Raw genomic sequence first — 117294 nt, forward strand, 5'->3', positions numbered from 1 at the left:
ATCTTGTTCGGGGTGAATACGGCTTGTTGGGTTGGGGTGGAGGATGATTGTTCTCATTATAGGCCTTGAACCTTTTCAGGACATCAGGCCAGCAGATAACAATGGGAACAAAATCTTACCAAGTACTTTTTGTCTAGTTTCTACAGCAAATGTCTGAGCAACAAAACTATCCATAAATAATTCCTTATTGATTAAAAGGTACTTAGTCCACTGGTGGATTATTTCACTTATAGAGTGAAAAAAAATCTGCTAGTGGAAAAAGTACTTTGAAAAAAATCAATAAAGAAATGATTTATTAAAACAAGCTCCTTTATTGTGCTTCAACATTACTTGTAAATTAATTTATGTCAAATGCATTAAGATATTTACCCTAGAAAGATTGTTTTTGCAGTGATTTAAAATATTTCTTTATCAGAATCTTGTTCTGAGCCCAAACTAACGGTTCCAGACCACAAAACATTGCAGAAGTTGCTGTATTTACAGTTTTTGTTCACACTAAAATTCAAGCACTTTTTCAAGCATTTTCAAGGTCAATTTTTAAACTTTTCCAGGACCACTTTTTGTAGATTAAGACAAAACAAATTAACTAAAATAATTAGTTTTAATTCACTATTACATGTTATCATGTATTACTGTTATTAATAATATATTGTCATAGTATTATACATTCTATTGCAGGAACAAGGTAAATTAAAATAACTTGATGAAAACATGCAACTTTTGGAAAAAAAAAACTTGTTTTGGCTCTCGGATGAGATGGTTTGTTTGAGTATTGACATTTGTTTATTTCGCTGAACTGTAAAGAAAAACACTTTTTTGCATCACGAGTCACATGACCAACAACCGGATGTTACTATTGGTGGAAAAAACAACAAAGACGACAACAGGAAATGGTTGGAGGATGATGGCGCAGCATGTTTTTTTATGACATTGTGTGAACAAACTTATTTACATATGATTTTAATATGGATTGTCTTATTTAATGGTAAAACAATTGTAAAACAGTTGTTTAAGACATTAGTGGAATAGCGATAGTTTTGCCTACATTTGTAATGAAAATGCTGCTACCGAAACAATTCAAACAAATTATGTCAAGTTAAATGACCTTCCTGTTCAAATTAAATGCTTAAACAGTTACAATAAATGTGTTGAAAATGTTCTCACATAAATAATTTTGATAATTCTAACCGACCTGAAACAAGAGAAGTTTAGTCAGATTTCACTTCATACAGTGGAAATAAAAGTGTCTGGTTTCAACTGTAACTAAGTTTTTAATCAAACATTTAGATTTCACTTTATTACAAAACTGTGCAGCTTGAATATCAAGCAATTTCCAAATCTTAAAAACACTGCATTTAAACTGAAGCATTTTGAAGGATTTTAGCCTGGTTTGGTGCAGGAGGTGCAGTGAGGGTCTGGTGTTGGCTGACTCGGCCTGCAGGCCCCTCAGGGCAGCAACTGTGAGTGGTCATTAACTCGGTGAGCAGCAGAGAGGGGACTCCTGCAGTAGTTAACAGCTAAATCCTCCTCATCAGTGCTAAACACCAACAACAGCCGTCCTCAGCACCAAAGAACATCGTGTTAGACCTTATAAAAAACAAGACGTCGTTATGCAAGAGCGAACCAGGAAGCGGTGCATCTCTACTGCTCTGTGCTGAATGTGAGGTTAGAGCCAGAGCGCCTGGCAGCTGTCCATACAGTGAATCATGTGTGTGTGCGTGTGTGTAGATGAATATGCGTGTGCACGGATGAGCTGTGGACAGGTATGACAGGCTGACCTCCACGTGTTACCAGAGAGAGTGTGTGGCCCAGTGTTACCTGTCATAACACGGGCTGCCTGGAGCCCAGAGCAGCAGCCTGACCAGGCCACTGGGCAGCCAGAAATAATAGAGACTGGCAACAGGGCAACGAGGGGTCAGATGGAGGGAGAGACAGGGACGGAGACGAGGAGGAGGAGGAGCGGGAGGAAGAGGGGGTAGGAGAATATGACAGGAGGATTCAGCATGCAGAGGTTTTACTCCTTCATGACAAATCTAAAGGTTCTATAAATGTATAGAAGAGATTCCTGGATGGACAGATGGACGAAAGAATGGATGGATGGATGGATGGATGGATGGATGTTTCTTTAATGGGAAGAGGAATATAATCTGTAAATATCAACGTATTTCCCTCCATCTTGTTCAGGCCTGGAAAACCTTTAATCCGTATTCCAGACTTTTTCCACCAGACTTCATGGAAATGTTCTGTTTGGACACAGAGGCAAAACATTTAGTGCAGTGAGAATAATGAGTAAAACGGGTCAATCAAGGAATGAAGGCATGCAGTTATCCTTCACAGCTAAAAATAAAATCAAGAAAATCTTTAATTTCAGTCTCAAATATCAATAATACACTTAATGTCCCACTAGAACCGAACCCACCTTTCATCACTTCCCGTTTGTTTCACCACTGAAAGGAGGCCGTCGTGCCGTCGCTCGCCTGCAGACGTCCAACCGTCCAAATTCACTCTGAGGAACTTGGCCGGCAATTAAAAGCTCTGGATTAAAAGTGATTGCGTTTTGTGTCCTGAGGAGGCGCTGCCCGCCATCTTGAGGGGCCTCATTAACATGTCCGCCGCGAGCCGCGCCGAGCGGGGCCACGGGCAGTTAAAAAAATAATGGAGACATTATCAGAGTTAATGTCCTGTACCTGGAGTGGAGGAGATTTTATAACCACCATTGTGATGAGCCACAGGCAGACAGTCTTACGAAAAAAGGGGAAGGTTGGATAAAGATAACCCTTCTTCTGACCAGACCCCCAGTGTGTGTGTTTTTGATCAGCTCCTACACGTTGGGAGCCCGAGCAGCTGGATTTCATTAATTGAGTGCTGGCAGCGCTCCGCTCTGGCGGCAGGGGTGAGTCACACTGGTGGGATTGGTCTCTCTCTCCCTGATATCATCTTCCAACCATAACTACAAATAATTATTCACTCAAATCCATTACCGGGGGTCAATCAAGTTCCCCAATCTGTTCTAAAGTCCAATTACTGGCGCCAAGGCTCCATTCGCGCCTTCCTGCAGATGAAGGCCTTGCCCACAGGCGACCCAGTAAATTACACACAGCAAACAGCGGAGTGTACATGTGTGGGAGAGTGGGCCTCCTCAGGTGTGTAATAAAGCAGAGGTACATACTGGACTCCCCTGGGGCATTCTCACTGAACCATCCAGCAGACTTCACCGGGTTAAATAGAATTAGCTCCGCGCAACGAGATGCACTTTGAATACCAACTGCGGCTCCGCACTCTACAGGCTAGAGAGCACGCAGCGCGCACACTGAAGCCTGGTATTAACATCCATCTCTGCGGTTGATATAATAAGACGTGTCGCCATGAGGGTCTTCTTATGAAGAGGCAGCAGCGTGACCCATCACAGCCGCGTAATGAGCGAGGCGCTACATGAGCCGGGGAGCCGAGCTGCAGCTCGCCGACGCCATTAAGGAGAGTCCAACTCCAACGTTTCTTTCTTAAGATAGTAAAGCACTTTGAACTGCCTCGTTGCTGAAATGTGCTATACAAATAAGCCTGATTGATTGATTGATCGATCATCGATGGAGGACATGCTGTTTGCTAGAGGGATGGAGAATTATAAGCCAGTTCTGATTTCCATTTTTTTTTATTTTTGGGTACTTACTAATTTCTGGTCTTGACTCAAAGATCAATTTTGAATCAAACAGTGGGCCTCCAAAAATATCGGATCGAATCATGAGATGGTAAATGATTCCCAACCCAAGTTTGAAGCCAGGCATAAGGAAAAGGATTAGGGTCACTGAAAAAACAAATGAATAAAAAAAATCTGATTTTTTTCTTCAGAATTACAACTTTACCCTGAATTCTGATTTTAAACTCAGAATTATGACTTTTCTCAAAATTCAGTTTTTTTTTCTCAGAATTCCGATGTTAATCTCATCTTTGATCTCAGAATTCCAACTTTTTTTCCTCAAAATTCTTTTTTTTTTTTCTGAAAGTTCTGACCTCTTTTCTCATAATTTTGACCTTTTTTCATCACTGATTCTCAGAGTGCCGACTCAGAATTCTGACTTTTTTTCTCATAATTCCAACTTTTTTCTCAGAAGTCCGACAAACTCAGAAGATTAAAGTCAGAATTAGTCTGATTAGATTCCCACCCCTAGTAAAAAGCCAGGCAGCTTATCCGGCTGTGTGTGTGTGTGTGTGTGTGTGTGTGTGTGTGTGTGTGTAAGGAGGGAACGGACGGTGCCTGGGTGTGATGTGTGCAACGAGCAGAGCAGCAGGGACGGCTGAAGCTGTGCAGCTCAGCAGTCCATGGCCAGTTTGTCACTGCCCCCCCTCCCAAATCAACCAGGTAGCAGTGCTGCTCTGACATTTCCCTCAGTGTCAGGCTTCCCCTTACGCTCTGATCTGAGCAGAAAACAACTAAACTCCAACACTGATACAACCAGCAGGAAGACAAACACAGATGTGTTTCCAGGCTACAACATGCCAGCTCTGACATTTTTAGCAGATCCAGTTTTTCAGGGTTTTCTCTCCAGACTTTGAGGCTTTGTGAGGGGAGCAGAGTTCCTAGAATGAAAACAGCACGAAGGCTTTGTTTAGATTTGTCCTACAGACTGCTGACACCGTCTTTCTAATCCTGTCCATTAAACATGAGAAACCTCATCAAAGAGGCAGTCTCTATCCCTCTGCTTACATTCAAGAGATCCAGCAAAATGCTAAACACATGTGCAGCGACTCTGTGTTTAGGCTAAAATGGCCGAACACGAGCCGACAGCAGTTGATTAAATCTTTCTTAGCGAAACCGCATGGTGTTGTTTACACTGGAGATAACTGTGTGTATACCTGTGTGTGTGTGTGTGTGTGTGTGTGAGAGAGAGAGAGAGAGCTGCAGAACTCACTGTACCCTGTTGCAAAGCCAGAGCAGTCACAGTGTGTATGCGTTTGTGCCAGCATGATGGAGGAGAAGGGAGTTACTCAGACCTAATGAATCCATCTGCATTCAGGGGGCATTCTTCCTCTCGTACGCAGACGGGAGCAAACGAGCAGCGACCTGGGAGTCTGTCCAGCAGCCTGGCAAGGACGGGCACAGATAACCGAACGCACCCAATAATTTCCCCCTAAAATACACAAAGACAGGCTAAAAGCTGCCTTCTTCTACTTTGTACTGTTCAAGGAATCACTCTTCTTTTTTTTCTTGGAGGAGGAGGGGAGCAGGAGCTACAGTACAGCCTGTCCTCCAGGAGAGTGGCAGCTGTTGATGTCTTCACCCCCGAGTGACCTGGCACCCTGCGCAACCTCAGTGAAGAATGGATGGAGGACAGGAGGCATTGGGAGGGGAGGGCGGCTTGGGAGGTGTGTGCCCCGTCATTAGGGTAATGAGCCCAGAGCTGGTGGTGTTTGGGAGACCTCTAGTGGGGGAAGTTTCAAGGATTTTACATACAGAACCAGGTGTTGATAAATGGAGTAATCACGCACAGCTTCGTGAATTATTCAGGAAAAAAAGGCCTAACCTAGATGTTAATATCTGCATCAGTCCTGACATTTTTCTCCAAAAAAGTTGTCTAATGAGATAAAACTTCAATCTACAGTAAGTGCAACTAAATTTACTTATCTTAAGTGAAATAAGATGCAACTGCAAATAAAAGAAAATGTATTAATAAACACAAAATCTAAGAAAATAAAAGGGTCAGAAAAAACTAAGAAAAATAGCAACATTAAAATACTGTTAAAAATGAAATAATTTGTCATTGTATAATCAAATGTTAGTTATTTCTTTTTTTTTTTAATTTAATATTTCCTACATGAGTTACTTTATGAATCCATTAATTTATTTTGATATTTATTGCCAATTTTGGCAGCATCAGTCCGCCGTAGTCTTTTATAGAGAACCTCACCTCGGTGTTTTTGGCCCCAGGCAGAAGAGGAAAAGCCAAAACCCAGGAGTAAAATGCTTGCAGGTAACTTTGATCACTCCTCTTCTTTCAAATGCAAACAACAACGGATGAAAAGCTTTGTCAATTTCTGTTACAAACACTTAAATAATCGATTTAAGATTCACATTTGTCTTTTATTTAACCATTTTAATCAAGTTAAAACATCTGTAAAAGATTTTCACAATAAAACACTGTCCATAGCAGCTCCGACAGGGTCATAATTATTTATATGCGAGGCCTCTTTTTGTTTAGCTTATCGTTTAAAGATTTTCATTGTGCTCAATTTAAAGCTGTTCTGGTAAATAACCCAGTTTGTAAAAGTGATTAGAAAAGGGATGGGAGCAGAAAAGCCTCAAGATCTGGACCTTTTTTCTAAACACTGAGAAACTTTAATGCTGCAGTGAAAACTGGACCAGCACCGACTTTAAAACTATCAGATTCATTATTTAGTCACTTGTTACTGTTATTGCCATGGAGATGAAGCCATACACCTCACTCACCACCTCTTACATTTGATGAAGTATTAGGGCCACACTAAGACAAAATAAAATAAAATTACAAGAATAAAGTCATAAAATCACGAGAACAAAGTCATATTACAAGAAGTCGTAAGGGAATAAAGTCAAAATAACACAAGCTTAAAGTTGTATCAATATGAGAATAAAGTCAGAATATTTCAAGAATGACATAATATTACCTTAAAGTTAGAAAATGACTATTCTTGTAACACTACAACTTTATTCTCGTATTATTTTGAGTTTATTCTGAAAATATTCCAACTTTATTCTAGTTATACGTCTTTATTCTCATATGAATATTCTCAAAGTACTTTGACTTTAATCTTTTAAAGTTATGACTATTTTCGCACAACTTAATTCTCGTAATTTTATGTATTTATTTTCTTAGAGTGGCCTTCATACTCTGTTATACTTAAGAGTAAAAATGAATCAGAATTTGGTTCTCAGAAAGGTTAGAAACAAACACTGTTTGTGCAAATCAAAGAATCACAGCCGTTCACGCCGTCCTGCCTTCCTTGACCAGAGGGGGCGCAGCGGCGATGACCACCAGGGATTTGTTCAACTCAAACGTTCTGTTGGCCGCCATGTTACGATGTCTCTGAGAAAGCTTTGAGAAGCAGGTCAGCAGCCAGTCCTGGAGAGATTTCTCCCCTGGTGACCTTCTGCTCCAGGCGGGGCAGAGTCCCTCTGACGGCCGGGTGGTTCTGGAAATGCCAGAGGACGTTCTCCTGGATCAGACTCCACATCCAGACCTTCTGCTGGGCCCGCCGCCGGCCTTGCAGCTCGCCGCTGCTCAGCATGGCGGCCCTGTACGCCTCCATCTTGGCCCAGACTTCTGGGATGCCCTCAAAGGTGTGGGCGGAGGCACGGACCACCTGAAGAGGGGGTTCGTGAGGGGGGGGGGACCGGGTCACAGACGTGGATTAAAACCCTCATCTGACAGGTTTGACAAAAAAAAACTTTAAAAAATAGTCTGAACCTCCTTCCACACATCGCCATGAAGAACTATCCAGACTTATTCAACTGTTTTACATTATTTCACATGACAGCACACAAGTCTGCATGTTTAGTTGTGATTTTATGTGAAAAATATGCAGAGTAGCACAAAAACTGTGATTTACCCGAGTAACTTTTTGAAATGTTCCTTCAGGGACATTTTAACTGTACCATACTTTTTACTTTTACTTGAGTAATGGAAAGTATCACTACTCTTACCTGACAAAAGTTTCTTGACACTCTACCCAGAGTGAATAAGTTTGCTGAATGAACAGGTTTGTTTTAACCAAAAATGCACCAGAGAGAAAAAACCTAAAGTGAGACCTCTTGTTTTTACACAATCTTTGTTATTCTAATATTCATTTCTATTTTTAATTTTCTATAAATTTAACAAAGAAATTGTCCATCTTCTTTTCTGCAAGTTTTATGCTTTTCTTTATTTTAAAAACTGAAGTAAATGGAGTTCTTTAAAAATAAAGTTTTCTCTTTTTAAAAGGTGTTGTAACATTTGCAGCTCTAAAAGTGTTATTTATCTGGGCTGAAGGCCAATGTGGCTCCTAGGGTTTTAAAAGTTGCAGACCTCTGCACTACACTATTATGCACAATATTATGTTGATCTATCACATAAAATCTTTAGGGTTGTAATCTGACAAATGTGTACAAATTTAAGGATATGAAAACATTTACAAGGTATTTAGCCCAACATGAAACCTTTAAACTCTAGAATAATAAATAAAAACAACAAAATAATGTTTGTTTAGTGAAAAAATGTATTTTGATTTTGTTTGATGGTTTTCTTTCTTGTTTTTTTGCACCTTTGAGATGTTTGTGGTTTCATGCAAAGCAAGACTGAATGTAGGGAAGTGAGTTAAAAATGAGAGAAGACAGCAGACTCCACTGATGGCTAACAGACTCACTGAAGGGAAAAAGTCTGGAAAAACACTAAAATTGATGGTAACGGAAGCGATGAAGCTTTTGTTTGAAAATGAAGGATTTTAGTAAGAAAGGAACAAGGTCAAGGCTGAGACGGAGCATGAAAAATACTATTATTACGTCTTCGTTATTGTCAAACCTTTCCTCCGCCCTCCTGTGTCGGCTAACATGCATGCAGCCATCGTCTCCTCACTCAGACTCACCTTGGGGTTCCAGGATCTGGTTTGTCTCCTCAGCAGTTTCAGGGCGCTGGTGTATTCGGTCTGGATCCGTCTGGCTGGAACCACAAGATCTCCATCTGACTTTGTCACCACCACCAAGTCAGCTCTCTCGATAATGCCCCTCTTGATGCCCTGGACATAATAAAGGAGGTCATTAACAAATAAACTCTGACAGATCTGTGCAGACTGAAAGAAGGATGGTTTTCAGGGTCGTTTAAGTTGATGTAAATAATTGTTATTCTAACAAAAAGGACTTTTGCATATATATATTTCCACTGGTACTGCATTTTTTCTGAACTAGTATTCACTTTTCATTTATTGTCAATAGTCTTGTCTTTTCAATGCACATTAAGTACATAAAAAGAGTTATCCTACTCCGTTTCACTTCCTTTGGATCGGTGTGTCCCATTTCTGATAAACACAGTATTTCTGTATTTTTACTCTATAATCTTGTTTTTTTATATATATTTTCAACACCTTTGGATTTTTGTGGGAGCCTTGATTTATCAATGCTGCTGTTGCACTTCAATTTCTCCAGCATGAGGCAAGGATATTTCTATCTTTTATTTTTTCCCATGAAAATCTACTCAAAACCCAAGTACAAAATTATAAAGATTAGAAAAAATACAAAAATGTTGGGTTAAACCTGCTTTAAGATTCCTATATTAAAGTACTACTATGTTTTAAAGTGTACACAAGACAATATCTGCCATAAAATATGAATGGAAACAGGAAGTTCCTGAAAGGTGCCTGAGGTTCGACGATCACAGGGCTGATAACTGACCAACAGGCGTTAAGCTGCCACTTTAAGGAGAAATGGGTGAAGCTATTGCTGCTGGTGACAGACGATGTATTCCAGCTCCTTTAATAGATAAAAACCTTCAGTGAAAACGAGGATTTTCTGAATTGAGCAGCCTCCCCTGGAGGTCGACCTGCTTCTATTTATACCATCATGCTTTATAATAAAATCCTTCTGGGGTCGCTTAGGCAAATACATGATTGTGGCCTCCTATCAAACACTTTTATAGCTTTTTTGTAAAGCTGCTTTTTTGCCTTTTAATGCAATGGCACAACAAATGACCGTGTTGTGAAACGGTATTCAATGTGATAAAATCATGCAGTGAGATTTACCAGCTTCTGTTAAGATAAGAGGCATAATCAGTTTAAAATCTTGCAGGTTAAATTGTTTGAATTATCATTTTGTATGGGTTGTTTAAACACGAGACAGGAGCGCAGAATTATACAGATTTATTTAAAATGGTGACTAGCTCCAGCTCCTCTCCCTTTAGAAACATAAAGTGACTGTTGCTTAGTGGTACAGATTGCTTAGTGATCGTAATGCAATTTTTTATAGTGTTCAATAATTGACAAATATCTTTTAGTCAATCTTGCATTTTTATCAAAGCAGCTGTCTCAATATTTTTTCGGTGTATGAAACTCTCAGCATCACCTGTGAAGAATAATTATAAAAGGTCCCAGGATGCAGCCCTGTGGAACCCCAACATATGTCTAATTATATATGAGGTGGGACACAGAGACACATTGAGTTTTGTTTGATAAGTAGGACTTAAGCCACAATATAACATTCATAGAAAGATTTTAATAAGTTTAATCAGAAGAACTTAATGTCTTTTTAAGATCTAAAAATAGCAAATATAAGCCAACAAACACTTAATGTTATCTATAAAAAAAACCATACAGTTGTTTTGGTGGAGTGGTTGGCAATTAGACCAAACTGCATTAAAATGATGTAATTAAAAACATGTTTTAACAGTTTAACATTGTTTCAGTGTTAATAAATTCTTCCATCTGATTTTAAGTCTGCATCACGTTTCTAATGAAAAAAACCTCGACTATAATCAAAACGAATGTCATCTCACCTTCCTGTCTAACCTCAATCACAACAATATGAATCATAATGAGCTGGCCTAATGAAGCCACTAATTATCCTAATTAATAAACTGATTAGCATATAGTTTTTGTCAGCAAAACAAACCTAGACTTCCGCAAATAAGACATCATCAACTCGTCTGTTTTGACAAAAATGTTAACTTTCCAGGAGGAAAAATGCACACGCATTCCAATTTTAACAAGTTTGGTATGAATGAAAAAGAAAAAAATTAATAAATCAAATTTTTTCCATTATAAATTCAACAGTAAGAAGATAAATGATCAGAATCTTCTGGAGGCTTTTTGATTAAATGTAAACAACCTTAACTACTTAGTTATTGTACATTTTCAACATTCAACATCTCTGTTGTTTTTATTTCATTTTTTAATTATGTAAAGCACCTAGAAATGCCTTGCTGCTGAAATGTGCTATACAAATAAAATTTGATTGATTGATCTCACATCTTGATTTGGCAAAATGTCTCCAAATCTATCAGATTATGATTATAAGCTGATACATCAGGCTAAACAGGGAAAACTTTACTCTCCTACTGGTGAAGCTATTGCTGTGTTTAGTTGAATGTAGATATGGGCTGACATATTTTTCTCTCATTATTGTGGCATTTAGCAAATATAAATAACCTGGTTAATTACAACTGACCTAAAACAAGAGACATCCTATGTCACTCACAAATTATAGTCAGGGATGACATGTAAAAACAACTTCTGAACCCGTAGCGGTTTCTAATTGTTAGGAAAACACGACAACAACCAAAAACTTTTTTATACCAGATAACATATGAATAATGTTCTGATATTTCAGCGTGTTGCTCCTCACTGACCTGGAGTTCATCGCCACCTGCTGGTGGGATCAGAAGCACAAACATGTCAACCATGTCTGCCACTGCAAACTCAGACTGACCAACACCTGAAACAGCAAAAAATGTTTCAGTCAGTAATGCAAGACCAGAACTTCAGCTTTCACTAAAAAAAAGCCAAAAAGTCACACCAAAAGGTCATAAAAACGTCTCCTACAGAGAAAAAAATATTTATTTTTTTTGCATTGTGAACTCAACTTCGAATGCCTTAATAGCAAATGAAGAAGTGAAAAAGAAAAAAAGTTCTTCTGAGGAATTGTTTGGGTGAATCATAAATGAATATTCATGAAGTCAAACAAACTTGAGATTCCTCACAGTGAATAAATTTTACCCTTGATATGCAAATCAGGGGCCTGGTGACCAAACTGTCTGAGTATCACTAAAGATCGAAAAGTGTGTATTAACAGTTACAAATACTTCCTGTGACTGTCACTCCTAGCTTTGTTCTGCAGCACAAGAAGAACCAAAAACACTTCCACCAAATCGATATCACACAAAACTATTAGTTTTTGTTTGCGTCACCCATCTGTTGGAGTATCCTTTTTTCCAGGTGTTCTTTAATCTGATAAGTAAACTCTTTTCAGGCTAATAATACGAACCTATAGCCAGCTATATATCAGAAAACATGAAAAACATTTCTACAGGTTTCACCAAATCAAATTTAATACTTTTAAATACCTTTTATCATGGAATTTAAGACCTATATCCGCACAGAAATGTAAGAACTTCATTCAGGCAAAAATAAATTTGCACTTACCTATGACAGATGCAAAAAAAATGCATAGCATTCCTTTAGTGAATTTGAACTGGGTGAAGCTAAAACTGTCATTTGAGGTGTTTTGACTAAAACATATTTACAGACTAATGTGTTTTTAATTTAAATGCAAAAAGTTAATATATTCTATACAGTTTTGGCTCAAATTACAATGACAATTACGCTTCAATTTCTTATGCGGCTTTACTATAGATTGCCTTACCAACAGTCTCCACTAGAACGATGTCATATCCTGCTCCCTCACAAAGAACGATGGCCTCGTTGGTTGTCCGGGTGACGCCGCCGAGCGTCCCCGAAGCCGGCGACGGCCTGATGAAAGCGTTCATGTCTCTAGAAAGCTCAGTCATACGAGTTTTATCCCCTAGCAAAGACCCTGCAACCAGAACTCAGTTAGTTAGTTAGAGCTTGAATTTTATTTTGAAGGACCATATTTTAACTCTTATTTGTCACCTCCTGAAGTGCAGGAGGATGGGTCAACAGCCAGCACTGCCACTTTGTGTCCCTGTCCAGTTAACATTTTTCCCACCACCTCAATGAATGACGACTTCCCAGCTCCAGGAGGGCCAGATAAACCTAAACACGAAACAAGTAGAGAATTAATCAACATTATAGTAAAGCTGTGGTATAGATCAGAACGTTTTCCAAGCTACATAAAACATGCCTTATTACTGTAAATTCAATACAAATAATAAAATGCTTTATTTTATTTTAAACATAATGCTTCTGCATTAAAGAAATGTAGATTAAGGGGATAAATGAAAAATCTGCAGAATGTGCCAATTTTATCCAATTGAAATGTACTCCTTTTTTATGTAAGGTGCATTGGCCCTAATACACCATCGGTATTAAACTTCTTGTTATAAACTTCCTTCATTTTTGTGGTGTTAAGGAGATTATTTCTTATGTGTTCCCATGGAAAAGCATCATCACTGCCTCTGTACCACACACCTACTCTAAAGGCCACTGGTTTTCCTCCATTTCTGCGCTCCTGCTCCCTCCTGAAGACCAGCACCTTCTGCAGCAACACCTGAGCCAGCTCCTTCTTCCTGGGATGCTGGGTCTCCACCAGCGTGATGGACTCCGCCAGGGAGGCCCTCTGTCCAGAGATTAGTCCATCATACAGTTTATCCAACAGTCTCTGTTCGGGCCCACTCAGGTCCTGGATGTGCTGGCTGACAGCAGTGCTGCTCACACTCCTGTGGATGTGGCAGCTGGAACCCGGAATAGTGCTGCTGTGACCCGGGAGGGAACCTGTTAAGATTCCCCCCTGATGGAGAAGCCTAACACCAGTGAGCGGAGGACGGTAGAAGTGGCGGAGGAGACGAACACCTAGCCGTCTCATTGTCTGGAAGGAAATGGGACATGAACCACCACCTGAAAGTCTCATCAAAATTGGTAAACATCACATTTTCTGGGCGATATTACCAAACACCGCCTAAGTTTCCAAAAACAGTCGTTTTATGTTCGTTAACGGCTGCTTATGCACGTCACATTTGACTAACGGTTAAAGCTCAATGCTAGCATGTGCGTTAGTAAGTTAACAGAAACTGTGACAGTGTTTTCTTTATCAGATGAAATATCAAGAAAGACCGAACTTACTGTGACCTCGCACCAGCCGCTCAGAGGTGCAGCACTTTACATGTCGGTCCCGTTTAATTCATTCTTTTCCGGTTTCCTGTGACGTCATTTTCATGGTCCGAAAAAAAGCAAACAAATGACTTAAAAAGTATATATTTTTAAAATAATCGAACTTTCTTTTATGATTCATTTGTAAAAATATTAGTTTTTTTTTTATGTCTTAAATAAACAGGCAAAAATATTTAAGTTCAAATATCTAAATGGATGCAATTCGCAATCATTACCTCTAGATGGCAGCGGAGGAAAACGATGTGCAGCAACCAGGAGACTTCGTGACTTTATTCCTAAAGCGCCACATCCAAACAAAATAACTTTTATTTGTTGTAGCAATTTACAGCACTGCTTCCCAATTTTTAGAGTTCGTGACCAAATTAAATGTTTTTTTTATTATTTATTGTATTTTATTCCAATACCTTATAAACTACTTCAAAAGATTTGGTCAGACTCCTATTTGTATTTATTTATTTACTGTTGAAACCAGATGTTCAGGTATACTGTCTGAAGTGAAATCTGACCAAATTTCGCATCTTAGGTCCTTTTATATTTGCTAAATGCCACACTAAAGAATAAAACAAGCATGTCAAGATTTATTTATGACTATTCTAGTTCCTAACAATCTTAACTTTCAGCGCCTTTCTACTCATACTGACTCATCTGGACACAGAAATATTCACACACTTAGAACAGATGCAGTATTGGTAGCCAAAGTGAGCTCCAACCTTCACACAAACATAATGCTTATTTGTAAGGCAGACACACAAAGCTTTCAACTTCTGAAAGTTTGCCCAGAAAAATGTTGACACATCCAAAGAGGAAACTGGTTTTGTGATTAATGAAACAATTTTATTCAATCTTCCAGTAGAGACTTGATATTCATGGAATAAAACTGCTTTTCTGGGAGTTTTACAGAGCAAAACAGAAAAGAAAACAAAAAACAAAGAAAACAACAATGAGGCAAAAATTTGAAAGTGCAGACAAACCGAAACACGTTCAAAAAATACAAAAAAAAAAAAAGAATGTTATGAGTAAATCAGTTCAGTTGCAAAGAGGATTGCTAAAAGCAAGAAAGAAACAAATAGCAAAATCTGCATTTAATAAAAAACACAATAGAACAGTAACTGGCATATTTTTCTCAGTTACTGGTTAAAATCTGAATGCTCAACATTTTCCCTTAAACATTATTTTAATACACTTTGTTCAGTCACTTTAATAAGAGAATGAGCAGTCACTGAATATTTACACTACCTTTCAAAAGTGTTTGAAAACAAAACAAATATTCCTACAGGTTTTATTGAAGTCAAATGATGCAGAAAACTGATGTGAGTTCATGTTTGAAAACCAGCCTTCAGAACAAAACCACATAAAAAGAAACCGTATGATACTGAAGGAGGAGTAAAGGGTGAGTTAAAAATGAAAACAGACGGACTAGCAATTTAATAAAAATGTGTAAATAATGTAACAGGATGAAACAGGTGGGTGGAAACAAAGAGCGCTTTCAAATATAAATTTCAGCTATTACATACAAATAAATCCAGTAGGTATTTTGGTTAAAATCAAGAATTTGCTGCAGTATGTTTGTGACAATCAGTCCCATGCTGACAGTAGAAGCATAAACCAAGCTCAGAATGGGTAAAAACTGAGGCAACCAGAAAATAAACATTTGAAGCATCTAAGGAAGATTTATGCCACTCTGGAAGTAACTAAAGAAACTAGCAGAGATATTTAACACAACAAAGTTACTTTCTTGCAACTTTTAGGATACTTTCCAGAACCAGCAGGTTGCATTGCTAACACTTAAAAGTGTATTCTTTTCCGTTTTTCTTAACGGGATTTCTAGACTTTCAGGTTACTTTTCAACACGTATCAGAAAGTAACTTATAAATTTCAGGAAATCTTACCTGTATATTTCAGAAATACATTTTCAGCTCAAAAAATGACCTACAAGTTCTTCAAAAGTAACTTTTAAGGGCTAAGGAAGTATCATGTAAGCTCCAGAAAGTTACATGTATGTTCCAGTAACATAACCCTTGAGTTTCAAAAGTACTTTTAAAATTTCAGAAAATAGTAATCTGTAAGTCCTAGGAATGTAACCTGTAAATTCAAGGAAAGAAACCCAGTAAGCACCGAAAAGTTACTTCAAAGTAACCTGTAAATTCAAAGACGGAAACCCTGGAGGTACAGAAGAGTTACTGGAAAGTAACTTATAAATTTCAAAAATACTTTTCTGGTTTAATTTTCAAACCAGAATCTTTGATTCTGAGCAATAAATCTGTAAACTTCATTAAAGTAACCTCCAGGTTGCAGGGAGAGTTTAAAAAACATTTGATGAAAAACGAAACATCATTAGTCCTCATCAACAGTGTTTATGTAATTACTCTCAGTACCAGGAGGGTAAAATGCTGCAGGATGGAACTTTATATTTAACAGATAAAATGGATCATGAAGTGTTTCCAAAACCTTTGAATGACGGCGTGAATCCCCAGTGCTCCCACATCAGACACCATTCTGCTGTAGGCTAAAACCGCAAAAGAAAAACTAAACTTCCTCTTGTGTTTTGTCTCAACTTTGTCATGTTCAGCTACCATTCTTATGTAACGCCACACTAACCAAAAGATGCTCTGCAAATCCACATTTTCTAATGGTGAAAACATCTACACAGTAAACAAAAAGTGTAACAAAATGACGATGAAAGTCAGTCTTTATCTTGTGAAATGCTATTTAAGCCCCATGCTCCACCCACAACCAGACACGTTGCACTTTTAAACCCCTCATTTTGTCTTTGTGTGACTAATTATGATTTCTGATGGCATAACATCAATTCATTGACCAAAAATATAAACCACTGTACTCTGCACAGCAAAAACACAGGATTTTGCCAAGTATTTTTGTCTACTTTCTAGAACAAATATCTTAGTACACTTCAAATAGGATAAAACTAACTTATAAGTAACTTTTCAGCAAGATTTAGGGGCTTGGTTTAAGCCAATAGTCCCTTAACATTGGTTAAAAAAATTCCACTGGCAGATTATTTCACTAATAACAAGACATTTATTCCATATTATAAGCTAAATAATCTGCCAGTGGAAATATATTGTTTTAAGGAAATGACAACTTAAAACAAGCTTCTATTTCTTGCTGAAATAGTTTTGCTTCAAGTGTACCAAGATATTTTCACTAGACCAAAACTACTTGATAAGATTCTGTGTTTTTGCAGCGTTGGTACATTTGAGGTCAATTCCACTTATTCATACAGGAAACATCAGAAAACTGCAAATTTGATGACTTGGAATGTCCCACAAACTGTCGCAACACAAATACAGCTGTATTGTTAAGGGAATATTGAAATGCAAACTAGATTTCAGTCAGAATAACAGAACAATGAAGAAAGCATTTGTAGCAGGAAGATACCAGAGGAGTTGTTTGCCTCAATTATTACAGTTGGTCACAAAGATCAAGTATCTTCCAGTTGCGTCACACTCACGTTGCTTCCTCCTCTCCCAACCTGTTCATGTGTTCAACTCAGATGTCCTTCAAGTAGAAGCGCCGTGTAACAATCCACCTAACCTTACTGGTCCCAGACCAGTTTGAGCTCCCATCAGTTACAGACAACTTGACTGGACTACAAACCAGTCTGGGACCAGTTAGCTGCTACTCTCGCTACTTGGACCAAGATGCTGGGGTGCGGACAGCCACGTGGCTGAGGAGCCTGGGGTTACTGGAGCCTATGAGACAGAGGAAATGGGGTTGTGGGGGGAACCCATCTGGGTCAGGACTTTATCCAGCCACTGCAGCGGACCGTGCAGGTGGATCTCAATCCAGCAGGGCGTGCTGGTCACATCTTGACGGTGGTACTCTGCTCCCCAGCCCTGAAATGCAGGATTGTATTAGATCTTCCAAAGTAGAACTGTTCAGACAGCATCAATTAAAAACATTCATCTCCCTTCAACTTTTTCACATTTTGTCACTTTACACCTAGATTCATATTTGCTTATTTTCTCTCCAGAGACAGCTGCAAGTCTTTCGAGGTGCATCTCTAGCAGTTTTGCACGTCTGCTGTGTAAAACATCTCAAGCTCAATCAGTTCATACAGAGGACTTCTATAAACATCAGTGTTTAAGTACTGCCACAAAGGTTTTGACTTTGACTAGGACATTTTAAGAAATGAATATGTCTCATCCACCTTCTTCCAGTGATACTATTATGATCTGTAGAAATGCCGATGATGATTGGTTGTTTTTGTCAAAAACAACCAATCACAGCCAGGAGTAAGTTCTTAGCGATGTCAATCAACCTCATGTATGCAAGTCAAAAAATATCTTAAAGACCTTGTTTTTATTTCAATTATTGCCTCTGTGAGCTGACCTGGATTAAAGGGTAAATAAATGGAAGCTGTGAAACACAGTCAAACAAGATGGCTGCTGCAGGTGAGCAAACCTCAGTTTGAAAAATGGAAACTCAAGAAGTGCACTGGTGAAAAAAAATATCCAGATTTTCTGAAAATTAAATCTTCAAAACAGAAAATTTGATTAATCAGTAAAATCAATGTATTTCTTAGTCCCATATAAAAGATTAGGAAAGTGACTCATTCAAATTTAATACAAGCTTTAGTGATCAACTTGTTTTTTTTCAGAGGGACTTCTAAAGCAGATTACCTTAACGAAGCTCATCCGGATGGTACACATCTTGGTGAGCTCATAGACGGCCTCGAAACCGTGGTTGACGGACTGGGCCAACAGCTCGGCAAACTCCTGGTTGTTGAAGATCTTCAGGCTACATCTGCTGGGAATCTTGCACACAGTTGTGGGGTGGAAGTTATGGTGGTAGTTACAGTTACGACTCTGGACGAAGATACTGCTGTCGCTCAGGCACTCTGCGTACACCTCCCCTCCAACGTAATACAGGTGGACGCCTGACAGAAACGTGATAACAGGCTTTTTAATTCCAAAAGGCACCAGCACTGTGGTACAGCTGAATGATGAACTGATTGTTCAGACGCTTCACCTCTGCCGATGTGCCGCCGGGTGTTCTCGATGGTGGAGTTGCGGTTGACGTTGGAGAGCAGGCCGAGGCAGAAGCGGTTGCGGTTGTTGGAGGGATCTGTGAAGCCGTCGACAAGAACGCTGGTGGAGGAAGCCTGAAAGGCCTCGCCAACGCGATTGTTCAGCTCATAGTAAACAATGGAGCACCAGTGCTTTGGTTCCTCGTAGGCCACTGGCTGCACATCTGCACAGGAAACACAAGGAGAGGGTCAGAGGAGGGAGCCAAGGTCAGAGAACAGCCAGACACAGAGGCAGAAAGACTTCTCTGAGCTGGAAAGATTGTTTTTAATTCCAGCTCATCCACGTAATTATTCCAAACTTTCTCAGGAATGTTTCAGAAGTTGTTTCCACTGACTTTAGAAAGATACTACGAGCGGAAAAGATGAGGAGGACGACAGGAAGTGGGTCGTTTCTTATTTAATGGAAATGCCGCAATTGTGAAATTTAGTGTTTTTAACACAAGTTCTGCTCTGAATTTGTTGTTCTTTCACCAAATGGCATTTTTTAGAGCCTGTACTCTCCAGTTAGTAGTTAAGTGTATTACTAGACTACTTTAAAATTATTTGAATAATCAGTTTATCACAATGAATCTGATTAAAGTTTCAAAAGTTGATGAGTAGCTTTGTCATTCTTGTTGCGCTCTAAAAGGTGCAGCCTGTGTTTTGTGGTGTGATCCTGTAGCGTTCTGGGCCATTCCAGGATGACCTCCCCCATATGGAAAGAAGAATAAATCATGTTTATCTAGGTGCAACCCCCCCTCCCAAACTTCCTCTGCAGTGTGGCACTGGCTGGCAGGTGTGTTTTGTCTTTCTCCTTCCCAGAGCTGATCTACAACAGAAACCTGCTCCCCTGTACAGGATGCAGCTTGTGGAAAAGGAAAAAATGAAAAACATCAACACACCTCCGACCTCCCGTTACCAGCTAACAAAACTTTCAGCGCCTCTTCCTGCTACTGCTGCAACCGGATGAGGACAAATCTGTGAGCTTAAAGTGAATGATGATACAGAAGTGCAAATAATGTACTTTATGGGCCATAAAGAGGAGATAAAAGTTCAGACAAAGGTTTTAATACACTCCCTGCCCAGTCTGTGGTGAGTCAGATTTAATTCAAAACAAACTCCTAAATGTTTTCTAATTTTGTGTGCTAAAACATTAAGACCATGAAGCGTTTGTTAACAAGCTGCATAATGAAAAGCGGTGATTATTTTCATAATCAGTGGCAACTCAGGTGTAAACTAAAACAGTAAAACATGAATCGGGTAAAGACTTATTTTCCACTGGCTTTAAACAATAAAGCTACTTTAGGTGGGAGATATCAAGTTTAGTTTACTTAAGATATTTTGTGGTATTTGTTATGATGATGATAAAAGTGATGATAAAAAAATTGTTGCAGTCTCCTTTGGCAAGTCTGTATGGCTTTATCTGCATATCAATAAGCAATGAATCAATTGATTGCATGATAAATTAAAATGAGCTCAATAATGTCCATTTTGATGATCAATATTTTTTAAAGGAAGTTTCGTTTAGACCTTATTAATCTATTAATATTAATATTATGCAATTATTTATATTATATTAATTGAAAATAGTCTCAAAACAACAATATTACTATAAATCATAATTTCTGTGAAAATTTCCAGGTCATGATGGGCCTGCATAGAAAAACACTTTATTTATTCATCATTTAAAGACATTGATATTTATTAATGCTCTAATGGAGAGGTGTAAGAAATGCTTACAGTAATGAAAATTCATATTTTTAATTTAACCTACGCAAAGTGTAGTTTCATTGCTGATACACATAAATATCTAAAACTCAAACAGTATATGCGGAAAATTAAAACCCCTAAGCTAAGATAAATGATTATTGCACCAAGCTATTAAAGTAGAGGTAATAAGTAAATATTTTCATTAACGATGTACGAGCCCTGCACATCATAAGGATGTGTGAGCACATCATTACCTGCCCGGTTGTTTGTCTCTGTAGGCAAAGGTGGAGCCATGAGGTTGATGTCCATTGGCTGAGGACAGTCCTGCGTCATCTGCTCCTCTGGGGGCATGTAAGCAGGTGGGGGGGTCTCTACATGAGGCAAAAAAAGACCCAGAATGATGTAAAAAGTGACGAACTGTGGCGCATAGGAAACGGAGACTCATCGCTCCTACCAGGCATCTGGAACGGACTTCCCGGATCGGAGCTGGATGGCGAGTGAGGGAAGGTGGTGCTGCTGCCACTTCCGGGTGAGCTTGGGAAGCCGTTTCCCGGAGAATGAGGGAAAGGAACAGTGTTTGCCTGAGTGAAGGATTCTGGGAAGGTGGCATTCTGGGGCATGTGCGGCTCGTTCTGCTGAAGCGGGTTGCGGAAGCGAGGCAGCATTGTGTGCTTGGCGTTGAACTCGCTGTTCCTCGGCACCAAAACAGGAGGCAACACTGAAAGAAGAAAAATAATACTTCAGTTTGTACACCGTTGGTGACATAATGTTGGCCAACGATCTGTCTACAAGTAAAAAGCTCCATAAAACTCCAATTGTTTTGAAAAGATCTACAATAACAAGGCATAACATTTTCCTCTTCAGTGTATCGTTTAATTTTTTTCATAAATGAACAATGATGCCACCATTCTAACATTGGTCAGCACTAACACTGACCAGTGTGTTACTGCTTACCAGATCAGATCAGATAAGCTGGGGGTTCAGTAACCTAGTAATTGAAAAGACTCCACAAATACAAGAAAACACGCATGTTGTCACAATCAGACACAGAATAGCTCAACAGTCTCACAAAAGTATTCATAACGCTTTAATTCTCCCTTACTTTGTCGTGTTGTACCACAAACTTAGCATCAGCGTTGGTGTTTTCACACCGTGAAGTGTGGCAGACTCGGATTTTAGTGGCTGTAGGATTTTACATTTTTCACTGGCAGAAGGCCAAGAGTTGCCTCTCCCGCTAGCGCTAGACACAAAACATTTGTTTTGGCTACTTTTACCCAGAATGCCCTGCGTTGTAGTCCACTTCCTGCTTTTGGATCAATCTCCAATCTGCTTAGCATTCAGATATGCATCAGAACTGCACCGATCCTTAAAAAACCTGACCTGCCAATTTTGATTTTGGCTGATATGAATTTTTTTTGTCTGAAATGTTGCTAAATATAGCAAGAAAATTACTGAGTTGGAAACAGTGGGGTGAATATTGTTAACTGTAAATGTGCAGACCTGACCTGGTGGGCCGGTCTGTCAGTCACACCTCTCACTGTAGCGCAAAAGAGGACAGTGTTGGAAATATTAGTTTAATTATGCTAGTTTTAATGCTAGCTTTAACTTTAGCACATGGTGAAATATTAGACTGATCCTGATTGTTTTGAGTAGGCCTCAATTTTGGTTAGGTTTAGACTCACAGTTTAATCAATATATAGCTTAATCAGTATATAAAAAAACTACTGATTAGACTAATTTTAATCAAATTGTGATCACTATATCTAAGAAAATTGTATGATTTTATGCATTTGATTGTTTGAATAAATTCTGGATGATTGTGAAGTTAAACAGTGACTGTTGTCTTTGTGGTTTCACTTTTACACAGGACGTTAACGGACCTGGGGAGACGAGATAACAAAGAGCAACAGGTAGTAAATATCTTGTTTTTCAACAACAGAGACTGTTTAAACCTTTGCTGAGGAATAGAAGATTAGGGGATGGGCTTTTCGTGTAAGTATCGCCCAATCATGATCCCACAAAATTAAGGAAATCGGCGCCCAGAAATCAACTGGTCAATAAATCAGATGGCCAATAAATGTATCCTATTTTAAACATTTATATTATGTAAACAGCACTGCCAGAGATGCATTCAGTTTATAGCAAGTGTGTGAATGATCTAATGATCGGGCTGCTGATTGCAACCAGTCCACATTGTTAGTAGAACTAGAGGGCCCCAAAACCAAATTTTGCTTAGGGCCCCATGGAGGCTTGGGCCGGTCCTGATCAGTTCACAACAGACATGACTTACAATCACATGCATGCGAGCTCAGATTAAACCCCGATGTCTTTCTGCTGCTCTCCATGATCCAACATTCTGAGCGCAGATGTCGCTGCATTTTTCAAATGTCAGCTTGCAGGCAGTTGGTCTGAGCCAGCAGAATTTGGCTCCGACTCTCAGGTTTCTGCCCTGAAAGTTTGTGCGAGATGAGGCATTCTTGTGGAATTCATCACTTGGGGTAAATATCCCGGCTGATGGCTATTCAGGTACAGCGGAAACCACAGTGATACGCTCCGCTTGCGTCTATAAATACCTGAGTAGATACAGAAAGCTGGAGCTGACATTTTAGATGAGGCTGATACATCAGAGAAGTTATTTTAAAGGTTAAAAATTGATGTTCAAGCAGCAAGAGGAGGGTGACGGGGTGTGTGTTTGCTAGAGTGTGTGTGTGTGTGTGAGATGGGGGACGTGAACAGACAGGTAGTCTGGAGTTGAATCCCCTGATCTACCCGCCGTTAAAACTAAACGTGTGCAAGGCAGGCAGCGAGTCTTTCCTCCCTTTGTGTGTGAGCGACTGTCTTCCTGTTCCCTCATGCAATCAAGAATCAAGTGTGTGTGTGTATGCGTGTATGTGTGAGCGCAAGAGAGATTTGGTGAGTCTTTCTAGACTGTGCGTAAGTGAATGAGCACGTGTGCCTTTGTGTCAATGTGTGCAGAAGAAGGGGTCTACAATTCGAAGCATGCGTATAACAAAGCCCCGTTCTCCCTGACATGGAATTTCCTGCTCCAAAAACACATCAAAGAACACACACACGCACGCACACACATTTTTACCCATATTACAACCTCACATTGACTTCGATTCATTCTAGTAGCTGCATCAACTGCCTAATCCTAACAATTACAACTCAATTCAAAACTACATTATTAATCCCAAAGAGAAATGAAATGTTGCTAAAACTCATGTAATTTTCTTTAAAAAGTTGCTATAGGTGCTGGTGGCTACAGGCAGGGAGGATTTCCTGCAGCAGCTTATATTACAGTGGCTCTGAAGAAGCCCCTGACTGAAGACACTGCTGTTGTATAAAAGTCTGATGATGAAGTAGCTGAGGGTTTTCTGTAGAGATGCAAATCTTTCAGCCAATTTGATTTTGATTTTTAGGCTCACAATTCAATTCAGTAAACAAGTTTTCTATTAAACGATGGCTGAGAAGAGGAAAGGACTGAAAACAAAGCATTTATTTAAAACAACTCTACAAGGTTGCATACTGTGTCAAATTCCATCAGGTTACATTTAAACAAAAATAGGTTTGTACATAAAACACTAACATAAATTACCAGTATTAGGTTAGCTTACCTGTCGGATTTTTTCTTAAATAAAAATTGTATATCAAAGAATTACTCAAAATACATTCGGTGGCTGAGCAGACACGTGATGCAATATAGGAGCGGCAAAGATGCAACACCTACACATTTTAAAATCGATTTTTAAGAATAATTCTCTATAGAATACATTTTTTCTGCATTTCTAATTGTCTGTTATTTTCTTGATTTTTATGAAGAGTCTTTCTTTGCACTCTTCAGAACAGAACCAGCATTCTTCACTTAGAGTGATACTTGACCTTCTGAAGTATCACACTACACTAACGATTATCAATTCATTCCTATTCCAACCTTAATCAAAACCTAATTCACACCACACCTGTAAACCAAACTTACAAAATAACTACAACAGCCCATGTTTATCAAGAATCTAACATAGACTCGAACCATTCTATACCATTGTCCTCAGGTATGTAAAGCAGAAGTAGCCTATGTTTTACCTGATGGGGTATAAAGTTGCTGTTGCTGCTCCTGCTGCTGATAGTGCTGGAGGGCATGGCTGTATTGATCTGAGACTGTAGACATTAAAAAGACCATAGGAGAGATGGTCACTGATTCAAGAAGTGTTATGAAGTACATTATGAAATAATTTCTATTCATCTGTGTCTCACTAAATAAACCCTAATATCTGACTGGTTAAACTGTACAGCAACTTTAAAGTAGACTGCTTTAAAGATCAAAATATCTCAGAGGGGTGAACTCTACTTTTCTAGGACCTCTGGGAAAATTAGTCATAAGTTGGAGAGATAAAATAAATTCACAAGATCTTGTACTTCTCAACATGATCTTGAGAAAACTCATCCATGCGTTTATCTTTAGTCGAATTGAAACGTTGAGAAGCAGCATTCAATTTTTATGCTCCTCTGATCTGGAAGAAACTTCCAGAGAACTACAAAACTGCTGAAACACAGTTCCTTTAAATCAATGCTAAGAACCCATTTGCTTAGAGATGCCTTCAGTTAATAACTGTAACATCATAAACTGTAGTCGATCTTTCAACCTGTCATCATTTCTTTTACTTTGATACTGCAACGTCATGTTTTTTTCTTGTTTGTTGTTTTATTTTTCCTAATCATGAAAAGCTCCTTGAATTGCCTAGTTGCTGAAAATATGCTGTACAAATACACTGCCTTTCCTTCAGCACACAGCCATTAAGTAAAAATATGAATAAAATTTCAAATATAAATAAAAACACACTTTAAGTCATATCTTTATTATCATAATTAAGGTATATTACTTTAATGAACAAATCAGACTTAAGTTTTATTCAGATTTCCACATGTATAAATATCAGTTTTGGGATATTTTGACTTACTGAATTGTGGCATGTTTGGCTCTCCATATCTGCTGCGGTTAAATGTTATTACAGTTAGACATTTTTAGATCAGAGCGCCAAAAGTTTTGGGCTGAACCTTCCTTTAGCAGCTGAGGGTCTACAGGAACATCTTCTTTCTGTTGACGGCTGCTCACCTCCAGCCCAGATCCTGTTACTACACACCTGGTAGTAACACTGGCTAAAACGGTGAGAACGTAGAGCAAAGCGCACACCAGAGGAGGGCACTTTGAGGCGATTTGGTGTGATTTGTAGTTAATTGTACTCAACTTATTGGAGATATCAAAGAAAACTGTCTGCTAGGAGATGTTATGTTCTCATCATACTTCAATGCCTTTGGGGCGCTTCTTACCAACGCCAACGCCTTCTTTCAACACCAGAGACTTGATGTCATTTAACATAAGTGACTCATACAATAACAATATTCTGTCCTCCATTTAGAGTCATTTTTATTTTTAGGCAGTACAATATGCTGTACTGGACTGAAGATAAGGGATAAAAGAGTCAATGTCCTGAGAAAAGGAACTGAAAAGGAACATCATTTTAAAAGCTGACAAATCTGACTCACTCATTTGAAGTATGAAGAAAGTTGTTGGTCTATAATTTTTGTCCTTACATTTCTTAACAAAAATAGTTCAAAACATAAAGGAAAACAGTTAACCATCAAGTGCACCGACTAAAGTAATCTAAATGGAAATTAAAGGAAAAGTTACATTAAAATCACATTAGTAAATTTTTGTTGGTCTTATTTTCCACTAGACTGTAGTAGGAATATGAATTCCAATCTATAGTGCTTCTAAAAACATCTAGTACTTTATAATGAATAATAGGGGTGGGCCGATTTATCAGGGCCAATTTCCTTCATTTTGGGGGATCGGTGATCGGCCGATCTAATCCCCAGATCTTATCTACCTCAGCTAAGGTCTAAAAATCAACAACTGTCCTCTTCTGCTCTGCTCTGAGAAAGTTTGACTGACAGACCGGCGCACCAGGTCGTGTCTGCACCTTTTCAGTTAACAGTTTCCCCACTGTTGCCAACTCAGCAACTTTCTTTCTATATTTAGAAACATTTCAGGCAAAAATATTTGGTATCAGCCAAAATAGGAAGCAGCAGGTTCAGGCTAATAACCGGTAATCTGTGATCGACCAGGAAACTGCAATTGGTTCTCCCCTATTGAATAAAAAAAAAACAAAACAAAAAAACTATCTGTACATTTTTTTTGCTTCTGTGTTGGAACTTGTTGGGGAGTAAAAAGTGACAAACCCAAAATACTGTAATTTAACTGCTCCCTTGAGACTGATATCTGATATTTCTCACCTGGACTGTCCACTCTCTTATAGTGGTAGGGGTTGATGCACACATCCTTCTGTTTGGAGCCGAAGGGATACTCGCAGCATTCCAGCGCCTTCAGCTCATGGTGGGACTGCAGGTCAGGCCAGCGCCACACCCGGCAGTAAATGACATGTGGCAGACCCTTTCTGTGGGACACCTGCAGCCGTCCGTCCAGCGAGCGAGGGATGGTCACACAGTTACTGGGCTGACCCGGGCAGCTGAGCGCCCGCTCCAGCTCCTCCATGGCTCCCTTCTTCTTTTTCAGTTTCTTAACCAGAGCATCCACAGCTTTTTCCGCCCACTTCTCCTCTTCATCGCCCTGCTTCCAGCCCAGCAGCCGTTTGACGGCCGGGCTGGTGAAGGAGAAGAGCGAAGTAACATTCATGGTGACTAATTTTCCCTCCTGAAGTCGCCAAAAGAAGCAGCAGAATCAGCTAGAAAAGAGGGACAGATTGTCTGATTCTTGGATTTCTTTTTTTTTTCCAAGTACTTCCCAAGTTTCCAAGGTCCTGCAAGAAAGAAAAAAAGGTTTTACAATGAAGCTATAATCTGAAAGATAAATAAATAAATTCTGTATTTTCTTTTCTATAGCAGAAAGGTAAAGTTAAAAGTGACTCCTGCAGCCACAGCTGTCAGTCATGAGTTCTGGGAAAGTGGCACCGCTCTGTGAACATCAGCCTGACATTCTTCAGATAGCTTCCTGTCCGTATGACTTGTCACATTACCACCAATTACTAATGTCACTTACAGGAAGAAGTCTGCATACTGCAACCTCCACAACCTGCAGAATGAGGGTGCTGAGGTATTTCATGCTCAGCACCTGTTGATGTTCCACTACACAGTTATATCCACTGTAGGGATGCAACTAACAATGTCTCTAGCTATTGATTAATCTATTGATTATTCTTCTGATGATTAATTGGATAAAAACATTGGCACATTCTGCTGATTTTTCATTTGAATTTGTCTGCTGCCAAAATAAAATACTTCTAATGTCAACATGTGAAAAGATCAGACAGCTCTGCTGGATTTAACATCAATACAGTCTAGGACTGATCTGTTAGTTACTGTTTTCTGATTCATAAATGAATAGCAAAAGGTGATTAACAGGAGATTTTTTAATAGGATCAGATGAAGCAAAAACTGTGACACATGAGGTGTTCTGGGTAGAACACGTTCAGTTTTAACTGTTTTAATTTAAATGCAAAATCTATATTTTGAGATTATAATTTTGTAACTGTTGTCATTACATATTAGAGTTTAGGCTTAATTACTGCTCTAAATATGTCGTTCTAACTTACCTTTTTTGAGTCTGTTTTTCAGTCAACGATTAATCAATTACTAAATTAGATGACAATTATTTCAATAACTGATCCATTGTGATTAATGCGATTAATAATTTCAGCCTTAATCTGTTGTGACTTTAATATTTTGCAGGCTTGTAAACCACCAAGCATTTGACAAGTAATTGTAAGTAATTTCTCGATTCATTTTTTTATTTAGCAAACAGATTTGTTTTAATTTAGTAAATTACACAACCTGTGAACACCAACCATGTGTTTGTGTAGGACAATACAAGGGAAGTGACATGTGGACCCCTGAATAAAAGTGCCCATTCACTGGGTCCCAACGGGGCAATTACATACCCAGAAGGTCCACACCTTCCAGTTTTTAAAAGGAAAAACTAAATGGCATTGAAAACTTTCTGCTCTATTCAACTTCTCTTCTTTTTAATTGTCAGAATAAAATTAGACAGAAAAATTCAGTCATACTTGAGGTTTGGCTCTGGATAAATGTCCTGAATCCAATGAACAGTTGACCAGAAATTTGGCACTAAGTGAGAATGCATCAGCATCTGACAGTAAGTCAACAGCCCATACAGAACAGATACATCATTAAGACCACTCTGAGTGTTTTCTATCTTTGTCATCAGTGTGTGTAAGACTCAAATGCAGTCTGATGTAAACAAATGCTGAATAACCTGCAAGTTGAAATAGAAACATGCTTTGCAAAAGTATAAGTAATATTCACAGAATTCAATATAAAAAGTGCAGGATTGAAAAATGAAATTGCTTTTTATTTTTGACAAATAAAAATCTGATTCTATTCAGAGTCAATACTTTGTAGAACCAACTTTCCCTGGAAAGTTTCAAGTCTTTTAAAGTTTTCTCTCCTAGCTTTGCACACGTCGACACATTTTCTGCTCATTCCTCCCTGTATTTAGCTTCACAAAACTTCCTATTAACTTTGACCAGCCTTCCTTATCCCTGCTAATGAAACTCATCCCCTCAGCATGATGCTGGCACCACTATATTGTGTTTTCAGGGGGATGTGCAACATTTTTTTTCTTCCACACAGTGTTTTGCATGACACGGTTTGTTACTAAAGCTCTCTAACAAACCGCTGAGGCCTTCACAGAACAGCTGTATTTATTCTACAGCTGCACAAAAGATTAAATTCCAACCATTACTTTATCCATATGTGCAATATTTACATTCCAGCAGTTTCTACTTTACTTCTCAAAATAATAAGTTGCACTGGATTTTATTTAAGGCCATCAGTGGGATGGATACAAACAACAATAAATAAAAACAATAAATCTTGAACTTCACAATTATGCATTACTTTGTGTTGTTCTAGCACATAAAATCCCAGGAAAATATATTAAAGTTTGTGGCTTTAGCAAGAAAAATAATGTGGAAATAATGTTGAATATATTTGCAAATTATAAAGTCCCCAAAATAAAACCAACATTTTCAAAACAATTCACTAAAACCATTTTTTGTCATAGAACTACAACATGTGGAATCTGGTTCTAAACCAATAAAATGATTGCATAATTTATCCATTTTTGGTATTTCGCAGTCAAGCATCCTTGAATCTATGACACATTTTTCTGCCTGAAAAAAATAACATGTACCTTTTACCCCAACCGACTGTGAGGTTTGCTTCAATAAACTTCTGACTGAGTCATTTCACTTAAATATTACAAAATCTGACACCATCTCTCCTTCGTCAGACCTCAGTTTCAAATGAAAAAGCAGATTGTGACGTTATCACAGGAAAAACAGACACATCTGGAAGCAGCTAAACATGAAGTGTAAAAGTTTAAGTTTTAAAACGATGTCACAGGTATATTGTATCATAAGAAGACATTTTAAGAAGCATCCAGCTATTGCACATGTTTTGAAGGCTTCTCAGTAACAGCCAACGCTCTCAGAGGAATTCAAGACTAGCCGCATGAAAACAATTCCCCGTCTCATATGGAAGTTTGGACTGTAACATCTGGAAGAGAACTAACACAATCTTTTGCTATGATTCAGCTGCAGCTGGAGGCCATGTTTCCTGGATGTTTCCATTGCTGACAGTCTATCATATCTGACTGCTTGTCTCACCACAAGCGTATTCAGAGAGCCTGATGTGGCACTGTGTTGCACATTAGGACAATGCTCTTCTACTGCTTCATTAGGGATAGTCAAAGTACAACAGTGCCAATGTAGAGTCCTCTACATTTGGTTCATTTAATATTTTTTTTCTTATTTCAGAATTATTGGTTGATAAATTCCAATATAATTTGTGTTGTCTGAAAAGTAATGCCAGATCTCTGATGTAACATTCTTGTGTCTATTTTACAGGAAGCTGCTGGGTTTGTTTGGCTGTGAGCAGAAATCCAATTTGTGATGACACATCGAGGTTTTACCAACTATTAAAGCTGACTGGACCATCTGGTCTGAAAAATGTTACATTTTTAAATAATCTCACTACATCCCAGCACACAGGAATGCACAATATATTGTGAATATATTGCGATATCAGTAAGTATGCACAATATACATGGCACAAAGGATTGTCGGAGTGCAATAACTGTTGGTTAATATATTTTAAAATTTCTGATTAATATTTTAATAAGTGATCAATATGTTCATATGCTATATTTAGTTTTCAGTCAAACAAAATAGTAAATATCATAGTTAAGCCTTTAAATCAACTGCTTATATTGAAGTGATTCTTATGTTGCCATGGAGCTTTAAACTTCCTCCTAGTCAACGAAGAACCAACAGATGCCAGCAGTGACTTTGGAGCTGCTCTCTTCCCTATAAAACCTGAAACACTCACAATCATTTACACAACAGACCCATAAAAAAAACCCTCCTGACATTCCCTACAGTCGAGCCCGAGCGCAGTGCTTCCCTATTAGTTTAGCGGTAGCATGTTATGGTCATCAGTTAGCCCACTGGACAGAGACTGGAGATAATGGGAGCACAGAGTGGGATCATGCGACACAGGCAGGCGAGGGGTTTGACCCACCTGGTGCACGTTGCTAGCCACTACACTAGCCACATGGATCACTTTGCACCGCTCCAATATCTGTTAATCAATTTAAGCCTGTGCTGTGTAGGATGAGGAGGCAGTAATGATGCTCTCTGGACCCTCCCCAGGGACGGGGCATTAAGAAGAAGCTACATTATTTATCAGCAGGGTCCTAGATGGGGCGTCCATTAACCCTCGCACAATGGAGTCAGCGGCTATAAACAGAGAAAAGCAGGAAGCGAGAGAGGGTGATAGATAAAGAGAAAGAGTGAGGAAGAATGGGGGGAAAGATGAAGAGACAGAAAAAGAGTGAGAAAGTACGAGTGGTGCAGCCAAAGATGTGTGACAGACGATCTGCAATCAGGGCTCATTACTGACGAACCAGACACTGTGTTTTATAAAATGGTAACAATTCAGTTAAAAAAAATAGCAGAGAAGGAGATCAAGGCATCACACTGGGGAAACCCATGCATGAGTTTTATTCTTACAAAAAAAAACAGCTTTTAATTTTAGTGTCATGATTTTACCCACTAAAAATCATGTCAGCCGATGAGATTTAATCTCATCGGCTGACATTTACCAGCTTTATGGCATAACTAAGGTTTGACATCATTTTTACACCTTAAACTATTTTTCACAAAATTACAGAGGCTGAGGTGATGTGAGTTTGTCCGGCTGTGTGGAGGAGAGTAGCACCACTTGTTGCTGCGTACTGCTGATCAGCTGCTTCAATGAAAGCTGCTCTGCTTTTCCTTCTCTTACAAGATGTACAAATTCTAGTCTGGAAGAACATACAGAACTGACAAACATGCGAGTGCAGCACAACTAGGAGAAATGGCTTGTGGTCTTTTCCCATTAACTACAGAGTAATCCTATAACTGCTAAATTCTGACACCACTCAGAATTAGTGGTGTAATTTTTTTTTTTACAAAAAAAAACCAAACATTTTTTTTTGTAAAAAATGTAATTTTTACAAAAATTACTTTTGTTTACATTTCGTGAAGAAGGAAATGCCGCTCAGTGTCTTCTTCAGAGGTTTTCATGTCATTTCCTTCAATGGTTTTTGGTGCAGCGCCACCCCAAGGGGGAAAACAAGTTTTTCAAAGGGTTTGGTTCATTTGTCACAATGCAATGTGTGAAAGCAAACTGCACCAACTGAAAATGTAACAAATGTTGCAACTTTGGTCAACAACTGAAGGAGTCTACCAGACTATCAGGTGTACCCTAAAAGAGTTTAAAATGAAGATGTTTGATTGTTTAAAAGAAAAAAAACAACCATCCTAGGTGACGGACTCAACAGTAAATACCTCATTTGGTCTATGGAAGCCATCCCTTGTAGACAAGCAGTCATGCAGTAGCAGATGCAGATTCTTGCCATAGCCACTCATGTCAATACGGCAGTCTAAGAGCAGGACTTAGAAATAACCACAGACAGGCAGGAGGTGTTGCCCTCCCTGACTAGACATGGCATTGACCCAGGAGGCTCATTTTAGCCGCTGGGGTCACTCTTCCTGACAGACATGAACACAAACACAGATCCAGGGTCGGTAAAGATGAAATAAAGCCATCATGTCTCTCAAACAAAGAACAATAGCAAAACCACTATGTTTTTCTGTGTTGTTTGGAGGTAAATCATATTTTGCCTTACTGGAATCAGATTTTTTCATCCCAGACACAGCTGTCCACACATGACCATGGCAGACATAACTCGCAAACACATGGGTTTTCAAGCTGCCATGTCAAACATGCTTGGCACTCAGTGTTATGTTAGAGAGGACACCTCACCCTGTCACATCCAGTCTACCATATCAAACACCATGCAGACATACAAGAAGCGCTGCAACTTGGTATTGGTTTAGCGTTGTTCTCTGCAGATTTTTTTGGTGGATGTTACCATGCACAGATATAAACTGAAAAGATTACAGCAATCACGTCTAATTTGTCAAAGAAACAAGTCTCAAAAAGCACTAAAAATGCTCCCATGATGGAAAAAGCAGAGCAATGATCCAACTGGAACCGTAGCATGAACAAGGACAAATTCCTGTCCTTTGGGTAATCTGATATGTCATCCTCAATAATGTCAGCAGATCTAGGCTTAGCTGCTGTTGGTCCCTCACTTTGTTTTCCTCCATTCTCTTGCAGACATATGAATTCACGGATACAGCAACACAACAAAACATATCCTATGATGTAAAGTTCCTGAAAAGGTCTTAGGAGAGCTGAGTGTACAAGAATACTAATGATAACAGTGCAAAAATTATGAAGAGATGCATAAGAGGAGGAATATTTCTGAAAGATTCATGAATGACAAGACTGACAGAAAAAATATATAATAATTACCCATAATTAACCTTAAATCTGTTGGCAGTGGAAAAATGCTAATTCTGAGAGTTTTGGGTTTTCTTTGTTAAATTTTTAATGAAATGTGTCAGCGTTTCTAAGCTATTATGCCTTGACTGTTATTTTTTCATTTTGTGTAAAATGCACCCTATTTGTTTTGTTTACAAAGAATTACAGGAAATATTAAGTTTGACTCGTGTTTACCTATTTCTTTTCTTGGTGTTAAACACAAATAAATTGTTATTCAGGCCCAACATGAAAATCTAGGGAAAACCATCAACTTTATTAGGTGTTTGAAACTAATGCTGCTAAACAACCAACTGCAGGCTCTACTCATGGTAATTTACCTGCTTAAATTAGATCGTTATACTTGATTGTTACTCCATATGGAGCAGAAACAAAAAAGGTGTAATATTCTGCACACAAAACACTTAACGGGTGAGCATTTTGTATGTTGATACCCACAATTTTGTGTCAAAATGTAATCAATTAATCAATACATGGCATTATTATAACTGTAGTAATCAATATATTTCATTACGTTTGCAGAAGTGGTATTAATTGTTGCTTTTATGTTTTAAAACAAAGCAATTGGACTATATTATGCACTTCTGTTTTAATCTGTGTAAATATGATGATGCCCTAAAATTGGGATATTTTTATTCAAGGTTTGCATAATATCAGAACCTCAGGATTAATCAGTGAGCTTACATTTGTCACAGACATGGCTTAGTTCAGTCATTCATCCCCAGTGTTCATACTATTTAAATAATCATAAATGAAACATTACCACCTCAGTTTGAAGACACATTCTTTATTTTTTAGGGCCTTTTTAGCACATATTTATAAGTTACTCAGACAAATTGTCATTTTGGATGTGAAGAAAATAGATGTGTGACACAGTAACACCACCAGTTTCTTTACATCCTGTAACTCAACATGCATTGATTCCCAATTGTTCTTTTTAAAGCTTCACATTTAGTTTGTACTTGGAAAAGTTCCTTATAAACATTGCTAAAGATAAACTTAAATCAAGTAGCAGTGGAATCAGAACTGAATCGATATATATTTTACTGAAAGACCTCAAAATTCAAGTTTTAGAAGGCAACAGTTGTAGTAAAAACATAGCTAAATATGGCTCTAGTGTGACGATGTGAGCCAAAAAGGAAGTAGAAAAGTTTTAAGCTTTCCAACTGACACACAGCTGAGAGCTGCTGACCGTTGGGATCTACTTTCTCAGAAACGAAGCCGCGCAGAGTTTACGAAGAAGAAAACCTAGATGAAGAAACGTTCCGTTTGTGTTTAAATATAAATGAATAAAAGTTTTACACTACCTTTCCTGTCCCTGCCGCCCCGGCACTGGGTCTGTATGCGAGCCCCTCCTCAGCGCTCCCACCGCCTCAGTTGAGTCTGCAGCTCGACCTGGCGTCAGAGAGTCGGCAGGCCGCCTCACTCTCCGCTGAGCGCCAGTATCACGCCGCGGGATGCAGCATCACCCCAGACAACAAGAGGACCTACATTTTTTTTTCTACATTAACATCTTCATTCACAGCAGGGCAATCATGGATTATGTAACTGTGAAACAATGCAGATTTCTCGCTAATTTACTCGAGGTTCTCATGAAGGAGGAGACTTTTTTCCCTCAGGTAAAGTTGATGCAGTCATAAACAAAAGTTTGACAACTTTTGTTGTCAAACTTTGCAATTTTGTTTGTCATTTTATGGATGTGCTGCTTTCTCCCTCTCCCAATCAAATGAAACACATTCTATAATTTGTATTATAACAGTTTCAAATGGGACAAAACTCTTACTTTAAACTCTCCTGGCTTGGTAATAAATTTATTCTTAAAACTTAAAAATGTCTGCACTTGATAAAGTCAGTTCTGTTTTCTGTAATTTTAGATTCAGCTTATGTGGTTTCTGTTAACTCTTGCACTTAGTCTTCCTCTCATTCACTTTGATTGCAATGTGATAAAAAGTGGTCATATTTAAGAAATATTGTGTCCAAGAACATAGCCACGTCTTACACATGTTACCATCAAAGTTCATGCATGATTATTCCTCTACATGAAACATTTACTTATTTATTTTGGTGCCTATTTTTCATATTGTCCAAATTTTAAAGTTTATGATTCTGCAGAAGTATTTGATTACATCATTTTTAACACGGAATATCTTGAATACTTACATCAGTTTAAGAAATTTGGTTACCAGAGCTATTCATAGACACATTAAAGTGAAGCAAAAGTCACATTTAGAGTGTATAAAACAAAACAGGTGCAATGAAGAAAATGACCTATCAGGAAGAAGATATTTTTATGAAGAAAAAGAAGTTAGAATATATTATATAACTTATTTTCTAATCAAATAACATAAGTTTTTTTTTTTGGACCAATCTCTCAAATTCGCGCCTGCCACAACGAAAGGGACTAGTTTGTCTTGAGGACTCGCGGAGGGTTACGCTCCAAACGGTGGCGACTGCTATCGAACGTGACGTCACAGAGCTGGCGGCAGCATGTCTGAGTGAGGCGGGCGCGAGCTGCACGTGAATAAATCTGGGAAAACAGCGCGTGAAGGTAGAGAGGGTGAAAGACGGAGCGGGTGGGGGTAATCTCACGTTGATGATGATGATGGTGTGATGATGATGATGAGAGGAGACAGTAGAAAGATTCCTAAACTTTTAACTAGAGGATTCCCTCTTACACACACACACACACACACACACACCAACACAAACACACGCGCGCGCCCGCGGCAGCTGTGCATTCATTGGACCGCAGATTTACAGTCCCATTACAGAGAGGAACCCACTGAGTTTATACAGACACTATCAGACATTGTGGCATTTTATCTCACAATAACTTTGCAATAAACCTGTAGCACTCTAATTAGGTTAATTTGACCTTTATGGCGTGCAAACGTCTCGGTTTGAGCTTTATACAAAAGCGAACCCAGTTGAATCAACTGTTTTGAGCCTAAACTGGATCTATGCAGAAGAACCTGTCACAGCCCGTTCTGACACCTGCAGAGGCAACCACTGAAAACCGTGTTAATCTCACGAGACTGACAAAGTTAACCACTCACAAGGAAGTTTGACGTGCTATTCCAACATTTTATAGGTAGCATATGGTAGTTGTAGGGACTATTTTAAGGCTCCATTTTGATGATAATGCCAGGACAATAATATGGAGATGTTTTGCTGCGTTTTGGTATCTCGTTTACACGGTAATAGCATTTGACAACAGGCTCCATAGTGGAAGTTTTGCAAAACGTGACGGTAATCATGTCTGTGTAAAAGAAAACATTTGGAAATGATGACGTCAGTCAAGTCAACCTACCCAGTTACCTCGGAGAAGTTGGAATTTCAATATGGCGACGCCCAAGTAGTCATTATTTGCATTACCTCTTAAGAACATCGTTATAAGCTGTACTTTCCACATGCAAACTCCAATTTTATTTAATTTGTTCAGTTAAGAGTTGCTACATGTAACACTGATTTTAGACGGCTCTTACATGTGTGTCTTGTAAAATAAACACGTTTTCGCCACACTATTGCTGATGCGAGTAGCGGCCATATTGAAACTCACCAGAGTTGCAGTTGATTTGTCAAACTGAAAAGTTGGAATTATGACTTCAAATAATTCTTTAACATTGATGAGAAAATACTATTTCCATAGGCAGATTATTTGACTCATAACATGGGAAAAATGTCTTGTTATAAGTGAAGTAGTCTGCAAATATAACTAATACTTTTTCATCAATATTAAGGAATTATTGACTTATAACAAGCTTCTATTTCTTGCTGAAAAGTTACTTGTAAGTTAGTTTTATCTTATTTGAAGTGTTTTAAGATATTTGCACAAGAAACTTAACGAAAATTATTTGGTAAGATTTTGTGTTTTTGTAGTGTACATGAGCCAAGGGTTACGCTTGTAGAGCGTTCTACATTGTTTCCAATGCTATTTGTTTTCATCTGCTCACGGAGTGTTTTCTCTCCTATATAAACCCATTTTTTTCAGATATACAACAGAACTAATTTTTGGAACCACATGTAGACAGGACATAAAGTCCAAGAATATTTTACACATCTGCTACTTTGGGGAATTTATCCAGCAGTAAAAACAGTCAACATGCTATAAAATATCCTCCAATAGTTTTGTGCAGATGTTGAAATTCAGGGAGACATTGTGCTTTGCTACAATAAAACAATCAAGTTTAATAAAAATAGCATTACGTTCTACTACTACTGCTTTATCTAAATTTTCTTTATGATATCTCACTGACTATGATATATCATAGCCTTTTTTTGTGATATACCAAAAAATCCTCAATAAAGCATCAAGGACAATCCTTGTAAATATTTCTGCCATTCAGTCAGCTGTAGATCATCTGATAATATAGTTTTATCAATGCTTGCTAGTATCAACAATAAAAACAATACAAATTGCAATATCAGCCATTGCCTGCAAAGTTCATATGATAGATGTTGGGCCTTTTGGAGCTTCTAATAATCAGGTTGACTGGTATTTAGAAGACGATCCAGTTCTCATAGCACAGGAAAACAATGCCAGACAAACTGGAATGCTTTTACAAAAACACAGAAAATGTTAATAAATGATATTTACTTATTAGAAAAGCTGTTACTTCCAGTGCTCAATCAGTCATTCTGCAGTGTTTTATCATGGAAAACTGGCAGAAAGAGAATGCTGCTGCTGCTTAAAAGATTTGCTGACAAATTAGATTTTGTGGCAGAAGAGTGTCAGACATCCGTTTTTTCATTGAGCATAATGCTGGCACAAGGCAAACATTTGCATCTTTAAAGCATCTAACATGACATAAATTACATTTCAGGTAATATATGCTGTGCATGAATTGAGATTATGGAAAATGTATTACATTTCATGGTTTACTATGCTGCTCTACTTAGAATATCAGAGGGAAAAAAATCCAAAATGTTCATCCCTTAAACGAGTTGTTCAGGTTTGTTGTTCACATAAATATTTATAAATATTCTGATAGATTTTGCTCAGACAGCAGTCTACTGTCGACTAACAGTCGATCCTTATTGTTGAGCCATCACACAGCAGGACACCAAACGCTGACAGAGGCTGAAAAGGACAGACAAAGGGGCTGGCTTCTTGCTGTCGTTATGCTCTAGATTTTAGTTTTATGAGCTAACCACAGTGACTTGAAACTGCAGATATTAGTACTTTATGAAGCTAAGCTAGACTGGGACAGATAGGGTCTTTTTATTAGTGTAAATATTTTCACATTAAGTTAAAATATTAAAACACACATGCATACTGCATTTTTTTGTCTTCACAAGGACTTTGCATTGATAATAAGACATTTTCCCCATGTTATAGGTGAAATAAGCTGCCAGTGGAATAAGTACATTTTCATTGATATTAAGGAATTATTGACTTAAAACAAACTGCTACATTTTGCTGAAAAGGTACTTAACATTTGTTTTAACTTGATCCAGAATTATACCAGAAGCTTATTCATATATATACATTTTCACCTATAAATATCACTTTAACCCTGCATAGATGAAAAAATAAATAAATAAAAAATGATTGCATGGAGTTCAATCATTCCAGGCTCAAAAACAATGCCTCATGGAAATCTTTAAAATAGAGGTGTGCCGATCGATCGGCCACCGATCATAATCGGTCGATTTCCGTGGAAAAAGTGTATGATCAGTGATCGCCGATCACGGTCTCTTGTTGCCGATCACACAAACCGATCATCACCTGCATCTCATTTCGCAGCTGGCCTCCTCTTTCCTTCTCACTGCGCAAACGCGCAGCAACAAATCCTAAGCGATGTGGAGCTATAACGCACTGAGTGAATGGGGACGTTCTCGTGTTGCGGTGGAAAATTGAAGCAAGTCAAAATGCATCAACACAACGAATCTAATATGGCATAAAAACAATGCCATACTTGACGGAGTTTGGGTACATCGAGGCTCACTGCAGTAAAAAAGACATACGGAGGATCAGATAGCAGGTAAAGCAGCGCACAGCTACAAACACTCACCCGGATTAGCATGACGGTCAGAAAGCTAAACAAATAACCTGGAAAAGTATTTAAATCATCGAGCTGCGATGTAAGACGCTGGTTCTGCTCCCGCTGTTGAACCGCTGCTACGCTACAGGTAGTAATATTTCACAGACGGAGCTTCGCTTCTGCTCCACCTGGTAGTGACTCTCACACCGAACCTCTGCTTAAAGCTGCAGCATCTAACTTAAAAAATACATTTTACATACCTATTAAAACTTTAGTTGTCCTAACAAGAGACAGATAATCTCTGAAAAAATAATCGATCTCCCTGATCTGCATAGTTACTCCGCTCAGTCAGAAACAGCCAATCAGAGCTGGCAGTAATCAGCTAGCCGCCATGCTATCAAGAAGTTTTCATTCAGTAACTCTGGATTGTTTATTGTAATGGATCCTGTTTTTGCCTTTGAATGTTAAGTTTTATACTTGAATTTTTTGGCAATGTTGAGAGGTTTTATTTTGGCTCTTTGCATTATTTAGCCTCTTCATATTTTATATTTTTAATGCCAAAATTATATTTCTTTAAGACTGATGCTACTGGGCTGTGGAAGACAGAAATCATAACGAAACATTTGATTCCAACAGGCAGATTTCCTCATGTAAACACAAACTTGTTGCTTTTAAAACAGCCATCTACTTCTCTGCTTTGACCCAAAACAGGCCAAACTCCACAACCCCATAATGCTAACTATGAAGTGTGCAGATGGGATATCAGCATTATGGTAGTAAGCTCTGTTAGGTCAGGGTTCACACAGAGATGGAGCCATTTAGAAACCTTGGAGAGCTGCCTGTCTCTGACCAGCCGGAGGAAGAGTGGACCGATTACAACATTGGACTTCCATAAACTGGCTCTAGAGCCAAACGCTTTATGATGACTGACACACAAGCGGAGCCACCACTCCTTCGGGCATGCTACTCATTTTGTCATACTAGGGCTGTTGGCAGTGACGCTACATTTTTTTGCAGCATTGCAAAACATGACAGTAGTGCATCAAGCCAGCTCTCATTTCAAACGGGTTGCTCATTTGGCTCCCGCTTTGCGAGTCCTTCTAGAAATATTGAGGGTGGTAATATTTGAATGCTGTCTCCAGGGGATCTTGGTGTACCTCTTCCACCGTTTGCTGCACAGAGACAGTGAATGCACCAATCAGAGGGTGTTATCAGTTATTCAGGCTAAACGAATTAACAGTAAGCTGAGATCTGGAAGGTGTGCAATAACATTGTGTTATAATGTTTTTTAAATTGCTGTGTGTGTCATCTTTGTTTTTGCTCTTTATATGTGTTTTAGGTGTATTTATTGCTTGTTTAAGCATTTGTTAATATGCATAAAATACCCTTAGTCCATGACAAATTTACCCTAGGGACCAATACATTTGATTTTATTCTATTCTAACACTTTCTTTCATTTTATGGTCAAAGTATTGAGAAATGAGGTACTCATGCACAATAAAGTATTCATACCATAAAGGCATTCCATCTTTTGTCATGTTACAAGAAAAAAATATGCATTTCATTGGGATTCCATGCAGTGGAATAACAGAACATTCAGCCCCTGTTACTCTGATGGAAGAACTCACACTAAGGGTACATTCACACCAGCCCTGTTTAGTCAGCTTTAATCAGACTCTGGTTTGATTGAAGTTCAGTTCGTTTGGGGAGGTGTGTACACAGAATTGAACTCTGATACAGACCAAAAAAGCAAACTCTGGTCTGCCAACAAACCTCGGTCTCAGTTCGATTTGAATGAATTCTGGTGCAGTTTGAATGCAGATGCAGAGTCAAGGGGGCTAAGTACAAAGGTGTGCCACAATTTTCCTCTTTAAAAAAAACAAAAAAACATTGAAACCGTGTATCCTATCATCCTGCTTCACAATTATGAAGCATTTTATATTGGTCTATCACAAAAAATTCCCAAATTTATATATATTATCATCTGTTTGTAACATAAAAAAGTAAAGAAGTCACTGTTGTTATTTACAGTTTTGATCCTCTCCTAGAAAAAGAATCTCTTTCTCTTCTTAGCGTGTAAACTGAAATTGTGCCTTGCTCCCCAGATCAACCAAACTTTGAGTGGCGGCAGGCCTGCGATGGTTTACTGAGCTGAAGACAGCAGCTGTCACAGTCACTTGTTAGTAAGGACAATTAACCCTCCATAGCACAGTTGTCACAGGTCATTTTGCACAAACAAAGGGTGACATGTTAGACTTCATCCAACTGCCTCTACACCTGTTGCTGGTCACCTGTCTCCTGCTCACTCCTATCTGCCTGTTATGTCAGATGTTTGTGATAAAACTGGTTAAATTGTTACTGTAATTTATACAAAAACATACTAAGGTTTACTTGTTTTGACTCTTGAATTGCATCTTAACCTCTTTTCTTTGGTGGGGAAAATTCATCCTTGAAACATTTTTCAAGTTCTTCTGTATAATTTATGTGCACAACATAAACACAATATCACTGAGAAAATATATGCACACAAAAACAATCTATATATACAGCTGGAACCAGAAGATTACACACACACTGAATAAAAAGACACACACAGTTCCCCTTTAGCTTCCTAAAACTACAGAGCATGTATCCAAAAATGTGTTGATTTGCAAACAGCAATCTGGTTTTTTATGTTTATTTTGAAGTAAATGCTTCATCCTTGCTGAATGGCCAGAACAAAAACAAAAGACTCAGGAGGTTAAAGCTGAAGTGCAAATGGTTCTTCCGAATGTCAAATGACCCCCAATCATACTGCTAAATTAGTTACAAAGTCAGTGTTTTGGAGTGGCCATTGAAAACTTGACTGCAGAGCTGAAAATGTATGTGAAAGCAAGATGGCACACAAACCTGACTTATCAACTCCAGTTCTGTTAGGAGGAATGGGCCAAACCTCCAGCAAGCTAATGTGAGAAACTTGTAGAAGGACACACAACATGTTTGAGCCAAGCTGAACTCAAAAGAAGAAGGGGCTGAAGGACGGGCCCATGTGGAACTCCATATTTAATGCTGACCTGAAGTCATTCTAAAGTGCTCATAGAAACCAAACAGCTCTGTTATTCTATTATCTCAGGGCCACGGAAACTATAATTGTTGGACTGTTCCCAATTTGAGAGCTGTAGGAAACAATTCAGAGTCAAGAGATATTTGCTTTGTTTTACTACAGACTTCAAGTACAATCAATACTAGGAAACTTTATGAAAAAGACAAAAGAAAAAGGCAGAAATCAAGCAAAAACCAAGACATGTTTTACCAACTCGATATGCTTCTTTAGACTAACATTTTCTCATCTTCTATTAGATTTTTAATGTTTCCATATAAAGCATAAAAAAATTATTTTGCGCTTTTAATATCCTGCATCAGGTCAGCAAGGTCATGAAGCAGATGTTCCCCTGCTGACACTCAGTCTGATGTCATATCTCCAGAGAGGCGGAGGTCTGTACATCTGGAGCAGCCGTGGCTCTGTAAGCGATAGCCATCATGACATCACCTCTTCCTGGTTTAGCCGAGCAGCGAGGGGCAAAAATAAACCGCTTCTCAAACAATGCTGATGACTGATTGTGCACGGGAAAAATGATTACACCAACGGATCAAACTACGAGGACATGAGGAGTCAGGGAGCAGGGAATGGACTTTTTCTAAATGAGTCCAATGTCAAATGGATAAAAAGCAGCAATTTATGTTTAGATTATTTTATAACCAGCATAAGTTTAATTATATTTTTCATCTTTAATGCCAGAAACAAAGCTTAATATCAGATGTATTTTTATGTACAGTTATGTAAAAATCTGATAAAATGTGAAGATTAATATTTAGATATTAGCATACATATTGATCTGAGGCATTTATTTATTCATTGGAATAATTATTTGTACAAAGTGGAATTATTATACTGTGTACAACTGTAATGTTTCCCTTTTTATGGATCTTTTCTTATCCATAAAAGGTCAAAATTATTCATACAGGCTTAGATAAATACATAAACCACCACTAATATTTGGGAAACAGTTTCTTAGCAAAGTAACATCTAACCCTAACACTTTTTTGCCATTAAAAAGCAACACTTTTTTGCCATTAAAAAGCAAACAGTGAAAATATTAATTAGTATATGTCTGCACATTTGATTAATACTTAAAGGTAAAGGTAAATAATATTGAACATCTTTTTACATTGATAAGATTTAATTTCTTTTTCTTTTTTCTTTTCCAATCAAAATCTATTATTATTATATCTTTTTTTTGGAGCTAACTTAGAAATATTTACAAGGTATTTTGCGATATTAACGCTTTTGTATGACTGTAAATGTGACTTTTTGTTACTCGCTGTGTTGATCACGGACCATAATTTGACATCTACCAAAGTTGAGGCAGCAATGTAGCAGAAGTAAGAAATACTGCCACCTGCAGGTTGGCGTTAATATCACTATAACCCAATGTTTTTCACACTTTTTTGCATAAAATTTGTAATAAACTCACAATTATGTATTATGGTGAAACAGTGCGGGGATGTGTTGATTTTCCGCAAATTTCTGTGAAAAACTGGAGAGACTGACTGGTGTAATTTGGCACTATACAGATAAAAACTGCTTTGATTTGACTGATACAATATTCAAGCTCACAACTGTGAGGCTCTGTTTATGTTCTCCTCTGGAGTCTAAAAAGCCAGATTGAGTTTGACACATGCAGCTTATACAATAAATATTATTTCAGAGCGGCAACATTATCTGTAAATGACGTGCTTGAACTGCTGACATCAGATTGTTACTGGAAGGTCAAGCTGTTTGAATGAACGAGACCTGATCCGAAATACACACATGGGAATTCATGCCTGAGCTCTCCGGGAGAGAAACCGTACCCAGAGGGTGAGAAATGATGTCACCAGGTTTCAACTGTGGCTGTCATGTAACCAGCACATAATGGGGACAGGACAGGCTGTTATTGGTTTTACTGGGACTGGAACATAACTGGACTTTTATGGGACAAAACCACTTAACTTTTTAACATTATCAGTGCTTCATCTGTTGGTTCTACATTAATTCCTACAGTTATTGCTACAAAAAAATGTACAAGCATTATGTTTCATAGGAACACATGGGAACTTTTAAACACATTTTCCACAACAGTGAGAAAGCTAAAAAAAAATTTAAACGGACTTTAGCAGAAATTTATATTTCGAAATATAAAATGTTTGCCAAAATGCTTCCAACCAAGACAATGTTTTGTCAGTCATTTCAAAAAATGTTGGTCAAATGCAGTGCATTAACTCTACTCTTTTAAAACTATATATACATATAAAAATATATTCAATCCATTTTAATGAAGTTTATCCATCCATCCATCACTTGCCCACACGGAAAGACTTATCAATCTCTAGCACCCCCTACTGGTTGACTGCGAGACAAACTTTTGTGATAAATAACCTCCACTTCAAATACATTTGAAGATTTGTATTAAGCTTTAAATAAAAATTATATTTCACGGCAATAGCATAATTTTTCTTTGGAAATTTTAGGAAAAAAATCTAACTTTAGATTAATCCAATTTAATTAGTGTGAACAAAAAAATCACTTTACTTTCCTCAGTTGCTTTGGTGCATTTCTTAAATCGTCTTTTACATTTGCAAAAGTGCATTTCTCAGAACAATTTGTACAAACAGCAAAGCGCCATGGATTACCTGAAACTTGTAACTTACATCCATGAAGGTTGGATTTGTGGAGTGCACATCTGTTGGCGGTCCTGTCAGCAGAATCTCAGCTGCTCCTCCACAGTTCTTCTCTGATTAATGCTCTTCTTGCTCTGTTTCTCAGTTATGGCGGAACCACGTTGTGGTGGGTTTTCAGCTTCTTTTTGTTTTCCTATGGATTGAACAGAGCTCCACCAAAAGACTTGGCGTTTAGTTTTCTGCTTTAAAATTATTCATGTCGTTCACTAATGTTCTCTAACAAACATCTTAATTCTTCTAAATTATGTGCTCCATTGTGTCGCTTATTCACGTAAAATCTCTAAAATGCTCGTGCACTGAAAAAGCAAAACCTTTCTGAATATGTCTGGTCTAGTCTCTAGTGCAAATATCTTAGTACACTTGAAATAAGACAAAACTAACTTATAAGTAATTTGCAGAAAGAGCTTAGATCTTGTTTTAAGTCAATAATTCCTTAATATTACGTTTTAAAAGTGTGTTTCTTTCATTGGAAATTATTTCACTTTAAACATGGGAAAATGTCTTGTTATAAGTGTAATAGTCTGCCAATGCAACAAATAGTTCTTAAATAGTTCTTAAAGTCAATATTAAGGAACAAGCTCTTGTTTCTTGCTGAAAAGTTACTTGTAAGTTAGTTTTGTATTATTTCAAGTCTACTAAGATATTTGCAATTGAAACTGGATCAGAATTACTTGGTAAGATTTTATGCTATTGCAGTGTGGCTGGTATGTGGCAAAATGTGCAACAATTTAAGGGATATAAATATTGCAAGGCATAAATTATTCAGACTGAATGTCCACCAATAAACACACAGAGTTATACATCTCAGTAATATTACATCTGTGCAGATTTGTAGTATTTTTAGAGGGGATATTACTTTGCTTTATGTGAGTGCAGAGTTTCTGCTCCTCCATGAGATGTCAGTGTTGCACAAGCAAAGCCGCCATGCTCCAGGAAGCTGAGTCAACTGGGGCTTTTGGGAGTCTTTTGGCAGCACCTGCCTCACAGATAAACATTTGGCGCATTTGGAAGGAAAACTCCAACCGTAACTCAGGCTTCAAGAAACATTCCACGTCAAATTATTTGAAGGTTCAATCAAAACAGACCACGTTTTTCTGTTTGAGACCCGTTTTCAAACTGAAATGTTGGGGCGGTAATTCATGGATCTAGTGCTGAAGCCAGTGTTGATACGTGAGCTGCCAAAATGGACAAAGAAAAGCCTAAAGTAAAACAATATTTCAACCAATAGTTTATAAGATATCAGCGATGGGAGAGGGTGCCAGCAGGGGCTGCAGCCTGGTCGGGTTGAGGCGAGGTTTTGTGGTTTGTTGGTTCCTCCTTGAGTTTAGCTTAAGTGGACATTGAGGTCAGGCTTGGCCTCGTTTGTGTGAGTTTGGGAATATAACGAGAAACTGATACACTTCCTTAGCAGCACGTCAAACCTAAAGGGTGGAAATTGGAATAAGTGAACAGTGTAAATACTGAATATTGCTTTTGTTTTACATCTCCAGCTGGATGTCAAAGTGGATCTCCAAAGTTGTAATTTAAACACTACAGTACTCAAACAATTTCCTTTAGACAGAACACAGACTTTTCATTTCTCAGCTGGAAATCTGTGTCCAGTGGGCAGAGCCGTTAACGGGGGGAGGCATTGCACAGCCTGTGTCTGGTGTTTCTGTGAGATCACTGATGGCTGTCGGGGAAAAAAGGCCGAACCCTCTCGGATGTCTGTTTGGCTGCCAACTTGTTCTCCTTTAACTGTCCCAGACATCTGATGAGCAGCAGAGAAAGAGGGGGAAGAAAAACAGACATCTGGAAGAATGCATCCCCAGAGTGACAGCTGTTTGCAGTCATCCAGCGTGGTTCTTATTAAACTTGTGCCTATTTCCTCATAGAAAGCTGCATTTACTCATACAGTGCTGTGCATGAGATACATGTATTTTGTTTTGCACTTTGGCAAAGATTTCTCCCATTTCTGTCCAGTTCTTGTTCTCAACCTCCTAAAAATAAGTTAAAGGAGGCCTGTTTTTCTTCCTTGAACGGGTTAGGATAGGTCTATGGCCTACACAAACATGTTCATCACATTTTTTTTTGCAAAAAATCATTCAATGAGATTTTAGTCTGATCAGTTCTGCCTATTTTGAATTCCTATATATCTTTAAAAAGCAGAAGTGGAGCCTCCTGCACAACCAACAAGAATGCAGCAAGTGGTTTCTGGATGGTAAGTCAATAACAAAATACTTGTCTTTTCCAGAAGCCATTGTACAGTGCATACAGCGGTAAAAGCAGCTGACCAAATGTGCTGGAACTCCGCTTGGTTGCTAGGTGGCGGACTGAGCTCCACTATGGTTGCTAGGTAACGAGGATGTGCTTTGCTGTGGTTGGTGAGGAACAGTGCCTGCTGACTTGTGTTAGATTCCGGATGTTTTTGAAATGGCTCATTTTCCAGACAAGTCAAACAAAACATGAACTCATTGCCAAAACCAACTGGGTGGTTTTTAAACACTTAAAAATATTAGTTTCACTGGCAGATTATTTCACTTATAGCATGTAATACATGTTTTGTCATAAGTGAAATAAAGCTCCAGTGAAACTAATACTTTTTCATCTATAATAAGGAATTATTTACTCAAAAAAGGTTCTATATCTTGCTGAAAAGTTACTTGTAAGTTAGCTTTGTCTCATTTCAAGTGTACTATGTTTGTGCTATAAAAAAGACCAAAAGTACTTGGTAAGATTTAGTTTTTTTGTATGTAGCCTACAATGGCAGCAGATAAACAGTTTTGCTGGAACAATAAGTTCTTTCTAAATCATTAGCACATTTGGCAGCGTGTAAACAAGCATGATTGACAGCGCTTTGACCCTCCTCGTGGTTTTTGACTGGGAGAAGGTGAAGGAGCTCAATCTCCTCATACATAATCTGTCTTATATTATAAGCTCATAACATAGTGACAGCATTAAAAAATATGCAAAAAAAAAAAATTGTTCATAAAAGTTACACACTGCACTTTTAATGCAATAAAATCTTTTCTTTGTTTCAAATCCAGGACAGCACATGACTTCAGTTTCCTGATGCCGTAAGAGTGAAGAAGCTGTAAACGGACTCAGTCATCGTTTAGCCCTGACCACTGTGAGTACCAGCTTCCAGGAGGAACGAACCTTTGGTCCCAAACACTTCCCCTCACCTTCTCTTGAGAGGGCATTCCAATAAAGATTAGCTGCAAATCTTTCCTGTTCGACTGTGGATAATCCCTCAAACACTTCTCTGATACCAAGACTGAATCGGGCGCAGGTCGGGTCGCTGCTTTTATCTCGTAATGTGGCTGTTTGAGGTCTTGTACGTTTCTCTCTGAGACAATAGAAAAAGTTAAAGAAAAGGAAATAGAAAGATTAAAATTGTAATTTGATGGACTGCTCTTTCATATAAAATAAACAAAGAAGTGCAAGAAGTTTGGCTATTACCTCACTAAAACCACCAGAAGAAATTTAATCACAAAGGATGCTTTACAAAAACAAAAATCAAACAAAAGTCACGAAAGAAGAAACTGCTACGATTATACGACTTTTATTTTTCTTTCCACAGTCTCCACATGCATGCTTATTGTGGGAGTTCTTGTAAAATTAACAACTCGTTGCAATCAACAGTCACCAAACTTTTGCTAAGGAGGAGGAATTGCTGCAAAATCATTTTCTTGATACAATCGCCTGGTTTTCTTTACATAGAAAAAGGTTTTCCTAACAGATAACCAGGATCAACAGGGAACGTATGAAATTTTATTTGAATCTGTCATTGTTTTGGAATTTAATTTACATATTTCTGACTATAACTTGGATTTGTTTGTCTTGAAACAACAATTTCTGTGCCATTTAAATAAACTGAATGGAAATCAATATTCAGAGAAAGAAGAAGAATAAAATCAGGAATCTAATAATAAACTAACAAAGGTTTATTTGTGCCACCAATTCAAAGTGAATACTTGCTAATCATAAGAATCTGTGGCAGCTGGCTGATCGATGGGAAGCTTGAAACCAGCAAGACATCTGTCTGTTGAAACAATGAAAAAGAGTTCAAGGTAAATTAACAAAAAGTGTGACAAAACGGAGATTTGAAGCAAATCTCATTAAATCAGGAAGGTTGTAAAAATGCATCTTACCACTGAGCAAAGAACATTTTAAACTTTCTGCTGGAAAAAATAAGCATGACCAAAAACAGTCCAAATCTAAATCGTCTCCAAAGTTCTTGATGAAACTAGAAAAGAAAGAGATGCACACTGAGCAGAGCCGGCCTGAGGCATGAGCAAGCTTTGCATCTTTTGACTTGGTGAATCTGAATTTACTTTAAAACAATTCTCGAATCTTTAATCATCTCACAGAGCTCTGGTCAATCTGGATGCAGACAGGCTAGGCATGGAGAAGCAGCCAAGAGGCCCACTGTCACTCTGGAGGAGCTGCAGAGATCCACGACTCAAAACTAACGTACAAGTAACGTTTTGGCAAGAAATAGGAGCTTGTTTTAAGTCAATAATCGCTTAATATGTGAAATAATCTGCCAGTGACACATATTTCCCATATTATGAGCTAAAATGTTCACTTATGACTAGAACTGTTTCATCAATATTCACAAACTACTGACTTAAAACAAGCTCCTATATTGTGTTGAAAAGCTACTTGTATGCAAGTCATGTGTTTTTTTTTTTCAAGTGAACTAAGACATTTATAGAAACTAGACCAAAAATACTTGGTCAGATTTAGTGCTTTTGCAGCAATTTCATATATTTTTTTTCACATCTAAGCTGAAATTCATTGAGAGTGTGGGCGCCCACAAGCTCTTTTCATGTCAGGATCACAGTGAAAAACTGGGATTCACACGTGTTTCTCACACATAACGCGATTTAAAAGTGACGGAGAGGACATTGCTGCTTTTAAGCTAATCGGCAGCCTTCAACGATCCCCGTGGCATAATTGGGGATAATGAGTTACTCACGCTGCCGTGATGTGATTCTACTTTCAATTCTGCAGCAAACAAATGATTTCCTTTTCAATGTTGCGCTTCTAAACACAGATTTGTGAATGCACGGAGATGACGATATAAAACTAGAACAGATGCGCTTAGCTGTGTTTGCATGCCAGCGGAGAGTTTGTCGACTCCCTTCTGCAGACTCTCCTAACGTGATTTATAATTTGAAATACCAAAGGGTTCAAGTTTTGGCTTGATTGAAGTCATTCATGGAAACAGTACTGGGTGTTTCACCTCTCTCTGGGATCGTGTCTCGGAGGGAATGGGCTCCAAATGGGAGCATAATGCGAGAATTAGCTTTCGGAAAAGATTCAAGCTCAAGTGAAAAGGACAGTATGGGGGAGACAGGGGTTTTAGTTGTTTTACAGCTCAGTGGTGGCGTTTGAAAGCTCTGCCTTCCAGCAACGTGGGTGGCACCGTTGTTCCGAGCATCTCCTCCAACGTATTGTCACTGACTCTGGTGCACTTGTCAGCGTCTGTCTCTCTCTTTTGCTCTCCTTTGGGTGAAAATGTTGATTCGGTTTTATCTCAGGTAAGTCGAGGCTTTGATTCGCCTGAATTCCTCTGAAATGTTTACGGTTTTCTTCGTTTTTCTCCTCTGCAGAGGTCACTCGGCCCGGCGCCTCCACGGTTCCCAGATGACATCTCATGTTTTGCATAAACAGAGAAGCGGAAAATAACAAAAAAAAATTTCCCGTTTTACACCCATACTCAACTCAGTACACCCCTTGTTGTCCTTTATGTGCAGCCTAAGTGCTTTGGCATTAAATCTTATTATTTTTTTATTTTTTTTTGCTAAATAAACCAGTTTCTGGTTGGAATTACACACAACTTGGTGTGAGGTCCCTTTCAGAGAGGGGGCCTGGATCCTTTTATCCAAAATGTTTTCTATTTCTGCTTTTGTAAGACACTTTTGACTGCTTTGAAAAGAGAGAAACCAGGTTTTTCTTGTGTTTCTGGGGGTGAGGTTGGGGATTTTTCTCGGCATTGTGGTGAGATTTATTCTAAGAGGCTGCATTTTTTCCTGATTTCCCTCTTTGTTCTCGGTAAGTAGTTCCAGGTCCCCCCTCCGCCCCGAAACCCCTCACTCACAGTCACACGCACACACTCGTTTAGTGCGCGGGTGCTTTTTCCACGCCGGTGTGCACGTGTGTGTGTGTGCGTGCGGCCGAGGCGGGGACTCGGTGTGACACCTGCTGCTGGGATGAATGGGGTCAGTGGCAGGGCCCTTCAGCAGGCAGCAGCTGCTTGTTCTCACTACAAACCCGACTCCCTCAGCGCATCAAAGGACTACAACTGAAGGACACAACACACAGTGCCCTCTACCATCATCTCCTCTCATTACAGTTATTATCTCCAAGCACCGCGACCCCTCTCTCTCTCCTGGGGTCACGGACGTAATCGTCGGGAAGGAAACTTGAAATTGACCAAGGGGAAACATCAAAAACAAACTTCAATTTCCCCTCCTGCAGCTCTCCCAATGCAGGAAGAGGTCTGCAGACAGCTGCTGACAGACAGGATTCCTGGTATTTGGTTGGTCTGACCTGTCTGTGCTCTCTTGCTGTGTGGTAGTCTGCCCTGCATGTGACTCAGTGGGTCTGAAAACATCCCCCCTCAGGCATAAAATAAAGCCAAGGCTGGTGGATAAACACTGAGATATGAAAACAACTGTCTGTTCTGCAGCGCCAACAAGTGCGGCGCATCTGTTCCAGCCTCGTTTTCAGGATTTAGTTTTTGTCTTTGATTATTGGAAATTAAGAGGATTGCAACAAACATTATTTTCCTTTATCTATCCAGCAGAGGTCAGCCTTTTATTAACAAATTATGACGGTTAAAGTCATGCAAAACCAAAATTAAAGCTAAGATAGCATAAATTATCAATGGTGCGTGTCATATTTGTGACTCCATAGTTGGAAAAACCTCCAGCAGGTTCTTTATCGTCCAGGTGGGATCACAAAGGAAGCTGAAGGATGGGAAAACAGTGATTATAAACCTGGAAAACAGCTAAATATATCACAGATTAACCCAAAAAAGATCTCTGTTAATACAATTCCAGTCAGAGGTTTGCTTTCCCTCACCATTCACATGAATGTTACATTCATTTTGGGCTTTTTATAACTTTTTGTGGGGGTTAGGATGAGAAAATAAAAATAAAAATCAGGAAATTTGCATGTTTTAATTTGCACTTGGTCAAACTTATCTTTACAGGATCAAATTTAAACATATATCCCCTCCAATATTTAGTCTCCTTATCAAGTTATTCCACCTACTTTGTGCAATGCAAACAGCCCCACATCACAATGCAGCCACCACCATGCTGGTACAGTGTCATTCAAACTAACATACCTCAACCTTTGCCTTGTCTGATTATTACATTTTTCTCCAGAAGTGTTTTTTCTGGCTAACATGGGCAGCTGCAACATTTTTATCACCCTAAAACTTGTTTTCAGTGGGTTTTTCTCTTCTTAATCAACCCCCTTCCAGTCCATGCTGAAGTAAAACTGGTTTCACTGGGAGACAGAGACTCTTGTGTCCCAACATCTTACAATTTTTGATCGTTTTAAGCCTCATTCGTGTTTGTTTGTTTGGTCCACACCAGGATTCGCTGAAGTGTAATTACACAAAAAGTCCGAACCAACAGGGGAAACAAACTCTGGTCCATTTAAATGGGACCAAATGTGCCAGGTGTGAATACACCCACTGTTAGATTAAAACAAAACTCCCAGTATATGCAAATTTTAAGTTGTATTATGATTCCAAGAAGAACAGTTAAGCCTAAATTTATCATTGTTTTAGGTCTGTATTACAGCATTTAATTTATTTCTGTTTAACTGGAGCAGTGTTGGTTCTAAAAAGCAGTTCTAGAAGAACATGGTGTGTTCGGTTCTGGTCCGTTTGGACAGGTTGTAGGTGAGGAACATGGCCGCCTTGGACCGTGGCGCTCTCTTAGGCCAGCAGCACTGTCCGTTTCCATAGTGGTCTTCTAAACAACGAGCCCTCCGTGTTGATGCACCGAGCGTGGCGGCTGCAGCTGTGCTCTCCAACGAGACATTCGTCTTTATCTTTGGGACAATAAGAGCAAGAAATTAATAACAAACTTAAAAACACAAGGGGCAACTCGATCGACAAACCAGAAATTCTTTATACTTTTCTTACAAGCTACGGCGGCGTATTAGGCTCACTCTAAGAAAATAAAATAAAAAAAAACATTTACAAGAATAAAGTCATAAAATAACGAGAATAAAATGCTGCATTCTTGTTGGCTGTGCAGGAGGCCCTACTTATACTTTTCAAAGATGTATGGTTGTATCATTGCGCATCTGTTTGCAACCATTTCCGTGGGGGCGTGGCCAGCAGCAGAGTATTTGGATTTAAAGAGACAGGATGCCCTAAAACAGCTGAAAATAGGCAGAACTGAAATCTAATGATATAAGACATTATCTTTAATGTGTGTAATAAATGTGATGAAACCTGTTCAAGGAAGCATAATAAGCCACCTTTAAACTAATTTGAATAATAAACTGATGAACTAATGAACTTGAATTGAATTAAATATTAAGAAAATAGACTTTGTGTTAAGGTCATTCATCCTTTTCACAGAAAAGCTGCTTTGCACTTTAATACGAGTTAAAGCGGAAAGAGCAAAGCCTTTCAGCACCGCCTGCTGCTGACCCTGTTGGAGAGATAATTCAGCAGAGCTCTGGTTGAAGATGAAAACAGAAAGAGCTGGTGGCTGATCCCAGAGCTGAGTGGGTGAGCCGTCAAATAAACACGGTCTCTCTGGATCCTCTGCTGCCAAGCTCTTCTTCACAGGATCTCTCTCTCTGCCAGTTAGCGCAGATGAGGTGAACATCTGGGGACGCGCTCTGATCATTTCAGTCTTTTACAGGCCTGATGTCAAACACATCTGAATGTGATGTGAGCACAGCGCTGGCAGTCATCTTGACATTTCTGGTTTGATTCTGGAGAGGGATCGCCAGGAAAAGCTCCCGGTGAACGCTTCTTGATCGTCAACTTTGCAACCATGGTGTGAGATTTGCTTTGTGTCCTACAATCATCCAATATTATAGCGATGAATCATTTGCTAAAGAAAATATACAGACAAATTGAAAATAATTGCTGTGTAATTGGGGCAAAACCTGCAGATTAAATACATATTCATTGGCAATCTTGTTAAATGTAGGTTTGAAAAACCTTAAAATGAATCTATATTTAATGTCACCTCACATAACATGTAAAAAATCTTTAATTTGAGAACATTTATTTTGTTAGAGTCTGTACCCTCCAGTTAACGATTAGTCGATTGCTAAATTAGTTGACAATTATTTTGATTATAAATTAATCATGATTAATTTGATTAATTGTTTCAGCCCTATCCTGAGTTTGTTCATTCCTATAACTGATGAAGGAAAACAACCAGAACTGCTAAATAAAACTTATTTAGAGGCACAAATGACAAATTAGGTTTTTTTTTTAAACAAGGGAACTTTCAGTTTTGAAAAATATTTACAATGGGGAATTTGTTATAATTTGTTATAATTTTTAAAACCTTATTTCTAGTTTTACATTTGAAAACAAATTAAAACTTAAAACCTTTGTAAAAAGAGAATGGAAAAATTTTCTATGGGATGTTGATATAACTATGTAAAAAAAAAGGATGTAGATATAAATTAAGCTAATTGTAGAAGTTAAATAAATTTATTGCCTAGCAAAATTTGAAAAACAAAAACATACATTTGTAAATAGTCTATATTTAAAAACATGAGTTAGTTCTTTATAATCTTTAGCTTGCACGTGACCAAATTAACACAGAAATGGTTAAACTTATGCAAAAAATGAAATTTCTCAAGTCCCAGAACAAAAACTGTAAAAAAAAAAAAAAAAAAAAGTCAGTGGAAAGGACTGAATGATCTTGAGAGAAAAAACCCCCAAAAGTTTGTACATAGTCCAAAATGGTGCCAAAGGTGATTTTCTTAATAAATATGTTAATGCGCAAATATTTTACATACGCTGAATAAATGTAATCAAATTAAAGGTTTATAAGTAAGATTATGCAACTGCAATGAAAGGTTAATTTATTAGATTGTTTTCCCTTTCTTAAGAAAGATAGGAATTGTAAATGTTTCTTTAACTTTAAAAATGTTTTTCTCAAACAATCTCTGAGCAAATTCCAAAACCTGTTTTCATAATTTAAAAATAATGTTTACGCTGTCAAAACACGTAGATTAGGTTGTTGGAGGATGACAGAAATAAACAATTTATTTTCATCAGAAATGATTTTGGATTAAGGGAGACTCAGCAAACACACATAATTTAACCAAGTATTTTTGTGTTGTTGCAAATATCGTAGTAAACTTGAAATAGGACAAAACATTACAAGTAACTTTTCAGGATATAGGAGTTTGTTTTAAGTAAATAATTCCTAAATATCAATGAAAAAGTACTAGTTACACTGGCAGATTATTTCACTTATAATAAAGGAAAAATGTTTTATTATTAATAAATTACTGACTTAAAATAAACTCCCATGTCTTACTGAAAAGCTACTTCTAAGTTAGTTTAGTCTTATTTCAAGTATACTAAGAGATTTGCACTAGAGCAAAAATACTTTTTAAGAGTTTGCGTTTTTTCAGTGTAGGCTTCTGAATTCATTTAAGGTCTTTGTTCAAAAGACAAGAAATATTTGCCAGGAAACCAACAATTTCTGCTAAAAAAGAAGGACCGAACATCCAGCCAGAACACGGTACTATCCAGTAATAATTCAGAAACATTTTCACAGCAGTGAGGATAAATCTGTGACTTCATTCTGGCTCAGATTTTACCCAGAGTTGCTCCCACAGTGTGAGAATGTTTCCCCAGCAGCCGTGGGAGAGACTCGGCTCATTACAGGACAGGAGCTGTCGGCTACTGAGTTATCGGAGGTCACAACCGGACGCTGATGAGAGTCCGCAGTTTTCTTTACTTTAGCTAATTAGAGGCTTTTGATAATTGGTTGGGCAGACCGCCACGACTAACAGAGCTGCGGAGAGCTGACCTAACATCTCTGGAAAACTGTTCTTTAGTTTCTTTAAAAACAAACGTAACGCAGATGATTCATGCAAACGTTTCTGTGTGCAGGTTTTCTTTTGGTGATCACAAGGGTCGCTGGAAAAGTGACTTTAACATCCTGTGGGAGGAAGAGTTGGATTATATTTTTTAGAGACAGTTTGTACACAGTTTTACTGGATTAGGGAAACATTTTTCATAGGTCTACTGATTTATCATCCTTTTTCAATCACTGGCTTAAAACACATATAATCACTAACAGAACAGAACCAGGGACCGACTTTAGTTCTCAGAGGATGTAAAAGAGGAGTTACTTTCCTCAAATTTTACTTAAGTTACAGATGTAAAATGTTACTCAAATAAAAGCAAAACATATCTAAATAAATGTTATTTTAAGTGAAAGTTACTTAAATACGTTTTTATGATCAGAAAAAAGTTCTGCTCATGGATTCACAAAGGAAAAGAGGAGGATTGGTCTCAAACTGTTTTGCTTTTTACAGAAGAGGATTATGACCACCGGGAAAAAATAATTAAAAAATCTGACTTTTCTCCAAAATTCTGAAGTTTTTCTCTATAACCCTCCTGTTCACTTATGTATTGTAACTTGTACTCGGACATATAATACATAAAAGTAAAAAGAAAAGAATTTTGACTTTTGATCTCAGAAGATTCGGCTATTCTAGTGCAAAAACATTTTTATAGGAAAACATTATTTTCTTTTTTTATGTGGCGTGTTTCCATTAAGTGAATACATTTTCATAATCATAATTGTCACAATTATATGCTCAATGGAAACAAAGCTTCTGAAACATACTTGAAATTAGCGTTTAGCACAGTGTATGCTAAACACCATGACAGTATAGCGCTTTAGCGTTAGCAGGACTAATGCTAATCATTCATGCTTTGAAACTAGCGCAGAAAACTTTTTACTGCAAATGGTGACTCTATTTACTTATTGGAAGACTGGATTTTATTGAGGTGTATTGAGTAAAGGGGGCTGGAAAGAAACGCATATTTCTCTTATTTTTAATTTAAAAAAAATTGAAAACCACGCGTACCTTTTCCTTTCTCTTTGTAGTTTCTATTAGTGTAAAAAGTATTAGTGTATTAGTAATAAAATGCTCTGAGATTTGAGGTTATGATGTTACAAAACGCTTCCTTACGGTGAATTAAAGTAAGCATTAATTTTTTAGAGACGGTCATTGATAAAATGCAGCCATGGCTTCAACAAGGTCAGTCATAACAGCTTGTTTCCTTCATGGTTTTGCATTTAATCCCAAAAGTACCAACATGCTTAAAGCTTCACTAGAGAAAATACCTCAGTAACTCCTCAACATGGTGAAAAATGGGAAGAAATTGACATTTTTATGTATCACTAAGATGTTTGGTCTGCTATGCAGAGATGTGTGTCTCTTTAAAGGGGCCCCTACCTTTACAGGTTTTATTATCGGTCGCCAGGTGGAGGCCAGGTGGACACAGGCACTGAACTGTTCCTGATCTCTCCAGCTGGCAACCAAACTGGCAACACAGGGAGAAACATGTGGTATCTCCTAAAAGAGAGAGAGAGAGGGGTTGTGCTGCCATGAAGCACAGTCTGCAACAATCAGACAAGAACTGAAGCCAATCAATATCTAAACCTACTTTTCTACTTCTAGTTTCCCACATTTGCCTTCAAATGTGGCCGTGAGATCTATTCCTGATTTTAATTTGTTGGCCATACGTTGTGGAGACGTAAATATGTGGTTGCAAAAGGACTTTACTCACTGGTGCAGGTGTATCCATCTGCAGTTAGGGAGTATCTGGGCTCACAGTGACAACGGTAGCTGCCCGGCGTGTTCATGCAGCGCTGGGAACAGGGTCTCTTCAGCAAACCGCACTCATTCACATCTGGAGTTAATACGGAACGTCATTAATGCAGTAGATAGAAATCCTTGCACTAAATGATCCAGAAGGACACAGGTAATGGTTAAGAAATTGAAAACATAAGCCTGGCAGCGGTTTTAGAAATTGCACTCCACCTTCATCACAGTGTGGTCCTTTAAATCCTGCGGAGCATGAACACTTGTCGGGTCCCACACATTTTCCATTTACGCAGGGCTTCCTGCACACTGGAGCAAAACCCGGCACAGCTTTAACCTCTAACATGAAGAGGACTGTTATGTTTTTATGCTGCTAAAAAAAAAGAAAAGAAAATGAATGCATCGTTATTGTAAGTCTGATGGGTGAAACTAAATGTCTAAGCTAACAGTTTCCAGCAGATTCAAAACTGACTGAGCAGAAAAATACTCAAATATGTTTGGAAACTAAGACTCCATCAGTCAATGCAATCTCGTCAGAGTCATCTTCAACCTTCAACCTTTTTGCTGAGTGACTCACATATCTGGATTTTGGATGTTTCCAAAATAGTAGCATCCTTCAGGTTAGCATCCTGTGCTAAACTTGGTCCAGTTGTTTCAGTTTCCAAAGCAGCGGAAAGCACTGAGTGCTGAGATGGCAGCTCTCTGATAGCTTGCAGTTTGCCAAAACGCTGCAGCGCGTCTATATTAGAAATCATGATTGCATTACTTCAGCCTGCATTGGCAGGCAGCTTTCTTCACATATAGATTTATTACTTTACTTCATTCTCTCCATTATTAGAGGCAGCAATCACAGCCTTAAACCTGCCCAGTCAGGGTGACTGTGTGAATATATAAGTGGGCTTGTTGCAGACATTATTGCTGTAAATGATAATATTGTTGGTTTAAGACTATTTTTAAGTAATATAATGGCAAACACTGCACAAACACAAAACCTTTCCAAGTATTTTTGCTCTAGTTTCCGGTGCAAATGTCTCAGTAGACTTGAAATAAGACAAAACTACATGGTGAGTATCTTGTCAGTAAGGTATAGGTGCTTGTAAAAACTAGATCCACTGGCAGATTATTTAACTTACCAGTCATTTTTCCCACTTTATAAGTGAAAAAATCTCTCAGTGTTTCGTCAATGTTATGGAATAATTGACTTTAAATAAGATCTTATTTCTTGTTGAAAAGTTACTTGTAACTTAGTAGATTTGAAATAAGACAAAACTAAGATATTTGCACTTGAAATTAGACCAAAGATACTTGGTAATATTTTGTGCTTTTGCAGTGTAATAATGCAAGTATGCCCTCTCAATGATCAATAATTTAATTTTTACATTTAACACTGGAACTGGAAGATATTTTAAATATCCAGAGTAAATAAACAAAATTGAAACAACAAATAAAAAGGATGCTGAAGTATCTGTAACCAAAAATGTTCTTCTGAACGTTGTTTTTAGAAGAACAAATACTTTTGTCATCCAGTATTTGGTGGAAACAGAGAGATCCATGAGAAAAACAAACAATATTTTTTTAGTCACTTTGTTTCTAGAAGCAATTGGGAGCCACAAGAAAGTGTGAAAAACATGCAAAAAGCTCATTTTACATAATCAGTCCCCTTTAATGCTGGCTTATCAGGTCACTGCCAACTGTGGCCACTAGGGGGCAGGCTCAGAAATTAGCACAAATCTTGGTTGTGTTTGTGTTTCAGCTTTGCAGTGATTTGTAAAAACATCCAAAGAGCCACATCAGGGAGTCTGTCACTCTGGTTGGGATGTAACTGTTTGCAAAAATACTGAGATACCGTTCGCAGTCCTGCAGCCGAAAAAACAGGAAGCAGTTTGTCCAACGGGAACTGGCCGTCTGGGGACGTTTGACCCCAGGCGTCTCCCAGAGGGACCTCCTCCAACTTGTAGCGACTGGGAGACGCAGAGAAAAGACGTCTGCTCATAAAATACTGCTTAGACTTTTGAAAAATAAGATATGGAACGGTGTTTATGTGGCAAGACTTCGATGCTAAAAACACACATCCACACTCTAATGAAGACTTGCTGCCATTTTTTCAGAGCATTTTATGTGATAAAAGTATAAAATATTCACCACTGCTAATGATCTTCGGTATGCTTTCTTCTTCCCAACGCCTTTAAAACAGTGACACACCAGAAACAAAAAAAAGACAGTAATGCAAAACCAAGAATTAGGAATCGGATGGCCTTGCACATGAAATTTTGTCTTTTTTAATATAAATTTCTACTTTGTTGGATGTTTGATGATTTGAAATATTTTAGTGTTACTTAAAAGCAAAAATAGGAGAAAAGTGTGAGAAGAAGACATTTTAATGCACCGAAACCTGTGTTGGGTGATTTTTGACCATCTTTGTCATTCAGGTTGGTAACATTCTTCTGAAAAATCTTTTCCACCATTAAGTGGGCATTTAATGGTGGAAATTAATGTGGGAACAACTGCACTGACGCAAACCACCTTTTTTTTTATTCCAACACACTTGCAAAACACTGATTTCAAGGGTCAGCAAATGGTCTGCCAACAGCCAGAGAGACTTTCTCATTTATTTAGATCATATTGGTTTGGACGTCTTAGAGGGGAAAAAACTACTTATAGCTTAATACAGTAAATATTTCATTAAATTAAGTCCAATAAAATCCAAATTGTTTTTGAAAACAAACAGCTTAAAGTAACTCTTACCTTTTCTGAAGATGAGCTCATGAGAGCAGAAAAATATTAAGCATCACAAGATTTTTTCCTGTTTTGCTCATTTTCTCCAACCTTAAAACCAAATAACTCGAATTAGAATCCTCCATCTGCCATCGCCTTGTCTCTATCTGCTGAGAATTGTGTTTTGTTGTCTCCAAAACACAGAGTTTGGCTGCAGAGCGGAGGAGGTTCCTGTGGCCTAATTTTAGGCTGCTGCGAGTAATTGATAGATAACTTACCTGCATGCAGAGAGAAAAGCAGAAGAGACACAAAGAGAGCACAAAAATACCCTTACAGACGCACCTTTTCCTCTTGATAATGAGATTTCTTGGGGCCAGTATGTTACTGAAAGAATAAATCAATAAGAAACCTGAAAGAAATTTTAAACACTGGTGTGTAAATGATGCAAAAATCTGTAAAATCCCAATAATGATTGTTTGAATTTTAGTTCTGTGCTCTGTGAAATGATTGGGATCCTTTTCAGTTTGACAAAAGGTAAATGTGGAAAGACATGAATCTTTCAGTGGCTAACGATTGGATTTCGATTTTCAGGATAACTATACAATTCAGAAACGATTTTCAATTATGTAACAATTTGATTCAGAAATAATTTTCGATTCAGGAACCAGTTTTTCTATTCAAATGGTCCAGAGATTCTGTTTAGGTTGTTTGACTGGCAAGAAAAAAAGTTCCACTCCAAAATATTTCACTTATAACAAAACATATTTCCCATGTTTTAAGTGAAAAAGTCTGCATTGTTTACTTAAAACAATCTCCGATATCTTGCTGAAAAATAACCTGTATGTTAGTTTTGTTTTATTCCAACTGTACTGAGATATATGTGCTGAACTGTAGACCAGAAATACTTGGTAAAATGTTGTGTTTTTGCAGTGGATGACTGAATTAAGTCCAAATTGCTCCCATCTGCTGCGTTTGGTGGCCCTTTTTGCATCTGCATGTCTTCAGTGCAAACTTTGTCGCAAACATTGACTGAAGCAAACAGCAGAACCAGACATCAGGGAAACATGCCGGCGATTGCACTGCTTCACGATTTCCTCCCTGAATCTTTCTGCCGATGATCTGTGGATCTACATGAAGCTGTAGCCTGCAGCTTTTGTTTTGCTTGGTTTTGTTAAATTACGCCTTCATCTTCATTCTGTAATGGTCTAAGGTTTTGTGGTGCTTTTGATTTCTTATGTCTTTCATGACTTTGCATTTTTATGGGTATGTTAGGGTTTTGTTAAAGTCAATGTAATTTGTGTTTGGTGTAATTTATGTCATTTTGTTTCCTTATTTCCACTATTTTGTCTCAGCTTGTCTGGAGCAGAGTTCTTGTTCCTTAATTATAAAATCTGTTCTATATCAATATTGACTCCCTCAGTGTATATATGCTTCTAGGTTTTCAGCTGTCACAGCCCTGTTTTTGTGCCTACATCAGTTTTTATTTATACAGTGGTTTGAAATCTTAATTTTTTGCCCCGCATTTTGTAATTTTAAGTTATCTCGTGCTGTAACCTACCAGCTAAAGAGGCAATAATTTCTAATCGTCGTTAAGCATTTCTTTGCTCTGAATGCAAGGAGAAGAAAACTCTCTAATCTTGGGGCTTAGTGTGTTTTCTGAAGGCTCAAACTGGGATCTTATGGTCGGAAATAACTGCTGGCAGCCTCAGACGTGGTGTCTTTGAAGCTTTAACTATTACCAGCACTGATCAGAGCGCAATCAGTTGTATTAAGCTCAAAGGCGGAGTCTGCGTCTGGACGCCCGGTGGTCCACTCACTGAGCGACGTGAACACATGGTCGTGTATCTAAGAGATTAGACATTACTCTGACCTACGTTCTCCCCCTGGAGGGCGTTTTTTATTTTTTATTCTAATTTTAACCATAATCACTGCTTGCAGTTCCTCAAGATTATCCAAACCTTAAATCATGTTTTCACTTTAAAAATGTAATGATTTATAACATGAGGACTAATTTCCCACAAAGAACTTCAAGTCCCTATTATAAGCAAACAGCCTTCGACAAAATCTGAACTAATTCTAGTAAAGGAGGTGCTTGAAGTCCTTGAAAGTGCTTGGATTTCAAATCAAGGTTTGGAAAATTCTTGATTCTTGCACAGTTTTGTAATAAAGCACAATCTAACATTTGATTAAAATCCTCAATCTGGAAAACGTTACAAGTATTTACAGTTAACAGAAAGAGACACATTTTTTCTCGCAGTTTGAAGTTAAATCTGATTAAACTTTTCTTGTTTTACGTCACTTAGATTTACCAAAAATAATTTCTATTTGCTAAAAACCTAAAGCGCTAAAATATTCAGATTTTTTTGTATAAAAAAAATCCTTGACGTTTTTTTGTATAATCTTTTATACATTAAACACTTTTCTAAATGAGAATTGTGGGATTATTTTGTTAAATTTGTGTTTTTTTTTCTCAGACTAGTCAGGTGTGAGAAAGATTTCACAACATAAAATGTTATGTTTTAGTTTATCTTGTCCGTGCTCTTCAATGTAGAACACTTTCATAAGACATTAAAAAACTAATAAATGATGTGATATTATAGTGATTTATAATATGTTATTTTATCTTATTTGATAATTTAGTTAATTTGTATTGTTTCCAAAGTGTGGTGTTTTAAAAAAATGTAAACTTGCTTTTAGAAGTGCTCGAATTTTACTTTGGGAAAAGTCTATATAACCTGGAGACAGCAAAAAGTTGCTTACAGTGAAACAATTCTTTACCGTTACAATAACCTGTAAAACAGTTAGAGGTATAACGATGCATTCATCTCACTGCATTAACTCACAAAAGTTTTGCAATACTTTTACAACGCAGAAGAAAACAATTCCCACAATATCCTCTAGAGGGCTCCATAGAGTAGAACATTCCAGTATTGGACATTTTTCTGTTAGGTTAGTCAGTTTAGACAAAAAACAAAAACAACAAAACACGTTTTTTCTTTCCAGACCAAAACATTTTTTAAATGACATCATATAATAAAAATAACTTTTTACTGCATTACCTCGTAACACTTTTGCAAGGCAGTGCAAAAGTATTGTTTGGGTATGCAAAACCTTTGAGAGCGCAAAGGTTTTGGAGGAATGCAATACTTTTGCGTGAGTCACGTTATTTCGCTTTACCCAAATAACACAAAATAAAGAAATTCCCCCAGTATCCTCTAGGGGGCTTTGCAGGGTAGAATATTCCAGTATCAGACATTTTTATGCTAGCTTAGTCAGTTTAGAAAAAAACAAAAAACAAAACAAAACATGACTCTTTTCTGACCTCAAAACAACTGCAGACATATTTTGTGGTTTCTTTCAGATCCATTAAAACTTTTATAAGATTACTGGAACCAAAACAAAAACAAAGTCATCCTTGAAGGTGCTTTTAGGTACATTGGTGAGTTTGGTCCTGGTTCATTTCCCACTCTGAACCCCAACCCTTCACCTTGGATGGTTTTTGTCAAACGTGTCACCACCACACATCAGTGAGTGAGGTGGAAGGAAACCACAAAATAGCTGTCCACAGCCTGTATCGAATTAGTGTCAAGGTCCAGCCTGTCATACACAATACAATTAAACCTACTCCTGCCTGCCAAGGAGGAAAGCAGGAAGGAGGTGGGGGGGGGCGAGAGGAAAAGAAAGTGGCCGTCAACGGTAAAACAGAATGACAAATGTTACCGGCGTCCGCTCAGTGTGTGGCAAGTGCAGGAGTCGATCAGAGAGTCGAGCCGTGCTCTGCTCCATCTGCCAGTGTGGACAGGGTGGGAGAGAACCGAGATGTTTTGGGGCCAAAGCTGCAGATGCTCCCACTCTTCCTCCCTCCTCCTCCTCTGACCACATTAGAGGTGTAACACTCCGGTGGTCTTTGATTCCTCGAGCTGAAAGGGATGCCCCACAACGAGATCAGATATCATTTAAGGCTCGCGCCCCACCTCAAATTGCTCGAAAAATGCAACATATCCATCATAAACGAGGAAGCCGAGCAAATCCAATTATGTTGAAAATATGATTCCTGGAACTTTGTTGGTGGTCATTTGCACAGAACGTAGTGCAGTGCTTCATGATTTCTGTTAAATTTACATGTTGTTGTGTAATAACGACTCCTCAGATGCATTTTTGTTCTGATTCTAGCATAACGTTTAAAGCAAATTGATGCTTTTAAGTAATAATTTCATTTTTGACTGATAAATACCAAATTTCAGAAAACTGCAAATATTAAAACATAAATGAAACATTAATCAACATTCTGATGTTTAATGATAGTGCTAAAAAACGTAATGAAAGCACTTTGAACTGCCTTGTTGCTGAAATCTGATGAAATAAACTTGACTGATTAATTGATTGATTTCTGATTCAGCTCACTTTACTTTCCAGAACAGAGTTGTCCAAATCTGGCCAGACAAATGTGTTCAAATGTTCACAAGCCTTGAAGAAGAAGAGATATGAGCTGCATGTCTCACTGTCTGACTTTAAACTAAATGCTTCCTGCTTTAGGTCAGTTGAAAGGGCACATAATATGAAAAATTCACATTTTTGCACATTTTTGTATTTCTGTTTGGCTCTACTGCTTGTAAAAACAACCCAAGCAATAATAAATTGTATTTTTTCAAAACCTGTTTAAATTTAATCTATTTTTCTCATTGTATGTTGTTTCAACTTCCTTGTACACTTTGAATAGTTTCTGGCTCAAAGATGCTTCGTAAATGAAGTTACCTTGTTTTAAAAAAAACCAGCCAGCTGTTTTTTGGGTGATAAGTTTATGCTTTTTGCTGTTTTGTTAAGTGATAAACGACACTGCAACTAGCAACTCCAGCCCTTTATTTCTTTTAATTATGACGACTTTCTGCTAAGAGTGAATGAAAACACATTTAAGATCAGACTAATAAGAAAGAAATCTATTTTTAAAAACAAAAATGTGGGATTAATGAAAAGTATGTCTAACACATGCTTAAAGATAAAAAAGGTACCTTTAATGTAACAAAAGCAAACATTTTGTGTGTAAAAAAATAAATGATTCTTTTTAAAATGAAAATAGATGTTATAAAAATGTTTTGCCTTCTTTGTCAAACAGTTCTGGTCACTTGTAAAGTGAGTTTCTTTGATGTCTGAGTCGTTTTTAGAGACCTGAGCGTCGGTGCATCATCATCATCATCATCATCATCATCATCATCATCATCATCCTGCTCTGATTTATGAGCCCAGACTTTCAGCGCTACAGAAATGCTTTTAAGAGGGGACCTCCAGGATGATCCACAGTCCGCGGGGTCAGAGTTCAGAGCGGGTCGGCCGAGGCGTAGCCCAGGTGGGAGGGTTGAAAGGCCAAAGGTCGGCAGGCGGGACACCTGCGAGGACGTGATGAGGACACCTGGGACGGCTTTGACAGCAGGACAATGTAAAAGGTTCAAGAAGGGAAACGTGGCCTCAGGTGCTGCAACGCAACGCTGAACCCGTTTCTCATCCTAAACATGCGACTCAGTTGGCAGATGTGGGTTATGACTCTACAACGGGCCAGAGAAACAGATGTTTTCTTTTTATTATGAGAATAATTTCATACGAGTCGAATAAAGATGCAAAAATACCAGAAGAAAGTTGTTGTTTTAATGAAAGAAAAGCTTCAGTTATGAAGATCTGGTAATACTAGCATTTTATTTTCGTACTATTACGACTTTTTGTAAGTAACATTATGAGTTTATTCTCATATTATTTCAACTTCGTTGTTGCATGACTATATTGTAATTAGATTTCTTTTCTTGCCCTGGTCCTAATACTCTGTTGTAAAACTGAATTTAATGTTAAAATTAGTTGCATTGTGTGACAAAAATAAGAACTTTTTTTGTATACCTGGTGCTGCTGTTCCACCTGAGTTTCCCTTTTTTGCGAGACATTAAAGTCTGTTTCCGTTCTATTCTATTCTCTAAATCAAAACTGATGACTGCAAATTAAACATTTCTGAAATGAAGCTTAAATTCCTTCCTAACTTATCGCTTAATGTTTATTTCACCTCAACATGAACCGAAATGTCTAAACTGTGTATTTTAAAACAAATCTTTTAACTCCTTCCTCTCCTTGCAGTTTGTGTTACCTCCATCCTCCTCGTTTTGCCTGCTTGGCTGCAGCTGAAGTGGAGGCAGAGGGAGAGCGGAGAGGCGGCGCGGCCATTAGACACAGAGCTATGGAGAGATTAGGATGCACACAGCACAGCAGCACCACAGGCAGTCTCTGTACCAAAGCAAGGATTAAGGATTAGGCAAGGTTCAGGCAGCAGCACCAGAGACTAAAAGCCACTCAGCTCGCCAAGAAGATTCTGCTTTCCTGGTTTTTATGACACTGAGGATGAACTGCTAGTGCTTTCCGAAAAGGAATGGGACATACAATAATTCACTAAGCGAGATATATAGTTTTGCTTTCTTTGATTTGTTTATTTCATCTTGCAGAACATCTGGTGCTGGAATTTGTCTGAGCCTTGTTGTTTTTTGGCATTTAGTCCCTCTAAACAAGATGTTTCATCTGCAAACTTGTTTCCTTGTTTGTTCTTTTGCGGGTTTAGATTCCTGTTGGACTTCGGTGAAACTTTAAGTAAAGTCAACGACATGCTGATGAGGGAAATCAGACGTTTGGTTAAGAGGTTTTGGAGAAAAGAGGCATCTAAAAGCTGGACTTGGGCATCCTTGATGAAGAAAATGTGGATTATGTCCAGAAAATTTGCAGATAACATATAAAATCTGGTCATAATGTGGTTGAAAACTGTGAGAAAAAAATAACAGTCGGGATAAACTTTATCTATGTCAAACTTGTTTAGAGACACAAATGTTACATCACCGTTTGGGAAAAAATATATATCTACTACAAGACTGTTATTTTTAAAGAACAAGATTATTATTTCTGTTACATTTTGAAATAAAGAAAAACATGAAACTCTGTAAAAATAGGGTAGAAACATATGTTTCCAACCTAAAGACAAAAATAGATTTAAAAAGTTGTGGAAATTCAGTGCAATTATTCCAGGACAAAAGAGGAGCTAATACTAAAAACTTGCATTTGGCATTATCCCCATATTTAAAAACATACGTTTTTTTTTAATCATTTGTAGTCAATGAAGAGCCACTGTAGACGGTTCAAAAAACCTGACTCTGTTTCAGCATTTAAGCTTTACAATATTTTAAGTAAAAGACATTTGTTCCTTTATTTTGGCTGCTTAATTCATAAATAATTACTGCTTCTTTGAGGTACTTTGCTTCACTTCCTGAATGTTTTTTCACATCTGCAAAACAGTGAGTGCATTTCTCGAAACAGTTCATACGAACAGCAAACGTCAAGGATTACCTACAAGATCCAGCTTCTTTTTCAAAATCCATAGTCTATTTGTCAAAATTAAATATCTCCATCAATGAACATTTCAAGATTATGTTTCACTGAGTTGGGATAAAAGAGTCAAATTGATTAGTCGTGTTGTAAATAAAGCTGCGTATTTGGAAGTGCACCAAATATCCCCCAAATATTAAGGGATATTTGATATAAACTATGGCAAAAGTTTTAATGATGAGTTATAAATTGTCATGGTGGGAGACCGATAGCATGAGAGACTGATGTCAAAGAAAAAATAAACTAACGTCGCAATAAGACAACCTCCTTAAGGAAAGCAGTACATGCAGTGCTGTAGGATTTACAGGTCAGTCTTCATACTTTCCGTCTCCATGCTGAGAAAAATTCCCTGATGGGGTTTAGGACTGAGGAGCAGGGTGAGAGGAACTCCATCAGCATCCTGTTGTGGGTTGCAAACCGTTGCCTGATGATGATGGAGCGATGGAAACTGGAATCATGTCCTCAATCTCTTGTTTTTGTTGCTTGTTTCCACATGAAATATCTAAAGTTTTCCACTGAAAAACACGGTGAATCTTTTATTCCTCCCCAAACAGCGCAGTTAAAGGCATCAGGATGATCTGCACTCAGTTTCTGTTCAGCAAACATTTTCAACCTTAACATTAAATATTTAACTGTAACTTCTGATGCCTCACCAGAAGTTTCACCAAAATTAATCCTACAGCAAAATCGCCAGGAGTGAGGAGTTAACAGAATAAATCAAATTTGCCTAAATCTGCCTGGATTCCAGTTTTATTCTTACTGAAACCTAGTTTGGTAGCAACTAGTTACATTTACCCACTTAGATTTACTTGAGTAACTTTTTTGAAAAAAATACTTTTAGGAGCATTTTACTACCCTGTACTTTGTGTAATTTTATTATGAAGTATTTCTACTTTTAGTTGAATAAAATTTCTGGATTTTATTCCCACTGAATGAAAAACAAACATGTTTAAACCAAAATTCACCAGATTAAGACACACACCTACAAGTTTTAAAATAAAATTTAGAATACCAAAATTTCCAATTAACTTTATATTTTGGTCCATCTGACGATGTACTTTTTAAATATTAAATGACCCATACTTTGACCAGTTACTCAGTACTTGAGTAGACTTTTTACCAAATACGTTATTACTCGAGTAATTTCTTAGACGGATACTTTTTACTTTTAACATAAAAATATGTTAAAGTAGAGCTACTCTTACTTGATTACAATTTCCTCTGCTGACACCTAAAATTTAAAATATGAATCAGAAAAATTTGTGAACATTTCTGAACTTTACACCTTTAGTTTAAAATCAAAATTGCTTTACTACTTTTGAGTTTTTGCTCATTCTCTGCAGGAAAGCCAATCTGGAGCTCCAGTGGGACAACGCTTGTTTCCCTGCCTGTGAAGCTAACAATGCAGCAGGCGCCTGATGGAGTCCACTGGTTTGGACACAGAAACAAAGAAGACGACTCAGAGGAAACTGCATGTTACCTCTAGAAGGAAATCAGACATTAGAATCGGCCTAACTGGGAAATGAAGGAAGCGTCTCAAACAGGATGTTGTTGCTGTGGTCAGGTGTCGCCTGCACTGATCCACATCCAGATGTTTTACCCTCATGTTAACTTTGGTCCAAGTAAATCTGAGGCTGATGTCTCTTTCTGTTGCATCTAAGTGATGTAAACTCAAGATGAGCTCTGCAGATTAAAAGTGAAAACAAACAGAGGCTCCTGCCAAGCGGAGCCGCAGTGTATGCAGATTAATGCAACAACGCAGCCACGCGAGCGCTGCCGTAAACCATTTGCATAACTTCTTTTAATGGGTTTTGGAAAATTTCTTCGCTTTGCTTAGAGGATGTACCTCCGCATGGAAACTTATACTTTGGTGGTCCGTTCCAGTCCACATCACTTGTTTATCTTGCACGACAGACTGAGGATCAGAGAGGGGAAGCAGACCAAGGACAACATGTTGCATTTGACAGCCAGGCGAACGTTCAGATCAGAGAAGGCCCCGAAGAAAATTTAAAACTCCAGGCAGATCCTCAAAAGCCGGAGTGGACAGCGTGGAGTACACCATGAACTGAAACCTGGTGCCAACTTAAAGCACTTACACCTCTTGAAATGTGTTTTACTTGGATTTCATATAGACTGACACAAGGTAATGTCAGACAGGAAATACAATAAAAACCTACAGAAATATAACATTTGTATTAAGCCCTGTTTACTGTGATACCCCTAAATAAACTACTGTGTAATCAGTTGAAGTTTAAAAGTAGCAAATATCTAAAATCTACAAGTAATTTGCAGTTTTTTGGGAGCCGTTTGTAGTTGCACATTCAAAAAGCATTGATCTCACAAAGCCAGTCAAATGTTTCAAACTAAATATTCAATTGGCAAGCTAAATATTTCAAACTAACTATTTATCTAGTAAGCTATATATTCAAATCTGAACTAAACATTTAGTTTGAAGTTAAATATTTAGATTTTAGCAATCTAAGTATTTAGTTTGAGACTAATCATATAACATATACTGCTTGAAGTGAAATATTTAGTTTGAAACTAAACAAGGGTGACATGTTTAGTTTATCTCAAAACTAAACACAGCTTGAAGTTAATATTTAAAAATAGTTAATCTTAGATCTAAAAATAATTAGTTCCAAGCTAACTGTTGAGTTAAATGTTGAACTAAACATTTATTTGAATATTTAGCGTCAAACTATATATTAAGTGAGTAAGGTATATATTTAACTCTTAGGTAAATATTAACTTTCAAGCTAAATATGTAGCTTAAAACTTTACATTAATCTGGCAAACTAAATATTTAGCTGTTGGCTAAATATTTAGTTTCAAGCTAAATATCTATATAACCGAGTTAAATATTTAGCTCAAAAATTAAGTTCAAATCTAAATATTAAGCTTCAAACTTTACATTTAGCTTGTAAGCTATGTATTAAGCTTTGAGCTAAATATTTTTGTTTTAGCTAAATATTTAGCTCCGATCTAAATATTGAGCTAATATGCAAATTCAGTGCCATCTGTGCAGTGCAGGAGACAGACGACCTGTTTATTGAGGGCATTTAGCAGCAGTCTCTTCAGCTGCTCAGTGTGTTGCGCCTGTGCCACTGAGGCTGCAGAGCGTAAAAACCTCCACTTTGTTGTTCCCTCCAAACAGCAGGAGGATGATGATACTTTCATACCTTGGAGAACTTTTAAAACAGTGAAACACTTTCAAATGGATCTTCCCAGAACATAAATTGCATTTTTTCCCTCATTGTAAAAGGTCAATGTGTTTTTCTGAGGCATTAAAAGCCACAACACTTTCCTCTCAGTGCCATTTTCATTTTTTCCAGGTTTTAAATCCAACTTCAGCTGCAGAGCAGGTCAATAAGCCGCTGTCAACCAGCCGGTCGGTTTTACCTGTCGCTCCGACGCTCGGCGCTTCTCTCAGCCCTCTGTGGGGGTTTAGCATGTGCTAACATGACAGATTGAGCCCCCAGTAGGAACCTTAATTGCATCATTTCATGGATGCGAGTCAGTGCTGTGGTCCGGGAGAGTAAACAAGGTCTGAATCCAGGGAGCAATGAAAAAAGGAGGTGAAGGAATTTATTACAAAACAGAGAAAACAGATGGAATATCCCCAGATTTTTGGGCAGGAAGGTAAAATGTAGAAAATGATACAAAACCAAAAAATGTAAATATTATTAGTGTCTCTGGTTAAATTTTAACTGGCACAATTTTTTCAAATGAATGTCTTGAGCCTGGACCTTACTGTGGGAATTTATAAGGTTAATATGCTAATTAGGTGATTCAGTCCTTTGGTTTAGGTTTATTCCTGCAGGGATGCAACCAAAAGTTACAGGACAGGAAATAAATGGCCAAATGAAGGTTTTCAAACCTTCTGAAAACTTTTAGATAAATGCACAGAGATATTTGTGGAGATAAATGTTTACAAGTCTGAGTTTGAATCTCAGACTTGAGTAATTTTATTATTTTATTCTAATAAAATAAGTCATTGCTCTTGAAAAGCTGTTTGTGTTATGCAGATTGTGTTGAGGATGGAGTCTAAAAAATGGGTGTAAATTTGGGTCAACTGAAGAAGAAGAGAAGAAAAAAAAGTGGTTCTTCTGCCTGATTTTTTCGTAAATATTTTTCTTTTCAGACGAATTAATCTGGTTTGGGTCCTATATTTGATGTAATATTGTAGTTTTAAATGCCATATTTTCATAAACTGTAAGCAGACAATCACTGTAATTAACAGAAATAAAGGCTTTCAAATTATTTATAGTGGATATAATGTTCTTGTAAATTGACTTTTCACAAATATTCAGCTTTATTGAATAAGTCTGTATTATTTTCAGGCTTAAAAATTGAAACTCCTACTTTCATTAAATAGTTAAGTATCTTTACAATTTCTAATGGATTTTATTTTCAATTAAACATTTCTACCATTTTTCTAAATCAGTTAAATTCGCCCCTATTTATTGCATCAATTGAGATTTGTAATATTTTACTGGAGTGGGAACCCAAACATTGAGAAACAGAGTTTCTGCAGAGCCTCAGCGTTGTGTCCAACTTCCAATAAAATACATAAATCACAGTTTAAATATAAAATCCTGAAGTGAGCCAGGCAGGGATGCCTCAGTTAAAGAGACCTCATATGTTGACAAATGAAAAGCACCACAAACTTCACATTCGGCAGTGATTTTTGTGGCGTTGTGGTCAAGTGGTTTGGTACGGTTAGATCATGGTGGAAACAGTTACTCATTCTGCAGGGAGAGTCAAACGAAGCTGAAAGAGATGTCACAGTGAACGTGTTTCACAGACAGATGCTATCAGAGCGACGGCTGTAGACTCAGAGTGCTTTTTGACCGTTTGCTGCTGGTTCATCCCAGAATGAACAAAAGGCAGCAGGGAGTTTTTCATGTTTCTTTCAGATGATTCTTATCTGAAATTCTCCTTCAAGTTGGACCTGTCCAGTTTTTCAACTAAATTCTATCCAGTTCAGAAATACTGCCAAGTAAACTCCACTACCTCCAGCTGTTTTTATTTTAATCTTAGCATAAATACAATGGTTCCTTGAGGGCCTCCAAGTATGAGGAGGCGTTTTTAAAGTTACACAGTGAAATATTTTGATGATAATATTTGGGTTATTCAGGGTGTCATAAGAGAAACAATGAAGGTTTATTTTTCAAAGTCAAATTTTCACCATGCTATTCATTCATTTATAAATGTCAGAGTTTCAAACTAAATATTTGATTAGCAAGCTAAATATTTAGCTTTGGGCTTGCAAACTAAATAGTTAATTTGAAGCTAAATGCTTAGCTTGCTTTGCAACATTAAGGAGGAACGTTGTGATGACATAATGCGGCATGTCAGAGCTTCTTAAAGAGACAGAGGCCCAATTTCAAGGCGCTAAATTGCAAAGTCAAATTTCATCTAAGTCATTTTTGATACATACAGCATTTTTATAACAACTGAAGGTAACACGGTTGCTTGATTGTGCTATAAAATGGCACCATGTGCCTGGAAAATACATAATACCGCCCCTTTAAGATATTTAGGTTCATACACAATTAAACATGGAAACTGTTATGTTCTCCACCATCAGCTAATAAACATCAATAATGACATACAGCTCATTTACCTCATTAACTTTTCCTTAATATATTTAGCACATTATTTTGTGTTTGTCTGCTTTTCCACACAAATGCAGTCAGGTGATATATTCTGTACACCTGCAGCAGGCTGATTTATACTTTAGCTGTTTGACTCTAACCCAGATCTCTCAGGATCCTCAGTGAGAATCCAGGAGAAGCTTTAGGTCACACTGATCATGCTGCTAACCTACACTGCAAAAACACAGAACCTTACCAGGTTTTGCTCTTGTTTCTACTACAAATACATTAGTACACTTAAAAAACAAAAAAACAAAACTAATTTACAAGTAACATTTCAGAAAGATATAGGAGCTTAGTTTAGGTCAACAATTCCTTGATTTAAAAAATACAAATTCCATTTCACTTATAACATGCAAAAAATGTCTTGCTATAAGTGAAATAATCTGCCAATGGAAGTTGTACTTTTTATGAGAATTAAGGAATTATTTACTTAAAATAAAGTTCTATATCTTGCTGCAAAGTTAAGTCAGTTTGGTCTTATTTCAAGCTAAAATACTGCTAAAATATTCGCACTACAAACTAGATAAAAATGTATGTGGTAAGATTTTGTGTTTTTGCGGTGCAGATAAATATTCACGAGAGCTGGGGTCAGTTTAATCAAGGGAATTGTTTTTTTTTCTCCATCTTATTTGTTAATATTTAGCACAGAAACTCTGCATCAGTTGATCATTCCAGCTGATACTGGACATTGATTACAGTTCCCAAAGATCCCAGTGAAAAGATATCACAACAGAAGAGAATCAGGAGTAAATACAACATAATAAATGAATGTTCACTTTGTTCTGGATCAGAGTAAACACAGCTATTGTTTTCCCTGCTCTCCTCCCGTTGCCCTATAAGTATGGCTTATGCTGACTCTCAGTCATGTATACAATATTATGGCATGCACTTCCAGCCTTCTCAGTTTTACAAATATTTGCTATACAGACTCCTCATGTTTATTAAAAGTACTGAATTACACTGTTACAGAAAGATAGCCAGGCGAGGGCCCTTTGGGAGGGAAAAGGAAAACGATTCCAAATGAGAAGTAATGATTCATGCCACAGATAGTGTGTAAACTCAAATATATGCTGGACCTCGCAGCGATATTGGACAGTTCCACTTTATGCAATTTTGATTGGACCTGAATGTTGCATAGACAACTCGGGATCGCGTTTCTCTAAATATGGCAGTGTGAGCACTTCTGGGCGTGTGTGAATGTGCGAGTCGGACCGGTTTGAGGTGGGTGGTCTCCGCTCACTTATCATTATACAACACAAAAGCCTCATTGGTATTTTGAAAAGGAAATTAATATTGCCATCAGCAGCCGCTCTTGCGTGTGTGCTTCCAAGCGCGACTGTGTTTGTGTATGTCTGAAGCAGAGCAGTGAATTTCCACAGCAATGCAAGAATTTCCACCTTGAACTCCAAACGATACCGTCGAGCTGAGCGGCGGAGGAGGTTATCAATCCACTCGCTCCTGCAGGTTTTTCCACATCAGCCGGGATTTAAAGGGGAAACCTATCGTGTGTGAGCGCAATCTGCTTTTTCTGCATTCTTTTCTCCAGCATCTCTGCCTCAAATTCCTAGAATGAGTTTAATTTAACTTTTTTCTTTGTTTTAATGATATGTGGGAAACTTTTACCCTTGACATCATCTGCAACATGCATCATAGAATCCAGGTGAAATAGATATTTCACTGCAAAAACACAAAATATAACCAAGAATTTTTGTCTACTTTATAGTGCAAATATATTAGTACACTTAAAATAAGGAAAAAATAACTTGGATGTAACATGACCTCAGCGTTTTTAGCGCCACGCTCTGACCAGCTGCGCTAACCTACATTTTTTAATCCATATTCAACAATTTTTGACTTAAAACAAGCTTATTTATCTTGCTAAAAAGTTACTTTTAAGTTATTATTCTTATTTTAAGTATTTATTTTCACTAAACACTAGATAAAAATTGTAAGATTTTAAGTTTATTTCCCCACATTTTGTTACGTTACAGCCTAACCATTCCTACAATGAAGCAAAGTGTTGGCAACATCATGCTATGGGGATGTTGTGCAGCAGGAGGAAAAGTCAACAAGTCAGGATAGAGGGAAAGATAGAGACAGATACATCCTGGATAAAAACCTGCTCCAGAGCCTTTTGACCTCAGACTGGAGTGAAGGTTCATTTGTCAGGAGGACAATGGCCCAAATTATATAACCAAGATCTCAGAGGCTTCAGATCCAGTCTGGGAATGTTCTGGTGGAGCAAAGTCAGAGTTCAAACTTGAATCTGCTAAACATTTCTGAAGAGATCTGAAAATGGCAGCACAGACGTCTCCCACCAACCTAATGGAGCTGGAGAAGAACTGCAAAGCAGAATGACCCAAACTGCTAAAAGATAGATGAGCTAAGCTAAGCTAATTGCTAGGTTATTTGCTGCTATTGTTATTTGCTGTTTTTTCTTTTAACGTCTGGACAGGACAAATATCACATTTAAATGTATTTTATGTTTCATATGGTAGCACAGATGATTTACAAATTTTATTTGTTATTAGTAGTTTTAAGTTTTGATTAATTTTAAAACTTACCAGCAAGTTTTGAATCGATGACGTCACCAGCTTTCCGGACTTCCGGTTCGATTCGTTGGAGCGGATGGAGCACAGGAGCAGACGTATTTTTATTTAGTTTTGTTGGTCCCACGAAGAGTGTAGCCACCCAGCGAAACGGTGCGACGAGGAAAACAACGATGATGTGAAACAACCTCAGATTTATTTTAGTTAGCGACTTCTGTTTGTGTCTGTAAGCTGACGGAGGGAAACGCCATCTTTAAACCGGAAAACAACCGGCTTGAGTAGCAGACCAATCAGGTGAGTCCGTTGGGAGACGTGATCCAGCGCGTGTCTTAAATTGTGAAAGAGGTAAATAATGAAAGTGATATCTTGGTTTTGTTTTTAATAAATTTACAAAAATTTCTAAAACCTTTTCCACATTGTGAAAATGAGGTATTTTTTGTCAGTCATAAAGTTGTGAGAAAATAATACAAACTTTCCATCATTATGTGACATTATAAACTCAGAAATCTGTAGGATAAAAACTCAGTTTTCTGTAATCGTAAAGTAAAACATTTGCAACAAAAAATATGCCAGAGAGTAAGTTGAGATGGTAACCTCAGGGAATATTTTTTCTCTTTCCAGGTATCAGAATCTGCTTCGATTCGCTTTCAAGTCTGAACCCGAGTCATCAATCCTCAAAGTCTTAAGCAACGTTTTGTCACAAATGTCTGATAATTTCTTGTATTTATTTAACTTCTGAGCTTTTCTTTCAAGTTTCTGAAGTTATAAGACAGAATCTTAGGTTTAATATAGTAAATTAATGCCATTAAGCATGAAAATTAGAATTCTTTTGAAATATCAACATTTCTGAGAAAAAAAAAAATCAATTTATTTTTAATATAAAAAATATATTTTTTTGTAATATCATAAATGTTTTTGGTCGAATTATACTCTTCCATGGCCACATTTTCTGTCATATCTACAATAGCCTTAATATTCTGCCGTACAGAAGCATATTTTAAATATTTAATACGCAGTCGGTTCGGAAAAGGATGCTTAACTCATTTTTTGCGTTAAAGTTAGTTTACTTACACTTGATCTGACTTTTACAATAATTAACGTCTAACAATTTATATTTCATCTGCTTTGTTGTCTTTGTACTGTGCACTAATTTGGAAACGTAAAAATATTAGTTTTACACTAAGTTTTTGTAATTCTATTTACAAAATGTTTTTGTAAATAGAAAACGAACATATAAGTGTACAAAAGTAACGGTCATAATAAAGGAGACGAGTGTTGAACACATGCTATAAATTTTAATAGACATATTGATATTTCTGAGGAGAAACAGAGTTATCCCTAGTTTTATTTACAATACAGGAATAAAAAAAATGTCACATACAGTACAATGGTAAAAACAAAATAGAGAACTTAAATAATTATTTTATTTGTGTAACTACTTAAATAATGAAAACGGTTATTCTATTCACACCACGTCGTCTCAGCAGCTACAATGCAACTTTCACATTAAGTGCTAAAAAAGTTATGATTTTTTTTTTTCATTTTACAGCATGAATTTTCCATCCTGATGCATTAAACCCAGGTAGAGCTGAGCGAAGCAGGAGATGAACGACAAATACAGAATTTATTGGATTTGCTTTTTAAAGTACACGTAGAAGAAAAACAAAACAAAACAAAAACATTTTACCATCCAAACTGTTAAACAGAACTGGACTCATTTTCGTAACTTTGGGGAAACAAAATAAAATGATCAATTAAAGGAATGAGTGTATGCATATGCATGAATGCCTGTGTGAGCCAACTGAAAAACATGCACTGATGGATCTCCTGACAATCCCAGCTGTGTTTAACTTTTTGTTGCTCACGAGACAGTTTAGTCACGACGAATATTTTCCCTTCGGTTATTCAGAAATCTGCACTTGGTGGATAAGATCTAGCCCTGACTGTGAGCTACTTCCACTGCGACTCGGAGGCCCGACTCCATCTTTGATCATCTCACAACAGAGACACATTTTTGACAGTGGTAATATAATCATATGTCAGGGGAAATAGATGTTCTCCCCCAACTGTGGTGAGTTATTCTATGCAGGCACAGACATGCAATACATTTACACTGACAAAAAAAAAAAAAAGAAAGAAAGAAAAATCCACACGTGTCTCTTTAAAAGCTGCAATATATATATATATATATATATATATATATATATATATATATATATATATATATATATATATATATATATATATATATATATATATATATATATATATATATATATATATATATATATATATATAAGTACAACATGACCTGACAAGCTTAGTGTAAAACTGCCTTCTAGAAACACCTTATTCTCCCATATATTATTACGATTAAAAAAATAAACTCTCTTCTACGAGAGTAATGCTAGATTCTTTTTTTGCGAAGCTAAGTAGTAAGCTCTATTGGAAATATACATCACTGTGTTGTTTCTTCCCTTTGTAGTTTAGAGTTTGGGTTTTAGTTTCAGTGTGTGACAATGAACTCAGTTTGTTGGTGGAAGCCTGTGATTTTTCTGGTTTGTTAACTTCAAGCCACTCTTAAAATTCATTTCAGGAAGTGAAAAGGAATACAGTGCATGAAAGCCAGATACGCATTCAGAATCCTGAAACTCGCTTGGTTCTTTGTGTTTTTGCTTCTTCTATTCAATTTAAAAATACTTTATTCACCTCAAAGGTAAACTAAATGTTGGAACTTGTTTAATCCTGGCATCTTCAAAGAGTCGTTGTGGATGGTGATGCTGTGGGCACTAGCAGTCAGTTTTGCAACAAATCTGAAGAGGCCTCTGACATGCTAACAGTTCAGATGATATTCCATAGTAACATGTCCTGGATGACACCATCAGTTGTTAGCTAGCACTGCTAATCCACCTCATTTGCTTTTGCTGCTCCTCTTCGTATCTTCTCTATGTTGATAATAGATGAATGGTGGAAAACAAAGTAGACAGACTGCAGATTGCTTTAGTTGTCATGACAACGTGCCCACTAACTAAAGATAACAACATAGATGATACAACATGATCTTTACAAATGCAGGCTCAATGTGGCTTCTCTTCCTTCAATGTGTTGCATTTGAAGATGGATATCTTTGCTTTTGATTGAGAGTGAACTGGTTCTCGAGCTGAGCCAGGCTTTTTAATCCCTAACAAAGTCCTGAAACTGGTCTTAGTAAGCCCCTGAAAAAAAAAGAAGAGGAGCCAGAGTCTCGGTTTGGTGCGGTCCGTTCCAGATAAGTTCCTGAAGCTGTGGAGGCAGCCGAGAGCGGGTGAAGAAATGTCTGCAGGCCTCTTCCAATGTGAACACGGCTTGGATGCCAGGCCCGGTGCTCAGAACAAATAGCTTATAGGCGAGAGGAGGGAGAGTTTCTTTCGGGTGAAAGTGGATCCAAAGCAGTCTGAAGAGATCCCGGGTGTATCTGTGGTGTTTCTGTGTGTGTGCGCTCGTTTGCACTCAGGTGAGGGAGATTACAAAGCCACGTTAATGACGCCTTGGTACGAGTCTGCTGGCGGTGATAGGTAGATCTGTGTCAATGTGGCGGCGGGGAGCAGGCCCCTCCGCGCGCCCCTATACGATGTAGGTGGTCAGGTCCAAGAGGTACGAGGTCATGTCGATGATGTGATCCAGGATGCCGTCTTTCTCCTGGTCGTTGGGCATCCCCCGCTCACTCTTCTCGCACTGAGCGCCAGAGTAGCCGCTCTTACACAGGCACTTGTTTGGCTCTATGCAGACTCCTCCATTGCGACAGGCTGGTTCACATTTAGCTACAGTGACAGAAAAGCACAAAATTAAGCCTTAAGCTAAATTAAAACTTCAACTAGTGCAGATGTCAGGAGGGGAAAAACAAATGTATTTTAGTCTCAACGTTAATAAGGCTGAATGAATCAATTAATTGGATCTATATATATATATATATATATATATATATATATATATATATATATATATATATATATATATATATATATATATATATATATATATATATAAAATGACCATAACTGTCTATAAATACCTGTTGTTTACGTTTCACCAGGTTCTAATTCTGGGGAAAAATCCTGTTAACATGCTTTTGTTATCCAAGTATTAATCTGTTAATCCAAAAAAACAATCAAGAGATCAGCTGTAGACCGTATTGATATTAGGTCAAATAGAAAAGGCTGAACTTTTCACATGTTGATGCTCGAAGTATTGTTTTAGCTACAGAGGCATCCTTGGCAAATGATCAAAAGAAACGCTATGTTATTGCCTTTTTTAAATAATAAAAATTTAATTCAACTGAATAGTAGTAATTTAATTGTTAGTATATTTGCATCTTTTAATGCATTTCTAATATTGTATAAAAAGGCTTAAAAGAAAAATCTGCAGAATGTGCCAGTTTATCTGATTAATAGATTAAGTTGCAGCCTTTAATAATACTAACCTATTCGGCAGAAGGGTCCCTCCCAGCCGGGGCTACAGCAGCACTTGCCAGTCGGAGTGCAATGTCCGTTTTTGCAGTTTCTGGAGCAAGCTGTCGTTAGTAGCTCTGGTGGCTCCACCGGGCGCTGACACTCCTTGGGGGAATGAGGCCTGCAGAGAAGAACAAGATCAAAGTCAGTATGATGAACCAGAAACTTAGCAGATATTATCACAGAAGATCTAAAACAATCTGCTAACTTCCAAACATTTTGCTAATAAGTGGACATATTTGGACACTTTGGGTTCACAAGAGTCCTGTTTAGTCCGCTTTAATCCAACTCTACTTCATTTGCCCAGATAGTTATGATGTTCCACTTGTGAAAGTAAATCTTTTGGGCTTCACCTTGACAACAATTTTGAGTGCTATACTGCCAAGCAGGATATGTAAAAAGTAAATAAAATTAAAAATAAGAAAAAGATGGACAAAATATCAATTTTAAAGTTGAGCTATTTCACAAGAAAATGTAGGAATATTTCAGATTCTACACATGCAAAACTGGTGAAGGGATACTCTGGGATACCAGCAGCTGTGACTGTAGTTGGTTCTTCTAAGTACAGAGGTACAGAACACAAACGCACGCTGCACTTCACTGATTTCATTTCTTATAAATCCTAAAACCCATCTTCCTTATGTTGCGTCTATAAACATGAAATCCAAGTGCGAGTGAAAGAAAACTTCGGTCACATTTTAGTGCTGCACGTTGAAGGGTGAGGCTGAAAACAAGAAAGGAGTAAGTAACTATTTATTTGCTTTTTTAATTACATTTTATGAGGATTTTCCTTTTATTTGAGTCATGCAGCCATTGTTTTTTTATAAGCCCCAGAAGGAACAGCTATAAACTTTCTAAATGTTAAGAGCTTATAAATCAGTGTGAAGGACTAGGATAACAACAATAACATGTAGGGCAGCAGCCAATGAAGAACTACAGAGTCTTTCAAAACTATTCATATCTCTTGAAGTCTCACAATTTGGCAGAATAAATACACACACTCAGTACATTTCATTTGGAGGTTTCTGACGGGCAAACACAATGTAGTGCACAATTGGAAAGTGGAGGGAAAATGATGACCGCTTTTCACAATTTTCACAAATAAAAGTCTGCCGTGAATTTACCACACCAGAATGAGTCAGATTTGACTGCCACATAATATCCATCACACTTTATTTATTCTTTGATTCTAATGTAGCTCTGGGCGTATGGTTTGAGTCATGACTTGGTGTAAGTTTACCCTTCTACAGAACAAGTTTTTATAGTCTCTAAAATGTTTTCCTCTAGGACTAAACTGTATTGAGTTCTATTTATGTTCCCCTCCCCACAGAATAATGTTGCCACCACCATGGATCTCCTTAGATATTGTGTTTTCATGGGATGAATAATGTTAGACTGCCGTCACACTGTTTCCTATCTTGCCATGTGTGCTGGCTATCGAGAGATGTGTGGTTTGCAGAAAGATCTGAACTTGACAAAATGAAGGACATTTTGTGGAAATATGCGTGGCACTTTTGATGCACACCTTTTCTGAATAGTGCATGTGTGATGGGATCAATGATGTGGAATTCAGTGTCTCACTGCATCAGGATGCAGTATGTTACTTTTGGGCTTAATGAAGTCTGAGGACTCCAAAGCACTTTACACTATAATTAGTCATTAACTAATTCATTCACACACTCATGGTGGCAGGAAGAAGCGGTCGATATGGCTTAAAAATAAAATTTACGATTGTTTTATACAGAATCTAATTTCTGACTATGGATTTTTCTTCTCACTGTCGTTTCTTATAAAGAATTAGTAATGACAGAGCATATTTTTTCAGAACTTGCTCTTACTTAAATCATCCCATCTGAAGTTAACCTGAATTCAAAATGCAAATGCATACAAGCTGGAAAACAAGATGGAGGCCTCTGGGTAGACCGACATCCGTCTGAGTTACAGAAACCCAAAAGTTTATTGGTGGAACAAAATCCCAGTTTTCCAAAAATTAAATCTTCAAAAACAGAAAATTAAATTAATTGATCGAACTGATTTAAAGACCAGCTCTAATGGTAAGCCACATTACAGCCACAGCTACCATGGACTGACAGAACCACCACCAGCAGGTAAAACAAATGTCTTGTCCAAGGAAACGATGGCAAAGTGACTGACATGGGGGTTCAACCCAACAACCCACTGGTTGCATGACAAACCTATACCTCTGGTGCCATATATCTATGTGCATTTGAGCTCACCTGAGCTGTCAACCTCTGCAGCTATGCATGTCTTGGCTACTTCTATTTCTGTTAAATGTCCAGCCTACCAGTTTAGGTAGAGATGTTGGGTCATCTCCTGGTATGTTTCCAACTTAGCCAGACTCATACATTCTTCTTCTTCAACTCCCATTTAAACTTTTCCACAACCTTTCCCCTGACCTTTCCGTTGTGTTCCTTGGTCTTTATGATGCTGTTTGTTCAGTAATCTTTTCTAACAAACCTCTGAAGCCTTCACACAACAACTGAATTTATGCCGAGATTTGCACTTCTTGCACTGAATTTGACCTAAAACTCAAGGTAAAGGGAGGCTGAACACAAATGCAAAACACACTTTCAAAATTTTTATTTGTAAAACTATAAATTGAAACCTTTCACTTTTACATAATACTACTTTGAGCAAATCTGTCACATAAAATCCCAGTGAAATACATTGAAGTTTGTGGCTATAATGAGGCAGAAAATGACTGCTTGTGCAGAGCACCGTAACAATCGTTGTACATTCTGTCTTTTTGTGGTTCCCCCTCTTATATTTCTCCAATCTGAGGAGCAAAACAATTCATATGGCTAAGACAAGGCCACTTCTAGGATATAAACATGACTTGGAAAATTCACACAGACACAAACACAAACATCTCCACACCATATGTGTCAAGTTTGAGAACCAAAGAGACACACTGCGACCGTTCCGTATTAAGACAAACATCCAGACACGCACATCGGCAAATGGGCTGAAACTGAATCTTTTCACATCACGCTCCATGAGTCTGGAAATAATACAGAGTGCGTAATCAAGTTCAAATGTGAAGTGTCTGTTGTACACTGGGCCACACACAAACACACAGACACATGTGTGTTTGTACACACACATGTACAAACACATGAGTGTGTCTGTTTGTGGGGGAGAGAGAAAGAAATATTGTTGCGTTAACATTTCTGTTGTGCTGAAGGACAAAACACTGGACAACCCAACACACAGTAACACAAGCGGGGTAACTGGACTCTGGTCGACTCAGTCTGGTATGAGAGGCAATGAGCATGAGAGGTGAAGTCAGTGTGTGTGATGTTTAGGCCATTAGAGAACGGGCCTCATCAATCATGGTCTAAGAGCAAATGGTCATTCAGCAGCAGAGGCCAAAACTAGATGCAGTTCAGGACCAGTGTTGAAAATGTCTGCCTTTTGAGCCAAAGTTTTTTATGAATATAACTTTGACCTGTGTCTGATATCCTTCACCTGACAAAAAGACGGCTTAAGTGTTTTGTGTGGCCTTGTTTAAGTTTTATAAAATAAAAAACATAAAATAACATTTTATTTTGCTCTCGTGCTCAATACATTGTGATGAAATCCATATTTATCAGAATATTGTTCAGAATATTCTTGTGCTGCAATTCTGACAAACATGGTGTATTTTTAAATAAAGACTTAATTGTTTGACTGAAATGATGCCAAGATCAACAGTAGACTTCATTGCTGGTTTATCCACTGATAAACAGGCAGTGATTGATTTCCTCTTTTTTTTCTGTGGGCCTTCCACCATGACAGGTGTTTTAATGGCATCTTTACCACTTTATAAACTGACCTGCATTTAGTCATAGTCACAATCCTGAATTTTTTTTAATCACCTCAGTTGTGGTCACTGCTACCAGAAAAGTCAGTTGCATTAACCCTGAAGCACCAATCATAAGCATTAGATATTGCTAAAGCGCTACACCAGCATTATACTTAGCAGAAGCTAATGCTAAAGCGCTAACTGCTATTCAAACTACAGTGATTGGGAACAAAATTAAATTTTGACATTACAATTTATATGTTCTATTATATTGTATTTATTTTTTCTAAATGGTCCCTGTCTTATTTTGTTCATGTATGTTTCATGTTTGGGAAAGAAAGACAAAGTGAGGAGAGGAAGTGGAAGTGCTGTGTAAATAGTCTTCACCACTTCAAAATAAAAGCATAAATATCAACGTCTAACCACTTGGAGAGTTCTTAAGTCTATAACCAAAACTTAAACACAGATGTTTTCAGATGATTCAACAGAAAGTTTACAAATCAGCCAAGAAAATTTGCACGTTAGAATTTGTCCTGAAAAATGAACTGTGTTAAACGTTTTCAAAGTAAGCAAACGTACTAAATGAAAAATCTGCGCCACCATTACTGCATTAGCGAAGTGTGCCCATCACTGGGCCTGGGACCTGCTGTCTTAAAAGTCTGAGGAATTGGTTTGGGAATTTTTACACTCTTCAATCACATATCACTCCACATTTTCTCACCTATCTCCAAGGTTGCAGTCAGTTAAAAGAGATGATTTACCTTGATAAAATATATATTTTGATATTTCTGTTCACCTCCCTGCTTAAAAGACACCCACCAAATGCTCTGATAAACATATAAACATATTGATTGATAGCAGTGACAATAAAGTGGCTGTTCATGTGCTGTAATGGCTTTTAATTTCACGATTGAAGGTGGGGAGGGAGGGGGGTCTGATTCCCATGCTCCCATCAGCACCCAACTGCAGATTCCATGCCTGTTGGCTTTTGTTGCTGCAGGCTGCATGTAGTTAAAAAAAGAGCAAAAAAGGAAGAAAACAGAAAGAGAAGGAAAAAGAGAAAGAGTAAGAGTCCCTGGAGAGTTGGGGGGTCTGTAGCGAACACTGTTAATAGCAGGCAGGGGTCAGCAGCACTGCTAAACAGCCTGTACGGCTGCCAGGGAGGCTGTGAAAACAGCACCTGCTGGTAGCGCCACTTGACAAAGGCAGCTGGGTCAACAGCCACTGTGGGAATTTATCAACTCTGGAAGGGGTGGTGCATGTGTGATAGTGAGAGAGTAAAAAAGGAAACACTGCGCTCATGCTGGTCAGATAAATTCACAGAAAGAGATACAAATAACTCAACTTCAATGGTTGCATTTACATGACAATATAATATATATATTATAGGATAATGTTCAGGATTGGAAACAGCTGTTTACACAACATATGAGAGAGAAAAAATCACACATACATTTGTGTCGTTTCAGACGTTTGTTAAATATTCTTTTAAAAATTTGTTTCAGATTTGATTTTTATTGAATCCGGGGCATATTTAGCTTGTTAGCTTGTGAGCCCTGTTTGATTGACATGAGGTATATGTGAGAAAAGCGCTATGGAGTGGTGTACATTGTGCACCTTAACAATGGCTTAATCAAACGGCCCAGTGTGGTCTCCTTTGCTGTTTTGTCATCTGACTCCATTGTTTGCAGGCTCCTTTTGTAGCTTCATTCCTTGTTTTCTCCTTGTGCGAGAAATTTACTGTGCATTGTAGAATCTGGGGCTATTCAGTGGGGCTGGCATGCAGCTTTGTGAAGGAAAGGACCACAGCAGAGATGTAGGAAGATTTAAGAGGGACAGGGAAATAGAGAAAAGGCTTTTTTTTTCCTGCAGGGTGCTGGGAGCAAACGCAACGCACGCTCACAAAGACTCACAGATGTGCGAGTAGCCACCACCCACACAGTTTGCATCCATACACACAACCCACAGAGAAGCACCCCATGTCCGCTTTCTGAACACATTAGAGATTTGTAACTTCCAGAGCTAACACAGTTCATAAACGGGGAGACTATCTGAAGAAAATTAGGGAACCTCCAGTTGAGAAAGTCTTGAATATGTGAAATATACTTCCTGGTGATGCTCTCTCTTGTACTTTGTGGTGAAGGGTCGCACTGATCAGAACGGGAAATAGCATTTTACACTAGAAAGCATCACCAGGGTTAGCTCTTTTTACTTACAATGGCTGTATGAAAATACATCGTGTTTTTCTCACTGCCTGACATTAAATCAGACTGAACCGTAGCTGTTTAAGGCCAGTTAGGGTTCAAATGATTTACATTTGTTAAAATATTGAGAGAATGCTTTATTACTTAGTTCAAATTGAGAAGCCTACAGAATATTCATTAGATTACTATGCCATCAAACTATTTGGGAAAGCATAATTATGATACCATGTCCTGGAGGTCTTCAGATAGACATCTCAATTAACTGGAGGCACACCTATGGATGCAACTTAACCTTATAGTGCTTTGTGTGTGACACCGTTGGGAAATCAAAGGAAATCAGGAAAGAAATCAGATAGAGAATTAAGTAGCTCAACAAATCTGGTTTGTCTTTGGGCATTGATCTTAATTAAAAAATCATGCTTAGCTAGAAAGGTGTGTGCAAGGAAAGCAGCCCGAAGGCCTAAGCTACAATAGGTTTGTCAAGCAAAAAGAGCCAAAATTCCACTAAATACCAAATAATTGTCCATCCATTCCATCAGTCCACTACAGTTTGAAAATGTATGTAAAGTTTACAATTTAACAGAAAAAATTGAAAGTGAAGAAAATAATTTTATATTTAGCAAATAGAAATAATTGTATTAATTTTAACCGAATTAAAGCAGGAAATAATATATGTAATCTATGTAAAATATATGTAAAGTTAGACTACTGTAAATAACTTGTTTTAACTGGAATGTATGCATGGAGAATATATCTGCTGCTGGTCAATACTTTATGTTGGGAGCACAGGCGGGATCACAGTGTCAGATAAATCCCTACAAAACAAGGATTTTAAAATGTATTCTTAAAGTGTGTAAATAAGTGGTTAGAGAAGAGACGAGTCTCAATGAAACTCAGGTTAACGAGTCTCAGTCTCGTTAACCTGCTGCTTTGCCCACCTGCTGTGAGCTACATTACTATATGTAAAGCACTTTCTATTACCTTGTTGTTGAATGTTGCGGCACAACACACATGCATTGATGCCCATTCTAAAGCTGTGGCAATAATTAGTGGTTATATAAAGACTATATCTTCTGAAATCTTTTCATCCCACTGCTCTGCCACAAATAAGCCCCCTCCAACATTTTTTTTTTTCTTCCTCTCAAATCAGTCATACCGCACACATTCAGAGTGTTTCAAAATACATGGTGGCCTATTTATTATTGGAGGGGTACTCCAACTGACAAACAAATACCTAGGAATGAAGTCATCTGGCCAGGACATGTTTACACAAACACTGCTGAGCGATTTTATGGCTGATGTTTTCTTGTAAGCCTTTACCGCTCCCCCTAACAGTTCCACCATTTTCCCCCGCTTCTCTATGTTCCCAAACATAAAGTTGATGAGAACGCTGACCAAGATGCTGTACCGAACCACAAAACCCACTACACCCCAAAGCAGAGCTCGGTTTGAACAAGCTTTAGGGTCTGGATGAGAAAAGACCACCAGACTTGATAACGTGCTGAGGTCAGACACGTTAGTTGCTTCGGTCCTCGTCAGCCCCTCTCCTTTCTCTTTGTAACAAGATCCTAATAACGAAGCCGGTGTGTATTAGGAGTCGGGCCTCCAGCACCACAGGGTCCAGTCAGACTAAACACCTCCAGTTGATGGTGGAAAGAACTGTTCTGTGGGAGAAACGCGTTCGGCAGCCACTCCAGAAAACATAAATACAAAGCAAGCCACGAGGGCCCCTCTGAAACATCTGCGGTTTCATTAATTGCGTGGATGCCTGGGTGGCACTGTCGTCACTCAGGAATAATCAGCTGCAAATATGTTTCTATTATGAATCCGACGCATACAAATTCTCCTTCTGAGAGTCTGCTTTGCTTATTTGATCTGTCTGATTCAATCAAGCGTGACAAACCTTTAAGCAATAAAACAGATCAGGGATTTTCTCTCTACATTCCACTTGATGACTTCGTGACTTGAGTGGTTAGTCTCAGTCCTACGAGAACGTTCTCATCCATCTTGAGCAGAATGCTGATGATAAGATAGGTGGAAACATCAGCTGCGGTTTGGCTGGGCGCATAAAACAAAATTGGTTTGAAAAACAAAGTCTCCTTATGTCTGAACTGTTTTCTTTCTTGTGACTTTTTGCTTGCTCCTCCCGTACTGTGTGGGATATATTTTTTTCCTCTGTTTGGGAGACAAATGTTTTTCACATGGGTTTTATAGAGCCCTTATTTTCAAAATGATTTTTAATACTTGAATGCATGTGGAACAGATTATGACCTACTGACACGCACATTTATAAATGATAAAGTTGCTTTCATGCACACTCCCTGCACATTTTCCTGCACATTACAGTTGCGGAGCATCAAATATCTGAGTATTAGACTGCACACAGAGAGATTGGGTTTCACTCTGGAAAATCGATGTGTGTGTGCTGAAGCTTTGTGACATGTGCGTCAACTTTTTCCCCAAATGTGCTTATTAAAATAGTTGAGAGCAGGTGAACTTTTCAGTAAAACACCACCAACAGAGTCATACAAGTTAATCAGTTTAGCTACTAGCAGTTCCTTCCTTACAATAACAGTTTTGAAATATTATCCACCAGTTTCTGCTCAACTCTTTTTTGAAAAGGTGCTCGGGTGACGACCTGTTGAAAAGCGTTATTACTTGACATGATGTTTAGGCTGTTCTGGAACTATTTCTGGTTTTCTTTGAGGTTTAGCGTGAGGAGTAGTACCGCTCATGAAAAAGAAAAGAAAATGTGGAGCAGGTTTCTTGATACAGGTAGTCATTTTAAAAGAAAAAATACCCCTAACTTAAGAGTTAAATACAACTCTGACTAACTGCATTACAGTAAATACATTTAAATGACGCATGTAGACACAAAATGACAGGAATTGTAGTTGGGAAAGGAGTTGCTCAGTATTTATTTTGCAGATTACTCATCTGATAGTTTAATAATTCTGCTCTTTGGACCAACAATTGGTGCATTTCCAATCATTACTCTGCAATATATATAATAGGGGTCTAATGCTAAACAAAAATCTATGTTTGATATGCTTTTGGTTCATTCTGATGAAGAAAAACCAATAATTAATAAAGAACAAGTTAGTGAAGCCACTTACAGGATGGATGATTACACAAAAATGAAACCACTTGAAAATCATGAAAAATAAATGTGGAGACATTTGAGAATTCAAAAATGTTTTTAAATGACAAATGAGTTTTTAAAAAATATATATTTAGACAATATAGTGTACCAGAAAATCACAGCTGTTGTGAGTCATCACTCCACAATACCAGGGTGTTATTATGCTGTGCAGTGTTTTGGACTGGTTGAAAGCTGCAGGCAGCTGGATTTTGACGTTAGGTGATTTTTAATCTAGTACCAATAATTTTTATGCTCCCAAACAGCAGAGTTCAGTGATAGCTGGGAGTCCTCTGTGTTTTGTTTTGGAGTTGTGCTACAGAACATTCTTAGTTCCACGCACGCACACACACACACACACACACACACACACACACACACACACACACACACACACACACACACACACACACACACACACACACACACACACACACACACACACACGATTCATGTGTTTGGTTTAAAACAACACTGGATTTGTTTGGTGCATGTGAGTACCAAACTGACAAAGATGTACTGGATGTGTTCGATACAAATATGAGTGTCACTTCACCCCTGAAGTAGAGAAGGGCAAGAGCTAAATGAGTAGAAAAAAAGAGACATATTTGCGATGCAATCTGATACACTATGATCAATGCTTTCATTTGTGTAAGTTGGAACCATGAGGGATACATCATAAAGACAGAACAGCATGAAATTACGAGTGAAGGACTAGTTGGTCCTTCTGGACAAACAAGAATCACTTACTCGCTGAGCAAAGACTCAATTAAATAGAACAAAAAGTACAAAAGAATTTGCTGAGTGTACCTTTTCGGGTCTACCAACTTGTAGAGTTTCCCGCTGTGTGACTGTGCCATGCTTTTACTGCTCGCTAGAATGTAGACTTCACCTGCAAAAGTGAAACAGTCACAGCAAATTCCTGTTAATATTTTATCGTTGGATTACATAAGTCTATTCGTAGCACGCATGCAGGCATAAGCAATTTATAAAAAGAGATAACATGTGACAAGACAGGCAGACAAGAGGATGAAAGGAAAGGACAGATGAAGAAAATAAATGTAGCTAAAGCTTCCACAATGCTCCACTAACCAAGGCACTTTAAGAAAAAGTTTAATGGGACAATTGGGTACTCATGACTGGGAAACAGGCGGATAATTTAATGAGGAACAAGCCTGCAAGAAAATTCCATACGGGGATAAATTGTAAACATGTGTCTGTGAGGCCCCTTCGTTGGGACATATAATTCTAGCATTGCTGGCAAAGCATGAGCCAATGCAGGAATCTATAAAAAGCTCATCAAATAATAACTCCAAGACCTGGCAATAACAGTGATCCAACATTTATGAAGCCTGTGTGAGCAATTCACATCATATGTACATTTTGATTCAAAACATCACAGCCCACAGAGAACCATTTAGTAAGTGCGACTGCATTCATCTCTGTTTATGTTTAGTAACTGTTAATTTCTACAGTTTTGCTGTTAGAAATTAACATCATTAGCAAAGCAAAACATTGCTTCAGGCACTGTTTCGGAGCAATGACTTCAATATTGATTCTACTTTCCGTGTTTTAGGGACGCTCGTCTTTCCCCAACGCCACTTTTTAAGTCAGACACCGTTTCTCATGCCGTATAAAATCTCAATCACTCTGCATTATGGTCCTGATCTGACACCACTTCTTTAAATCCTGTCAGAAAGCAATCGCATGTCATGCTACAACATCAAACTGCCATTGATAACACTTCTGTGCCAAGATGTTTCCATGATTTGATTGCAATATTTAGCAATAATACAACAACCATGTTTATTTATTATTATTCACTCTAATTTAAAGGTGGATGCTCCTCTTCCTAACTGAGAACGTTACTGCCTGATGTAGTACTAATAGCAGCCACAGCGCCAAGAGCATTGTGCTTCACTACAGTGTTTGTGAAAATATGTCGAGGTCGAACTTTACCAACATATTTTAATATTGTCTGACAAAAAACTTAACCTTGTTGAACATGTTAACCTTGCAGATATATTGTCATTAAAAAAATTCTCAAAAACCACAAACTGCAGCTTGTCCATTGCCATAAGAGATTGTCACTGATTGGATGGCTGCTGCTATTCGGCGTGTTTGAACATGAGATTAGCTAATTTCTTAATATTTTTATGTGTTTCTGTTTTTTGTTTTTTTTTTTTTTTTCATTTCTGGTGTTTTCCAGTGTTGCATGACATTTCATAATAATTTTAACTGATTGTTTCTAATCCATTCTGTGGGTTTATTTAATTTTCAAAGCAAAGTGAGTTTTTAAAATATATAAAATAAATAATAAATAAATATTAAAAATATTTAGCATTTTGCATCTTCAAATTATTCCAACAAATAAATTATTGTAGCAATACTTGTGGTAAAGATACAAGTTTTGATCAAATAATAATCACCTTTATTAGCAAAGAATCCCTGTAACAGATTACAGCTCAAACTGAAAGAAGTTACTGCAAAGATTTACTGAAAAGAGAAACTCAAATCAGACGTATAGCAGCCCTCCAATTCTCTACGGTTGGTCTGAAATTCCTGTTCAACAAAGCTCTCGCAATCTGCATCATCATCATCACTGTCAGGCATATCGCTGTCCTCTTTAGATGTTGTAGTCAAAACAGTAGCAACTGTGATCTATCGTATCAAATTCTTATCTACCATGTTTGAAGTACAGTGTAAATTTTGCAAATGTCAGAGGTGACTACAATACCTACAAATAAATAGGTGAGTGTATTGTCTTGTGTGTTTCACAATTGTCCTGCCTGAGAAACTCCCAGGTCTGCCAGTTTGGCAGGAGTAGCTCAAACGATTTGCAAACATTGACTTGAACCAAACTACACCAGACTAGCATGTGCTAAGAGCTAGCTTAGTGTAGTTTGTGAGGGGATCAAAGCCAAAGCATGAAGACAAGTTTCACTTCAGCTTCTCTTCTGGTGTGGCTACACCATGACTTTCAAACTCCTCACCCAATAGGCTTTAAAGCACAACAGTCGTACTTTTCAAGAATTTTTGGTGTCGTTTTTTATGCAAATATCTTAGAATTCATAAAACAAAACAAATCTAACTTACAAGTAACTTTTCATCAAGGTATAATAACTTGTTTTAAGTCAATAATTCCTTAATATTGATTTTAATAAAGTACTGGAAGGCCTTTTTTCTGAAAAAATAGTTTTCATTCTCAGTTATTCAAGTCATGGTTATAGTGGTGCATTAATAAAAAAAACTGTCATTACGTGTTTGAGCTGGACAATGTCTTACCTCTCATGGAGAAGACATTTCAACAAGAAGCAGATTTTTTTTTTCTTGAATTAAATCTCCAGCTTGGAAAATGTTATAAAATAAGTGACTAAACGAATTATAATGAAGTAAAATTAAGCAGACTAACGTAATGTCGGTCATATAAACTGTTCAACTGCTTAATGAATAGTATTTCAAGACTCTCAGTTTGTTAACAGCAATGTGGATGAAGCAGGAAAGGACAAAGACTGATGGCTCAGTGAGGGATTAGTTTATTAGAGAGGAGGATGTGATCTTTGGGTTTCTGCTGCAGTACTCACCGAGTTCATCCTCTCCGAAACCCAAGACATGCCCCACGAGGGAAGAGGCGCAGGAAACCGAGCCCAGACACAGAGCCTTTTCCTGCCACTGCTCGCTGTCAGACGATGTGGCAAACGGAGACTTCTGGAGGATCCGCAGGTTACTGAGGCAAACAAAACACACAGAACATTTAATGTTGAGCTAAATTTTAACCCGAAACAAACTGGAACAGAAAGATTTATTTTACACTGATGATTCACAGTTCTTGTGACAAAGCCTGAGTGAATATCTGGAATCGGGCTGAACTGTTCTCATAATATGATTCAGGAATCAATCTTCTTTTCCAACCAAAGTCGCAATTGGTGTTATTTAAGACCTCCGCTTTGGTTTCAAAACAAACATCGTGCCGGGGCTTTTCTACAGCCGCAGCGCTGCGCTCCCAAATGGTAATGAGACACAGAATTCAGCGACCACACATTGTTTTAAACACGGTGCCAACTCCTGATAGCGCACCAGCACAATATTTACTTCCTTTGCTTACTCGAGCGTCAGAGTTTGACATCAGCGAAGCAGGATGAATTACAAACCGAGGGAAAGTGTGAACAGCACAAGACAGGATGCCTAGTCTCCATTTACACTCATTGGGCAATTCTGGTGTGCTGATAGTAACAGGAAACCTGTTTGCCCTACATGGATGGAACTGGGTGCAGCTACTTACTGCATGTGTCAACTACAGGAACAACTTTTTCCATTATCTTTTCCATTTTTCTTCTGATATCCTTATATTTCCACATTAATTTTGGCTGTTTTTAAATCACTTTCCCACTAGAACAGATGTTTCAGGCCTTTTCCTGCTGGAAACATACATTTAGACTGATTTCTATAAAAAAGATTAAACACTACTCTGAGAACTACTTTGAGACACTTGAATCATCCCCCTTATGCTTCACATGTGAAAACCAGTCATGCTTACCCGTTTCTATCTCCAAACACATAGCTGCCATACAGTCTCCTCGACTGGCAGCCCCTGTAGATGAAGCCCCCCACAGGTGGCGCTCCTCCACTGGACTGCAGGTCATACACAGAAGGCTCATTTTCTATGAAGGAATAAGGAGATATTGGTTTGATCTAAGCCCAACTTGATGAACTTACAGACCGCTCGCTACCTGTAAAAGCAAATCTAATATGGCTGCAATATAATTAAGCCTTTTTTCCTAGAATGCAATGTTTTGTTTTTGGTGGCTCTTTATTAAATTTAGAAAAGAATGTGTTGCACTTTTAGATTAGATTTAATTTTACTGTCACTACACATGTCACAAGAAAATGGAAATGGGAAGGAGTAAATATATGATTTTAATTGTGAGTTCAACAGCAGAAGACATCTACTTCTGAGATGGTTTCATTAGTAACAAAAGAAAATTGTATAACTAAAGTAATATGAGTCATTTTCTGGGAAACAATCATTCTGGTAAATAAAAATTTAAAGGATCTTGGCTACTTTAAAAAGAGTTGCATGCTTGTTTTCCAGTTGAGTGAATTTCAAACTATGGTGACTGGTTGGATCCCACATAAAACCAGATGAGAGCTGGTCTGAAGTAAGAAATAAATTCAGGTGAGAGATTTTGGACTAAAAGTGTCTAAATTGATACTCAGTTTAAGAAGAATTAGATCTCTCTCTGCTGTTCTTTTCAACACTTAGACATCATATTCCTAGCCATTATTGTTCAGAGCCTTTAAAGTATTTTTATGTGGCCCAACTTACATTCCCTTTCACAATCCAAAATGCACAAAAAAAGAGATTATCTCTGGTTCCAATCATGGTTTTTGACATTTACCCTTCACTGGGATTTCTAAATTTCTATCTAAAACAATGTGCTCTTGTGAAATAAAATAGATTTATAATAGCAGATGTCGGTTTTAAAGGGATGAATTCGAAAGTTTATCCAAGAGGCTGAAGTGTTTCCATTCTGTACTCAAAATGTAATGCCGTCAAACAAAACTCATGCAAAGGATGTGATTAGTTACTGTTATGATGGACAACATGAACATTTTAGAACAGTGAGTTATTTCTTAACAAGATAAGGTAAGTATTATGACTCTTAAAAAAGCATCTTGAGAATTGTGACTCACCATAATCCTTCCCCTTAGTAACTTCTAATATTCTTCCTGCCGATGTGTTTTTACCACTGGCATCTGTGCAGAGGATAACCAGACTGCCGTTGTCTGTCTGCAGCCGATCCACTACACACCTTCAAAACACAGAACACCAACAAATGCACTTTAATAGAATCAAAGTAATCATAAACCTTTAATTTATTCACATTTTGTCACATTAGAACCACTAACCTGTATATTTCAATGGGATCTTATGTGACAGACAAAAACAAAACAACACATAACTGAAGGGAAAGGAAGATGTTTCAGGAAGATGTCTGAGAAAAGCCTCAGAGAGAAGGTTAGTGACCAATCAGCATCATGAAGACCAAGAAACGCAGCAGATGGGTCAGTTTAAAGCAGAGTCAAGTTTTAAAACAATAGCCCGCCCAACATTTCTGTTCAATCAATCATATGAAAATAGAAGGACACAACTTCTGACTGAAATGTCTACCTACACTGACAGGAAAGCGTTAATCATAGAAGCAGCCAAGCGGCCCCTGGTAAGTTTAGAGGAGCTGCAGAAACCCTGAAGCTCACATGCAGATCAATACGTTTCCTAAATAATACAGTGAACGCTCACAACTTTCTTAAATTTCATTATCGGCTTTGCCCAGGAAGCTTGGGTCTCCTCAGGGTTTTTCACCGTACACTGCACCGTTTTATCTGTTTATGATCAAAGTAGCAGCTGTCTACTTTTTTGACTATGTTTTTATGTTTGTATGTCATGCATTGTCTTTTTCTGTTTCAAGCAGCAGAGGTTGTGATTATCGTATTGGCAATAAATCATTTGACTTGAGTTTGAGTGGGAGAATCTCTCTGAAGGACAATCATTAGTGGTGCACTCCACAAATCTGGCCTTTATGGAAGAGAAACAAGAAGAAATCCAGATGCAATTTGCTACTAGCTATGTAGGGGACACACCGAACACGGGGAACAAAATGTAACTCGCAAAATGACGGAAAACTAGCACCACAAATTTCCCTGAAAACAGCCTCTCCACATGAAACATAGTGATGGCAGCATCATACTGTGGGACTCCCTGACTTCAGCAGGGACAGAGAAGGTGGTAAGATGCATGAAAAATCTGCTGAGGTTGAGTGAATGTTCCCTTCCCAGCAGGACGACAACCATAAATAAACAACCAGAGTTACAAGTCGACAGTTTATATTAAAGATTAAGATTAAGATTTCAGGCCTGATCACTAGATTCTAGCTGTAATTGCTGAAGCTGCTTGCTGACTAATGTGAAAGCTCAAGGAGTATAAATAAGTATCGCAACAAAACACCTCAAGAATCTCAGATGCGTTACTTACCTGCCTGGGTCATGTAATCCATGTGCAAAGATCTCAGGCGGCTGATTAGTGCTGTTAAAGTACGGATTGTTCCGTGGTATCGAGTAGGACGACGTACAAATGTCCGTGTCCACGTCCACCCTCAGGATGGACCCAGTGAAATCACTGCATTCAAAAACACACAATCTTCTGTCACAACACGGTTTTGAAATGTCCTCGTTGTGATTCTTTTGACTTTTGATCTGACCTGAGTCCATCCATTTCCTCCATGTCGTCCAGAGTGATCATACCGTCTCCCAGAATGATGTGCAGCAGGCCATCGGGAGAGAACAGAAGCTGACCTCCGAGGTGCTTCCTGTGTAACTCAGCCACTTCCATCAGCACATGGGCAGTCCTGGTGTCCACCTGGTTTGGGTTTTTCCTGCAAGCAGAGATAACTGTTTTAACTTCGATACTGGACCAACAAAAACTAAGACCTCTAATGAGGTTATGCTTTCATATAATCCCATGTATAGCATAAGCTTATCTTTTGACGGTTGCTTGCAAGAAATGCAACAGTAAGGGTAAGTGAAACATTACCACATAAAATGCTGACATTACCGTACAAAACAAACAGAATCCAAAGTTTAAAACACTTTAGCTTCTGGAGACATTCAGTTTGTCAACTGTAACGTCTTTCGCAGGAAAAATACTTTGGGTGGGGAACAACTCAGACTTCTTCAAAGTGTTGCAGAACTATCCTGAGAATTTAGTCGGACAGTGCCATCAACAAATGTGTTGTAATAGGTTAGGTGTTATTTTGGGTAATTCTAGGACTTTCAAAAAGCAGATTGCCAAAGAGAAACTATTTTAACTGTTGTTACTCCATAGAAATCCTACATTTAATAACTATGTTGCCGTCACTAGGATTGCCTGGAAATACTATAATTAAGATTAGCTCATTGAGTGAAACATAGAACAGTGGTTAAGTACATTAAAACGTAGCATTTAAATACCTTCGTGAGAAAACACAGTTATCTTAAACATAAGTAATTATGAAAGGAGCGTTGGGCACCAACCCAGGTAAAATACTGTCATCATCATAGGAGTGCTGCTCAGCACAACAAATCATAGTGTTCTTAGAGGCTGAAGAACATCATGAGTCTCCATTACACAAAGAGGTTGGTGTTTCTCTACGACATTGTCGCCCTTACATGTTTTGTTGCCAATGTTAGTGGTAAAAATCTCAACTGATGAATCAATATTGCCATTCATTTAATCATAAATATATCTGTAGACAATGCTATTTGACACACTATTGGCTGGAATTTGCAAAGAGCCAATCCGAGAGTGTCATTCATTTTTCTTTACGCTGATTGGCTGAACTCCCAAAAGTGGAAAGAAAGAAGACTGTAGATGCTAGTTTCTGCGGTAGTGCTAAGACGGGTTCTACTGTGTCTTTTAATGGATAGAGTTGTCCTGCTGGCAGGTGAAAGGTTTTGATTGCACTGTAACACCATCCATCTTTCCTTCAAATCTGACCAGCTTTTAATCTTTATTGTACTGCAATGAGGGCATTTCTGATGTTAATGTTAGTTTCCACCACAGTTCATTTTGTATGTTGGCCAAAGGTCTCATCTGAACTGCAGCCCTTCTTCCACCGGTTTGCTGTGACCTCTGCATGTTTTGTGGCAAACTGGACTTCCTTCTTCCTCCATTTCTTCCATATTCTTCCATATGTTTTGTAGCCTTTACCTCCTTTAAATGCCTCCATCACACTTACACTGACTTATCTGCTTTGTTTCTTGGTCTTTACAAGGTTAATTATTAAATATATTTTTCTAACAAGCAAGCCTGTTGTAGTAAGAAATTATTACAAGATAAATTAAAATGAGGTCAATAATTTCCATTGTGATGATTAATATGCTTTGAGAGGCAAGACTTCATACTCTATTTTATGTAGGGTTTTGGTTATGTGTGGTCTTTATTTCCTTTTTATTTATTGTTTTTGGTTGCTGGGTTTTATTTGGGGTATTTAAAATGTCTTCCAGTTAAAGTGCGGAGTGCTCAGTACAAGATTAAAGTTTATTAGTCTTTGACAGGGCGGACTTGCACTATTATGCTATTACCATCGTGTCAGTTGAAAATGGCCTCAAAACAACAATGCCATTGTTTATTACAATAATTTCTGGGTTAAAATTTGTTGACATGATATACCTACTAACAAAACGCTGAGATTAGATTATGCACAGGAGGAGAAATATTTCGTTATTCAGCAAATATTTAGCTTATATGACGATAAAACAGAATTTTCCTTCCACTTCACAAATTTGCAATATATTGTCTTGATCTATCAGATACATAAAAATGTTGTTTTAATCTTTAAATGGGAAGAAGTTGACACGATCACTCTCAATGTTTTGAAACAACAAATATTTCCAGTAAAAAAAAAAATTCTGTTATAGACTTCTCCATTACCTTGAAACGGTGTATTCAACCACACGGAGAATGTGGTCGTGCGGTCCGATGGCCCAGCGCTCTTGGTTGGTGGTGTAGGAGACGTAGAGCTTGCCATTCTTCTTGTAATTGGGGTGGAATGCCAGGCTTAGCAGGCCCCTTTCATCACCACTCTGCAGTCAGATGAGAAACACAAAAGATCCAGGAGTTAATTATGTCCCTGCTTGGCTTCTGCTCCATGGTGCGGGGCTGGAATCACCCCCCTCAGTCATATTCATCATCACTAACATGCCAGCTCCACACACCCAGCACCCTCCTTTCTCCCCCCGCTTTTTTTTCAAACTTGTCTAATCCTCTTTTATATTCGTCCATCACATTCCCCTTTCACTGCTCTGCTTATTATCTCATTCTCTCTTTTCCTACACAGCGTTGTTCCGCTTCGCACCTTCGCCAGGCCCCTTGAATATACCATTACAGGCCATTATAAAACATTTGACTCTGGGCAGAGCTGCACTGCCGAGCCTTTCCTACAGCCTGGTTATGCGACGCTCGGTCCCTCCCGGTGGCCTCCATTGTGCAGTGATTTGTGTGTGTAATCTTTGGGGGATATTTGTGAATACTACGCTGAGTGGCTGGAAGAATTTATTAGCTCACTCACAGTTCATAGAGAACACAAAGAGCAGAGTGCTTCAGTCCGTGCTTTTTGCTCCCCAATCCTCCTCTGTTTCCTGATTCGCTCAAAAATCCATACAAAATTAAAGGCGGGGATGTGAGGGGGGGGGAGAGTTAAAGTAGGGGTGGGATGAAAAAAAAAAAAGGAAACCTAAACAAGGAGAGAGCTGCCAACTCCCACTGTCTTGGCAACATGTTTAGAAAACATCTAAATTGCTTGTGTAATATGTAAACCTTTGTCTCACCCTGGAGGCAGTTACATCGGTTGTCACTACCCTGGTGGTCTGCCCATCATAGTTAGCCGTAATAATCAGCTATAGCGTTTCATTCCCCAGGCAAAGAGAACCGGGTCAGCTTCTTTCTGCTATATGCTCCCTGTTTTTCTGTCCACAAAAGAATCAACAGAATACGAAGCCGAGGTGTGATGAATGTTTATACGTTGTGACCATATAAGGATGTTGCTTAAAATTGCTTGACTTGTGAGTTTTTTTGTGGACTCAAAGGCGTACAGTTACCTTTACGTTGCTGTTGTGAATAAATGAAAAGAAACATGTCTGGGTGTGGCTTGGAAAGGTCTAACTTGTCACAAACCCATGAGAGTACACAACAGTGAAACAGCCCAAATGTCCACTGTTACAAAAGAGAAGGTACTCTAAGTTCCAGTAAGCAACAAGAGAGACCAAAATAATAATTTAGATGATGTTTTCACAGCCTCATTATAGAGAGAAATATTGAGCAAGTTGCTGAAACCCTTGACACTCCAGAAGTGAAAGATCCTCCGCCAAAAAATATGAATAATAACAATAAATGTCAGATTCCTGAAGTGCTTTATAGATGTGGATGCACTACAATATTCAGATGGCTGCTAGTCAAAGCAGAGATGGTTCTGCTTGCCAGATATTGTGAATATTGGAAGAAAAAGTGCAAACTTCACCTTGAAAGGTTAGATCCATATGATGGAAATGGATATGCAGTGACCCACATTCCCAAAATAAACTTGTGACAGGGAATGAAGCAAAGAGGCATAGATCATGAGCCAAACGGGGGACCACCGGGACACACAGAGGTTTATTGGGCTGAAATATTACCTCCCCTGCTAATGACTGACTCGTTCAGCAGCAGAGGAACAGCAGAACTGGCACCAGAGCCATAAGAAACAAACACTGCATACGAAAGCAGTCTGAGGAGATAGCTTGATTAAAAGGAGACAAAGTATCACCCCGAGATTTCTTAGAACTAAGCACAAACTGCTGCCAAACCTGCAGTAGATCAGATTCTGTTCAGATATTTGAAAAGTCGTACTGCGACTAACAAGATCAGTGCAAAGAGTGTAAAAACGTCTCAAACTGACAGTTGGAGAATGAACTTACTGCCAAGTACCACAGAACAAATAAAGAACCACTGCAACGCCTGCACCTAGTTGTAGTTTTACATGAGATGTGTCTTTTGTATTTCCTGTGGCAGTGTGTTACGACCCCCGCAGGACCTTGTGGTTAGATTAGGCATTTATCTTTCCTATGCAACACTGATTACTGATATGGGACACCTGAGGACGTGGTAAGGCCTTTGGTTATTTAAACCCTGACTGCCAACTAACTTGTCTCTGCCCTCCTCCACCGGTATGCTGCTGCTGCTGCCTTTTACTTTATGGATTATTTTGACTGCACATTACAACACTGAGTTCATTTTATTTTATTTGTACTGATTTCACACTTCATATTAGGAACTTTGATTTTTTTGCCTCAGCTTGGGTTAGAAAAAATAATTATATTTCAGAATTTAAACATAGTGGGGGTTTTTGTGGCCTTTAAGGCAGGTCATAACAACTGAGAGCTCATCGAATTGTGTAATTGGATGCTTGTTGCTCTTCTAGTAAGGTAACAATTGGGGCTTGTGGCCTTATATTGTTTTGTGAAGATTATGGCTCTTTTGTTGGCACTGGACAAAAGTATTTATTCATGCTGACAAGACGCTGCAGTCCAGCTGAACTTTGTTGGTTATAGGAAAACCTGTGCAGCATGGTTGCTAGTCTTTGCTAAAAGTTTTTCATCCATGTGTTTTTGTTTGTTGTAGTCATTAAGTATAAGTACCATACTTAATGACTTCGAGTCATTAAGTATGGCTCTTTAGTAGTAGTAGGCACACTTCCGCTAATGTGCTAATAGTGGAGCTACTTTCTCTTTTAGTGCCTTAGTTAACTTTGAAAACGTCTAGCTTTCCCTAAATTACGTTTTCTGGATAAATTCAAAACCGCTTATTATTTACTTAGCTGTCTTGTACATATTAAGTTGAATAAAGTTTGATGTCTGTGTTGAAGTTTTGGTTATCGACTGAGAACAAGAGATTGATATAAATATGATATCTAAGGACATTATAGAACATGTAAATTATAAGGTCACAATTAAACTGGTGCTTGAGGGTTGTAGTCTTTCAATTCCATTTAGCATACTGTTATTCAGTATAAATAAGCTGAACTAAAACACCAGGAACTTTCATAAAGAATCAAATAACTACATGTCAGTAATGACTGATAGTTTATTAGGAATGCAGTCGCTGTCTTGTCTCCTTTATGAGCTCCTGTATATGAATGTATGACATTTACAGTTTGTGTGTAGAAACAAACAAAAATTATGACTTTCATTTTTGTGTACTGATGACCGATTTGTCTATTTACGTCTCTGTACAAAGAGACGATTGGTGTGGTTTGCCACAACACTAACAGTGGTAAACAGGAGTTCTGAAACCTGGCCACTGACAGATATATTAATGCAATTTCATAAACAAAAATAAATCTGTTTGGTTTCCAACTCATAATCTACTCATTTTAACTAGAAAAGTTCTAGCTGACAGACAGTCGCTCTCATATACAACATCTGGTCGGCTGCACCTCCCTGGTGGAGGTGTGCTGAGGTGTGCCTGTGTTTATTTGTACTGTAGAATGTAACCACTGTGAAGCAATTGGTAAATAAAGTTTTATAGCTCTGATTTACTGTTGTGTTCAGCATCTGGAACTGTCTTACGTCTTCAGCTCAAATGTTGCTGATCCATCTATCTTTCACTGTGTGTGTGTCTTTTTCATTAGGTCAAGATGCAAGAGCCAAGAAAATAATGTTGAAGTTGCAAACAGCCAGCAAGTACTACTGCTTACTCTGCCTTAAAAACAAATTGCGCTGGTGAGCAATGAATTACAGAAAGCCTTGATGTCGACGGAAGACAGAAATAATAGAAATAAAAACACCGTATTTCTAGTCGAATTCTTCTAATTAAATGGAACCGCAAAAAGACTTGAACGATTTACGTCCGCAAACAGAATGCAGACGTCACACAGCAGCTTACTGTTTACAGAGGTAAACAAGATGAAGGAAGCTAATAAAAGGAAAGCACAACTAATAGCGATAGCCTTTTATGGACCATTTACTGCAAATTCTGCAGAGAAGTCTGTTTGGATGCGTAGTCGGTAAAAGGAGAAGTGTGAATGTGATGTGTTGGGCTTCACCGATATAATCACTTCAGAATTATAATTTTCAGCCATTTATGTCCAGATTTCTCATATCTGGCTTCTTTTGATGCAGAATTATGACCCATGTCTCACGTCAATGACGTAAAAGTTGGATAAAGTGCAGCATGACCATTTGACTCCAGACGCTTTGAAAACTATCAGATTATCCAACTTATTACCACATATGGAAGTGGCACAAATCAGATGTTTGGGGAGTAAAAAGATAAAATTGGGGCCTTCTGAATATCATAAAAAAAGTTGGATATGGATCGCATTTGCCTCCTCGGTATGTAGCCAAATGGTTCATTCCTATTCACTTTTCACTGCAAAATCCTACATTTCTCCAGGCAAAGATTTAGGGATTTACACTGGTCACTCTTTTCCATGTTTTCTGCATAAGGCATTTAAAAAAGTCTATTTTTCTAAACTACAACAGGTCTGAAACTCCCAGGTTTACGGACCCCAGACTATGGCTTAATTCAAACCTCACTCTTCACTATAATATCTGCTTAACTCCAAAGCCTGTGTGATGTAAAGGTCATCATCTTTACCACTATCAGAGGACATATCGTGCAGGCATCTAAAAGGGGTGTGGCTTGTAGCATTCACCAGAAGACGTGTTGGGGATTTCCCTGGTGTTAGGTAAAACTGTGATTAGGCCCCTCATGCAGGTTGTTTTAATGCAGCAATGATGTGTCATATTCAACATGTAATTATCTGGAATAGATTCTGATGGTCAGATTATTTCTCAGATGTGATAACGCTGGAGGAAGCGTCGAGGCAAAGGATGGAATGATTGAGCCTTCATCCTCAGAGAACACCCACAGCGAAGGTGGAAGCCTATATAGGCCCAGCATGCTATTGTTTCTGTGCAGTTTGTCTTAATTGGCACTGGGGGATCCATGAAGTATGGTAGAGGGGGGACAAGCAGCAGGAAACACAGAACATTACAATCAAAGCATGTGCATGCGGCTGAAGATAACCTGCTATCTGCCCCGTCCCCTGAGTGCCTGCGTTCCTCTCTCTGTATAAAAGCAGCTCCATCCTGTTGATGCTCCCAGTAAACACCTCAACCCTCTCTGGATCACTCCATCACTTGTTGCCGGGGTCTTCTTCCAGCAGCCAACATCACAGAATAGGACTCCTGGGGTCGGCAGAGGATTGAGCCACATCTAATTGTCATAATAAGTCACTTTATCCACAGCCAGTTTGGATTGAATGATGATAAGAGAGCTGAGAAGAGCAGGAAGTTCATCCCGCAGGGGGCAGTTTCATTTTCAAATGCTGTGCTACGTTTGACTCCTTATAAACAAAGTGTCTTGTCAGTGGAGGAGCAAGGGGCGTGCAAGCTGGATAAACTTCCTGTCTGGGAGTGTGCCCCTGAAAACATCCCTGCTATTCCATCTCCTTGTGCAATCTGAAGTATTTCTGGACATTTTTCAAATTCAAAATCTGATTACGCAAATATTATTGATGGAAAATATGTTTCAAGAATGTAATCCTGAGGCCTGAAGTTTCTTTGAAGCTGAGACACTGACAATAAATTATTTTGAAAAGATAGTTTTTGGAACATATGTTTAGTATCAAAATGAGACAACAAACTTTTCAAATGTTATTTCAGATGCAAAAACTGAGATAATAATGGATAGTCAGTATAAGTTACGGCTTCACTGCCTGGATTTTATGACATGCTATGAGACACTTGTTCACTTGCCCTCTGAAACCCCATTATCATCTCACGGTCCTCTCTCCAACTCTGCAGGGTTATGGCTTGATAAATTTCTGTAAGGACATGCTCTTCTGGAAACATTTTGAAAGAAAAATATTTATGCATGCAATTTATGGCCAGTTTGGGATATTTTAATTTCCACTAACATTTTATTCAGTAACTGCCCTAAAAATAATCTAATTTTCTTTTTCAAATATGTAACCACTAAGTCGGGGAAACTGAGAGGCCTGAATTCTACCTCTGTCTCAGCATGAGGTCAGGAGAAGGCAAAACATTTCCTAACCCGTGTAGCCGGCGCGTCCCCGAAACCAGGAGCAGCAGCACATCCACCAACAGAATTAATTTCAACTCTAGGAAGCTAAATGAGAATACAGATGCATTCTGGACAAACACCCAGCAACAACAGTGCAACACAGTCCTACCAACATAAGCAACCTTTCAAATTAAAACCCAAACTCTGCTCTTTCCAATGATATAAGCATCACTGCTCTATGTGCAAAACTCACTGAACCAACAGCTGAAGAAGAGGAAAAATGAGGCTTATTTCATGAAGTCTTACCTTTACTGTTTTATGGCCATAATCTGCATTAGAGTTGAATTGAAATTACTTTATTTTGGTAAAGTGCTTTGAAATGCTGCTATATAAATAAACTGAATTGAATAGATGGGATTAGATATGAGAAAAAGAACTTAAGAAAGAAAAACTGAACAATTGTACCAAAAAGACTCTTTAGGAAGGTTCACCTGGACTTTTATCAACTAATACCTCTAAACAAACTTGCAAGTTTCACTGTTTTTACATGAATTTTGGAACAGTAAATGGTCAGATCTTGTGGTTTACTAGATGCTTTGGTTCGCATTTGCACGTTTGTAATGTGACAAAACATGAAAATGTTCATGAATACTTTCCCAAGGTTCTGAAGGTACTGAACATCAATCATGAATATAAACTCCTTATATTTCTGGTATGTCCATATTAATCTTTTGTAACTTACAAGTCCTTTACACAATCTATGAAAACATGTCTAAGACCCTGCAGTTTGGCAGAAAAATCTCACAAAAGCAGACACTTTCCTACCTTCAGTCCGCTCTGCACCAGCTTGTGGAGATCCAAGAAGGGCTCCTTGATAACTTCGAGGTTATGGTTGAGTATCCTGACAATTCCCTCTCTCTCCACAACAAAAAGCCGCTGAGAGCCATCGCCACAGTGCACCACAGCCACCGGCTGCCTCAGACCACTCAACACCTCCTGAGGACAGTAGCAGTTGTGTTTGTGTTTCCTGGGAAACATGGAAAAGGCAAAAGGTCAAGGAATGATGTGTCCCTCAATAATCCAATTATAGCGGCATAAGAAGCAGAGGGGATTTTTAGGCGGCAGTATTTAAAATCAGGAACAGCACACAGAGGATCAGCTTCACTTTTTGTTGTATTTACTCTAGAATGAAAGGATTAACAAAGTGAGTTGAATTGTTGTCAGTTTTCCAAGAGTCCCAAAAGTTTGACCACTACATCTGCATTTCTTTGTACAATGTGTGTCTAATAACTGGTAGTTATTACTATCATAATGATCACTCACTGGTTCCTGGAAAGTATCAGAAAACTCAGAAATATTTAGATTAATCTAAAAGATTTTTCAGAAAAAAACTAGAAAATTATTGTAGATCAAAAAGTCAAACATTTTCTGAAAAAAATTATTTTAAATTAATCTCTCAATCATTTTTGTGGAAATTTTCTGAGCTCAAAAAGTTGAAAATTTCAACTTTTGATACTCAGGAAATTTCCTAAAGTCAAACATTTTTTACTTACATTTTTTTCTGGAAAATTTCTGAGAATAATCTTGGTTGGATTAAAATTGGATTTTTATTTCTTGCAAACATATCAACTGATATTGACCACATGTACACTAGTCGTAGTGTACATGTGGTCAATATCAGTTGATATGTTTGCATATTGTTATTGATTTATTGTTCAGTCCTACTTAAATCGTAATTGAAACATGTTGAACACAGAACTGGTACCAGTGAAACCTGAGCGTCTAAAACAGATTATCTTACTAACAGTAACTCAAGCACCACATAAAATAGAACAAGGTGAAAGTCAGAGTACAAACCTGCTGATATCTTCTATTTTCTCATCTTCCAAGTAGTTGGAATCTTGCCCAAGCTGCTGCCTTCGTTGATAATCAGGAAAACACAAGCCGGCACCTCTCCTCCCATAGTACTGACAGAACTCATCCACATCCGCTTGGAACAGCTCTAGCAAACAGCACATACAAGGCGACACTTACTGCTGATGCTGAACAATTAAAACAGCTTTTTACACAAGTTTCAGGCAACTGAGTTATGTTTATGGATGTATTGCTTTGTGTACAAATAACAACTAACAAAAGTTGCATAGGGACAGAGAAGGAGGAAAGTTTCCTAAAAAGGATTTGTGGAAAGGAATCTAGTTGAATCAATTCTGGTCCGAAGAGGCTGTAAAGAGCGAGTGAACAGAAACTGAGAAAAGGATAGCAGTTTAACTTTGAACAGAGCAGAAACACTCAATTCCCAACTGAGACATCCATGCATATAATTTCAAATTCTTCACATCATATCCTTGTGCAGTTGCCTAATTATTTTTTTTTAGAAAATGAATCTAATCTTGTCTAGACAGTTTCTAACTGAAAAATCTCTTCATTCATGTCTTTACATATAAAGTAGGAAAGTCCATATCTGATCCCAAGTACCTCAATGCAAAATCACACAAAAAACTCACAAAGGAAACCCATTTTGTAACCTGCTGTTATTGTACTGTCTGTGATTTTCAGCAGCAACATTCTCGAGTGCAGTCATTTTTTTAAAATTACAGCTGAATTTCATGCTCACTCCTTACAAAACCAGACTTTAGATCATGCACATTATGTTGTGTATCTAACTAATCAGGAATTTCCCTGATAAATAAGTGTTTTGCCCTCTTTAAAATGTCGCTGACAGTGAAAGAAAGTCATATTACTTGGATATGCCCAACTGTCAGGGAGAAGAAGTGCAAAGTTCAGCTGAAACAGACGTTATAAGAAACAAAAATCTCCCCGTAAATGTTGTCTGCACACATTAACTGGAACGGAATGTTTTACAAGCCGAATTATCAACAATTCATTCAACCCTAATACTTCAGCTTCAAATTCAAACGTTGTCGTTGATGACTGTAGCTGCATGCGTCGGGTTAAATATAGCTTTGTACAAACAATAAAAATAAGAATCAGATTTCATTGCCTTAATTTTGGGAGATTGTGATCGGCCAAAGTGACTTTATCAGGAAAGATGTGAAAATCTGCCACTGTCTTCTTTTGCTCTCTCCTGTGAAAGATATCTGACTGACATACCCGGCCACCAGGTCACAACTGCAGGTGTGCAGTTAACAATGGCTTTGGGAATCAGTATCAGCAAATTCCTAATCTTAACAAATCTGAATTGCCACCACAAACGAGGAGTTTTGGTTCTCAATTCAATTGAGTCTATCTGACTATCAGATGTGAAAATGTCAGTGACTGACAGAGTATTGGAAGCATCATAATGGCAGGAAATAGGAAAGTGCCTTTATTGCAACTGATTGTGAATATTCTTTGAATAACCCACATGAACAAATACAAGATGCAGCAACTTGGTTTAACTTTGATAAGGCTTTCGCTGTTTTGCGTTTCTGAGCAGCACTGGAGAACAGCATGTGAACTCAAACAATCAGCCTGTTCAATGTGGCTTGTCATTCAGGGTAAACAAGATGTTCCCATGGTGAGATATGCTCAACACCTAATTTGTGAAACAAAGACGGGATGTTCCAAAATGATGACAGAAGGTGACCAGTAGTTATCGCTCCGCGACACCTCCAGCCAGCCCCGTCACAACACCATTCTCGTAAGAAAACAAAATGTGCAGCGGGTCTCGGAGGCACTTTGAGACCTAACAACAATCTTGACAATATTGTTTCCTCTTGTTAATCCCGTGGAGGACAGAAGAGAACAAATACACCAGCGATAAAAACACAAACAGGATTCTCCCAGTCCCTCCTTTCATCTCCTTCTCCTGCCACACACCGCAACGACTGACCGCATCAAATACTGGAGGTGATAGGATATCCCCTCAAACATCTAAACATAACATGAAGATCAAACACACACAGAGCTCTGGTTATACCACCCACATGCTTGTTTCTGTAGTTATCTTAACCGTGCTGGTTGGGGACCTTGGGTGCAGGATGAGGGAATGAGTGAAGGAAGATATGAGAGGAGTATAGAAAAGGTGGGGGCAGAAGTAAGACTCGAGGCAGGTCACATCTTTAGGGGCCGAGTTACCTAATCAAGAGACAGCAGTAAGTTTTAAGGAAGCAGGATGATAGGTGAAGAATGCTTCAAAGGCTTCTAGTTCGACTTAAAACCGTTGTGTTTGAAAAGATTCAGTCAAAGCCACATTGGTTTCAACATCACAACTGTAGGAAATTCCTACTTTGCTTGTTGTTGTCTGTTGGTAAATCCAAAAAAAAGATTTTAAAATACCTGCATTTTGAACAAAAAAGGAGAGTTTGAGCTAAGAAAAGGTGTAGAACAAAGAGAAACAGAGAGACAGTGTCCGTATTCCCGGCTCCCCGGCTCTAAAGTTATACTTCCATCTGGTTATCTTCCAAGCCAACCTGGGTGGCCCACCCAAAGCACTTGACATCTTGATGCACTTCAGCAGTTTTACATACACACAAGCTTTGTAGAAAAATAAATGTGTCATTCGTCACCACATATGCTGATGTGTGGTGGGTTGAGCGGGGCGAGAGAGGAGCATAGAAGCAAAAAAACAAAAAAATAAAGAAAAGAAAAAGGAAGAGAGCATTTCTGTCTTCAGCTTTTTTGATGCGACTCTTGGAGCCCATATGTCTGTCGGTATTCAAGCAAGAAATCTGTAACTTAGAACAAGTGTTCTTCTTCCACAGCCTTCTTGTTTTCTGTGAAGTCGCTGTCACCACTCTCGGCTGTAGCTTTGGTGTTCCACTTTATATACAAGCACCATGTTTGATGCAACCAGATATCTATTTGGATGAAATATATGTTTGACTTACAGCTTACCATGTTGTCGACATGTGTGTTTGAAACTGTTCTGCCTTCTCAAGTCCCTGCTGATCTAATCAGTTTGAGGAGACTCGCAGCCTAAAGTGTTTGATCATATTTGGCATGTTCTCTGAAATCACAGCAAACTATGATCTTGCTTCTCTTCAAAAGAAAATCTTCTGAAGAGCAGGTGCTTTCAGGCATAAAAACAATTCCTATGTGACAAACCACATGTGATGCATCAAAGAGTTTTGATGCCATCTCCATCGCTTCAGCTATGCTTAGAATCCTGTGCGGTTGAAACTTCAGAGAAAACAGCAACGGAGGAGCTGAGATGTAGCTTTTTAAGTGACAGTTTGTACCTGAAACAAAGCACTCAGGAGCTGTCTACACCACAAAATAGGGTTCACATGCTTTCTCAATACATTTCCCCAGGAGAAACAAAGGCCAGTTCCTGGTATCAAGGTGTGTCAAGGTTTAAAAGAGTTCTGGTTTTAAAACAGCTTACATATTATGTCATACTGCTGCTATGCTGCTGGTGGTTCCTTATCTAACTCTAAAGTTGCTAAGTCAGTATATCAGTGTTTACAAAAGTGATACTTGGTATACAAAAGTTTCACAACGACTGACCTAAAGAGAAGTAACTATATTTTATAAATGAAGTTTTTGGGTCTTTTTTAGAAAACCTATTAACATTAAGTTGTGCAATTGTACTGCTAGATAGTACACAATACTTATTTTCAATGACCTATATTGATATGTATTAAGGTTCCATGTTCCATGTGAACATTAATGTATCTGCAAGCATAAATAATTTAAGTTCATTGCAGTAACAGTAACTCAGAATAGCTATTCACCAAAATCTTTCCACAGTAACAGTAATAGAGAAGATTTACCATTATATGGAGTCTGAATGTCTGTGCTCTGGATGAAATGAGCTCTATCAGACTGATTGAATGCTTGGTCTGCATAATCAAATTCTAGTGAATAATTTTGATCAAACTTTTATCGATTCATCCTCGCCTCATAAGTACAGCGAGAAGCAGACCAGTGAACACGTTTTAGGACAGACTCAGCTATGAATGGAGGTGAGGTCAGATGAGGTAAGAGCTGGATAAATAAATATTCCCTGACCAGACTACTGACGCACCACTTTCTGCATAAACCCGGGGCTTTGCAAGGTCCACATGTGCGAGCAGAGTCTCGGTTACAAACAAGACCTGTTGTGAATTTTTACTCAACACAACATGCAGGGCCCCAAAAAATGTGAATGTGTTTGTGTGGTTATCGCTAGGTGACCACACAGGCACCCATTAAAGCTGCATTCATTGCCTTTATTATGGGTTTCATTACCTGGTATGTGCCCCCTGCAGGTGTAATAGAACTCCCGGCAGAAGTCCTGGCAGAGCCGCGGCAGGTCCGGCTCTCTGTGTGGCATCCGATCCATGTCCAAGGAGTGGAACAACACCTGGGCATTGGGGGAGCAGCGTGCACACTTGATCTCCTCCAGGAGATGTCCACATTCTGTGTTGTTGGTGGAGAAAATCTGGAGACCACACACAAAGAGAGCCAGCACCTTGTTAAAGGGGTGGAGAACCAACTTATAAATTTTTAACTCATACTAAGATGTACTTAAGAATCAGTGAGTTGTGTAAATAAAAATCATCAAATCTGAGAAACCTCCATTAAAGGTTGGATTTTTAATTTTTTATGGAATCCTAACAACCTGCACCTGGTGTCTATTGGTAAAGGAAGTGATCTCTGACCTCATCGTCAGTCAAAATATAGAAAGCAACTGCTCCTACCTGACAAATGTAATGAAAAAAACCCCTTAAAAATAGGTCTTTGCAAAGTTCTGCAAATATAATTTTAAGGCTTAAAGCACAACGATTTTTAACATTTAATTTCAAATCTAATAATATTTTCTATTCAGACCAAATAATCTCATCCCCTGCCTGCTCACTGAAGTTTGCAGACAGTTAAAAAGTAATTACAATCCGCACGTCTGACAGTATTCAGAACAACAAAAACAAAATAAAGAGTCTACGTTACAGTCATTACGCAGAACTACACAAGGAGTTAATCCAAAAGAAATTAGCAGGATTATTTACATAACAAATTAGCTATAATAAAACACAATGTAATCTGTTTTAGGTCAAAAGCTGCGCTGTTGGGGCAGCCAAGCATGCTGGTGGTGTTTTGCTCTGTGTGAGGTCCATGTGTAAACACCAATTTCAAGATAGGGAAGCACATCATTCCCACTCTGGTATCAACAAATTAGCAGTCTGTCGAAGTCAATTAAAGCAGGGGACCCAGGGCTAACATATGGACACCTTACACTCGGGTTGCAGAACAAGTCCACAACTCTGTAAAAGACTTTCTGATTTTAAGTTGTGTGGAGTTATGTTAGTGCAACAGGTGGTGGAGCCCTTGACAAAAACCTGATGTTCCAGTACAAAAATACGCCGCCATAAAGGGAAAAAAAAAGGTATTTCTGGAACAGACAGTGGGATGGACAAACACAGAACAGCACAAAATGTTATTATTCCATTTCAGTTCACAAACGCCAACCTGGATCACACTTTATATATAATAGATCCAAAGTCAATGTTCTTTTACTCTGAAAACAAGCTGATATGTTCCTCTGTCACGGCGCTCTCTGCTCTCATGCCTTCCAGTGTTGTGGGCATGCCTGCTCCCTTGCTCTAAAGTGCCCATTGATTCTGTGTGCCATGGCCTGGCACAAGGTCCACAGAGAGAAGCATTTGTGTGCTCTCAGCCATGCCCCGTGTCCATATGTTGCTGGGATGGACTCCAATGTTGCCATCATCCAAACCAGAACAAGTGGGCCCTTTGTTTGTTGTGTTTTTGCTGAATCTCCGGGGGCATAATTCTCAAAATGAGGAAGAAAATAACAGGCGGGCTAAAAATGGCCAAAACCTAAACACACAGGTTGTCAGACTCCATTACAATATATTTTAAAGAGATGCCAACACAGTTGCAAGATTTGTGTAGGAGAACAGCCATAACAAGACTGTCACTATGCTCCTGTACCGATCAGAACTTAACAGAGCAATTTCAATCAAAATATAGTCAAATTAAGTCATAATAAGGATCAAAATATCCCTCCAACAAATTGTGATTTACTTATTATTTCTATACTTTTGAAAGAATTGGTCCTTTTAAAAGACATCCAGAACAACTTTCAACATCGTTCAGTTTTAGATGATGTCCCACTTTAAACTATAAGAACTGATGTGACTAATCTTGCATATGAAAACACCAAACTATTCCTCATCTAACTGAAGTCTGTTTTGCAAATTTATAGTCCAGTCACTGTCAACAGAATTTCTAGATCTTTCTTCAAGAGTTTAAAGCAATAAAGGAAATAGTTTCTGTGTAGCACTGACAGACTTGGGCTGAGAAAGAGTCATCCCCAAAACCCTTATCTAAATATTGACAATTTGAACTATGTGACATCTTTTTGCGTACTTGGTAGAAGAAAGCCATGCTCGGAGGATGGGGAGTTGCAATCGTCACAAATGTGAAGATGCACCTGCTTCCTTCGCCTGCTTCCTGCTCACTGATATAAGCAAAAGGATGCTTCTGGTTTTTGTAAAGGAAAATTGCTTTCACGCTCACTACCATGAAAATTGCATGTTTTGTTTTTAGTCTGCGGCCGGTACTCAACAAGCCCACAACCCAGAGCCAATCTGCAATACACTTTCAGCCTGGCTTATGCATAACGCTGGAACTTCCTGCTTTTACTCCAAAAAGAAGGAAAAAAAAAAAAAAACTAACAGAGCACAAATATAGGCCTGGGTGGGCCACCAGTTCCAATGTTTTAAAAGGTTATGTTCCAGTTCCAATGTTTTAAAAGGTTATGTTCTCAAAATCACGTAAAATTTCACAGCATACTGTTCCAAACGTTTTAAGTACTTTAAATTATATGCTGAGGAAGTGTCACAAAAGAGTGAGTCGGTCACCTGAGTAAAAAAACGGTGGTGGGCTTTTCTCTCACAACTAACAAAAATTCAGCTGTTTTGAAATATTTTCTGTTGGGCAAAATATAGAGGCATTAAGTGGAAACTAAAGAAGCGACACCTTTAGTTTCCGCTTAATGGAAACTAGCTACGAGTAACCTCTACCCAAACAGATAACCTGCCTACTTAGAAAATTGAGAATATATTGTTTTCAATTTGCCCTTCAAAAACGACATAGCACTATTTGGTTAAGTTTATGTCTCAAACAGACAAGGAATAACATGAAATCATTTTAATAGTAAAGAAGTCAAGTTATAGTGGAAGCATAGAAATTAAAAAAAGAAATCGATACAGATATGTATTTTTGCTGTTTTTCCATATGTGTATGTGTTTTAATGCTATCCTGTTGGCATAATATCTGTACTCAAGGTTATCAAATCATCTGATCCTCATACTGGGCGATGCCAGCTTTAATATGACTTCCGCTTCTCTAAAAACATTTTTTTTAAAAAGGAAAACTTGTCTTTGGGGTTTCAAAATGCTTGTCCACAGTCAACCATAAGAGATGGGGGAGCAAAGGCTGCACTAAGCTTAAACAAAACACTTGCCCTCAGGGAATAGGTGTAAGTTTGCTGGCAGGGGGAGATACTGGAGAATACACACCCTCTCAAAGGCATTAACACCCGGACAAGGCTGATTACTGGGAGGGGGAGAGAAGAGAGTGATGTTTTCCAGCTTCTCCTATTAGTGAAACCAACAAGCACAATGGTGTTGTTGTTATTCTTTTGCCATAATCAGAAAAGGCTCCGTGTGTGGGCAGTGTAGTAGGGGAGGAGGAGAAGTCGAGTTCGTCCTATTCAGTCCCCACCTCCACCACCCCCTCTAGCCCCCACCACCCCAACCACCACCTCTTATTTGCATGACTTGAGCAAATTAAATGATGCAATATGTGCTTTTTGTATCGCACAAAGTGAGATACCACCCAGCCACTGAATTATACGAGGGGCACTTTTACATGAGAATGGCCCGATGAGAATCCAAAGGAGTCGCCCGTTTGGCGCATACAGTTGCGTTTTGTGCACGTCCCAAGAGCGATTCAGACTCTCCTCTAGGGTTTTTAATTCGCGTTTTAACGGTCAAAGCTGACGTGAGCCAAAGGCTGCGGCTGGAGTGACGATTTTCTCTTTTTACGTTCGAAATGAAAAGAACGTCAACTACACAAACTTATCTTAAAACACATCAAAACAACCGAGAACATGCGATATAAGTGACAAGTCTATGAGCTCCTGGTTATAAAAAGACTAAAACAAAAACCACAAAACAAACTCCTACCTTTTTTCACGAGCAAGCGGGTTCAACAGCTTAGCTAGCAAGCGCTCTGTCTGGACGGTTAGCTCACTGTGAAGCGAGATGTAACGTGAATCGGGGCGATTGATTGCCATGGTAACGCAGAAGCGAATTGGACACACATAAACGTTACACCAGCATGTTCAAAACGCACAATAAGCACGACGGTAGTTCTTTTGCTTTCAAAAAGGAGAATAAGCATTAAATATGTACAAGTTTTGTTATAAGCGAAGAGGACAAACTATTTTAGTAACATTCCCGTCACATTCCCTACATTAATAATAGATACGACAGTGATTGTAGGCGTTTGAGTGTATTTCCCCAGTAAAATCATACTAACGTCTTCTTCAACCTACCCGGGCATCCCCGCGGTGCAGGATCTGATAGGTGGCTCTCCTGGTGGGACAACAGGACACACGGGGGTACAACCTGTGGCAAACTTCTCCGCTGCTGCTGCCGTCAAGCAGCACTTTTCGCTCCCTTTTCTTCAGACGCTTGGGCAAGCTTCCGTCGTAGCATCTTCTCCTCCTGGGGCTCAACTCTCCTCTCTCACCGAACTTTGCGTCCCCACATTCCCACACGTTCACCGCGATGGCCAGGACGAGCACGAATTGCAAGTGCTTCATTGTTTCAAGAACATATACAAACAAAATAAAGAAGAAAAAGGGGACTTCTCTTTTTTCAAAAATGCAAATGTGCCCCTGCAGAACAGTTTGTATATCTAGTTGTATTATCCAAACACCAGAAGCTGCTAAAGAAAAAAAAGGTATTTTATACTATTATTCCTAGATGAAACTGTCCTTAATTTAATTATCACAACGAGGAGGGTTGTTTAAAAATAAATTAACAAACTCCTTCCTCAGAATAAACGGTTTAACTTGACATTTAGAAACCAAATAAAAAAAGAGACCAATAAATTTTATCCTCAAGAACACACACAAACAAAAAAAATCCCCAACAGAAAAGAGCCTGATGTTCCTTTAAAAGGGTAAATTCCTGCAGGGAACGGCTCGCCAGCTTGTGCACGCACGGCACAAAACAACATGAGAAAATAAAAGTTGTCTCTAAGTCCTCTCAGAGCGCTCACATGTTTTCTCGTGCTGTTTCCTCCTTCTTTTTAACCAGCGCGCGAGAAGCGGAGCGAGCGCTGTGACGTATGGCTGCGCGGGGGCGCGCGTGGCAAGCACGGTCGCGCCCACGTTGAGGTGGAAACGTTTTACCTGGCAGAGCGTAGACGGAGGCTGGAGATGAATGCTGCTCCTGCAATGCCCCATATACCGCGGTCTGAACAACTTGTAATGCAAATGAGAAAACAAACAAACAAAATCGGGTTTTGTTTGTTTGTTTAGATCGCACGTGTGTCCTTTGACGTCACAGCGTTGATTACATTGCAGAAATGGTTTTTCCAGTCTCCGAAAAGCACACTGAAGGATAACAGCTACGGTTTTCCATGACAGTGAGAAAAGGCT

General features: G+C 38.2%; 4 protein-coding genes across 5 annotated transcripts; all 4 read right to left on the reverse strand.

The window, feature by feature from the left end:
* Positions 1-6055: 6055 nt before the first annotated feature.
* On the reverse strand, positions 6056-13830 carry mmaa (metabolism of cobalamin associated A). Its single transcript, XM_014997010.2, has 7 exons — positions 13753-13830; positions 13102-13498; positions 12604-12726; positions 12356-12526; positions 11343-11428; positions 8593-8742; positions 6056-7335 (listed from the first exon to the last, which is right to left on the reverse strand). Exons 2-7 carry the CDS (start codon positions 13493-13495, stop codon positions 7048-7050), a joined length of 1212 nt encoding a protein of 403 aa, XP_014852496.1. The 5' UTR covers positions 13496-13498; positions 13753-13830; the 3' UTR covers positions 6056-7047.
* A 782-nt stretch (positions 13831-14612) lies between these two features.
* smad1 (SMAD family member 1) lies at positions 14613-34961 on the reverse strand. 2 transcript variants are annotated; one of them, XM_088006305.1, is made up of 8 exons: positions 34834-34961; positions 26834-27357; positions 24623-24697; positions 20994-21257; positions 20794-20910; positions 18793-19014; positions 18444-18700; positions 14613-17657 (listed from the first exon to the last, which is right to left on the reverse strand). In XM_088006305.1, exons 2-8 carry the CDS (start codon positions 27231-27233, stop codon positions 17514-17516), a joined length of 1479 nt encoding a protein of 492 aa, XP_087862431.1. In that variant the 5' UTR covers positions 27234-27357; positions 34834-34961; the 3' UTR covers positions 14613-17513. The 2 variants fall into 2 exon arrangements, with proteins under 2 accessions (XP_087862431.1, XP_087862432.1); XM_088006306.1 differs by lacking the exon at positions 24623-24697.
* Positions 34962-52425: 17464 nt separating this feature from the next.
* On the reverse strand, positions 52426-58642 carry LOC106925286 (nephronectin). The gene is given in 6 exon segments (XM_088007643.1): positions 52426-53260; positions 53262-53405; positions 56089-56173; positions 57742-57861; positions 58076-58198; positions 58330-58642. Coding segments are annotated over 6 exon segments (732 nt in total). The 5' UTR covers positions 58457-58642; the 3' UTR covers positions 52426-53127.
* A 19074-nt stretch (positions 58643-77716) lies between these two features.
* On the reverse strand, positions 77717-117006 carry hhip (hedgehog interacting protein). The gene is made up of 13 exons (XM_014999537.2): positions 116182-117006; positions 111849-112041; positions 107535-107679; positions 106503-106704; positions 99546-99697; positions 97336-97509; positions 97110-97253; positions 95771-95889; positions 94614-94737; positions 93661-93803; positions 90887-90968; positions 80901-81049; positions 77717-80241 (listed from the first exon to the last, which is right to left on the reverse strand). The coding sequence occupies exons 1-13, from the start codon at positions 116449-116451 to the stop codon at positions 80045-80047; spliced, it is 2094 nt and encodes a 697-aa protein (XP_014855023.2). The 5' UTR covers positions 116452-117006; the 3' UTR covers positions 77717-80044.
* Between the last annotated feature and the right edge of the window lie 288 nt (positions 117007-117294).

The sequence above is a fragment of the Poecilia mexicana genome, unplaced genomic scaffold (genome assembly GCF_051168715.1).
Source record: "Poecilia mexicana isolate PSO_F unplaced genomic scaffold, ASM5116871v1 scaffold_1, whole genome shotgun sequence".
In the NCBI taxonomy this organism is placed as follows: Eukaryota; Metazoa; Chordata; class Actinopteri; order Cyprinodontiformes; family Poeciliidae; genus Poecilia; species Poecilia mexicana.

Bases quoted from the DNA above. Each gene is read 5' to 3' on its own strand.
- mmaa (XM_014997010.2), bottom strand. From the start codon at position 13,495: ATGAGACGGCTAGGTGTTCGTCTCCTCCGCCACTTCTACCGTCCTCCG. The intron at 12,527-12,603 runs GTGACAAATAAG...TTCTGGTTGCAG, and splicing joins ATCCTCCTGCACTTCAGGAG to GGTCTTTGCTAGGGGATAAA. The intron at 11,429-12,355 runs GTAAGGCAATCT...TTGCTGTTTCAG, and splicing joins CGTTCTAGTGGAGACTGTTG to GTGTTGGTCAGTCTGAGTTT.
- smad1 (XM_088006305.1), bottom strand. From the start codon at position 27,233: ATGAATGTTACTTCGCTCTTCTCCTTCACCAGCCCGGCCGTCAAACGG. The intron at 24,698-26,833 runs GTGAGAAATATC...TAATGTCTACAG, and splicing joins TAAGAGAGTGGACAGTCCAG to TCTCAGATCAATACAGCCAT. The intron at 21,258-24,622 runs GTAAAACATAGG...TTCTTCTTTCAG, and splicing joins GCAACTTTATACCCCATCAG to TGTTGCCTCCTGTTTTGGTG.
- hhip (XM_014999537.2), bottom strand. From the start codon at position 116,451: ATGAAGCACTTGCAATTCGTGCTCGTCCTGGCCATCGCGGTGAACGTG. The intron at 107,680-111,848 runs GTAATGAAACCC...GCTGTTTGCTAG, and splicing joins CTGCAGGGGGCACATACCAG to AGCTGTTCCAAGCGGATGTG. The intron at 95,890-97,109 runs GTAAGTAACGCA...TGTGTTTTGAAG, and splicing joins GGATTACATGACCCAGGCAG to GTGTGTAGTGGATCGGCTGC.